The following is a 114,562-nucleotide window of genomic DNA, read 5'->3' as shown; positions in this document are numbered from 1 at the left end:
AATTCCCTGCAAGCCATATCCCTTGGGGTAAACAAAACAAATGATGGTTTTGACCATCTTGTTCTTTTAAACATGAAAATAGGATCTAGAAGTTCCAACCTCTCAACCATAAAATACGATTTTGCTTTTCACTTTCACTAGATGTCATGTAACCAGAAGTGAAGACATTGAAGTAAAATAACACATTAAAAACTGGGGCTGTTAAGAATGAGACAAATAATTTTTCTAGCAACTTATGGAGGTCTGTTATAATTTGTCTCCAAATTGGCAGCCAGCAAAGCTCCTATTGAATGTAAGCCAGGCCTTTAAAGTTCTAATATTACAAGTGGAAATCACAAGAGGGTTTGATTTATTTAAAAACTGAGAAAGATCAGACAACAAGAGATGAAGAGCCATGTATGTTTTCAATCATTCCTTCTGTCTAAAAATTAAATGTATTATTTCCAATTAATAGCAAGTTGGCTTTTTGTTCTTGTCATGTTTTGATAGTATCCAAAAATAACAGTAAGTTGTGCCATCACATACTTTTTAGCAAACAAAGCAAACAACCAAAATAGTGTGGGTTTTCTAAAGAAGGTTTTAGAAACTTCTGTTATATATGATCTATATTTAAAAGTACTCGAGCAATTAGTTTGCTATGCGTTTGTCTTAAATGCCTTAGTCAAGTTTTGTAGCTGTGATAAGAAAAACAACACTGGTACTTTTGATGGCACAGTAGTTTTATTAATTCCTAGAATAATTTAAAGACCTGTAACTTTCTTAGTGTAAAAATGGACCTTTTCATGTAGAGGACTATGTTACTGCATTCCTGTAAGAAGCAAGACAAAGTGGCAGAAAGGTCTGTTCTGAAGTTTTCTGTCCTTAACATAAAGCATTATAAATGGGAGTGTTTTTGTCTGGGTTCTGGAATGTCACCTAAGGTCACTACTTTCTATCCCTCTCATCACTAACATATGAGTAATGCCTACTCAGGACAGTTCCAGCTCTGTATTTCAGTCATGCAACACAGCTGAGTTTTAAACAACATCGCTTGTAGCCTCCAGTGAGCCCACGGGCAAACCTTGCTCCTCTCCTGTGCTCACAGACACCCGATCCCACGGCTGCCAATATTTCATGGGCAAATGCTCCGGGACTGCATCCTGTGAGCTCCTTGGCACTGCACAGATCCCTTGGCTCTGCATTGAAATCCTGCCCAGTGCACTCAGACCTTCCTGCTTTTGTATTTCTGGGACGAGGAAGGAGGGCAACTGAGGCAGGTGGGGTTTGTAGTGGCTTCTGACAGCAGGATCACGGATGGGCATTGTAAGTGTGAACAGAAAAACTGCCCAGTGCAGTCAGCAGCGTGTGTGGCTGAGCACTGCTCAAAGGGGCTGGCAGGTTGTCCATGAAAAATGCAAGTGAACAGAAGGACTGGGGATAGCTAAGGAATGGTTTAGGGTGGCTGTGACTGCTACAGGTGCTTAAGACTTGAAATCAGTTCTGTGGAATGAGAAACACTGAAGCATAAGCTGCTTCCCTTGCACATTGCCATGTCTGCTGTTCCCCCCAGGTTGGTGCCTGGGCGCTCAGAGAGGGAGCAAGTACCTGAGCTGGCCCAAGAACGGATGCCTTGGGCTTTGGGGGACAGGCTGGTGCTTTTCCTTGGCAGAAGCAATGACTGAGCAGTTCAGCAGCGAGAGAGCCTGAGAAAATGTGCAGTGATGAGCAATGCCTCGAGTGTTGGCAGAGTTTAAGGGTGTCCTTGCAGGTGGAGGGGGGAAATCCCTACGAGGAAACTAAATACAAGTGCCTAGGAACTAAAACCATGTCAAAGGGAAAATCAAGCAGAGTAAATGTGAAATAGGCTCTGACATTTGTTGCACTTACCTGTTGCACAAACAGATGCTTTTCTTTAAGCTTTAACTTGACATGAAAATATCATGTTAAGGGAAGCAATCTTCATTATTCTATATTTTGGTCTCCAAGTGCTCAACTTTGCAAAATAACTGTTTTGTCAGCAGGGTATTCATTTTCATTTATTTTAATGAGATAAAAGCCACAAGCTTTATGCTCCCCAGAAGCTCAGCTGTCTCATGGATGGACGATCACCTCAATCCAGAAGAGGAGACTGGTCGCTTCAGTGACCATCCCAAGTGTTAGCAGGGAACAATTCTGTGCTTTGTGTGCCCTCTGCAGAGGACTAGAAATGCTTCACAAGGTGCTGGCCATACAGCTACTGCAACAGTGTAGTAAAATCAAAACAGGTGTAGCAGACCACACTTAAAAGGAATATGAATCTATCACTTACCTGCTTTTCTTAAGAGGCCCAAAATTCAACTTTGATAGCAAAGCAAGTTGCCTTGGTAAACAAAGATGATTTTGTCACAGAATAATTGCTTTGTTTTTCTTTCTGTGAGTTACATTTTTTTGAAAGACAGAAGGTACAAAATACAGAAAAAGGGTAACAGTAATGAATTTAGTTGTGTATTAAGATGTAGGTTAAAAATGCAAATTCTGTCCTAAGATAAACCTGCACTGATTTTTGTACTGATCTCAACTTCACCAAAATGTGAATTTGCCAATAGAGCTCCTGAGCTTGTCTGAGGGATGAGAACAGATTTTTTTTCCCTCATTTTGTATCCTGAAGATGAGAACTTCCTCAGTAAGAGAATGATTCTAATTATTCTTAAATTATAGTGAAGTTTGGAATCCTGAAGTCTCTCTGTTGGAATGGGATCAGTATCACAGAATTTGAAGAGCAGGATGCTGTGAAGACGGTGCTACTGAAATCGTATCTTACCCTGAGTGCAATAAACCACCTCTGGTTTGGACTAAATCATTAGCCATGGAGAGCTGCAGAGAGCAACCACGCAGGTCAAAACCTGTAACAATAATGAGATGATCTAATCTGTGGAGAAAGCCCAGGTCAGGAATTCCTCAGTTGCCAACTTGACCTGTTTTGCCAAAATACGTATTTTTAAATTGTTATATTTAAACCTTCACCATACTTTGTGGGCATGAAGAAAAATGTTCTCTGATTCTGGAAACCAATTCTCTGCAAGTCTTGGCTTCCTAATTTCCTGTAGCTGTCATTAGGAGATGACTGTCCTACCTACTGCAGCGGCCATTATGTACCCAGTACGCACTTAACTCACTTTTCAAGGAATAAAGACGAAAACCTTGCAGGGATTTACTGCTTGTGGTTATTTTGGCAACAAGCGGTGAAGGCATTTTTGAAGCTGCATTTCTCAAAAGTGCTGTGTCTTGTGATTTGGCCCCCCTGAAAAGCTGGCTGGCAGCTCGCAGTCACACCGAGTTGGAGCTTGCTGAGCTGCAGTGGAATGAGCGCTGGAAATGATCGCGTGTGGGTGTTGAGCAGTGTGTGGAATGCTAAAGAGACAGGTCCAGGATGCTAGAGTATTTTCCTCATCTGAAGTAGCTCATTATCTGGAAAAAGCATTATTCTACTGGCTGGGAGTCAAGGAAGGGGCCTCTTCACATGGAGAGGAAGCAACAAGCATGCCTGGAGAAGATTGCAGGCTTTTCTATGCTACCTGCAAGGATCAGCCAGGCTTTCAGGGGGATTGATGAGGTGGTGTTTGAGGGGAATTGATTCCAGCCTTCAGTTTCTGTTCTCCTCTTGCATGCCATCATCCAGACAGCAGTTCCTGTTTGTATTTACCCATGCATTCAACTTCTTTTTCTGTTGACTGTACAAGTGAGTTGCAAAGCTCCTAACTGAAGCTGGAATGGTTCATATAGGGCTCTATTTCTATGTACTTGCCTTTTTGGTTTTTTTTTCTCTTTTCCTTGATGCAACTTTCCAGACAAATCCTTCATTAAAGCATTAAAGTTGTCTTTAATGATTGCTTTAGGGTGTCCTCTCACCTGGGTTAAAAGAGATAAAAAAAGGGATGTGAGACTTCTCTTCTACTGTCCTTTCTCAGCATCTTTGTCCTTAACAGGCGTCTGAAAGCACTGAAACCTCCCAAACCAAAGGTCCAGGTATTTCTTGCCTGGAACACCTTTTGTGAAACCTCACTGAAGTCTAAGAACTTCAATAGCCACTTTTACCCAGAATAAATTAAAGGAGCAGGTAAGCTCTTGATCATATTAGGAAGTAAAACCAGTAGAGTGTGCTTCAAAGACAAAGTGCAAGAAGAAATCTAAAATAATCAAGAAGAAACAGAAAAAAAAAAACCGAAACAAACCCACAGGCTTTAAAAGACAGCTGGAATCTTTGTAAAAGGATTAAAGAAAATCTTTCACTTCAAACCTGGATGCTGAGGAAAAATTTAGAGAATGAGATGACCTTTCTGTTGGAGTAGCAACACAAATCTACAGAAGGGTGAGGACCAGAAAATAGGAAAAAACTCCAAGAAATATTTGTCCAGTTTGAAAACTGTCACCAGCAGCAGAAGACAAGTTAAGTAAAGGCATCAAAAAACAAGTGAAAACAGATGCTTAGATTTGAAATCCAGTTCTGGAAAATAGTATAGGAGCAAACCTTGACAAGGCTTTAGCTTCCCCCTAAAGAATGAAGGGCTCTGTGGTATTGTCCATCAGTGTGGCAGCCCTACCTTCATAATTTGAACTTCAAGGAGGTTTGACAGCTGGCTCAAGTCACAGTATATGTAGCTGAGAGTCAGATATCTGTGCTGCCTCTTAGCCACAGATGTGACAGCTGCACACAGACAGGGAAAACGGGAGGCAGAGCGTGCACAGGACCTTACACAGGACAGAGACATGTCAAATCAAAGTTGTCTCGGTGGTGGCCAACACTGCGCACCAAAGAAGGGCTGCAGCCAGAAGGAGAATGTGTTAAACACTTCCAAAACATCCTCCTTTCCCTCAAATCAGCCTGGCCCATCTCAAATGTACCTATTGCCATCCGAGAAGCAAAAAAAATACTTTGAGGAATCTCCTTGCTTCACTTCAGCACTGTCAAGAACGACAAGGGCTTTAAATAAAACCAAAAAAATATGGCAACAAAGCAACTCGCAACTGGGATTCGGAGCTCAGGTTAAAATCTGTGAACGGTGGCCAAAGATTCCCTGAGGGTTTGTGGATTGCATGCTATTTTGTTGTAGTTTTGTCCAACAGAATAGGAAGCACCTGGTAATGTGGAAGACAAAAGCTGCTCTCCAAAAGCCACATAGTTTTGTGTGCCAAAAACTTGTGTTGGAAAAGATTTGCATTTGTTCCTGACATATTTTGCGTTGTTAAAAAAAATGTAAGGCTGGTCTTTGAAAAAAGAAGTCAATAATACAAAAGTGGAAGCACATTTTTATTGGGAAAAAAAAGCCATAATAAAGGGTTTCTGTGAGTGTTAGGCAGGCCAGGAAGGAGCATTCTGAATTCCTGGGGGAGACCCTATGTAGGACGATTAGGATGTGGTGGAGATGGAATAAAATCTGGGGGTGAAAAAGTTACTTTCCAGATGTCCCTGTGCACAGCGGGGGGGTGAACGAGATGCTCTTTAAAGGCTCCATCCAACCCAAACCATTCTATGGTTCTACAATTCCTTGTTTGGTTCTTGCCAGTTCAGTGCAAGTTCCTGCTAATTAATACACAGCATAACCTGTGTTCACCACAAACATCAAAGCAAATGGTGCTTCTCTTGATGACAGCAAGTGTAAGCAGTCTGTGACTAGTTATTGTTTGCTACAGAATGTATTTTGGCTAGGGAATGAAATTGGTGACTATTTGGCAGTCCTATAGTAAGCGTGAAAAATAAAGTTTAATTTCTAGAATTTTTAGAAAGTCTTTCTAGAACTTTTAGAAAAGTTTAGTAAGGGATAAAGGGACGATATCCAGCGCTGGGGTGTTTTTTGCAATTGGCCAAAGAACACACCCTTAACTTAAAATAATGTTCTCTATATACTGTTACATTACTGGGGGTACCTAAATATGTATAAGTTAATAATTACTCAAACCTTTCTGTGAGGTTTTAATGTTTTAGGGACTTTTTTGTTTGGTTTTAACCTTTGACTTGCCTGCATAACATCTTGTAAATTAGGTCAATACATTTTATTTCTTCTTGTGGTTCTATCTTGTTGTTTCACACTCCTTGATAAGACAGATTAATAAATTCTTCTCGTGATCTGGTTTTTGTCACTGTTATCACTTGGAGAGGCCAGTTGGCAGATGTGAGAAACAACATAACTGTTTTACACTATTTTCTGAAAAAAAAAGCATTTTAACATTGTATAGTCTCAAGTTTTATATTTGCTAAGGCTTGTGGTATCTATTTACTACGCTATCTTTATATAAGTTATATGGTGCATACATAAACTGATTATATTACACTAACGAGTAGCTAAAAGGAATTATAAATTGCACTATATCAAAACGCTTGTGATCAACAGCAGCTCGCAAAAGCAGATATATGAATGCGAAAGCCAATATTAGTAATTTGTACCAGTAAGCGCTGCAGAAACGTAGTTCGTCAAAATTCCCTTTAAAACGTGAAGTCTGGCGCGCGCGCTCCTGAGGGCCGTGAGGGCAGCGCCGCGAGGCGGGCGCGCGCAGCCCCGCGCGGTGACGTCACGGGCCGCTCCGGGTGACGTCACGGGCCGGGCGGCGGGAGGAGGCGGCTGCGGCCCGGGGCTCCTCGGTCCGCCCGGGTCGGGGCTCGCCGTGAGAGCTGAGCCCGCCGGGGAACGAGCTCCGCCGCGCCGTGCTGCTGACACACGGACACGGCAGCGCCGGGCCCTGCCCGCCCCTGCGCTCCGCGGCCGCTCCCCGCCGCGCTTCGGGCCCTGCGGGGTTTCCCGGGCGGGCTGCCCGCGGCTGAGGGGCTCCTGCCTGCCCTCGGCGTGACCCTGGCGTGTGTTTGTCTCTCTCCCGGCACCTGCTCAGGATGCAAAGTTACTTTTGCAGCGCTCTCAGGGCTTTGGGCACCTTGCAGGAGACCAGGTTGCTCAGAGCTCCATCCAACCTGGCCTTGAACGCTTCCAGGGATGGGGCATCCACAGTTTCTCTGGTCAACCTGTGCCAGGGCCTCAGCACCCTCACAGCTCAGAACTTCCTCCCAATATCTAATCTGAACCTTCTCTCCGTCGTTTGAAGCCATTCCCTCTTCTCCTGTCACTACATGCTCTAGTGAACAGTCCTACATCTTGTAGGCTCTCTTCAGATACTGAAAGGTCACAGTTAGGTCACCCCTGAGCCTTCTCCAGGCTGAACAACCCCAAATCTCTCAGTTTCTCCTCATGGAAAGCTGCTCCATCCCTCTGCTCATCTCGGAGGCCTCCTCTGGCCTCACTCGTATTCTGCATATCCATATATGTGTATATTGTATTACACAGTGCATACTGTGTTTCATATATTTATACTGATATGATGCATATGTATATTGCATATTACTATATGTATATTGCATATTACTATATGTATATTGCATATTACTATATGTATATTGCATATTGCATGATTTATATTGATTATATATGTCTACATTGTATGTTGACATACAGACCTATTGCACATTAGATGACATATATGTATATTGATAGACTATCTGCATATTGGTAGAAAAATATGTATTGAAACAATATATAGGTATGTAGGATATTTACATATTTGTACATTGCATACTGTATGATATATATGTATATTGCATAGATATAAAGGTACATTACATATTCTAGGATATGTATAAAGATACGATAAATAGGTATATTGATATGAGATATAAGTATATTGCCCCGGGGCGTACGGTAGCTACACCGGAAGTAGCTGTCCACGCCCTTGAGGCACAGATGGCACCTGTGGGGTTGTGCTGCTCTGCCAGGACGCCGTGCCCAGCGCTCGGCGCCGGTGGTGCGGCACTGCCGGGCCCGGCCGGACCGGGGGGCGCTGGCCCGGCCCCGCCCCGCGCGCCATTGGCCCTGCGGAACGCCAATCAACAGCGCCGCCACTTCCGGCCGCGAGGCGCGGCCCGGCCAATGGGCGCGGGGCGGGGGCGGGACGCCTCATGCTCACCGAGGCAACGGGCGGGCGGGCGGTCCCGGATGGCGGCGGTGCAGGGTGAGTGCGGTGCCGTCGCGGGGCTGCCCTGAGCCGCCGCTCCCGCCTCCTCCGGCACGGCCTCTCCCGCGCGTCCTGCCCGCGGGGCTGCGCGGGCCGGGGACGGGCCGGGGACGGGCCGCGGACGGGCCGCGGACGGGCCGCGCCGTGAGGCGGCCGCGCGCGGGCTCGGGCTGTGCGGGCGTGACGTCACCGGTGGCGTTCTGGGCGTGACGTCACGGTCCGGGCGGCGGGAGCAGCGCGGGGCCGCGCTCGGGATGGAGGCGGCGGAGCCCGGCCCGGCCCGCCCTGCGGGGCTCGGGGCTCTGCGGCGGCCTCACCCTGGCGTGTGTTGGTGTTTGTGTTTGTTTGTGTTTGTGTTTCTCCCGGCGCCCGTTCGGCAGTCGAAGTTCCTTGTGCAGCGCAGTCAGGGCAGTGGCTGTGTCGGCACGCTGTTCGTGTGTTCTTGCGGCGTTTCTGCCGCCGTACAGGTGGAGAGCGGGGAGTGTGTGGCAAGGAGGAATGGAGTCAGGAGCGGTGGAACTATGACAGCCAGGAGGGAGAGCTGATAAATCCTAGAAGAGGCTTGAAAGGGACAAGTTGGGTCCAGAGGGAGCTTAGCAAGTGGAAGCAGCAGGTTTGTGAATGAAATGTGGAAGGACTTGAACAGTTTGAGATGGGAGGGGTTTGAGAAAATTGGGTTGGTGTGGAGGAAGTGTTAGGAACGGAAGCAAACGAGACATAGGTTGCCTGTATGTTCTTTGTAGAATAAACACATCCTTAGAGCCAGCTGCAAAGGCCTAATTGGGATTTTTAGCCTGCAGTTACACTGTTAGTAAGTCTTTAAGTGACATCTCCATCTGAATTTTTAAAAGCCGTTATGTCATCATTATTGCTTTCCCCAACACCGCACTGTTTCTTCCATTCCTAGGAGAGTTTAAATTCCTTACTTGCTCCTCTGTCTGTTTACCCAGGTCTGTGCTGTGCCCTTGTTGCAGGAGTGACTTTCTGTAGGGTGTTACAAGATGCAGCAAAGAGGAGCAATGGTCGCTGGAGCTTTCTTTACTATTATTATTAAAAAGGAAGTAAACGCAGTGATGAATACTTTAATTTCAGCACTGAAGCTTTTTCAAGTGACCATTACAATTGGGTATAATCCATAAACACTCTTTTTCTCTGTAGAGCCTATGTATTTTAGTGGCCTTTCATTTTGTATCAGGACAAATATACTTACAACAATAAGTTCATATTTAATTTTGATAAGTAAATTATAAATGTGTGAAGATTACTAGGTATGTTTGCATTTAAGAGGAATGGATGGTAAATAAATAACTTCCTCCAGAGCTATGCTGATTCTTCTTATGAAAAGAATAGTTATGGTTTGTTCTGTGGCAGTGCTGAATCTTGCTAAACATCATTTGCATGGTTTGGGCCATTTAAATGGAGTGGTATTTAATTGCTGGAGTAAGCCATGGAGCATTTGCAAAGCCAGTGGTTTAAGTCTTATGCATTAAACATCTCCTTTTTCCACTTCTGTTCACCTTCCAGTGTTCTTGGGTTACAAAGTCCTTTTGGAGATGGTAGGAGTGATAGACATACTGGAATATAGAGATGTAGAGTCTGAGCATGGTTTGGATTGGAAGGGAGCTTAAAATTTACCTGGTTCTTAATATATAAACTCTCCTAATGTATTACAGAGGGTTTTCTCCATTTCTGCATTAACACTGTGTGCTTTTCACTTTTTTAAGTAATTCAGTGTCTTTGGACAGGGGAGTGTCTCTGTTTCTATTTTACCTGCTGAACTAGGCAAATGATTTTGTGTCAGGATGAGTATGCAATAAGCTGTGGATAAGAGCAGCAGTAAATACAGAGCTCCCAATAAATACATCATTTTTACTTTTTTGTTTCATGTAGCAGACAATTCTGACAGTATATCCATTAACTTTCTATAAACATTATTTTCCTGAACATCTTAAGAGTGACCATCAAAACCGGTGTAGTTACTAAATTATTTGAGCTTGACTTAAGCAAGTTGTGGTTCACTAGTAATCATGGTAGCTCTACTTACCCAGACAAACATTATTTGACTGTTTTAGGCTTACTTGGTTTTGCTTTAGAAATACTTTGTCATTAAAAAAAAGTAAATTTGTTTTTTTCTTTTCCTGCTACAAATTACTGGGGAATTATTATGAGATGAAATGAAACAATATATAAGAATGGGAGTTTATTATAAGATTTTAAACAGGTGTTCCCTGCAAAAGAGAGGAAAGGGTGTGGTGTTTTAAAGGGTTACTGGTGTGCTAGTTAGGTGTGATGGGTGGAGAAATTAGTTGTATTGTTGGAGAACAGCACACCGTGGAAAGCAAAACTGAAATTAGCAGTTCCTTCCAGTGTCTGGCAAGATCATTAGGTTCAAATCGTGTTGTAGTGAAAAGGCTCCTTTCAGCCTGCAACATGAACTTTTATTATCTTAGGTCTCATTAATGCTTGTGTCTCATTAGTGGTGGCTAGGGAAGAGGCAGAAGTTGGAAGCCCTGCTTTGGATAGGTGTGTTCCCCTTGGTTCAAACCTCTCTCCCAGAAGTTCTTTCTGAAAATAAGTTCCTTCTTATCTGTGTGAAATTCATCTCTTGAAATCCGGGTCTAACACGTGCGTCTGATCTGGTTTTAGGATGATTTCTCTCCAGAGTTTATTTTTGCACGGAAGTGTGCTCCTTCCCAGTAGAAGATGGTGATCCTAAAGTGTGATCATGGAGAAGGGGCTGAGTTCGGTAGAAGTGTTACCTTCCGAATCATCTCAGGTCACAGCTGTGAAAGTGCTGGTCAAAGAGCCCGAAGCAAAGCAAACCCAAAGAGGGAAACGAGTGGGATTTGTGCTTGTCCATGCAGGTAAGATGTGGAAGCAGAACAGCTGCAATGGAAATAATGCATGTTTTGATACCAAACTAGATACCAACAAAAATTTTATAGTGCCTCTGGACTACAAGTGTGTTAATAAAGTGACATGAGCTCTGTGTGCAAGTCTCGGAATGAGGAGTTCGATTGGAAGTTGCACTGGAAACTCTTAATCAAAATGTAGCTTTTGGGGTGTTCTGGATGGTATTTTTGTTCTTGATGAAGAAACCCCCTAAACTTTAATGGCTATAAAATGTAATTTTCTGCAGTTGTCTGCTAAGCTTGGCAAACCTAAAAAATGAGGGAGATATTTCATCTGCTTCTTTATCTATGGAAGGATCAAATACAGTCATTTCATTACTGATGGTTTCTTGTCTAGCTGGTCCATGAGGACAGCCCAGCTAAGACCTTCTGAAATCTCCTTGGGCTGTTTGTTGCAGAACTCTTGTTACCCTTCTGACATTTTTCTTCCTAGTCTATCTTCTTGATCTTCTTCATGTTTAACTGAGTTACTGTTTATTCTTTCCACATGTAATGAAGAGCTCCTCTACTCAGATCTGATCCAAAAATTATGTGTTATGTGTGTCTTGCTCATAAATTCTTCTCTCATAGGTTCTTTATTAAATACTATGAATCATGAAGTTAACAATGCTTATATCTGGGTGTATATTTGTTTTGAGCATCTCTGTGAGTACACGAGGTGAAATAGAGGAAAGTGGCCTGGTCATGCCTAAAATATTTGAAAAGCCAGCATGCTACTTGCTTTATAAAATCATTAAGGCAAAAAAAAAACCAACCCCAAACCTCAAATAATTTATTCTGAGTTGATGCTTGATGACCCTGGTATTCTATTTTAAGGACTAATGAAATTGCTCAATATTGTGTCCTTTGCTGGGTCACTTGAAGCTTATTTTATTAGAGTTTCTCAAAACTAATATTTCTAAAGGTGAGCAAAGGGAAGTTGAGGTAAATACAAGTACGTCTTAGGTGCAAAACCTGGTAAAACAGAAGTAGATTTTAAATATAAATGTGCAGCTCTTGTTTTTTTTTTTTGATGCTGCATTTAATTGAATGATGGCTAATTTTTTCAGGTATGGAAGTAGGGACAGTGACTTCAAAATAGGGCAGAATGGTTCAATACAGTGGGGTAGATATAAAGACTGAAAATAAGAAAACGGTGAAAAATCTGTATTGTCTTCATTTCAAGGAGCTCCTTGTTCTAAGTCAGGAGTAACAAGCTCTGAAACTGTAGCTTAAACATGAGAAAATGAACAGAATGGTAAGTGTGGTAAAGAGAAAATTAGAGTTTGATGTAAAACTGAGGAGTTTGCCAAATAATGGACAGTGAAGACTCAGGCTATGCTGGAAATCCTCCAAGAATGAGTGAAACTGGAATCTCTTGGAACACTTTAATAGGAAGAGATTGATGCTGATATTTATACCTGCATGCTTCTGGATATATGAGCTGTATCCTGTATTTTACTGAGTGTGTTTGATTCTGTGTTGGAATGCATGAAGCTGTCAATCATTAGAAAAAGGAAATGCCAGAATAAGGAACACTGTATCTGCCTGTGTCTTAAATCTCTGTGTGAACTAGAGGCTGTAGGTTGCCAGGTACTGTCATATATTCTCCTTTTGCTTCAATTGCAGGTGCAGGTTATCATTCTGAATCCAAAGCTAAAGAGTACAAGCATGTGTGCAAGAGAGCCTGCCAGAAGGTACGTGTGTCACCAGCTCCACAGGCCTGCATGGAGGCACAAGAAGTGTCAGGGCTGTGTGTGTTTGTGGAGGGAAATGAGGGAAAACAGGGCAGAAACAGCCAACATGAGGCAGGACAGTGCGTGGCTGTGAAATGCAGCAGCATTCCCATCAGTGCTGGACACCAAATAACAGTGAGAGAGCAGGAGAAAATCACAGTGGTACCTACAAGGAGTATTCCTACAGCTTCCTGCACTTCTCTGGGGTTTCTGGAGCTAAATGTGGTGTCTATATTTTGATTTCTTCCAGTCTTTGGAGTTTATTTAAACTCTCGCAATCCAAGTTGCTCTGTGAACACAGGAGTTTCTAGAATTATTTTCTTCTTGATCTCTCTTACCCTCTTAATAGGAAGGGAGGTAGAAACAGGAAAAACAAAACCAAAAATATCAAAGTTGGAAAGGGAGAAATGGCAAGATGTTCATTTTCATTGAAATTAATATGTTTTCATCTCTTCCAAGAACTTTGCTTTGGAACTGGCAAGTCCTGTCTTTTAAATGTTGAATGAGTAGTTGGAAGAGCTCTCTGTAAAATTTTTAATGGCTTTTGCTTTCTCCAGGGAGAAGGAACTTGGGAGCTTGGCAGGATTTTTAGAAGAGTCTCAGAGTTGGTCTCTGATAATTATCACTCTGTGTTACAGTTTGTTGCTCAATCCTAATACCAATCTAATTTTGTAATGAGAAGCCTCACAAATCATCCAAACTTAACAGTGGCTTTATTAGCCTTGGTGAAAGTAATTTTCCAGCTTGTTATGTGAGATCTGCTGTTGAATTCAGGTCCAATTTGAGATTTTGTGTAGCTACTCTTGAGCTGAGTAGCCAACATCAATAAGTTCTGTAAAGAGCAAACGATTTCAGGCAAAAATTGCAGCCAGAGTTGTTTTCTGGGCTTCCCTGAGGAAGTTTGACTGTAAGGTCTTGTTCAGTATGGATCTAATGAATGCCATTAGGCTCTACAAGTTCATTGTTGTGTGTGTATATAATTTGAAGGTAACATTGTCTTACTTGATTTGTGTTTGCTTTTAGATGAGGTTGTGAAATTCTCTTCAATTTTATGGTAATCGCTATGAGCGGTTCTAGAAATTTTTGTTGAATCTTGGAAGGAAAGGTTGAAACTTATTGACTGAAACATTTGGTGTTTGTGGACATCAAGTATAAGAAGTTATCTTAATATAAATTTGACTAGGCAGAAATCTGCTGCTCTGTGTGGTGTCACAATGTCATAGCAGTAAAATCATACCTTCAGATCTGTCCTCACATGGTTCATACTGACTTTTTCCAGTGCCTCTTGTTCTTACACCCTCTTACATTTTAAACTAATTTGGTGAAGATTTTATTTGATACAGGACTAGGAAAATGTAGGGCTCAGTCACAGAATAATAGAATTTCCTTTTCATCACCTAAAACTTCTGTTTTACAGGCAATTGAAAAGCTACAGGCTGGTGCTCTTGCAACAGATGCAGTGACTGCAGCACTTATAGAATTAGAGGTATGAATTTCTGATTAGTGGTAAATATGTCTCTTGGGTAAATCTTGCCAGACCTTTCTGTAGGGGGTATTAAATGGGCAATCTCAATGGATTTTTGGTTTTGTGCTATGCTAATTTTATCTTTTGGTTTTCCACTATATTTTGGTATAAATGTGTTTAAGTACTTTATAAAAATGCTAATTGAATAGAAGTTTTCTAGTTGGTGCAGCTTGGTTGTCATTGTGCCTTATCAGAGAGTCTTTACCCGCTAAGAATAAATGCAGTGATTAAAGACTTATTGAACACTTTGTAAGGAACTTTATTTCTGACTTGCTGAGCTACAGACAGAATGTTCTGGCTGTGCTTCTTAGAGAGGGGAAAAATATCCTATTGGTTCTGATTATTATGACAAAATATGTGCAGAGGAATAGGGCAAGTAATACTTGTATTTCAAAACAGTACTTGTTAATTAAGATAGAACATCTTGATGAGCAGCTGCTGGTGAGGTTTTTGGAAAAGTGTCTTTTTGGAGTGATGAGTTTTTTATAGCATCTGCTTTCAGTGAAGGTCCCCATGAAATAATGTTGAAGTGAGTAAAGCTAAGCATTTGTGGGAAGTAAATGAGGAAGTTTGGTGCTTGTCCCAGATCCACTAATCCCTCCAGACAGTAATGATGGAAACAGGTATTCTTCTTCTGCTGTAAGCAGTAATTGCAACTTTATTAGTAGAAAAAAGGAAGGCAAGGTAAGTGTTGCGCTGTAAAAATAATTTCCTGCACTAGGAATGTATGGTAGCATTCCAAGAGGATTAGCAGTGGCTTTGCTTCCCCAGCTGTTGGGAAGTGTTCATTAATGTGCCTGTGGGGTTAGCGTAAGGCAGGCAGTAAGTGCAGCCCTCGGTACGTGTCAGACATGCTGGCTGGGAGCCAGGCTTCGGTCCCCCTGTGAGCTTGGCAAGAGCCCTGGCTCCTGGCGCTGCAGCGGCTCTGTGAGCTGTTCTAACGTGCTTGCCTGGGCTGTCTCACACCTCAGAGTGCAGCTCGCAGAAAGCAGCAGGCATCTCTCTAATGCAGTTAGTTACAGTGCACTTCCCCGAGCTCACCGAGGCCGCTCTCGCTCCACGAGAGCGCTCTCTGGGTCAGCTCCCTCCTCCGTGGAAAACAAAAATAAAAATCTACCTGGGGTTGTGATTTTTATCGTGTTCCTGAGCTACAGAGGAAAACATACTTTGAGAGGCTTAACCGAACAGTTAGAGATCTCTTTGCTGTGTCTGGGGTAAATATTTTATGTTTTTGTTATCCCCAAGAGACTTTGCTTTTACTCTAGTAGATTTGAATACTCTGAAGTACCTTCTGTAGAACAAGTTGTGGCTTTAAGATGAAATGAAAAAGTTTTTTCCAATTACTCCAATCAGAAACCTTTTTCTCCTTATCTGTCTTGCTAGTACTGTGCTGATGCCTGCCATATTTCCACTTTCTGGTTCTGCAGTTATCTTAGGTAGTGTTTTTATGTGTTCTATTGCACAAAACCTTTTTTTTCCTTTCCCCTGTTTTTAAGATAAGATGTTATTTTGTTCTGGTTGTACTGCAGTCATTAATGTAATTATTTGCTTTCATTTATTCATTAAGTGATTTATACAATCTCTTAGTTGAAGGTTCTGTTTGTTACTAGAATAGGGAGTACTGGGTTTGGGATTTGGGCTTTAAATTGAGATTTAAGTAGTTAACGCAATTGCATTGAGGAAAAGTCAGATTTGTACCTAAACCAGAAAATGGTGTGGTTTGCAGTGGAGCTTTTTGGATCTGGTATGAGAAACTCCCAAGTGTTAGACTGTCAGCTTCCAAAATATGGAAAATTTGTATCTACTCATACCTTGTTCTGAGCACCACCTCCAGACATCTCTGTCCTTTCTGGAGCTGCATCTTCTGGTTTAGTACTGGCACTTTTTCTGTTGCTCTGTGGGAAACAAACTGCGCATGGCAAGTCCACAAAGCAATCAGAATCGTTTTTCTCATTAATTGCAAGATTTTAGGAGTAAAAATACAGGATTGTGTTGACAGTTTCTCTAGTGAGCTGTCACTCCCTTTTGTTTATGCTTTAGCATAAACATAATCTGTTTTAACATTTGAAGTTGGCAAATACATAACAAAAATCTGTGTGAAACTGTTTGTTTTCTTGTCCCTGTAACACAAATGAAGATTTAGAACAACAAAAGATAGTATTAAATGATAACAGATTTCCTTGTGAAGTATACTGACTGTAACTTCTTGATATTTTGGTTTCTGTAGGACACATTGCTATAAGTTTATCTGAACTATTTAATCACTTTTACAGTTCTCTCAGACTTTTAATGCTGGATTCCAAACATTTGTAGTCTTTGCAAGGCACAAATACCTTTTTGTGGAAATCTCACAAAAGATGAATATTTTTCCTTAGTTCTGCTCCATTACAGAACTCCTGTTACACAGAATTACAGCTCATCCAAGAGGCATCACTTCAAAGACTCATTGAGGCACAAGAGTTGCCCTTGATCTTTCATGAGCAAGCTGACAGTTTGCTTGTGGCATGCTGTCTGTGTTTTATTTTTTCAGACTCTAAATGCAGAAGGAGCAGCCTTTCTTTGTTGGACTGTGCGACTCAAGTGAAATGTGAACACACTAATAGTTAACTAGAGGAAAAGGTGGATTTCTTTTGCAAAGGAACAAGACTGACACAGAATATTGTTAAAACAACTGTGCTGCTGTTCATAAGCATCAGCTATATTTGATAAGGTCATTAAGGCAGGTGTGTTTTCTGCTTTGAGGACTCTGATGTTGCAGAGAAACAAATGCACTTTTCCTCTGTCAGCCTTTGGTAATAAAATGGACAAGGTATTTCATGAGACCATGATTTACTCTGTTAACTTCTACAAAGACATTATTGCAGTACTGCTGATTTTTGCACTCTTGCTGTCAGCCATTACATGATGCCTGGATTTTTCTTGAAACACAATATAATTATTAAACAGGATTTTTTTTTTTTTGGTAGGGAGGAGACCCCATACAACCCACTTAAAACATGCTGTTTTCAGCAAAACCACATGTTGATTTGCATTTATGTCTGGCTGTGAGAAAATCAGCAATTTCCAAAGTTTTTCATTGACTATAAAGCACTTAGTGAAGTCTACTGATCAGGTACTAGAGACAGGAACATACAATGGTTGGAAAGAATGATGAATTTTTCAAATTGTTTCTAAGTTTAAGGTAATCCTTTATTAAAATGCACATAGATTACTTGTTTCTTTATCTGACTTTAGTAGAACATTGTTTATGAACATCATTTAAATTGGGAGTTGATATGATTGATGGAGAAGCAGCTGTCACATTTTGGGTTACAATCTCCTTGCTACTGAAATTGCTCAGTTTATTTGGCATGTTGTTATTGTGGATCAATGCAAAGAATGTTTTGAGCTTGTTGCTATACTCAAGCAGTGTGTTTCTATGCTTGTCAGGGAAATTTTGCAGCGAAGGAACACTTTTCTTGATGAGTTGTTTTTTTCTCTTTTGTTTTAAATTATTTTCCTAATAATTAAGACTTTTGAATGTACGTTCTTAGTCCCAAGGATTTGTCTTTCAAGCAGAAGCATCCTTGTTGTATTAAGGCAGTCACCATAGAAGAACTTCTAAGGGTAATAAACGGGAAGTTATTTGTTTTAGTTAAAAGCAGTACTGTGATGTTTTGCTGCAGAGTGACTGACAGCAATTTGTGATAATAGTGTTGTCTAAAAGCATTTTTGCTCGTGTAATTGAAAGGGATGTGACTCATCCTTGTAGACTATTGATTGTCATGAATTCCTCACAGAAAAATAACTTTTAAAATTACAACATGTGGAAAGAAGTGCCTGTAGACTTCGAATTTGTTTTAGAAATTACAAATAAGCCATGGCCAGAACTGTGTCAAAGATGGATGGAACGTTCTTTCATGTTCATTGAAAACCAAGCATTTTAACTATTTGCATAGGTGTGTCACAGAGCTGGGTAAGATCTTCAAGCATTCCAACTCTGACCACACCTAGAAATTTCAGGATGCCTATATTTGCTGCCAGAATATTTATAAATACATTTTGAAGTATAAACAATTCTAAATAGAAAAACTATACCCTCAAGAAGCTTGAGAATTTTTGCAAGATGGGTACAATCAATCAAACAAACAAAACTCTTATTTTAGGTCTTAAAGCTTTCCCACCTTCTTTACTACAGAACTACATGGTAAGTTAGAGATACTTAGTGGAATAATTGCCAGGAAATGTAGTATTTTTTACCTAATTGAAGAGATTAATTTTGTTAAAGTGCTTTGAATAACCATTTGTTTGTCTTTTCTCTCTTCTTACTTACTGTGCTATGGTAGCAAGGCTTGCTGTTAACATGCAAAGCTCTGGCTTGGTTTCCTTGCTTGTCTTTTTCATTTTCCTTAAAAACACAAAGGCTGATTGCTGCTTGTGGTTTGAAATAAAAGTATATTCCTGAAGATCCCTTTTTCTTTTTTCCTGTCCTCCCTTTTCCTGGACACATACTTTGGTTGGATTCTTCCCCACTTTATGGTAGTCAGGTCTTGCAGTGCTGCATTTTTCTGTCTGAGGGTATGAATCTTTCACTTAGGTCAGTTTGTTTTTCTCACTTTGAAGGTCTTCATGCTTCTGTTTAAATGTTTCTGAATTCCTTGAAAGTTTTGAATTTTCATTTCAAAATACACCTTAACGTTTATACATTATCTTCCTCCACTTGCATATCAGACTCTTAAAATCATTTGGTCAGACTTTGCAGAGATTCATGTTTTCAAAAAGAGATTGTATTTGTGTGGTGTATTTGAGTGTCTTTACCTATTCACAGAAGTAGGTGTGAATGTCTTGTTTATTAATAAAGGTTTTATTAATAAAGGTTTTCCCCTACCTTGTTTCAAAGGCTTTTATCTCATCTCAGAGACACTCAGGTAGGTATCAAAAATTCCATGGGTTCACACCCAGTTTCTCTAAAGGTGTTTTCAGATTGTCTTTCAGATGTGTGAAGTTCAACCATCTTCTTAGGAATTCTGAAACTATTTTCTTAATTAAATGCAATCTGACTTTAAAGATAAGAAATTCTGAACAGATGCTTGGATTTTGGTCTTTATTTCTTTTTACTGGAGAAGTAACTCATGTTGTTACTGGTAAGATTCCTTCTCGGTCCTAATATGAGTTACCCACCAAAGAGACATCTGCAATTTGGTGTGGAGTTCTTATTTATCAAAAATTCTGTAGCATTCTGATAAATATTCTGTAGGGAGAAATAGGTGATGTTCCCTTTGTCTTTAGATCCTCTGAGTGAATTATCTCTTGGTGCATCCTTGAGGTTGTGCCAGTGAAGGTGCTGTGCCAAAGCATGTAGCATATGTAGATCCTTAGAAATAAAGTGAACTCTGTAATCCTGTATTTTTCCCTGCCCTCTTTTGATTATTACCTTTACCAGATGGTAGAGATGTTTGTGCCTTGACTGCAGAGGGATTCTGGACAGTGTAAGCAGGACTTCTTTTCTGGTGGGTCCTGCTTACTCCCTTTATTTGGCCATGACATCTACTCTTAAGATAATAGCAGTCTCTGTTTTGTGGCAGCAACAAATCTGTGGAGCATAACATTGTTCCTCTTTGCTAATTCTTTTGAGTATAATGCACCAAGTGAATGTGTTTGGAACAGAACACAAGAGATTTGTCTCCAGACTCACAGGTCTTTGCACTCTGATTACCCAAGAGCAGAGGACTTGGACAGCACTAGGAACAAATGTTCATCCTAAGCATTCTTGGTTTTCAAGTACCTTCCACTTTTTGCTTTCAGTTCCTTCCACCACTTCTCTGCTCCCTTTTTTTCTAAACCTCACTTGACTTCAATTTCTTCGTATTTGTAGAGCCTGGGGAGTAATGAAGCCAGTTTAGCCAGCGGCTACTATTGAGTCTTCTGCCTTTTCAAGGCCATAATCTGTTTTTAAACATTTTTTTCCCCATGCATCCCCTTTCTACAGAAAATTATTTGTGCACTCGAAATTGTAAATGTTTAATTATCCTAAAATCTTTCCAAATTTACACATTTGTTGTGAGATATAGCTGTCAAAATGAGCAACAAAATGAATATACACAGTGAATTGGAAGAAGTGTTGTGTGGAATAGAATGGGATGGGATAGAATAGGATAAAATCTTGTGCTGCTTCAGAAGTCAAAAGCAGAAAATGAAGGCCAGTTTCATGATTCTGTATTAGTCAGGGATCTTGTATTCATGATTCTTCAGAAAGATAGTGTTTTGGTGACTCAAACACTGAGAACTCTTTCCATATCTCTGTAAATTTGAATCAGCATCTTGCAGAACAGATTTTGTATTTGCTTACCACTTGCTCATTTGAAAGTTAACAGCTAACTGATGTCAGATTTATTTTTCATTTCTCTGTGCTCACCTCTCTTTTATTTCTTTAAATTCATTGCAAATTACTATGTTCAAACCCCATCCAGTTTATTTTAAATGTAAGACAGAACTTGGAGCTGTTTCCAGTAATTTGTTTGCCGATTCAGCTTTTATTGCTCATCAGTGAAATGAGATGTCATACTCCTACAGTGCATGTTCACACCTCATCTAGACCAACATTGTTCTTTGTCACATCAGGTTGTTACACTGCTGTAGTTTAAACATAGGAAACTCTGAAAGCATGCAGCATCTCTCTGAAATTGGATTTAGCTATTAGTGATCTCCCCTTATCCTATATTCCTTGCATCTAGAAGAAGGGATTGTATTGAGCTGGAAGTGACACTGCTGAACTGTGCTACTTCGAAATTTTGTGGTTTTAAAGTCATGGGGATGCTCTGATGAAATGGAAGGATAAAAGTAGGATTTAGTTCTAGCATGCAGAACTTAGTCTTTGACAACCTTGGGTTTGTTAAAAGCCACAGAAGGTGTTAACAAAAAGGGGGTTAGGTTTATGATGTTCTTAAAATGTTGTTCTGTAGTTTCTATGAAATAAGGATTGGTTTTTAGTCAAGAAAATTCCAGTCCTTGTGCTAATGGTTGAATAGGACATTTACAAAGTGAATTGTTAGTGATGCCAGCTCTTCATTTCTGCGTGTGGAGCTGCAGTCATGGGCTTAGAATGTTCAGAAAAGGGACAGTTCTGTTCTGCTGTAGTGTCATACTTAGAGGTTTCAAAGGTAGACTGGTCTGTGCAATGATTGTAAGATGTTACTTAATGTTACTTGAAGGTTTAAGGACCAAGGGAAGTGTATACTCTGAGGGAGGGAGAGATTTTCACTGGTATTGCCAGGCTTTTGCTTGCATAGAAATAATAATTTTAAATTGTTGGGTGATTGATTTTTATATTAGTGCATTATCACATTTGAGATGTATCACAGCCTACAGATGGGAAAGCTGCCCATTGTAGTAATTTTAGATGCTCTGCTCAAATTGCCCTTGTTTTTGTTGTGGGAGATGAAACTACTAAAATAAGAAAATGCACTGCACCAAGATCAGTGTCATCAGATCAGTTCTACAGAGGTTTTGATCTAGTCTGTTATGGATGTGGCCTTATAGTGTTTCATTCTTATTTTTAGGATTCTCCTTTTACAAATGCAGGATTGGGATCTAACCTAAACCTTCTGGGTGAGATAGAATGTGATGCCAGTATAATGGATGGGAAGTCATTGAATTTTGGAGCAGTTGGAGCACTGAGTGGTATGTTAATTATCTATTACAAGGCTAACTACTGATTTAAGTGCAAAATCAATTTTGGGCTTTTTTGCTTCTGCTTTGAATGGGGGACACATTGTAAATTCTGCTGTGTTTAAGTAAATTCTGCTCCTTTAAAAAAGAGGGAGGCATTCCTGCTCCCTGAAATGCTGCTTTGTGTTAATTTCTTTGTGCAACATGTATTATTAGTTCACTGATAATCTTTTGGCATAGCACAATTGTGTGATACCACACAGTATTCACAGTGGGACTCAGTTTGCTCAGATGAATTTGAGGAACAGTAATTTCACAGTAAAATTTAGTTGTTAAAAAATATTACAAGTATTTAACCAGGCTTTTTATTTGTTTTTGTGCTCAGACATTTATTTGCATATGGGACATATTTAATATGAGAACTAACATGTTCCTCTCTTTTGTCTAGTTTTAGCTTTCAGTGTAAAACAAATATCAAGTCCCAAACAGGCATTGTTGAGGTTTCATTTTAGGTACATGAACAGCCTTAGCTGTTACTATTGAATAGCTTTTCTGACAAGATTTCAAGCTTTGTTCTTTATCCTAGAATAGTTTTAAACTGTGGTAATAGCTTCCTCATGTAGATATAAATCTAAAATAAATAGTAAAATAAATAGTAAAATTAAGTGTTTCAAGCTTTGTTTGTTATGAAATGTATCCTTCCAACCATAGAGAAGGAGGAAATTGAGGAGTGAGAGACAATTAAGCCTTGTATTTTCTTGTATTTTCACTTCTGGCCAGATAGATGCAGATGAAAATTCCACCTAGAAAAATTAATGCTTATAAACATCTTTGACCCTTAGATACAGTAGATTGTACATGAGCTTTCTCCTCCTATTTCAATATGGTTTGTTCTTTTAAAAAAAGTGGGGCAGGTGTTGACTAGGCAGATTTGTCACTGCTAACAGCACATGGAGGGAAAACTGAAGAAGTTGTTACTACATTGAAACATAAGGTGTCTCTTAATGACGTGACAAAACCTGGGAAATTAAAGGAAGCTGAGTTCCACTGCCAAAATGTAGTGCTACGGAGGAAAAATATTTTAATGTTTTGGTCCCATTTTCTGCTAATTTTTCTTTTTTAGGAATCAAGAATCCAGTTTCGGTTGCAAATAGATTGTTGTGTGAAGGGCAGAAGGGGAAACTCTCTGCTGGCAGAATTCCACCTTGGTAATTGCTTTGTTCTGCTTGACTTTTCTTCAGTCTTTCGTCTCTGCTGCGTGGATGCAATAATTGAAGGTTTTCTCTCACCCAGGAAGGCTGGTGCTGTTTTACATCCCAGTGATAATGTGCCTTTAAAAAGAAGATAAGCTTTGTTCTCTGATCTTGAAACTTCTTGTGCACTCAGTGAAAGGAAGTATTAGATATAGATGGCAACATCATTTAGTGATAGTTTCTGTCTGTCTAATTATTTCCAGTTGTCATGCTTCATTCTTATGTTTGATACTGTAGCCTTTTGAAAAATCCAAAAAAACATGAAGATTAAAGGGGAATTCTACTGACTTTGCCTCTGTCTACCTTTAACAAAAAGCAACTTAATAAGTATAGAAAAAAATCCTATTTTACTGCCTTTGTGGCTTTGTGGAAATGGGCAGTGTTTGGTAACTTCCTCTTATTTTAAAGATAAATTTAATAATAGTTACAACAAAAATGAAAACAAGCAGTCCCTCATGGAGATGGATATAAAACTTAGATGGAAGAGGTAAGTATTAAACACAGAATAACTTCAAAGATTATTGCTTCACTTTGGAAAGAATCCAAGAAATGTCAGAGTTGATTGCTCTTAAATCCATCTTATTTTCATTAGCACTTTAAATTGACAGGTAGATAACTTGAATAACTCTGTCATATTAATTGACTACTATCATCAGTTATCATACCTTTGGCAGAACTTGATGCCCTCTGCCAATTAGTGGTCAGTATTTGCAGAGGTATTATACCAGCATTTATGTAGTTTAAAATATTTAATTATTAGTTTCAAAAATTTTGCATTCCTTACTGTAGTATTCTGTAAAATTAGCCAAGTAGCCTGTAGCTGGATGGTGCAGTATTTCAGTTTAAACAGTGAGGATTTCAGTGTTCTGTCATGGGCAAAAAAAGTTCATAGATCAAAAAGAGCCACCCTGAAATCAAACCATCAATGGACAGATTTTACATTTTAAACACTTTCCTTTAGTGGATAAAGAACAGAGTAATTGTGGAGATGTTTACTAGAGAATAGGAACTTTATTTTCAATAGCTGTTAGCTGCTCATTTCTTTAGCTGTCAGAAGAAAATGAGGCTTTGCTGAGGTTCTTTAGAATGTGAAATGAGTGTGAAATGTGGTTTTTTGGTGTTCCAGAAGTAGTACTGAAGTCAGCTAGCGGAGCAAGCACCTGGGATTGTACACTTGTATCATCAGTGTTCTAGAATTATTGTAAGGAAGTGCACTTGGGTATTTTGCTGTGACTTTATGATGCTATTATTTTAAAAATACTGAATGGAAAAGGAACTGTATCCTCTTGTCCTCTAAGGGCAAGACTAAATCTTTTGAGGACTATGCAAGGCTAGCAGATGCTTTTAAAGACAGGGTAGCTCCAATCTTCAGGTGAGAGATGAGCTCTCTTTGGAACCAACACATGCAGCTTATTGTGCAAATGTTGTGCGCTTGGGTTACCTAATAAGTATTTTCATTTCCTCTGTTCCCTCTTCTGGATTTTGAATGCACATCTTATTAAGGCAATTTTTTACCCTGGAAACAGTCTGTACTAGTGGGATATGTTGGGTTATGCTTTGGGCTTGCTGTGGTGGATGCTTCTATACACACAGTGTCAGAATGAGAAAGATCAGCTGCATTAAAGGTGATGATATGGAGGATTTCATGCCTTGCCTTTCTGGCTGGGATTGGCATGACACATTGTTTTGGGACTGAAATACATTCCTGCCCAAGCTGGGAATACTTAGATTCAAATGACAAGAGATTAGCCATATTTTGGTATTCCTAGGAAGCGTCAGGATTCTAGTAAGTGATTTTTAGTTGTAAAGAGACGTGATTTTCACTTGCTTCTCGTTGGCACATAGTTTATTGGGGAATCTTCCAGATACTGCTTAGCTTAAGAACCTGCTTAAAGAAACCTATGGCAGAGACTGTAGCATGATCTAAGGTTCTTAGGATTCTAAGGATCTAGGTTCCTATAGCATGATCTAAGCTACCTTATTGTTTTCTGCCAAAAATGTTTGGCACATGACCAAATAGGAAAAATTCAGGAGTTGTGGGGTTAATAAAAGTAGCATTAGGGAGCTTTTTCACTATAAAAAAGCATGAGGAGACACTTTGCTTGGCCTTTTTACCCCTGTGCAGCACATACATTTTCACAGTGGCAGTTCAAAACCAATTCAAAGTGGTATATTTCTGATTTTCTGTAGAAGTTCCAGTGAGTGTGAATTAAGTTATTCAGAGGTGGTAAGCTTGTTGGGAAGGAGGGATCAAGTGTCTTGAACTGATGTATCTAATGTTCTGTAAATTGCTCTGTAAAGCGTGTCCTTTTGGATCAATCTCTTGTGTTATTTAAAACACAGAATTCCACTACCCAAATGGAATTTAAAAAGTTGAGAGAAACCCTGAATGCATGGTGCAGTTGTTGAATGAAACCTCTAAGGTCCTCACATCTTCCTGTCACACTTGATTCAGCTTGGTGTTGTCAGGATTTTCTCCAATGCAGGAACAGAAAATACTTGTAAATATTGCATAATCTCATGGAAGATATTCCTGTTCCCTGTATAACTTCTACAAAAGAAAGTTCTTTTGTAATTGCATGGTGGCTACAAACTGGATGAACCTTTGGAAGTGGATCCCAAAGTAATGGATTAGATGTTTTGTAGTAATAAGCTTGAGGATTTTCCTACTCTGGAACTTTCTAATTTAATTTCCTACTATGAAACCTTGACCTGAGGAAAAAGACTTCTTCACATCTGTCTGCTCTTAAATGTATGTTGACCAGCTTTGCAGGGCAGCACAAATGCACCTGAATGTCTCCTTTCTTAGGACTCCTTAGTAGTACTGACATCAAGTCCACGTCCACATCCCTTTCTCAAAAATAACTGTATGGAAAGAATTCCTTCCGAGGTTTTCTCCCCCTTTGGATATACAGGGATTTGCAGCTTTACAGTATTGTGTGCAGGATACCAACATTGTCTGACTGGTAGGGCAGTGAGCAGTCATCAAAGTTCCCAGAGGGAGTGAAGACTTGCACCACCTTTTATCTCTGCTCTGTGTTTCTTCAGAACAATTTCTTCTTTGCAACACTGATTTCAGAGTGGTTGCTTCATTTTATGATAAATGTTACAATGGGTATTTGTTACAATCAGGATAATCTTGACCATGAACCAAACCATTTCTGTTTAGCTTGGAGCAGCCTGTTTCCCTGCATTAAATGGCCCTGTTTGGAGTATTCAGCACCAGCATAATCATGTTCTTGGAGAAAATTGCTTTAAAAGACTATTTTAGAGGCAATACTTATATTTTCTATTAATATGGCCTAGTGTGCCTGGAACTGGAAAGGACATGTGAGCACCACCTCCTTGCTGGGAGAGTGTTTTCTTCTTGTGTCCCGAGCCTGTAAGAACTACAGACTACTCTGCCTGATATATTTGCAGAAAGGTCCTGTTTGTGCAGACCCAGCTTTCAGAGTAGCAGGGAATAAACTCCTTCATCCTTTGTTTATGTATTTGGTTTTCCCCTCCCTTTGGAATTTGGAAAATTATATTCTGAATTAGCCTGAAGGCCTTTGAAGCTTGAGGTGGGTTTGACTGCTTTCTATAGTGCACTGGCTTTATTCCCTCATCCTCTCCCCCAATAAATCAAGCTTGGTGCTAGTTTTGGTTTTGTGTGCAGACAACAAAGCACTGAGATCCTGCTGCTCTTTGTCTTGTAAACAGTTTATTTTAACTTTTCTGTGATTATGGTGTCCTTTAAAGATCCAAACTGGAGAGTTTAAAAAAGGTGGACGATTTCTGTGGTGATATGGAACCACAGTTAGTTTTCTGTTCTGACTAATTTAAGTCTTTGGGACTAAAACGGGGTGTGTTATAGGAGGGAAAGGAATCTAGGAATTAAGGCCAGGAATGTGAACAAAGTGAAAGTCACATCACATAAGTTAGGAGACACTCTTGGGTGCTTTTTTGCATTCTTCATAAATACTAGTGACGTTTTCTAAGTATTAACAAGGCAGTTGTGAAGCTGCTTGTAAAACAAGTTTCTGACTGACCATATCTCAAACTCCCAATGTTGAGTTTGATACTTTTCCCACTTGACCTTTCTCTCTGTGTAAATTATTTTATTGAAGAGGAAGTGCTTATTTACTTCCCAAAACTATATTGTTTGATGAAGACCAAACCTATCTTATTTAGACAATGAAGAATACTACCAAATTAGGTTTGGCTCCAGTTTGCATATCTTTTTTTATATTAATGTTGAAAGTTTTTATGTTGTGTGTCAGTGCCAGATTGTTTCTTGAGCACTAACTTACCTAACAGTAGATGCTTGACTTGTGCCAAAGTACCCAATAGTTTAACCTACAGTATCTTGCAACACGAAGAATTCTTACCTGGAGCTGCATTAACAATGGTAAGAAATACGCATTTAACAATTCAAATTCTCATTTAGATCAACCTCTTTTGAGACTTTTGTAAAGAAAGACTGGGCACACCTCTTGGATTGGTTAAATCCTGTAGAACACAGAAAATAGCACCCCAAAATTCTGTATAAGGAAAGCTGCAGGTGTTGGGTATAGCACTGTTAAGAAAACTTCCAGCAGCATTAATGCCAACAAATGTGCTATATCAATAGTGTTCTCAGAAACTGAGAGCTGTGTGGCTCCAGGGACTACTTTGTAGCTAGAATAACTTCTTTAAACTCATCTTCATAACTCTGGTATTTCTATAAAACTCTTTCCAATTTGCTGAAAATTCTTAGTCCTTGCTTCTTGTGTCCATTAGGCAGTTGTGTTATTCTTAGCTTCGTTGTCCATTTTTGAAATAAGATTGGGAGTAGTTGTCCTTTATTGTGTTGCACGACAGCCTTATGAAAGTGTCTCATTTCCAGCTACTACATACCCTTTTTTTTGGCAATAAGATCAATTTCTTTAGGGGGAAACAACATGAAATTTGCTTTTTCTTCTATCCCTTTAAGTTCCGTGTGTGTGTGTGTTTTTTCTCTTTGTTGTCACAGCAGTGTGTACTGTCTCACTATGGTAAAGTGTTCAGTACTGACTAGAAAACAGCTGCTCAGATGGCTGGAGTTTTTTTACAAGTATATTTAAAATTTAGTGGGCTAGTCTCATTTGCAAATACTTGATAAAATTCCATTAAATAGACCTTAATCCTTCTAAATAAGGTTAGTTTTTAGCTTACGTTGTACTTCTCAAAATATTTCTTGGTATTCCTTTGGCACTAGCTGGCTTGACTGGAAATACCTCACCATTCTCACCTTTCTCATCCCATACTTTTGGTCTTTGGGATCTTGTTAAGGAGAGCAAGACTCAAGACAGCTCTGTCCTGTTTTAGCTGCAGTTGAAAGCTGATGCTGTTTTGTAATGAATTTCAAATTTATTAGCACTTGGTTTTGTCCAGTAATAAATTGAATGTCAGAGCTGCATAATCTTTTAATGAAATGACATAAGATTGCCAAATGTAATTATAGCAGACAATCCTGTGAAATATAGACAGCTTATGATTTAAAAATGACCAAACCAAATGGAAAAAAATAATTGCAAGCAAAGGGGGATTTGTTCTATGGTTTTGTTTAAACTCCCTCTTCTGTGTCTCCTAGCTTTTTAGTTGGTGAAGGAGCTTACAGATGGGCAGTTGATCACGGGATACCAGCATGTCCTCCAGGTATCATGGCTACAAGTGAGTAAACTGGTGGTGTCAGTAGGAAGAACAGGGCAGAGTAACTTTAAATGGTGCCTCATCTTTTGAGGTGTACCTCTCTTCATTGTTCTTAACATTCAGCTAGCTTGTGGTGTTATGGTCTATAAGGGTTGTTTAAGTTTACTAATTTTCTAATAAGTAAATAGAAAAAAAAATGTAAGCTATTACTTTAGCTGCATTTTAGCAACATCTAATTTAAGTGCTTCTAGGACTAAATCCAGTGATGGATTCTTTTTAACCAAAATGTAGGCTCTTTAAAAGCTCAGTCTTACAAGTCTCCAAGTGATCCATCTTGGATCCTAACAGCACCAACTACCTGTGTATGAAAATTCAGCAGGTGCCAGTTTGTCTCTGAGATTATGTAGCTACACCCATCTCTGGGTCTTTGTCCACAACTGCTCTTGTCTAAACAGGCTGTCAGATTAATTTACCTTTTTTTTTCAACCTAAGGCTTCACTTTACCTAATCTGATAGAATAACCCAATCTGGAAAACAGACTTGCATTATACTATGTACTAACCCTATTTTTTTAGAAAAGCTTCATGTCTTAAAATAAAATAAATGATTATGTTATATTGATACGTCATCTCTGAACTAGGCTAAAAATGAGTTTTCTACCCATGGAAAGGGGGATGTGGTTCCCTTCCTTCTCCAGCCCACCTCCCTTTTGGAAAGTGTCATTACTACCAGTTTGCTGTAGATGAGAACATGCCCTGTGCTGCCTGGTGAGCTCATGCAGGAAAGAAATCACAAGTTATTACCCAGAGAAGGAGAACACAGATTAGGAATGTTTATTTTACAGTAAACAGTACTACTACTTCAAATATCTGACTCATCCCTAGATCAGAGGTTGAAACCCAGGGCTCCCGTTAAGCCTTTATTTGGTCTAATTTTAAATGTAGATAAATAACTACAAACTGCAGCTCAGAATTGTTGATCCTCAGTGCTGAAGTGTAACCCCTGAATCAGTGGCACTGTTTTATTTGACTGCTCCAATTTTCATACATATTCATGACATGTTTCATTTAGAACAGAAAGTTTTGGTCTCTAGCTCCACATGACTGAAACTTTTGCTCTGTATATCTACTGTCCAGCATTTGCAGAACTGTTGTGCTGAGTTGAGCAGAACACCTTGATTTCTGTGGCTCTAGAAAGAATAAAAACACTTAAAGCCTTGAAGGGTTTTTTTGGGGGGAAATGGGTTTGCTTTTTTTTTTCTTTTGTTTTTAGGAAAGTAGTTGCTACTTACATGCAGGAGGTGCTTCACCAAGAAGGTGCCTTGACTAATTGTGTTTGCATGCACAGATTTCAACTGTTTCTACTACCAGTGAGTTTCTGTTGTGACAGAGATGATTAGATTGTGACATTAATTGCCAGATGATACGTTTGCTAGCTACAATCTACCCAAGTCAGAGCAAATCTACACATTGCAGTTTAAGAATAGGGATGGCCACTGCTAGTTTGGTTTGCCTAATCCGTGCTATGAATTTACATTGGAGAAACATCAGAAGAATAATCCCAGCCAATGTATTTTCATAATCCTGCTCCAAAAGACCACTAATTGCATTTTGTCTCTGCAGTGCATTCAGCATACTTCTGTTTAGCAAAACGATTTGCATTAAAACAGTTGAAACAACTGGGACCGACAAGTATAGTTATTAATGGTAGTATATCTGAGTTTTTTCTTAAAGAAAAAGTCAAGAGTAAACAAAAACCTGAAAAATCAGTTCCAGGAAATGTTACACTGATTCTTGTCCCAGTCCTTAGCAAAGTAAATCTTGTACTTCATTGACCTCTGGTCGGTGGGATTGGAAAATGACCATTAACAACTTGGGATTGTTACAAGTGAAAAGGAATTGGAAACTCACAGGTAACACGTAAGAAGCCAAATTCAATTTATCTAATGTTGCCATGGAAAGGAAAGTTAGGTATGCTTAAGAAACAATCAAAGAGAATGTTGTTTCCAAGCAACCACAAGGCGATCTCATCTGAATTGAGCTGTTTTGTTAAATAATGTACCAATCTTCAAAAAAGGGAGACTTTTTTGATTGTGCTTTCTACCATTGCTGTGGTAAAGTTTGCATTGAGAACTGGAGAATTAACTAGAAGTCAGATATCTTCGAATAGCTCTGTAAAACAAAGAACTGAACTAATTGCCAAACATCAGGAAAATATGTTTAGTAATTATTTACAAACAACCAAACTGAAATCCCCCCAAAACCCTCTAATCCAAGTTGAGACGTGTACGTGCAGTAAGTATTGGCAGGGAGAACTCTGTGCATGCTTTGGCTTCTGTGTGCTGCACATGGAAAATCTATTCTTGGAGTTGTCTTATTCTGCCTCCCTTTCCTTGGACCTGAGATGAGCAGAGTAATGTTACAGCTGCTGTAAGTAAGGCTGGGGGATTGGGTGGCTGCTTTGCACAGATGCAGCTTCCCTGGCACCAGTATCAAAGAAAGGGTCACGATCAGCTTTGTGGTCACACCCCATCATTCTCTCAGAACTATCAAAGTAGCTGAGCACCAAACTGGGAGCATGATTTAACCCATGTTACCTGTTGAATCACATCAAGGTTTTGTCAAGGCTCACGTGCTTCGTCTTCTTCGGTTTGTCAAGTGTGTGAGGAAATGGGATTACTGCCATTTGTAGAAATATACCTGGTGACTTTCCAAGTGGGTGGTTTAAGAAAAACCCCAAACACCTGGAATGGGATCTGTCTGGATGGCCCACAGTCTGCAAGGAAGCTGAATTCATTAATCCCTGCCCAAACTAGAGCTGCCAGTATAGAGCCCATGTTGGCTTATCCCAGCACTTCGTTGCCCTGTGCTAGAGAGACTGCTTCGAAAGTGTAATCCAAGTATTAATATGTAATTACAAGTTAGAAGTGCTGAATTACTGTACAATGCATTCTCTTAAAAATATTAAAAGTATACTTTAAATACACAACTTAAATCTGAGGTACATCCTCAACTGCCAGTGTTGGTGCCTGCACTGGTAATAACCAAAACACTTCTATCTGCAAAAAAAAAAAAATCAGTTCAGCCTATAATAGATGCAGATTATCTTTGACAAAGATAACGTGGGGTAAGACAGCATCTTGCATTTGCTTCCAGTGTTAAGTCTTCAAAGGGAAAAAGAAGGAAGGCACCTACTGATGCAGCAAACTTGTAACACTAACAATGTGGAAGTGACTGGAAGCACCTCAGTGAATAATATAAGAATAATTATATAAGAATATAATTATATAAGAATATAATAATATAAGAACAAAGCTAGCAGCAGTGGATCCACATAATTTGTTAACTGCAATTCAAGAGTAGTCACAAATAAGATGGTTAAGGAAGGATGTAAGAATAGAGCAAGTATTTGCTTCCCTTTCCCTATCCTTTATATTATTCCAGATTCTAACTTCCTGACTTGTTAGTGACTCCTGCATACAGGGAAAGTAAACAGTGGCGTTTGGTGACATGAAATTTTTGGTTCCTTTTGAACCATATTAGTTTCTAGCACCTGCAAAAACCTTTACAACTATGAGTTACCTCATGGTCATTATTTTGAGACTAGCTGAATAAAAGCTGCTACTTCATTGTCAGAATTCTACTCAGAATCCTCCTTCAGCCAAATTCTCTAATTACCTTGAATAACTTAGTATCATCAGTAGAATGACATCTTGTTCAACAGACTGGGAGCTGCTATGGGTTAGTTTGAAATTCTCTTTGTAACAGACCATTTCTTTACTTGTACTCTGTTACTTTTTTTTTTAAACTGTGTGCATGCAAGGAAATTCCTGTTTATCTTGGGGCTGCTTGGTTTCTTTAATGAGGGAGGGTCTCATGAGTGTAGTGCTGTTTCTAGTGACACTGTGTGTCTCCCTGACCACCAGTATTGGCTGCCTCTCCTCCAAAAGCCCAAATCTCACTTCACTCCCAGATCTCTCATTACTTCATTACTACTTAGTATTAAGTATTTAATAGTATTAATGTTTTTCTTAGTATTAAGAAAAACATTTGCCATATTGCTGGAACTCTGCTATGAATTTCAGGCAGTGGCTCAGACCTTTTTTCTTTGTTTCTGAGGGGAGGATGAAGGATTTGGAGAGAAACTCAAGAGTTCTGGGGATTTGGTTAGGAAGCTTGGTTAATCTGAATACATGATGTAAATCCTCCCTGGATTTGGAGAGAGAATTGTAGGGTCACTTGCTGTTCTGAAAGTGGAACAGCTGAGTGCAGCCAATAGAACAGCTGTAAGTTACCCAGGAGAAAGGTTGGGCCAAAGTGCCCAGAAGATCCTTGGGATGAAAATCTTCCAGGCTCAGGAAGGGCTGCTTGATGAAAAACAAGATTTCTTGCAGGAAGTGGTAAGAAATGCTGGGTGCAGCAGCAGTTTTTCAAGTTTGTGTTATAAAGAACAGATCTGTCGAGTAGTGCTCTGAGAGACAGATTATTCTTTTAACATGCTTTTGCCAAGTGCCTTTTCCCCCCTATTCCTGTTGCTCTTTCTGTCAAAGTATGGCAACATGGAAGCTATCTCTAGGAGTCTTTTAGTCCCAACACAAGCCTAAATGGTGTTAATTTGTCATTTAAAATAGCTTTGTTAAAAAGAAATTTATTTTCATCTGTCTGTTTTCATTTGTGTCATTTAACAACTACTCAACAGAATTCTTCACAAGATCATTTGAATTCCTGTGGGTTAACTAATTTGTTAGTATATTCCTTTTTAATTCTCTTCTCCAATAGTTGCATTCTCTTTTAATATGGAATAGAAAGATAAAATGCAGAAAGCTTCTCCCAGCAGACTCTAAGCACTGTCTGCCAGGGGGTGCTATATGATTGGTCAAAGCTCTATCTCTACTTCAAAGATTTAAAAATATTCTTGGAATTTTCTTAATATTTGCAATTTATAGTTTCGTTTTAAACAAGGATTGCTGAACACTTACAGGTTGTGTAATGTTTAGTTGCATAATAATTTGTAATGTGTGTGATAGAAAGTTTGTGTTTGGTGTTTGTGTTCCCAGCTTGCTGTTCTACCACTTCAGGTTTGAACCTTGTCCTGAACTTGATTGGTCATTTAGTGGGGCTAAAAATTTGTACTTCCTCCCTCTATTTGAAAATAATGTTATTCACATAGCCATTTTCTAAATTTTCCACCTTGCTGAAAATAAATGAGGGAATAGATGTGGCTTATAAAAGCATGAGGATTTTAAGGAAACATGGACTTCATAGTAAAAATGTTTTGCATTAACTTTGGGCAAGAAATAAACAATGTGTTCCAATAAACAGCCTGTCATCTGCAGGCCTGTTTAAAATACACAGGGCTAGAATGAACAAGTAGATATGTATCAATTGTGCCAGTATTTAAAAATGAAAAGGTGTCTTAGTGTTTTATTTAGGTCTGTATGTACAAGTCAGTAATTTCAAGGACTCCATGTATAGGTCAAGTCTGCTTTTCATTTACCTGTGCTCTCTGAGTCATTTCTAATGGGCTATGAAAGGTGACTAAGAAAAACTTGTGAAGAGCTATGTAGAATGGGGAATACAGTTGTGTTTCATTTACTTAGTCACTGTCCCATTATCTAACAGAACTGTCAAGGTTTTTGATTAAATTTTTGCTTGTGCATAGTATAATGGTTAAAGGAGTTAAGGGAATGAGAAGAGTACAGGAGATGAGTAAATGACTTGGAAGTTTTGTGGCAAACAAGTGGCACAGATGAGTCTCTGAACTGACTCAGAGACCAGTGATCTCTTCCAGTGACCTCCTTGCTGAGAATTACTTTCTCATCTCTTTGTCAGGTGGTGATAATGATGAAAAAACCTTGTAAAAAAGGTCTATTTATTGTCTAGCAGTAATAGTTTAGGAGGTGAATCTTGTGCTCATTAATTATGTAGTGGAGGTCTTGTGGTCCTTTCTCATCACGGTACCCAGGAGCATGAGAACCTTCTGAACATCTACAGCAGTCTGAGCTTTGACCAAGATGACCTGTGAGACTTTTCTTCTGCATTTACAGATAAATATTATCAAGTGCATGTTCTGATACCGCATCCACTAATGCCAGCCTGTCCTGCAGGCAAGTGGTTTAGAGCAGGAGCAGCTTCACCTGCCCTGTGCTCAGCCACTGACCCTTCTCCCAGCAAACCCCTCTACTTGTCTCACCTCTGCCTTGAGTTTATTTTATTTAACCTCTGCCAAGTTTTTATTCCACCAGTGCCTCCCCTGGCTGGCACAGTTACACCCAGATTCCAGAGTACACGTGGGCCTGACCTCTTGGTACCTTGGCGGCTGAAGGGGAAATGTGGAGGATTAGGAAGGTGTTTCCAGGTCCTTGCAGATTATTTGTTCCAGAAGAGGCACCTGTGCTGCAAGGCAGGGGTGTGTGATAAATACTGTAAATGAGGTTGGATTTATTTGTAGTACTTTGGTCCTGATGTGCTACAGTTGTCACTCATTGGTGACGTTTAGTCTGGCTGAGGCCTGAGAATGGCATTTAAACAAGAACAGTCATTTTGTAAAGCTGTGAGGCTTTGTTCTTTTTTTCCTTCCTCTCCCAGCAGCTCTGAGGCAGTTTATTTATGCCAGTAGGTGCATAAATGAGGGAGCAGAGCAGATGGGCTGGTTGTACTCTGTGGCTCCCAAGAGTCAATTCTCAGTTCTTCTGAGCATGATATGCAGTGTACATGCTGTTACTGGGTAGGGAGCTAATTGCCAGGGGTTTTATCTGAAAGTACTTGTTTGAATTACATCTAAACTCTTAAATTCTTGAGCAAAATCAAAGGACATTTTCCTAAATACCTTTCCATAGATTTCAACAACAATACCACTGGGCTGTGATCCAAAACTTTTTCAAGCTGAAATTCCATCAGCTCCCTTACCTCTCTTCCTGGCTCCCCAGCTAGCTTCCCTAGCTCCCCCCAATAAGTCAACTCTGCTTCTCTTACATTCCCCCTTCTTCTTTGAGCCAGGCAACATCAGGCTGATGTAGCTATATTGCATTTGTTTTAGGAAAACATGCCTGTCTTCATCACTGTGTTGTGACCCTTTTTTTTTCTCAAGCTTGGCATACACTGTCGGGTTGGAGAAGGTGAGAGTGATTTTTATACTGTCATTAAGGACAAATGAAACCCTGTCGTGTCCTCGCACCACAAAGTTGAGGTTTTGTTTTAGATTTAACGTGACCTATGAACTCAAATTGTGCATGAGTGTTTTCTTTCTGTCTGTAGTGCTTATTTTCAAAATAAATTTTCTGTAGGTTCTTTTTCCATGTTGGGTGTGTGTTGTTAACCAAGTGCATTTGAATCCTGCATTGTGTTTTAGTTCATCAAATGTCTTAATTTAATGTTTTAATATGTTCTTTGTCAAGGACCAAACTTAGAGGATGTTTTCAGAAAACTCTTAATTTCATCTTTCATGTGTGTAGTTTGAAGCTCACTTGTGTTCCTCAGTTTCTTTTGTCTATAGTAGACCAGGATGAAGCAATGAGAGCACTGTTCATTTTAATGGCATTTATAGTGGTTTTGCATAGATAGAACTTCACAAAGGCAGGAATAAACCAAGAGCAGGCAGTCTGTCACTTGCTTTAGTCTTTATTCTCTTATTCTGGGGAGAAAAAACCCAAATTTAAGATTGAAGTAAGAGTCAAGGCATTTTTTTAAACTGAAGTTGGACATAAAACTATCAGAGGAAAAAGCTGCCAGGTTTTGGATTGTAACCTGGTTCTTTATTTCATGGTTATTTGGTCACTTTGGAGGTATCAACTGTCTTATCCTGCTAAGAGGAGTTGATAATTACTGCTAGTAATTATTTTCCTTAAATAATGAAAGGCTGTTATTCATCAGTCCTTGCTAAAACAAAATCTTCACCTTTTAGATGAAAGTTAACCCTAATAACTATTCTGAAGTTAAATGTAGCCTGAGCACAAGAATTTCCCTACTGGGGGATGTCTGACTAGCTGACGTTCCCTCACAGGTATGAAAGGTATGATGTTTCATGGTAAACTGAACAAAACTGAAGAGTATGAATTAATACCTTATATGTTGGAACCTGAGGTTGATCAAATATTGAAGCAGAGGCCCAGAGGAGTTTTGAAATCTCCATTGTTGAAAATACTCAGAATCTGACAAACCCTTTAAAATTGGATTTGGGGTTTTTTTTGGAGGTTGGACTACACAACCTCCTAATATCCCTTCTAACCTACATCATTAAATGTTCCTAAAGCTGTCTTCATTTGTCTGTCTGACATGGCCCAAGAGCTGTATACTGTTTACTAATAAAGACTTTTTTTCTGCCCTGTATTTTTCAACTTGCTGATACCACTTTGAATTAACAATGCAGATAAGAAGTTACTTTTACCAGATCATTCAGAGTAAGTCTTCAGGTTTTTTCTTGTTTTGAAAAGACAATTTTACAGCACAGGGTAACCTCTGAAAATTAATTGCATAGCTAGGGAGCGTGGTCTTAAGTGAATGAAACATCTCTCAAGCTTGGAGAATTTTGTGTGTTGTGGGAAAATGGCAGGATAAATATGCTGCCAGGGTATAGGTGGGGATGCTGAGAGGCCATCTAGCAGCACTCTGCAGCTGGCAGGGCAGCTTGGAGCTAGTCCAAGTGTTCTCTGTATTTACTGTGATCTTTGTTCATGTATTTGAACTGGTGGACGTGCAAATTGTGCAGGAGGTTTCAGGACACTGCTGACCTTCGACTCTGAAGTACAAGGAACCTGTTGAGGTTTGCATGTGTGGGCTCCTGCACCCTTTTGCCTCTCTAGATCCACTTTTTTCCAGCTTGTCAGAGGCAGTGGCAGCAGCAGGTGACAGGCTTAGGCAGATTTATTCCCATCTAGTGCCTGCTTTTGAGGAATACCAAGGCCACACACTGTTCTTACTCATCCTATATGGCTCTGCCCATAGGTCTTTGCTGTGCTTGGTGAACTTGGGGCAACTTACAAGTTCTCCTGTTTAAAAATTCTCTTAAAAACAATGTGCTAGCTTAGTTTATTTGGGGGCACTTCTGTTTACTAAGTCCTTGATCTGTGAGAGGTTTTTAGTTTGTTTCTCCCCACTGCCAATTAGTACTTGACTAAAATGATTCTTTGCCTGCTGCCCCTTATCAAGTATTCAGATTTTACCTCTTTGTCCTCATTTCAAACATAGAAATGTCTTGTCCTAAGTAGCTGCATTGATCAGCTCTATATAGTTAAATGCATTCCTTCCTTGGTGATGGCAGATTAATATGGGTTTACATTTGTAAAAAGCTGATACTCATTAGGTTTTTGGAGAGAAATGCCAGCTTTCTCACTACTTTTTGAGTTACATACTTGAATAACTAACTGTGTGTACATTAAGGTCCAGTTTTATATACTTAAAAACGTGATTAAAAGAGTTCACTAGGTGAATTTGACACCTGTGTGGAGAAGTTTCAAAGTAAAATGCTCACTGTCTGTGTTTTGTGAGAATTGTAAATGAAAGCTCTGGGTTCCATTGGCTCTGCAATATTGAGTTTATTACTAAATTTTAAGCAGCTGTTCCAGTCTTCTGAATAGCAGTGATGCAACTATATTCAGAATTTCATTTAAAATGGCATTTTTTTAAGTTTATAAAAAAGCCTGTGCTTTTTTGTTTGCATTGAATTTGTGACTTACTTGTGTAAGTAAAAGATTGAAATTGCACTGTTCTCCCAATAGCTTGATTTGGTGTGGTTAAACAAGTGACAAAAGACATTTTCTCCCCCACCTCTTTACATTTTACAGAGGATGTTAAAACAGCCTGGGGATGATATTGAGTCAAAACTAATTTAAACTAAATATGTCAATATCTGCAATTTGTTCATAAACTGAAGCTTCTAAAAAGGGAACATGTCATTTTGGTCTCTTAAGCATAACAATTTTATTTTTTAGTCTACTTCAGAGAGCACTTCCTTTCTGAATGTGGGGCTTAGATGTGGAAAGTAGATGTTTGTCTTCTTGAGACCTAGGTGGTCTTTAGACTGTGTTGGATTATGGAGCATAAACTACTGCTGGACTTGTGTGTGGCTTTAAATATATGGGTAAACACACAGATATGTGATTAAGGTAATAAAATAGTAGCCTAATTTTATGGCTATCAGAATGAGCTCACATGGTACCTATTTACTTGTCAGCAGTCAAAAACAATTTTAACACAAGCCACTTACTCTGTTCTCTTCCGTGCAATGCTGCTTCTTTGCCAGAGATATTTAGACCAGCTTCCATGTGTTCATGCTGTGTTTCTCCCAGATATTTTACTCATCACCGTTGCTGAACAATAGCAGAACTTCTTAACTTAGGAAAAGATGTGAACAGTTGTACTGAAACTTGAATATTTAGTTTTTGGCTTTTTTATTGATGCTTTTTGCATCAGTAAAGAAGTGAGGGATGTGTCCTTCAAAATGTCAACTTATCAATATTTGCTTAAAATAAGTAAATTTTACTTAGTTACGTGCTTTTGAACTATTTTTATAGGGTTTAGTTTAGCAGCTTTTAAGAGGAACAAGAGGAAGCTGGAGTTGGCCGAAAAGGTGGAAACAGATCTCATTCAACTAAAGAGAAGAAGACAATCAAATGAAAAGGTTAGCTCTTGTTTCAAATTCTTGTGTCATCCTAAGCTTACAGCTGATTGCTAATAAATTTCATGGCTTATGTGATAAGACTGATGTAGCCTGTTCTCCTTGTCCATCTTAATGTTTAGATGATACAATGAAAACTCAGTGCAGTTAAAACTTTCTCCGTTGCTATTTGAAAACCATACCATCACTTTCTATCTTGTTTGTGCTAAGAAAAATATTTTGTTCATTTTGAACTGGAAATATGACAAATGTAAACACAAATAGATAATTATTTACCAAAACATTTTCTTTAGCTTGGGATCTCTGTCACTGTTTCCCACTTTTTAATGTTTCCTGAGCACACTGCATTGTGGAACTGGAATTGGTGAAATTTGAAATATCAGGTAGGTAAACGTGTGCATCTGTGCATGCATCTGGCATTGACATGGCCCACATTACTTGTGCTGCAAAACTACCAGGATTCCATCTGTTCCTCTCCTTCCTAGTTTAAATGTAGAGCTTTGGTTACCTATGAGAGTGTCATTCACAGTATTCGTGTTTAATGTTGAATATCAAAGTATAGCTTATTAAATTAAATGCCTGTGCTTTATTTGGGGCCTCTGGGCTTCAAATTGGCCATTTCTCTTTGCTGAGCTTCTGACCACTGAGGAATTCCATATGTTGATATAAATAAAGTGTAAATCCCAGAGAATTGTTAGCAAAAGTGTATTCTCTGTAGTCTGCAAATGCAAACTGATAAATTAGGCATCTATGTCCTTTTTTCAAGGAGCTAAGACCTATGAAGAAATTAAGGATGGGGGAGCTGTGGAAGTTGTTCATTTTGGAGCTTTCCCTGTTCACAGGACTTGAGTTACCCCCTTGTGAAGCTGGGAGTGTGGAGATGCACCTGAGGGAGGAGGGGTCCCTGGGCAGGATTGCTGCTCATGTAATAAGGGACAAGTCAATGCTTGAAACATATGCCAATGCATGAGCTTACCAACCTGCAATTTGAAATTTCAAGGGCTCCAGAGTCCTGTGCAGCTCTTGTGGGAGGCAAAGGAGGTGCTCAGACAGAGCTCTTTTCCCTGCTGTGTAATCCTTGCTGGTTTTGTCAGCTCTGGGCACATCCTGTGCGTGGAGCAGGGGTGAAAACCAACCCATGCTCCCAACATGGGATTCTGGTGTCATCCACAGAGTGCAGGATAATTGCAGCCTTACAGGAAATAAGCTTCTCAAAGTAGTTTTTCAAAATGAAATAGAAATGAAAAATCAAATTCTAAAAGAAAAAAAATGTCAAATATATCTCCCCAAACTAGTAGAAAAGGGTCATTTTGCAAGGATGAGGTGTGTGATTTGTTGCCCTAAAACTCACAGTCTGTGAACTCACAGCTGTGCTCTGACGAAAGGTTTTAAAATAACTGGTTTAACACCATTTAAATACTTGAGTAATTAGAAGTGAATCTCCTTGTCAAAGTTACTTTAATTGATAAATACTCATGTAACTCTTTTATCAGCTGTGCTTCTCTGGAGCTGCAGACCATTCCTTTCAGCAGGACTTGAGAGCTGTTTTATTATCTGGTTTGACTCACCCTCTTCAGCTCTGTGCTGCAGCTGAGCTTGTGTGCCCCTGTTGTCAGTGCTGCAGGCTGTGGGGAGAGCAGGGTACAAAGGATGTTAGCAGAGGTGGAGTTGAATGGGATCAAAACTAACAGGCCAACGTGAAGAGACAGCATTGCAGACCAAAACAGACTGAAATTACTTGGAAGTTTGAGCTACTGATAAATGTCACCAGGTAAAAAGAAAAAGACAGTCTTAAAAATTAGTTTTCAGTAAAAATGTAATTATACCCACCTTAAAAAGAATGAGGCTGTTTAAATTTGTCAGTGTTTGTATGGAAAAATGTGACAGTGTAACTTACTGAAGGAGCTTTATTTCCTGTTAAATGGAGTTTTTGCTGTATTTTTCATTGTTCACCCAATATAGGATTTGGAGAGGGAAGATCCATTAATAACTTCACCAAATTCTGAAGGTGTAAAAACTCAGTCTTTTTAAAGTTGCAGAGTCTTACTGATTTATGTAGCTAAGAAATAATTCACACAGAAAAATTACCTAAATGTTCTCATGGGAGGTGACTGTGTTCATCCAGCCAGATGCCATTCTCAAATTCTCCCCTCAAGCACCAGTAAATATCAGAAGTAAATATTTATCTGCTTACTGTTAGTCTGTCTTTTACCAGAGGAAATTGTCATTGAAAATAGCTTAGCAGAGCTTGGCTAGAAGCCCTGATTTTAATTTGTCTTCTGCGATTACAAACTTGTACAAGTGATCTCAGCATATCTGTAAAAAGTTGTCCTTCTTGATTTGAGTAAGGGACACTAAGAACCCCCAGTACACATAAGGTTTTTTGAACAGATTAGTGTTTGTAAGTTAGTATTTTATAGTCTAGTTATTTAACTACATAAATAACATTATTTAGGTTGAATTGTATTAAAAGTGGGTTGGTTTTTATCTAGTTTAACATAGATACTCACATATATGCACACCAATTGGAATTATATGTGTGGAGTCAACAGTTCCATGTTCTTCAGTTACTGTATTAAGACTGAACATATTTAGAAAATATTTTTGTCTATGTGCAGGTAATGGTAAGTGTAGCACTCAACTATGGCAGTTCTAGTGTCTGTCTTTATTTAGTCTTGCAGTTTGGAAATTTCATTTAAAAAGAAATAAATGTTCCATCCCACATTTGTGTGCAAGTGGTCTTTGATAATAATACCTTACAGTTTTCAAAAGTATGCTTCAAAATCCATTTAATACAGGAAAAGAAACCTAAATAATTTTGACCCATTCCAGTTAAAGCCAAAACAAAACAAACCTTGTCTGTGGAAATAAAATATGGAATAATTTCCTCATCTTGCATATGAAGATCAAAAAAATGTTCTTTTTTACACACCAAACAAGTGTTAAACTGGGAAGGCTGGGATTGTTCATCAAGCTTTGTACAGTTTATAGTTGGGTACTAGCATATAAATGTTAATTGCTTCAATCTGATTAATTTTGTATTTTGTCAGTTATACTCAGAGATGAGATTTAGTGGTAATTGCTTTTCGTGGCATTTCAAAACTATCTCAAGTGGAGAGGGAAAAGGCCCTGTGTGTAGAATCCTTCAGTGAGCACTGGGTAGAGCTCTCCTCATCTGCTAATTGCTTCCTTAGGGGCTTGGAGGGATGAACAGTTAAATTTTTTTATGTGCAGGAGGGAAGGAGGGGTTTTTTAAAATGCTTGATAGAACTCTGCATTGTGTGAGTATTTGGACCATGGTTTAATAAATTAATTTCCTTTCCTGCTGCAAGGTGCAAATTAAGTAATGTGAGGTCTGATTTATGACATTGACTTTGTTGTTTCCATGCAAAATACTAACTACATAATAGATTATATTTAGGTTGCAATACTACATTGGTAAAACCCCCAAACTCCTTTTGCAGGGGACGAGTATCGTTTAATAGCTGAAGTCAGATACAGAATTTTAGATAACACCAAGTTTCCTTTGGAACGTGCAAAATTTTAAAATTTGATTAGCTAAATACATAAATCAATAGAAAGATAAGGACAAGCAAGGTGAATCTTGTTTAGTCCCTTTTTGGACCTGTGCAAAGTTTGGTCTTATTTTAGACTTTGTAAATTGTGGTGTTTGCCATAGTTGTTTTTACTGTCCTGACACCAGCTTGACAGGATCCTCTGCTTTTCAGCACTCATATGGTTTGAAGGGGTGAAATGTGTGACCCTCAGGAGGGGCAGTGTTGCAGTGACTCCTCAGGGACACGATGCTTTTCTGTAGGGAGATGTACAGGAAGTTTGTGTTAAATTGTGATGAGCTCTTTATTTATTGCTCTGGAAATCAAAGGGTTGCCAATACCATTCACATACAGTGAAGATACTGACAGTGTGTTTTTCCCATTGGATGTGGAAAAGAACAAGTCATCACTGGTTTTCAGTTTGCTGAATAAGGATAAATACAGCATCAGTATCAGTGAATTCTTTTTGATCACAAACCAGCCTCCTCAACACAATTAAGAAGAAAAATACAGAATTCCTTTGCTTCAGTGGTACAGATTTCCTTCTGAAGATTGTGTGGGCCAAGTCAACCTTCCCTTAGCAATGCTTCCTTTAGAAATGATTTCCAGCCTCAAAGCTGCCTCATTTAAACAACCTTTGACAGGCTTGATTTTTGTATGTGTAGTTGTCTATTAATCAAGTTTTTTGTTGTGGGTATAATTTCCTTTGATGAAAGGGGGCAGGGGGTAGACAGCAGCCCCTGTATCACAGTAGTTCTTTACTACATGGAAGTTATGTTGGGGAGAGGTTTGTCCAGCCTGGTCCTGGAAACCTCCAGGGCTGGGAATCTCCCGTGAGCAGCCTGCTCTGCTGCTTGGAGTGTTTTCAATGCTCTGAGTAGGGCTGTTTGAACTGGGTTAGCATCAGCTCAGGGTGTGTCTGCGAGTCCTGGAAGTTGGAAAATATATTTGCACATGAGATGTTAAAAAAGGGTTCCTCGGTTTTCTTTCATCTTTAGAACTTGGAAGGTTACATACCTTCCAAGAGGTGGCTTGAGAAAAGAGCTGGCTCTTTTCTTATCCCCTTTGCTTCCATCATCAAAACTCCTTTTGTTTCTACTTTTCCTACCTTCCCTGATCCCTAATCCCTCTTTCCTGTGTTTTTCAGCTTACTCTTCTTCCCAGTGCCAGGTGAAACCGTGGATCTCTAACTTTTCACTCCTCTCTGTCTTTAAGCAGTACTCTGCTTTATTGTTGGGACATCCATCCATTTATTTTAATATTCAGTATGGTCAGTGCCAGCATCTGAGTGCAGAACTTGCCAGGGGAGCTCCAGGTGTAGGTGCAGAGAAGAAAGTTGCTGTTTCTCTGGCTGAAAGCCAAGGATAAAACTCCTGCATAGGAGTTCCAGTTGCTTGAAAAGTACTGTGGGACATGGTGGTGCTGCACTGCCTATTTTTCATTTTGAGTCTGACACAGAATTAACCCAAATGTTTACTCTTAAATTAAGTGTGGCCAGTCCCATCAGCACTGTGGTACTGGAAATGGTGCTTGATGTGTGACATAATATGCCCAAGGAAATTTTAACTGATGGTGGGAACTTGATAATTTGAAGTTAAATAGTTAGGTGTTGGTTTGGGTTTTTTTTTTAATTCCTCCCTCTGAATTCTAGTCCTGCAAGTTCACGTTTATATGACAAAACTTAGTAACCTTTGGCATTATTTCACTGGGTAGGTCTATATAAGAGGCTTGTGGCTAGTGCAGCAGCAGTGTGCATCTCTGGAGTACGTGATGGATGATGGATCAGTTTTGTTTATTTGTTTTATTTCCTGTCCACTGCATGCTGTGTGTGTGGTGGAGCAGGAGGTCCGAGTGCCTTGCCCTGGGTTCTGCAGAGAGGGGAATCTAGGCCAAGCCTAGGCAGAGAGGGGACAACTGCTCCTTCTTTAAGAGGGGCTTGGTGTGGTGTATTAAGGAATGGGGGAAGGATATAAAGAAAAGCCCCTGCTCCTGTGGGGAGTAAATCTACCTCAGAGAACATGGAAGTAAAGACACTTTCCTAGTTACCCTCTACTTACAGGTAGCAAAGGGTAAAATTGAATCACTCACTAAGGATTTCTGAACTGACAACAAGTCTGGCAGAAAGAATCTGTCCTAGGGGAGATTTTTTTTTTCTTGAGGTTTTTATTTTCTATCTTGCTCAGAATATCACACTTTTCTTGCTCAGATTATCAGTGTTTTCCCTTTACATGGTAAACAGCTGCTTGGTTTTTTTGGTGGTACTTTGTTGGTTTTTATTTTGTTTTGTTTTAACTTCATTTTTTTTTAATCACACATCTTTGAAGATCAGAGCCTCTGAAAATGCTTTCTTGGGTCTTTTAGGAAAGGCTTTTTGATGTGGCATCAGTTGCTTAATCGTTTCTTAGTGGACAAGTGGCAACCACTAAGAAAAAATGACTTCTGGCACTTTTGTGAGTAAAAGCAGGTGATCCAAGCATTGCATGAGTTCTGAGATGTTTATTACCTTCTTACTTTCACCTGTTTATTACTGGAGAAGTTTTATTAAGGTCCTGTCTGAGGCAAAACAGCATTTTGGGAAGATTGATGGCAGTGGGTACCAAGTGCATGATAACAAATCCATTTTGTTACTAGACCTCCCACTTGCACACTCCTAAGCAGTATGATCTGGCTTTAATATACTGTTTTTGCTGTTTATTTTTTTGTTTGTGTGTCCTGCAGGAGAATGACTCAGGAACCTTGGATACAGTTGGTGCAGTTGTTGTTGACCAAGAAGGAAATGTCGCTGCTGCTGTCTCCAGTGGAGGTTTAGCACTGAAGCATCCTGGAAGAGTTGGTCAGGTGATCATTGTACATTGCTTTTTTTTTAGTTGGGAATGATTGTTCAGGGTCACAAGCAGGTGTCAAGCAAGAGCTGTGACAGCAAACTCCTGTTCTCCCTTCCTTCCTGTTAAAGCCTGAAGGCATTTTCACTGTGTTGATATGTGAGTGTTGTTTTTAGTGTCCTCCATCAGAGTTATAAAACAGGTTCTGTAGTCAGTTACCTTCTGACAGAGAGATCAGTAAGTAATTTCTTGGGCTTAAATACCTCCTTAACACCACAAATGGTCTCTTACATGCTTACAGTCTTAAAATAAGATTTCTCTCAATATTAAGGGAAGCTGTCCTAATCAATTTTTAAATGATTTTGTGAATTGGAGGAAGTGACAAAAGTAATACAAGAACACATTAGATATTTATGATGTGTTATATATAATTATGATTATAAATTATGTATAGTTCTATTTATTATTAATGATAATAATAATATATTTATGATGTGTCACCTTATTGTTGTTAGGGAATTTTGAGGTGCATCAAAAATTTTATACTCCACTGCTGTACAGCTGTATTTTTGGTTGACATTTTCCAGTTCTCTTTTGAAATGTTTTCAAGTTTGTTTGTTTGTTTTTTTGAATGGCACAGTGAAAGAGACTTTATATGAACAGGGTTATCTTTCCCTTCATTTTCTGTTAAGCTAGGTGAAAATACTGTATCTATGACTATCTCAAGAATAATAAAAGGATATAGGAAAACGCAGTGGAATTACAATATAGATACGTTATTCTTATTCATCTTTTGTATTAATACTTGGATCTTTCTTGGGTTTCTTTTTTTTGTTAGTGTTGTTGGTTTGAAGTTTTTTTTGTATTTTCTTTTTTTTTTTTTTTTAAGGAAAGGGAGTAAACCAAAAATCTCATACACTTAAAATTCATGATCAATGTGCTTCTTTCCTTAGGCAGCTCTTTATGGTTGTGGCTGCTGGGCTGAAAATACAGGAGCTCATAACCCTTATTCCACTGCTGTGAGTACTTCAGGTATTTACTACTTTTATAAATATTTAATGAAGTTGCTGTCCTTCTCTGTAATGAGTTTGCAAATTTAAAATGCCAACATCATTTCCAGACTATATTCTAAATTTGGATTATTTATTTGCATATATATATATGTCTCTGTGTGTCAGTATTGTCTTTAAATCCATGAATTGATCTCTTGTTGGCTGCTTATATTGCCCTTTTTACTTAATTAGCAACCATGGGAATTTTTACCCTGTTTTATGTTGCATTGAAAGGACATGCTGTATTTGTTAGGTATTAAGGAACCTGTCCTCCTGTGAAGAAGAGCTTATTATTAAATGCAGAATACCTTGTGTAAAGATAATCAGAGGGTCCTTTGGATACAAAAAGCCTACATGCAGTGTATTTTCCTCAAAAATATTTCATTACTATTTCATATGAGTATTTAAGTGAATTTTTTTCTTCATCTCTCTTCTCCTTCTGAAAGGAAAGGGAAGAGGCAAAACCAAAATACTGGGATTAGTGTATCAGAAAATATTCATTCAGCAATTGTGAAAGTGATGTAAGAATTTGTTAGGAGAGCTTCTGTTCTTTTTCTTGGCTCAGGCTCAGGGTTCTGGACACACAAAAGTTTTGTGTTCATTTGATGGCTTGCAGAACACAAAATTCTTAAGGTGAAGTTATGTAAGAGTTGCTTTTACTTTTTTTTTTCCTCCCCCTAGTTGTATGAACAGCCTCAATCGTAAAAACTACTTGTAGCACTTTTTCGTAAGTGTTTGTGTCAGGTTGCAAAATTTATGGTATTGCCCACTGCACAGTGGTCAGAGTTAGCAGCATTCAGTGCAGGGAGAGGTGAAAATCTGCAGAGTTCAGATTCAGGGCATTCGACTCTGTCCTGTAGGCAGTGCAGAGTTAGGGGCCTGCTGCAGAAATAGTTGAGGGAGCGAGGTGACAGGTTGCAGAGTCAGGATTTGATAGAGGGTGAAGATAATATTTAGAAATATTCTGGGTTGCTTTTATTTCCCCTGTATTCACATCTGTCTTGGTCTGTTGAAAATTTACATAGATAAATTTTCAGTTTCATGTCAGTAAAAGCAGATATCCTTTTTGGTACTTACTCAGGGCATGGCTCTACTGAAAAGAGGAATGCCAGAAGATGTTTTTACTCAAGGGACTTTGTATTGATTTTAGTTTAATAAATGCTTACCCATGTAACCAAATACCTTTAAATATTGGGACCACATTAATTAGTGAGCACAAGTCCAATATTAGAGATTGCTTGTGGAAAAGCTCAAGTGGACAACTTTATTAAGTTCTTTAAAGCTGTTCTTGGCAAAGTCAGCTGGATTTGGAGTCTGTGTGAGTACTGACAAGCATCCTGGTGCACTCACAGGAGATGACTAGATTTAACTATGGCCTGAAATAGAAACCTCCTCTCTTTTTGCTGGTACCACTTTTGTACTGTGCTAAATACTTCGATGTTATACTATTTATAATTGTCACAAGCACATAGAAGGGCATTTGTTTGGTTCAAATCTTCCAGCTCCCATGGCATGCCCCTGATGCCAGTCCCAGTTCACTGGAGTGGCCTGTGAAGCATGGCCATCTGCTCATTCATGGGTTTGAAATTCAGACTCATGGTGTTTAATTAAACTCTTGTTTCTGTTCATTCATGGATTTGAAATTCAGACTAGTGGTGTTTAATTAAACTCTTGTTTCTGTTCATTCATGGATTTGAAATTCAGACTCGTGGTGTTTAATTAAACTCTTGTTTCTGGATTTCCTTTCAAGTAAGGATGTGTATGTCTGTGAGAGAGAGGGAGATAGAAATGTTTACAGGAAGTGAGAACTCTTCTGTAATCAATACCATTCTTTTTTCCATTTCAGAAGCTCATAATGTTTTATTTTATAATGTACTTTATGTTTAGTGCAGTTCTAAAATGTATTGATGCCTGACTCTTGTTTAAAATATGAACATCCAACAATGTGAACCATGAATTTAATTAAGGAGTAAAGGGATGGAAAATTAAATTGTAGGAAAAGTTGGAAGAATGAAACTTACGGCTTGGCTGGATCACAACAGGAGATGAGAATGGGGCATAAACATCTGCAAATATTCAGGTGAAACTGCCATGGCCAAGGAAGAGAAGAATGAATTAAGACAGATCATTGTTAAATATTTAGAAAATAAATGTACTGTCTAAACTGTAGAAGATGGCTTGATTTAGAAAGCTCCAAGATGGACGGTGCTTCTTAATAAAATATCACCACTGTCCCTTAATGTAAGTAAACCCAGACTAGACTGTATTTCTAACAGTGTTTGTACCCCCCTCTAGTAGATTTCCAAACAGGTTTTGTGTGGACATTCATTTTCTAAAAATCAGCAACAAATGCAACTTGCATGTTATGTATAAATAAAAACTGTGTATCTGCACGTTTATTTTATGTTTCACTTTACATTCAGACATTCACACCTGTGTGTAAAAGTATTTAAAACATGTACTTAAAAGAAGTCTACAATCAGTTTAAATTTCTGTGGTTTCCACAACATAACATTTTATTGTTTTAATTTCACATGTCTATTTATTTTAATTTGTCTTTGAGTCATAAATTTGGCACAAATCTGATAGTTTCTACAGGGAATTTTTTTCCGTTTTGTGGGGAGAAGGAAAAAAAGAATAAAATTAGACTGTGGTTGCTGTGGGTATTGAGTAATGTTTAATGTTTATTGTTACATTACTTCAGAGAATAGCTGACTCATCAAATCACATTTGGAATTAAAAAGAAATCTTGAATAAAAAGTTCAACTCTAATTCCCAATAAGCTTTATCAGAAGTATCCTCTAAATTATTTGGTATCAATGTGTGTTAAACCAAATAATTTTAGCTGAATAATTCTTTGGGAAATAAAAGGTTTCTCTTTTGTTGGTTTATACTTTTAAACTTCTTTTTAGTGATTGCTGAGAATAGAAATTTGAGCCTTGAGAGTTTACTATATCAGGCTCTATATTCAATCATGAGAAAGGATGTTCTTTGCCATTAGTTTCATACAAACCATTTTGAAGGGTCAGGATTTGTAAACTCTTTTCACTCCATATGTAAGGAATTGTTCATGTCTTTGGGTCTTGGAAGTGATGATCAGCTGGAGATGGAACAGGCTGAGGAAAACCTGTGGTGTGGGAAAGGAGGGTTTGGTGTAGTAATTCAGAGTAGGCAGAGTACAGACTCTGCACATTGAAATCCACGGGGAATGGACACACTGGGCTGAACCACAGCTCCAGACAGTTTGGTGGCCTCTCTCACACAGAAGGTGTTTGCAGTTCTCCAAGGAAAAGTACAGGACTGGGAAAAGCACCTCCACTGCATTCTCCAGGCTTCTGGCAATTTGGGATATTGGGACTTTATAAAATGGAGATATATTTGTTTCAATAGGTCAGGGTGACTTCTCAAGGTTTCTCTTTTCTTTTTGCTTTTAGAAGACCAGATGTTTAAATGTTGCTGGGAATAGTTTTATTCTGTGGTTACCTTTGTAGAAACTTCTTTGGAAAAAGAAAAGTTTTAGTTTAAATGCCAGTTAATAACACAGTAGGCTTTATTCTTGAATTTTTATTAATTTTGTTCTAAAATCCTCCAGTTGAAACTTCAGTGTCTTTCAGTACCTGCCTCATTAGGGAAAAAAAAGCAGACTGGAGGAAGATGTCACCACACAAATACTTAAAAGTAATTCCAAGTTCCTGTAGCTTTCCTTCAATGGTTGTGTATTATTTGGGGACGACTTGGATCTTCTGTTGGCCCTGTGGCTGCTGGGAGACTTCCTGCTTTTGCCTGTTCAGGAAGGATTTGGTATTAGTTCTGATGCCTTTTAGCAAGTTGTTTCATAAATATTTTTGGCTATTTTTATCATGTTTTTATGTTGAGTGTGCCAAAGGTGGTGGTTCTGAACTTGTTTGGGCATGACTTCAACTTTTTGCACAGTAATTTCATACCTCTAACAGTCACTTGGCCTTGTTGTTTAACCACAATGTCTTTGGGTTTAATTTTTTTTTTTTTTTTTTGGCTTTTCAAAATTTACTTCAAGGTTTACAAAATACAGGGTATTATAAAACTCTCATTTTATGGTTATAGTTTAACAGGGCCTGGGACAACTGAAATCAAAAGATGGAGACTTTCTAAAAACACTGTGGGGGAGATGGTGAAACTTAGAGGGCCTTAAATCCAAGGTTTATTCTGTAAGTTTCAGTCTAAAATTCAGTTTGTCTGTAAATGAGTAAAGCCTTTCTGATTTTCTTCCCCCCCAATCAGTTTTTTGAGACATTTTGATGTATAAACTCTGAATTATATTAAAATTGATATTTTGGTCGGGAAAAAATGATTGTGAGACTTTATTGGCAGCTGAGGGATAAACATTACAGGAGTTTAAGTATCTCAAAACCAATGTTAAAATTCAAGAAATTCAGAGAATGTTGCAGTTGCAGGCCCAGCCAAGATACCTGGGCAACCTTGACTGTGACATCTCATAACTGAGCAAGGGCCATTCCGTGTAGGAATGATGGCAGAGACAGGGGGAAAGCTTGTTAAGTGAGATGAGTGTGACCAGTGGCCTTTATTTAGTGTAAATGTAATTAACAGCTCAACTGGGTTTTGGATCAACGTAGTAGAAACCAAATCTGTGGTGTTTAAAAGCTTCTCCACGCATGTGTGCACACAGACACAAACAGAACAGGCTCCCCTCTAAGCACCCCCAGCACCTCCCACAAAAAGAGGCCAGAACCACACTTGTAAGGCTGCTTGGAACTCTTTAGTGCGTGTTTTTTGTTGGTATCTGAATGTAAACACAGGAAGATGGGTGTTATTTGGAGGGAAAACATTTGTGAACAAAACCCAACCACAGGAGAAACAATAGTCCGGTTTTTGGCTGTGCTTTAAGAAAACATTTCCTATTTTTTCCTGAGCATAAGAAGAATCAAGACTCTGTGCATATTCTTCTCATTCAAAATAATATCAAGTGTGACACTGGATCTCCTACCCAGGTGGAATATCTGTGATGATTGTGAATATTCATTCACTAACTGTGCCAAAAGTAATACTGCTGGGAAAGGAGGCAGGCTGTATCTTTCCAAGGAGATAAATTGAAAAGTAGTAATTCTCTTTGGATATACAGAACCTTAACAATAAATATCAAGGTAAATACAAAATGACAGTAACAGCTAATGCAGGACACTTTGAAAATGCAACCCAAAGTGGCATCTTGGAGTAGAAGTGTAAAGACTGAAAACCATGTCTTGAATTTCTTTCATCTTTACAACAGCAGGAAATAAAAAGCATACAAGGGATGGATGTGTTTTGTGTCTAGGTATCAGCCATTGAAGCCAGCAAACCTTTAATACTGCATTTCTGAAGATAGGTCTTGCATTATTTAAAAAATGCAGAAATTCTGCAACACAAAGCTGCAAAATCTCCAGCTTTTACTAAAATGTATTTGAAGAGACTGTTTGGTGCAAGAAAGGCACATAGGTTATTCTAGGGAGATTTAAAATACGACATAATTCATGATCCCAAAGAAGAAGGAGTAGAAGCTTGAAAGACTTTGAGCTCGTTCAGAAAAATTAAAGGTGCTAACAAACATAATTTGGTTTTAGGGCTGAGCCAGAGTTGGGTTTTGTTGAGAAGGTAGTGGGGATATCAGATTTCTGGAAATACCAGATTTATTTATGAGGTGTAGTTGAGGATTCTGTCTGGGAAGGGTCTTTCAGTGATGTCTTGCTCTGCTCCCCTGTGCAGAATCTTTTCTTGAATGGAATGAAAATCAGATAGAGAAAATGCAGTGTTTTAGGAATACCTGTACAAACTGTATTTATTCTGTGTAAACATCCTTGAGAGTCTCTTGTGTTGGTGAATTCACCAAGATCCTAAAAAATTGTTAAGGTCTCGTGACAAAAGCAGTGGCTTCTGTTCTCATAAAGGCATTTTAGAGATTAGATCATAATGCTTTAAAAGCTGTGTTGGATATACATTTGTAAATATAATGCATCATTCCATGAAGGAAAAGTAGCACACTTTGTGTTGTGAAGAATCACAGAATTGTTTAGTTTGAAAGGAATATGAAAGTTCTAGTGGAGGTCTAGTCCAGCCCCCTGTTCAGGGAGATTTCTCTTGGTTTTTAAATTGACATCAATAAGGGAATTAATAGATTCACTGTTCCTTGCCCCACCTTTCCCTGCTCAAACTGTGTGTTCCCATCTGTCGTTCTTTCCTGTCCATTGTGTGTCTGGTGGGTGCTTTTGCAGGCAATATAGAGCAGGTAATGTGGAATAGGATGGAATAGGAATGACACCTGTGCAGAGGTGGGCTGTGGTTGTTAAATTGGTTGTTGAGCTATGCCCTCAGCCAGTACTTTGGTCTCCTTATGGAAGCCACTGATCTGTAGATTCCTACTGAAAACTCCTTTTGCAACCAAACCACAGTGATGTGCAAATCTACGGAGTAAATACTTTTCAGAGAAGCTTTAGTGCAAATAAGTTGACTTGTAATGCATAACTTTGGCTTTGTGATTGCTTTTTGTTGAGGGCAGTAGTGGCTGTGTTAGGATCCAGTGAGTGAATACCTGGCCAGTGCTGTTTTGTGGATTCATGGAATGGTTTGGGCTGGAAGGACCTGAGGGGATGAAACCCCTCTACCCTGGGCAGGGATACCTTCTCCTAGACCAGGCTGCTCAAAGCTCCAGCCAGCCTGGCCCCAGACAGTTCCAGGGATGGGGCATCCACAGTTTCCCTGAGCAACTTGTGCCAACTTGTGAATTACATTTGTAATGTGATTATAAATCTTGCTTCAAACTTGCATGTGTTATTAGCCCTTCTATAAAACACAAATGCAGCATTGTCTGTCTGGCCTATCCTTCTGAGTCCCAATGCCCAGAGGAATTTCACATGCAAATCTTGTATCCTGTACAGATTGTGAGATAGATATTCTGATACAATTAATCTCTTTCTGGACATATGTATTATCTCTCGAAATCAGTCTGGTCCTGTAAGATTTGGGGATTAAGAGGTGATTTAATGCATCACAGATGAAGCAGCTGCATATGGAGAAGAGTTATGTCATTGTTACCATGAACCAGAGGGTAGGGTGGAGGAAGAGGAGGGAAGAGGAGCTCTATCTCCAGACAGATCAGTATTTACTATGAAATGAATGTTTCTGTCAAGAGTTCATTCAGCCTTTGTGTACAGATGCAGTTGGGAGGCTTCAGTGCTGTAGTATGTGGTGTGTGAGCTAACTCAGCACCACCAGGAGTCTGGGAGCAGAGAGAGGAAGCCCCAGGCAGAGAAGGTTTGTGGGAATGGTGAATTAAACAGCACTGCAGTGTTCAGAGCTGAGGGGTTTGTCACCACAGTGATCAGAATGGTTGGTGGATTGCCTTTGGAAGGCTTGCTGGGAAGCACAACTGGGTGGATACAGTGATCAGAGTGCTTATAGCCCCTCGACATTTTAATTGGGCTTGATGTTGTGATATCTCTCAGGCTTGAAGGTGCAGGGGCTTGTGGAAGTTGCAGCCTCGTGCAGAAGGCTCAGGGCTCGCTGAGCAGGGCCAGCAGCTGGGCAGAACCAGCTCCTGCTCTGGACACTTGGTCCTGGCCCTGCTGCTGGCCTTGCCCAAGTGCCTTGAAATAAGTGCAGGGATAGAAAGTGAATTGGAGATGGTGGCAGACTGAACTCCTTTTCTGTGTCTTCACTACTTTTCTGGGATTAGGAGTAAGTTTTATATTAAGGTTTTATGCCTTTAGTCAGCAAACACATAAGCTACTGCCTTCCTTCCTTCCCTGTAAGCAACAAGTGATGTAGTTTGGAGAGTTGTAGTGTTTGTACAGACATCAGTAGCAGCAAAGCTTCTGAGGAGGGCCTAGGCAGAAGAGTTGGCTTCTCTCTTTACACCTGAACTGAAATTAATCTTTCAAAATCTATTAAATGCAATGAAAAATGTAAAAAGTACATCCACTTTAAGGGACCTATGTTTTTTCAACATTCTAACCTCTCCTGGAGGTACATCTGAAATTCTTTTTGTTCACAGTAACTCAAGAAACTTTTAAAATAAATTTTCTGCCATTTACCACTATTTAGAACTTAAAGATTCATTTATTTGGCATTGTATCTCGCTAACCCTTTTTTTTCTTATCTGTAAAATTGTAGAAAAGCTGAAAGAATTCTTCTTCAGAGTGATTTTAGTTTATTTTTCCCATATTAAAAAGGTAGAGACAGAAGTGTTTTCCTACCTTTCCTTAGAGAAGATACTTTAGACACAAGTTTGTCTGCATGTTGAATTTGTCTTTTGTTATCTTTGAAACCTACCCAAATTTACTAAAGTTTCAACCTTTTGGAAAATATCCATTGCATTTTCTTAGTAGATAAATCATCTAAGAGTATTCTGTCTGCAGCAGGAATGTGCTCCATTGAGCCCTCCAGGATCAGTGCTTCAGGAATTGGACAGGACTTTGTCTGCAGGTGTTTTTTCTGGCAGTAGGTCAGTAATTTAAAAATTTCCCCTCCTAGTATGAAGAGAAGATACAGCAGCTGATAAGAGTAAAAAAAAGCTAGAAGTTATGTAACTTTAATTTAACACTGTAGTGCATCCTGGTGGATTGCGGCGTTTTGTCTTTTGAGAATTATACATTAAAATTTTATTTCAGTATGTAACTACCTGCATCACTGTCTCCCCAACTAAATATTTTTATTGTACTGTATTTTGTTTTTTAAAATCACTGCCTTGAAAGTTTTTAGTCAGCTCTTTCTAGAGATGCAGGAAATGATGAGCAGAGCTTACTGAAATACAGGTTTCACTGTGTTTCCATTAGGCATAACTAGAAGTTATCCAGGAAATAAAGCAGAAATAGTAATTATTTAACATGTCAGCTGACACTTTAGAGACTACTATTGAACTGAAAACAACATCAAAGCTTAACAGGACAGAAACAGCAGGGCCAGGCTCAGACTGTGCTGTGTAGAATAGATGATAAACTACAGATAACCTGGAACTTCTGTCTTTAGCTTCTGAAAAGAGAAGAGTCATACTTTGGCAGTGGAGCAAACTAGATTCATTTTCCCATTCTTGGCTGTATGTGAGTACCACAAGTTTCCATTCTGTGCTCCTTTAAAACAAGCTGCAGCACTTTGTGTCGAGGTACGGCGTGTTTCCGAGCTCGACAGGCTCCTGCAGCCTGTCAGGGCTCCACCAGCGCTCTGCTCGTGCCTCGCAGAAAGCAAAGGAGATTTTCATTTCTCCCTCCATTCAACAGGAGCCTCTTTCATGTCGGAAAATTGAAAACGCGTGTTTTTCAGCGTGCTGCGGGGATGTGTGTGTGCCCTCTGGCACACCTGGTTCTCATTTCCTGACTTGAAAGCATCTCCCATCAAAAGAAGCAGAAAAACAATTCCTCTCTGACACGCTGCTCGGAGGCCCTCGCTCTGCACAGGGCCTTCCTTTGCTTTGCCATCTTGGGCCCATCGCAGCGACATTATGAGATGCAGAGCACACACTGAATGGGATGCTCAGCTTATATTGTGCTGGGTTCTTTCTCCTCTTGTTGTGGTTATTTCAAGCATTAGAAATCTTCTTGAGAAGTCACTACGCTGAGGAAAAACCCCAGTGATTCAATCCTTAGTTTTTTGCATGGAGCTCAAATGAAAGATCCAAGTCTGTAGCAAGTTAAGGTTAGCATAACCTGTGAATTGAAAATTAGTTACTGTTTGGTAACTTAATTATCAGAAAGATTAACATTTAAAAATTCTAGCTCAAATTTATTTTCAAAATAGTTTGCAATGTAAGATAGTATCTAATATAATAGCTAAAAATTGAAGATGTTAACAATCTTAAAAAATAAAAACAAAAACATCACAGAGCCCCCCCCTTAGTAACTTGGTTGTTATGGAAGTTGTGCATAGGCTAACTAGCAAATTACTACTCCTGAATTAGTAACTCAAGGAACTACTGATACATCCAGAACAGCTAAATTACAGTAAGGTAACAGAAGAAAAAGAGCCTATAAAAAAGAAAGGTTGTAGATTCCTGACTGTTCTTATACAAATCTTGTAGTAATGAATGAGAAGTATTTAAATAGGAGGTAAAACTGTATTATTCTCATAATTACTCATTTCAATACCCACAGAAAAGGGAAGTTCTGTTTCACCGTTGGTCTGCCTGGCACTTTGAAAGAAGCACTGCATCAAAAACTGTATTGTGGCATGATGCAAGATAGGTCTCTCTGAAAATCAGTGTTGGTGTTTCTGTATGATCTTCAAGTGATTTGGTATATGATCTTCAAGTAATTTTCAGGCAGGAATAGAAGCTTCGGGTTGAAGACAGGTTTTCTGGGATCTCTTAGAGTTTTGTTTGGGTTTGTAGTTTATTTACAAAATGAAGGTGTTGTGGCTATTAAGCCTCATTCTTCTTTCCTTCCCTTGTCATAGGAATCTGTTGCCATATATCCCTAGAGCCTTTAGGAATCTGTGTATTCTTTCCCCTTAATCTAGGAGGCTAGAAACTTGCATCAAAATATCCATCTGTATGTTTCTGTTTATTTTTCATAATGGATGGCACCACTTGCTCTTCCTCTACCCTTCAATGCTGTAACCTCATTATAGAAGGTCACCAAATTTGTCAGGCATGATTTATTGAAATAGTCTCTGGAAACTCTCTGTTTTCTGTAGAGGAATTTTTGCCTTTGCCAGTAGCAATCCTAGAGGAAGGCACTTCATTGTCCTTAGCCCTGCAAAGATGGACAGCAACAGTTCCAGCAACAGTATTTTTGTCAGCAGAGGAGTTACAAGTAGGCAACGTGGTGTTTGCAAAATATCACTGTGTTAGGAAAATAATTTGTTTACTATATCAAACAGTTATTTCAGTGTGAAGCACTAATTTAACTCAGTAAATTTTTCCAGCTAGTCATCTCATTCTTGAGTCACTCATGTGTGAAGTCTTGGGGAAGCATTTGTCTGTCATTGCAAAATACTCATCTTTGAAATATAATGAGCTTCAGGTTACTGAATCATCATAACTGGGAAAGGATAATAAAGTGATTTAAATTCTGTTTACAGGAAAGTTACTAAAATGAATGTATTTGAAAAGTGAATGTAGAATTGAAAGATTCTTTGTGGGAGTCCCTCTTGGGTTGGTTGTAGTACTATTCAGTGAAAGAAATGCCAAATGTATTAAAATTCACAGTTAAATGTAGTATAATGTGAGGTAGTTAAGCAGATGAACCAGATTTACATTTTCATCAACTTGTGTGCATGATTTGGAAATGTGTTTAAGTGGCTTTCACTGGAGCTGCTGTCGTGAGTCATGTTAATACAACTTTTTTGGAAGCTGGCTAAGGCTGGCGGTTACACTAAAGTGAGTGGAACTATAAATTTGAACCCACAACTTTATATTGTAAGTTATAAATCAGTTTTGATTGCTCTAGTAATGTATACATTAATTTTGTGCCTAGTTCTAGTATTATCTACAGTGTGTCCCCAGTTAGGGGCTATACAGACATATAGATCTGCTAAACCTGCAGGAGGTTTGGTTCTGACTTGAGATAATAGAAAGTGTAATGGCTTTTCTCTGCCTGTATCTGGTCAAAGTATGTGAAACACTGCTTAGTTGCTCTTTTTTTCTTCTTCAAAAATAGATGTTCCTACATCAAAAACTACAGTAACAAATTTTTCTTTTCCAAATGGGGGAATTGTTTTCCTTAGTTATCTGTCCCTGCAGACTGCCAGCAAGTGAAGTGTTGAAAGATTGTTACATACACTGCCAGCAGCAGTCTGTAAGTTTGCTGCCTTATAGGTTGACATAAATATGACAAAAAGAAATAACTTTGTCTGTGGGGATGTAGAGATATGTGATGTGTTAGTAGAATTGCAAAGCTGCTTTCCTTGTGGTTGATCCTGGATCACATCCGTGGGCTGCAGCTGTTCTTAACCCATATTAAGTTTTCTCTCTCTGAAATTTTTTTGGAGCAGACTTGATGTTATGGGAACTCTTCAATAAAGTCATTCTCTTTGTGGGGGGAAATAACATTATACGTCATGCTAAAAAATAGCCATTGTTTTTTTGATGCCAATTTAGGAAGACTGTGAAGTAGTAACATCTGGTTTTATTACTTGATGCAATGGAGATGCATAGACGCCCTCTGATTTTTGTGTCTCATTTGTTTCATTCCTATTCTAAGTCCTCTGTTTCTTATTCATATATATATTTAAACATATTACATATTATATTTTAAAGGTACTAACAGTTGTTTTTCAAGAAAAAGACAGCTTCCTCACTTTTTGCTGGAGCATATGCCTGTTTAGTTTTGTTCTTTACAGCAAAACTTCATAGTGATTAAAGTTTCTTAGTTCAAAAAAAGTAATGTCCATGTTGTGTTCTATGGGAAGAATGTATCTTGTGGGTTTTTTTCATGTTCTTCATCCATCACTTTGGAATAAGTAGTAGATATTTCACAGTTCTGTTGTGGGCAGGAGCTTCTGAGTGTGGGTGTGATGAGGGCAATGAATGCTTACAGACCCTCCTGTAAGCAGCTGCTGAGGTTGCTCTCTTGAAGATTATCTCCTAACCAGGACACTTCTCTCATTAACTAGAGAGCTTGACAGTCTCAAAGAAAACAACTTTCTCCTTTGTGCTCTCAAGAACGACTTCCCTTGGCTGGGTAATTGTTGTAGTATTTTGGCTCTTTGATTTTCCTCTAAAATTTGTAACTGGTTTCTACTCAGTCTGTTTGCTATACAAAGAATTTTTTTGTCTTTCTGTTGCGCCAATTGGATGTAGATTCAATGCCAAAGTGTCCCACTTCAAACAGCTCAGTTTAGCTGAATTGGATTAATCAGGAGACACTGCCCATTAGCAGGGACACATAACTGAAGACCAAGGTATTTTTTTTGATGATTGAACATAGCAGGATTTTGGGACACATGTGCACAATTTTTCAGCAATCTGGTCTCTGGGGTGATCCTCTGACATCTAATGCATCTGTAGTGCTCCAGAGGGGTTTCTTTGTTTGTTGGGGTTTTTTGAAATCTTGGAAATGAGTGGGGTAATTTTTTTTCCTTCTCTATTAGCAATCTTTGAAAAAACTCACTGTGCATTTAAAGAGAAGGGTATAATTGTGTGACAGGTAGCCAGAGAGGGAGATTCTTGGAGTAGGTTACCATGTTAATTAGGGTTTAAAATGGTGAGAAAAACTAGAAAACTAGAAAAACACAGTCTGTGAGTCTAGAAAACTAGAAAAACACAGTCTGTGAGTAGCTGCAGTACACAGTGCCAGACCTGCCAATGTGTTTGTGCCATGTTGTACCCAAACCAGTCAGCTCTAAACTCAGCATATGCACAGCAATGAGAGACTCAGCAGGCTGCACTGGAGCCACTTTGGGTTGGGTTTAATGATTAATTTTTTCTTTATGCCACATCTAGGCTGGCTTCAGCGAGTGTCTCTGTTCTGGGCTTGTTAGTGCTTCCATAAAGTGTGAGTTACCTGTGGAGACTGAGCTGCCTTTGTCTGCAGCCAGCCCTGATCTCTTACCAGCTCCAGTTCCCTGCCACTTGGAAGCAACTAGGTTGTTTCCAGCCATAAATTTGGGTCTGGAGGCTGTGTAGGTGTATTTATGTAGTTCTGTACCTAGTAAGTCCAAATGGATTATAGCAGATTTTTTTATGGTTCCAGTGCTTGCATCATCTTGTTGTATTTAATGAGAAATGTGCTAGAAATATTTAGATATAATTGGGAATGGACTGTATCTGACTTCTCTCTGTATATTCTGGTGTTTACTGGAGTTTTAGGCACTGATAAGTCACAAATCTTATCAAAATAAGTAACACTAATAAGACTAATAAGTAACAAATAAGTTACACTACCTGTAAGTAGTCACTTACAGGTAATTTGAGATCGTTGTTACTTTACAACTCTACATTAGTTATGATTTTTTCTTTCCTAACTGAATAACACAGTTCACCTGGCTCTTCATTAAACCTCTTCTGCCCTTGAGGAAAAACGTCAACAAGCAGGAGGCAGAAGTAGTGTAAAGACCTTGGTCTATGTGGAGAAGGTATCAGCAGTGAGTTTTCCCCTCCAACAAAGCTCAGTTGGTTCAGAACATGCACGGTGCCGTTTGGCTGCAGCTGGATGTCCCAAAGCACAGCACAGGAAGGGAAAAGGATGTAGGAGAAAAAATAGCAGGTGTGAGTGTTCCTACAGAACAAGAGTAGCAGTCATGACCTGCTTGTCTTCAGCAAAAACAGGTTTCAGGGGATAGGTACAGAAAGCACAGAGGCAATAAGTGATTGTTTGCAGAAGCTTTTTGATTTCTTGAGGACAAACCTTTAAAAATGACAGCAATTTATATTAGGAGTCCAATGAGCAGCCACTTTGGCAAAAATTCATGGCTGAATTCCTTTATTCCTGTGTTGTAAAAAGGCTGAATCAGATGGACTGAGTAGAAGATTCTGTCGTGCAAAAGGAGTTACTGTGCACTGAAGTTGTTCTGGGTTTGAAGAGTTGCACGCAAGAATCATTCCCAGGAGAGTGATTAGTAAGAGGATTCTGTCCGGATAGAGATGCCAAGTCAGAGACAGTGTTGCTGTTTCTTCTATCTGTACTTAACTTCTGTTTGGTTTATGATTTTGTGGAGTCAAAATTTCAGGAAAGTTGTGAGCAAACCACTGACTTAGTTGAATCTTTGAGTAACTCTGTGTCAACCTTTTTAAAAATAAAAACATGTGGCAGAAACTTGTCATCTGCATCAGTATGAAGAAACTCATTATTTTGCATCATCACAGCCAGATTAATGTGATGATGTAAATTAATGGTAGGATATCTGTATTTTGACTATTCCCAATTTTAATATTTCTTTAGGTTGTGGAGAGCACCTTGTCCGGACCATACTGGCCAGAGAATGTTCGTGTGCTTTGCAAACAGAGGATGCCCACCAAGCTCTCCTAGAGACTATGCAAAACAAGTTTATTGGTGAGTATTTGCCTAAATGTCACCCAAAATAGTTGAAAATGCAAGTAACTCTGTTAAATAAAGATACTTACTCTTGCATTTTCTGTTGAAGCCTTGTGTTGCAGTTGGCTTCAGATTTAGTGTTGTGTTACATCTGAAAAATGTTAAACTACAGAAGAATATATTAGGAAATTTAAAGGAAAACCCTTGGAAATACCTCAATTGTTATGTGAGTCATAGAATACCCGGAGAGGTTTGAAGAAAGAATTTCCTGTCTGAATCATGGGCTGTGGTGTACAATTGCATATTTTAGAATTGATGGGTTAGGAGCATTAGTAAAAATTATTCTTCATGTTAACCCTTTTAAAAATAGTAGACCTCAAAACCATTTCATGTTCTAATTAAATGCTTTGGACAGACAGATTCTAGTTTGCTATTTACATCCTAAAACTAATTTCTTGGAAAAGTGAAATAAACTTAGTTAAAAAACCACTTTTTTCTTTGGTTTAAGAGAATTGTGCAATATGTCTTCAATTTCTTGTAAATATAGATCTCATTTTCTTTCCTCAAGTCATAAGCAAAATATGAATGTGGATTTTTCAAGTAACCATAAAATCTTGCCCTTTTGAAAACTCCAGTGAAACTTGTGGCACATATGTTGACTTGCAGTGTTTTCATACCCCTGAAAATTTTTCAGGCTTTAGAATCCACGGACAATTTTCATCTTCAAAATTTCTTATGGACAACATAATACTTGTACACTGTGTTGCCAAAGCTCATTTTGTGATGCTTTAATTAGAATTGAAAGAGGGACATACACACACCTTTTGGGGTCTTGCCAAACAACTTCTTGATTTCTTTTTATAGTGTTGAATCCATGTTAGATTCTTCTTCTGACATTTGACTGTTTGAGGGGAAGTCACATTGGAAGACTACACTTGATAATCTGCTACTGTAGTAGTTTCTAGGTGTTTTGAGAGTTCAGAACATTGTGTGTTCCCCCAAAAAATTCCAACCCAAGCAGCAAAAATGTAGCTTTTTCTATTTAATCACTCATTCTGGTGCACAGTGGTACAAAATTAGGAATTTGTGTACCCAGAAGAAGCGTTTGGGAAGGATGCTTGTGGTAGCTTTGCTGATTTGTAGCCAGCTTTGCAGATGTTGTATGGAAGTGGCCTAACTTTGGGAAAGTCAGATCTTTAGTCCACACTCTCAAAATTTATTGTGCTGTTTGTGGTGAGAGTAAAAGCAAGCCCAAATTGTGTGTAGCCTTCTGCAGTTTCATATTAGTGCATGTACACACACCAGATGGAAAGCTACTGATCAAGCAATTCATAGAGACTGGCTGATAAAAGCCCAAAATTTAAATTTTTTTCGTTAAAGGTGCCTTCTTCAAGTTGCTTTGAGTTTTCTGGGTTTTCTTTGGTCTGTTTGGTAATGGTTAGCAAAAAACACAATTCTCGTTTTGCTGTTTAATGCAAACATATTTTGCCAGCATAACAGATGTTTTCATTTAAATGTTAACTGGCTCCTATGTGGTATATACATTGTGCTCTTTAGTGGACATGTGAAAATGTTTCTGTTGGAGATAAGAGCCTATTAAATGTTGCTGAAGTTTTTGTTACACCTGAACTATCAATTGCAGAGAAAGAGGAGCTGCTCTGACAGAAGTACCAGGATGAATTATTGCCTTGGGAAAACACTAAACCCAGCTAAACAGCAGAAAGTGAAAACAGTGAGAGACAGGATTAAATTAATGCTCTTCGTGAAAAGAAATTTGAAAAAAACGTTTATATAACATTTATATAAATGCTCTGTAATTCCTTCTTTAAAGTTTTAATTCAGGACAGGTCTGGCTTGTATTTTCAGAAACTTACCACTGCAAGCTTCTGCTGCCTGACAGCAGGAATGTGCAGTATCTGCTCTGTTACACTCTGGGCAGTGCTGATGTAGGGAAAAAAGACACAGCCACTTTTGGTTCTTGTGTAGGTAAAGAAAACATAAAATCATAGAAAACATAAAATCTAGTTTGTGCTCAGCTGTCCCGTGAATGAATTTTGATCAAGGAAAACACCAAAATCCAGGTATATCTTGCTGGTAACATGTGACATAGTATTGAGTTTGTAGCTGGTGGAGAAATTTTGGAGATCTTGGCAATCGTGCAGATGGAATGCCAAGTTGCATGCAGCAAATACAGTGCAACAGTTAAAAATGTGCATTACACTTAAAACAGTAGGTTTATATTAAATAGGCTAAATATTTGTACTAAATATACTAAATTTGCTGTGACTTTCCATAGGTGGTGTGCTAGTTGATGGCACAGGATATGTGGTATGTGCAGGATTTCTTACTGTGAAACAACAGGATAAAATGGGCTAATGCACTCCTTGCTGAGTGCATGGATGCTTCCCTTGCCTTCCTTAGAACCCTGCTTTGTGGTCTTGGCAAACTGTCACCAGAATTATAATGGAAAAAAAGGCATTGGAAAAAAATCCAGCCTTTACCAAGCTGAGCTCGAGTATTTTATCAGAAGTCAAAATGTGTGTTACTTGTATCAGCGGAATGAACAGCTGATTTTGGCAATTGCCATCAGATTGGTGCTTCCTGTTTACAGGACTCTGCGGGTCTCTGCAGAGCCTGGGAATCCTGCCAGCTAGGGAATGCCTGGCTCAGACACTGAGTGCTGTTTAAACAGCAGGTGATGAGCAAACTCATGTCAGATGTGCTGCTCTCATCCTTTCCCAGAGCCAGCTTACTGTGGAGAGTGCACAACTGATGGTTGAAGCAGAGGTGAGAGAAATTGAATTTAGACTTTTTTGTAAATGGAATGGGCTCCATATCTTTTAGTTAAAGAGCACAAAAGGCTTGGTTCCCAGTTAAAGAATGGTGTTCTGTAAACACAAATACCTTCCAAACAGAGGAACAGAGGATTTTGTTACTCATCATTCCTTTCAAATGCAGCCAAGTTTGTGGAATGTAGACTTAGAGTAAATATTTGTGTCATCTCATTGGCGGGAAATCTGGGCTTTTAACTGTGGCAGCATTACCAATGGTACTTTAAAACTTCCCTATGAAGTATTAGAAAATAATGAGCTGAAAGACATAGTTGGAATCTGATATTTGTTCTTTCCTTAGCAGAAATATGTTTCTCTATTCTTGTATTTTTAAACTGTGCTTCAGTTGAGTGAAGTCTGCAGAAAGGTAATAGCAGAAGGATAAGGCTGACACTTTCTCTTCTAGAAATTTAGTGTTAAAATCCTCTCTTCTGAGCAGGACTTTGGACAGCTAGGAATCATAGAATATTAATTTCCTGATTATTCGTTATGCTTGCTGGGGAGCAAAGAGCCTTGTACTTTAACAGTAACAAGACTGTGACTGGTATTGCACACTGTTATAGTTACTTTATATTGTATTATAGTTTCCTTTGGTGCTGCATCACTCTAAGCTGTGTAGTATCCCTTGTGGTTTTCTAGCAGAGGAAACAAACCATGGAAGCATTATTATGCTTCTCCATGACACAGAGGAAAAGATTTCAGAAGAGAATGACGTGATCCTGAATTTTCATAAACACAATGTGATGATGTTCCACAAGGATTTGTATAGGTCTTCCCTGTGCATCTCCATGTCAAAAGCATTAGGATTTTACTGATCTGTGGTATCCTCAGTTATTTAATTGCTTAAAGTCTTCCCTGTAAAGTTTTAAAGTGCAGGTGTTTTCCCTTGCAGCTGCTTTAAAAGTTCAATATAGATGTTGTAACTTTAACGTATCATGAAATATCAAGACCTCTGACTTGAGACAGCTTGTGCTTAAACATTAATTAAACAAATAGAGTTTCACTCACACAGTGCACAAGAAGGTTTAGAATTGTTTAGCTGTATCCCCTCTGTTAAAACTGGGGGATGCTGAGGCACTTCATTGGTTATACCACACCACAGTCAGTGTTTAGATCCAGGTTTCAAGCCTTTGAAAGCTGATGTAAACAATGAAGCTGGTAATGGTTTCTCTGCTCTGGAAGAGTATGAATGTAAAACATCTGATGAGTAGCTGGCTCATCCTTCAGCTGGGTAAGTGTAAATAAAACACTTCATTTGCAGCTTAGTGTTGAATCTGTGCTAGAATGGTTCTATGGGGAAGAAAGGGCCAGGATCAGAAGTGAACAACTCATATCAATCCCTTGGTCTGGAGGGAGCAATCCTCATCACGTGAGAGCTTTAATTCACAGGAGGTGCTGAAAAAGAAATGTTCTTCACTTGTAACTGTAGCTCCTCCAGAGCAAGGCTGAATGTTGAGGCCATTTTTTGCTTCAACACTTGTGAAATATTTCAGTTCTGTCCCTGATCAGTGAACCTGGGTCGTGGTGTTCAGCTCTTGCAGAACTTCATGGGAGCAATGAATGTGGAGCTGCTGTGAAGACCAGCTTGCTTGTTTCTGAGAGACCTTTGCTGCAGATTAATAACATACAAAACACACAAATAAACATGGGATAATGCTTTCTGTATGTCACACAGCAATAACAGACTAGTTGAGCTTTGAAGAAGAGAAATGTGCTTTGTAAAATGTAGTTTTGTGACTGAGGAAGGTGAGGATTTGACCAAAACTAATGAAATACTGGGTTTGTTTGATTTTGTCCTACCCTTCTCTCTGGTGTGGCCAGTCAGTGCTAACATTATGAGTTAATGCTGCAGTTGGAGTTTTACTTTGGATATTTCATGTCACATTCCTGGGAAAGGAGCACTGAGCTTCATGAGACTTAAAATTATATTTAAAGCCCCAGGTTTTTGTAATCTTGTCATTAGCAAGCTATTAGATCAAAGATTTATCCAGCACTTCTGTTTTATTGCAGCAGAAAACAATCTTTTTGGCTAGTAGGCATATTTTGGTTCTATTTTAACTAAATTTTGAATTTGTACAGGAAAATCTATCTTTCTGAAGAGTAGAGAGAGAGGAAAAATGGTGTAGGAGGTGGGAGCCAGATCACTTTTTCCTTCTAATGAGAAACCATTCTACCTTTAATATTTGTGGCAGTATTTTAGTTCCATTTTTTCTCCTCCTCTTGAAATACTAATTAAATATATATATAAAAAAGTCATTACCTATATCGTTACTTTTTACAAAAGTCTGCTGTGTTATTTCCTTTTCTCAATGGGTTGATTGTAACAAAATGAGTTTTAGAACTAAATTAATGAAAGATGTTCCTAACGTTTGAATTCACAGTGTTTTGAGAACACTCAGATTAATTCCTGTGTATGGTACATGGATTCTCTTTAGAAATAAAGTATAATACTGCATTTGTACCATTATTTTTACAGATTTAATGATGGATGCATAGCATTCGGCTGTCTGGAATTTTGCTTACCATAGTCCTACTCATTTGCACTGTCTGGTTTGTTAAAATACACTCTTTAGCATAATTGTAATCATCATCAGTAGGTCTGCAAATCTAGAAAGGTCCTTGTTTAAAAAAGGTATTATATTGAATCCCTGTATTAACATTTTTGAAAAATTGCTTTAAGTGGAAAATAAGTAACTTTTAAACAATATGCTGTTCAGCATGTACTTAATTTGGCTTAGGATCTGATTTTTAAGAGCAGAGAAACAGCCTGAATTTACTGTGACATAGAATGCTGTAATGTTATTACTGTATGCAGCTGGTTTTTACTGACTTTTTTAGAGGTGGATTCCCCATAACTTAGGCAGTGAATTGGAGACATCCACTGTATTGTTGCTGATTTCACACTAGAGAAGATTTAGCTGAACTTGCTGCTGAAGGCATTTGGGCTGGGTGAGGGTGTAGTCCCAGAATTTGCTTCTGATGTCTCTGGGAATGGCAGCCTTCAGCAGAAACGGGGAGCAGGGTGGCCCTTGGGAGTGGCGTGGGTGGGAAGATCCCGAGTCTTTGTGGGGGAGTGCAAGTGGTGTGTCTTCTCCATTTTCTTGTGTTTGGAGATGAAAACAAGGGGGATGTGCTTTTCTCAGACTTCTCCCACCGTTCCAGAATAATGCTCATTCTGCAGGTGATGATGAAATGGTGCAGAAGATCAAAAGGGCAACAAGGCTATGTTTGTGTGTGTAGGAGAGATCGTGTCTCCCATCATCCTTGCTTTGTTTGCATAACACAACCTTTTAAGACATTTGGTTCAATACTCCATTCAAATTATCTGCTACAAGTCACTTTAAGTTCTTTTATTCATCTCTGTCTCACACCAGTAGCACTGTTACAAAGTTAGTGCAGTGTGACCTGGTTTCATGTGGCGTAACCAACATTTCTTCCTAGTCCAAGGGCCCAACCTGTGTCACTCTTAAAGAAGTCAGTGTCTTGCCCATCAATATGGATATTGAAGTTAAGACTTTTATCACACTTTTATCAGGTGCAATGCTGTTACATGAATCCTTTCCTGGGATTTTCCAGCTGCAGTAGGGTGGCAGTGTACTTCAGCAAAGGCTGAATTAATACAGTCAGTTTTCCAACTTTTGGGTGGCCTCCAAAGCCTTCGAGTTTTGTGGATTGGTAATAAAGCTTCCATGGTTCATAATCTTTGAAGGAAGCAATTTGTTCATAAAACAATTGTGTGCATACTTAGGGCAGCATAATGGACACCATGTTTAATGTCAATAAATAAATGCTATTTATGCTGACAGAACTGGGGCTCGCAGTTGTTCATGTAGAGGTTGAGCATCTTTTTGGATGAAGTTGTAAGCTGAAGACTTTGTCTTATGTGCTTGGAGCTCAAGTTTTAAATTACTTATTTAAACCTTCTTTCAAAGTAAGTTCCAAAAAACACTTGCTTTAAGTGATTTTCTTTTTATTCTGTGTTTCACTGAAGATGAACATTTAGTTCTTGCAAAGAAATCCCTGTAAAAATGGAAGAATTTTGATGAAAATGCAGTGTTATATGTTCTTCTGCAGTCTCTACATGGAAAGAAGCCTTGTAAGGTTTCAAAAGACGACATACAAGTTACTCAGATTACTGAAAATTTGATCAGATAGTTGACAATAATACTGGGAAAATGAAGAAATATGTAATTAGCTTATTTGCAGACTTCCCTTTCATCTATTTTTTTCAGAGTGTGGGAGAAACAAAATCTCTTAAAAAGTGATTAAACTAATGGAAGCATTTCTAGAACAAGACTTCAGTGGCACCAACTCAATAAACTATAATCAGTAGTTACTGTCTACTATTATGTGTATTCATACAGTCCCAGTGTTTTACTGTGGCCTTGACTAGCCAGTCTGCTGTGAGTACTGATTGCTGGCTGTGTTCTGATGAAATAAAACATTTTTAACCATTCTAATTAAAGATATAATTCATGTTTTTCACTAGAACCTTGGAAGAATCTTCCACAGCCCTTGAAAGGGAAGGAGAAACTGCTTATTAAAAACAAATCAGAACTTTTTTTGTCTCTTTGCAATGACTTTTTGCCACAGCCTGGCTTAGAGCCTAAGTCATTTGTGCAGTTTAGTGTGAGATTGGGTCTGCAGGCCAAGTTCAGGTAGAGGCATTGTCTTTGAAGAGCCTGATTTTGACTTGGGTGGTAAAACTCTTCACAACTTTCCAAGCCTTGTGTTTCTATTTTAGCCACACAAATTTTCCTGTTCTGTTGTCTATTACCTTATCATGGGCTGGATTCTTGTTTTGCAGGGATTTGGTCGCAGTCAGTGAGCAATACAGGAGGTGTAACTGTAACAAGTAATAGTTCTTTTACAAATGTTTTTTTTTACTTTAAAGATAATATCTGTTTGTATTAGATCAAATAAGATATTCCTGCTTATTAAGCATACTGCATTTATTATTTTCCTGCAACGTGGGCTTCTGTTGCAGTGACCACCGTGTATGACTTTTGAAGGTGGCTGCTCTAATGTTTAAGGAAAACACAATAAAGCTTTCGGGTTTCTTTATGGTAAAGCTCAAAGTTGGATTTTATTGGGCTGTTTTGTTGTTGTTATTTGCATTAAAGGAGTAATTTTAATCATACAAATAGCTGTGGGCAAATTAAAGGAGTCTGAGGAATAGATGTGCTCTAAAGTTCTTGTGGCTGGCAAATTACAGTGTCTGTACACTAATTTATTTAAAAGAAGGAATTGAAAAGCATTACATTAAATGGCTGTTGCAATTGTATGTTCAATTTTAAATGACAGTATAATGCAGATGTTTAACTAGGATGTCTATGGGCCTAAGTGCAAGAACTTGACTAATTTTGTGGCTCAGGACATTTAAAATTATATGTAAGTTATACCATTGTTTCCACATTTATAGCTATAGGAATCTTATTTCAAATTGCAAACCAGAGAAAGAATACTTAGGCTTGGTTCAGCTACCTTTAAAGCTTCTCCAGCTTCTAATAGAAGATTTTTTATCCTATGTCTTAAATTAACAACAGAGGAGCCACTGTAAAAAGGATATGCTAAGGCTGTTCTGTGAGTATTCATCAAACAGCAAGGCAGACACTATAGCAGTTTGATGATGTCTCTGTACAAAGAGCTCTAAATTGGCCAAAATGAATAAACTGTGAAAATGACTTAAATTTGCTTGATTTTTTTAGCTATGTCTTCATATTAATTATAGAACAGAAAGAACCAAATACTGAGTCATATTTTTTTTCAACTTGACACTCCCTTTTTCTTTATAATATTTTCCTTGATCCATGAACAAATAGGTTTGCACTCACAAAAGTAATTTTTATTGTTTTTGTTTTATTCCATCTAGCTCTTCATTTTTTTGATTACTGATGAATTAGTAGATTAACATTCTAGAAAATTATTCTTTTGAAACACCAGGAAAAAAGAGAACCGATGCTTTTTGTAAAAGCACTGTTTGATCTGTCACTCTTTTCAACCCTTAGTGACAAGATTAAAGGGGAAAGGCAGAAAGTCAAATTAAAAAAGAAAAAGCCCAAAAGACTCTTGCTGTTGCAAGTAATTCTCCCCAATGATTTTGCCCAGGTTCACCTTTCCTGGCCAATGAAGATGGTGTGCTCGGAGGGGTGATAGTTCTCCGCTCCTGCAGGTGTTCAGCAGAGCCCGAGTCCTCACAGGAAAAGCCAACTTTACTAGGTAAGAAATGCTTACTCATTTTTAATTCAGCTGGGTGCTAGCTCAAAGTGAAGGGTGAAATAAGATCTCCCTGCAAAAAGGAGTTGACATTGAAATAATAAAAATCTGGAAAGCGAAATAGGGAACAATTAAGGCTAATATTAATGAAACTCCAGAAAAGAGCATTCTTTCTGACTCATTATTTCTAAGCAGAATTGTCATTCACAGAGTTGTGTGGGATCCTTCTAAATCTATGGCATACATACAATATTTGCTTGTGGCAAGGCAGGATGTGTTCCTCATAGGAAAAATTGCATTTCTATCTGGGGGTAACGCATGTAGCTGCTCACTGCTTCTCAGTAGCTAATTTGTGAATAACACTTTCTAAAAAGTTCTTTATTCCTCCTTTTTGCAGAAGAAAATGTGTGAGTTTGCAGGATACACTTAAAATTTGTAAGGAAAGCTGTTCATGGTTGTTTATTCTTGGTAATGGCCAGGAAAATTGGTTTAGATAATTTGCAGTCACTATTTGCATTTGCACCAAATGGGGGTTTCTGCTTCTCATACTGAAATCACCTGGACTTGGCCTCCACTGGTAGCTGGCTGGTTCCCAAAAGGTTTTACATCCCCTCATCCCTGTTTCTGTCCTGGAAACACAATCCCTGTCTTGCTGCTTTAGGGCAGAAAAGTCTAATTTGGAAAACTGTCACATGGTTCGTGTGGGAGAAACAGATGGGAACTGAGGGCTCTAGACCATGAGCAGAATAGGGTGGAAATACAACCCTGAGACAGCAAAGCCTCTTCAAGGGAAGGAATTTGGGATTGGGGGCATATGAATTACTTCAGGATGACTCTTGTGCCATCTCCTTTCCTGTGGTGCTCCTCAGAATGTGGGGCTATGTGCTTATTTATTGGGTCACATTGACCTGTCTAATAGAGATTGGGGTTATGTTACCAGAATTAAAGTGTTTTTCCTTTGTGTAATACTCTGCTTTATTATTATTTACCCAATTGTGACATTATCTAGTGCAACAGCATCCTGCAGCATAAATTCTATCCTTAAAAAAAGAGTTAAGAAAATGAAAATACAAGTCTGATTAAGTAAGAGCAAATAAGATCAACTTAACCCTCAATTCCTGAGATTTGAAGGCGAGAGAATTTTTTTCTATTCCTTTAATGCTTGTCATTCATGTAAGAGAACATATTCTGTTAGTGAAGATGTGGCATTTTTTCCTCAAAAATTAATTTATAAAATCCCCATATAACATACATCATAAGTAAAGACTATTTGTCCATTGGTTTTTGGTTTTCTTTCCACTGAAATAACACTGAGATTAACTGCAACCCAGTGCTTTTTCTGTTCCTTTGAAAGTTCCTGCCTTATAATGAATGCAGAGATAACACATAATTCAACATATGTAGTATTTCTGTTGTTTGGACTGAAAATAAGTGTGTTAATACTGAAAAACTTCATGTATAGAATAAGGAACACTCATGTCTTTGTTGCAGGGATCATCTTTATTTCTTTTTAATATTGAAACAAATGGCAAGGAAGTGACTTATTCAATGGTTGAAAATATACTTATCTGAAGATGTTTCACATGTAATTTAGAATTTTCATTATAGTTAACTACTTGTAATGGCTAAAAATAAGCAAGTTTGTGCTAGTACAGGCTACTTTTGGTAATTATCAAAGGCAAAGATACAGTATTTGGGGAGTATTTGGCCTGAACTGTTTCCCAACTTCTCAAAACTGAAAGATGGGATTAAATTTGTCATTAAAAAAAATGCTTTCACTGACAGTGGAGCCTTTGGGGTGCCACAGAGAGGTTGGCCCCATCAAACACACATTGATTGTGCTGGATATATTTCACTCTCTGCAAGCTTTTGATTCACCTTTGGTGGTATCAGTCCCGAGTCTGTTACAGGGGAGCGGAGCACACACCTCGGTGAAGTTCATTTTTCTTTTATGATGCTATCTGCATATCTGTCAGAATCTTCGAGTCTTGCTGGGATCATCCAACCTTTGATCTCCTGCTCTGCTTTCATTGCTATGCAAGGAGAAGTGGTTCAAAGGATGAGTGTGCTCAGCAGGCTGTGACCTTCGCCAGCCACGTTAAAGGAACGTGAGGAATAGGAATGAGTAAAAGTTTTAAACCCATCTAGTGAGGCTTTTTTTGTAGTGTGTGAAAGTCACTCTCAAAAGAAATATCTGGAAATGTCTCATGGCGTCTTGTGTAATGCATGTAAAACACCTCTCATAATCCAGAGGAAGAATTTGTGCTTCAGTGCATTTTTAAACCTTCTACAGAATCCTGTGAAATGCCTTGAATTTTGATCAGATATTTTTTTTTCTTTCCCCTCTTCCAAATTATGAACTTTATGAACACAAAGAAAAATGACCATGACAGAGAGCAGGAAGAAAACTGTGGCTATTTATAAAGCTCTACTGACAGAGAGCTGAACATATAAATAATGTGCTCTTTGTCTGAGTGTTGTGTTGCAGCTGAGTAGGAGTGTGTTTGTGTACATAAAGATACCTGCATATCTGTCAGGGAATTAAGGATAAGTGGAGCAGGCTGTTAAACAAATAATAAATCAGGACACTTTCAGACTTCAGGACAGCACCTGACTGGATTAACAGGCATTACCAATACATGTGAGCAGTGATTGGTTTTCTTAATCATTATCACTGCAAGCATTACAGGTGGTCTTTAACACTGATAATATCCTAAATCAGCTGTGGGTGCAGTACCAGGGAGCTGGTGTTGTTTACCTGGTGCTGGAAGTGCAGGTAATCAGAGAGTGCTTTGGTAGAGGTGTCTTCTTCATCTTTCTTTCCTCTCTTACCTTTGGTGCTCCTCTTACACTCTGCACAGGGAAAGGGGATGTTTTCCTCTGCTGCTGTAATTCAGCATCCTTCTGAATGCAGGACTTGCTCTGATTTTGCCAGAAATCTTCTGTTTTTATTGTTCACGTTACCCTGATTCCATCAGACACCTCTCCTCCTTTTTCTGCAGGATAATTTTGCTTTTACCAGATGTCTTTCCTGCCTGCTCTATATCTTTAATTCCCATTTGCAGACCTGACTGTTTGTGTTGCAGGGTTGACTGTATACTGTTGCAGGGTGCTTTTGTCTGGGTTCAAGGCAGGCAAAAGCTCTGTCAGCTTTTACTGATGGGTGGAACACACCACTGCTTTAGAAGTTGGTCCAGTTTTTAAGTGCAGTTGGAGCTGATGTATTTCTCATCTTGGAGGCTCCATTTCAAAGTAACATTCTCGTTCTGGGTGATAGTTCTGCAGTGTGTGACTGTGAGTACTCAGGAGAACCTTGTTTGTTTGATAGCTGTTTGTTTTGAGATCTAATTGCTCTGGTTCTTTGGTTTTTATCCTTGCTATATTTGTTCCTGAAGACACCAGTCTTGTTAAATTACATTTTGTATATTAAACCAAGGCCTTTTTGTAACTTCTTGCATTTTCCTTTGCAGTGGAATTTCTGTGGAGCCATACAACAGAGAGCATGTGTGTTGGGTACATGTCTGCACAGGATGGCAAAGCTAAGGTAAGCCATGAGGAATGGGCTGTAATAGAGTAGAAAGAGTGCAGAAGCTAAGGAGAATTTGAATTGATGATAATGAAATATATAAGAAATTTCTTTCTTCAAGAGAACAGAAGAAGTAATGGTTGCATAAGCAGTTAAATGTGTCCATTGATTATATATTTCTAATTTATTTTTTTAATTGCAGCAGTTAACAACTCTATACTAACATATACTCCATGTGAGGATAAGGTGCCACAAACACATGTCCATTCCCTCTGCTGACAGTAATTGTATTTGAATAACTTGATTCATCTTGATCCAGTTATGCTGGTACCATATTTTTCTGTAGCCATGTCTTCCTCCAGATAAAGCAATTGCACCATCAAGGAAGATATAAAACAAACTTCAAACAATTTCCTAAAATAGCCTGTGTGATAAATAATTCCAATATTACCATCCATATTTTCCGTTTCTTGGGGCCTTATGATGGATTTTTAATGAGAGAAATATTACGTTAAAATCGAATTTAACAATGAAAACCGGAAAATTCTGTCACATCATGATCAAGGAGTAGGGATTAACCACGTGGATGAGCCATCCACTCTTAGGAAAAGAGCATGGGAGGGAGAAAAAGAGGGTACTGTAGTGTAGCAGCTGGAGCATTTAGGAGAGATGTTTGGAGAAGGGGGATGAACACAGGAGAAGCTGCAAGCAGAGACAGTCATGGTTTCTGTAGGCAGTAATGCAAAGGAGGATGTGACCAAGGTAGTACAAGAATATGCAAAAGAAAATGAATATCAGATATTTTACATAGCAAAACTGGTGTAACACTTTGTTTCAAGCATTGGAATGGATGAGTTCATCTTCAAGGCATAAAATGTGCAGGGAAACAAAGACAAGAATGCCCCAGAAAGACAAGAAAGATAACAAGCAGCTGATGAAGGATGTGCTAGTAGAGGTGTAAGTATTTGCTTCGCTCTTGAATAACTTAGGTACAATTCTTTCCAGATAGCTATACATGAATAGAGTGTGGTTTTACTTCTCTTCTTAATATTTATTTCAGTTTTAGTTGAAAAAGAGTCCAAACTGAAGTTAAAAGCTTGGATTGAACTGAGTGAAACTAAAGCAAGTTCAGCCACAGATGTTCCAGTATTTGCTAGTTAGCTTTAAAATTGTTTTCTTGTGTTTGCAGTGAAGGAATAACTGAGAATAAAGGATGTTAAACATTTCCAGTGTGCACACCTGCCTCTGACTTACACTGTGAAACTCAAAATCTTATTGTTTCTTCCTGGAAGTGTCTAATTAATAAATAAATACTAAATATGAAATCTATCTGCTAATGAGTATTAACATGACAGTGCCATGCCCAGAGTTGCTTTCCTGCTCACAGTTGCAACATTTGACATCTGGTGTGCATTGTTTTCATAGTGCTGGTAAATTCTCCAGCTGGTAATCCTGATTGTGCTGACAGACACAGCTGCTCTTCTTGGTTCACTTTTAAATTATGTTTTTGACCTTCACTGAAGAGTTAATCCCCCTCCCTTTCTTCCTTCTTTGAGTCTGTGGCCACAAATGCTTTCCAGAGAAAAACCACAAATGCTTTTGCTGCTGACTTCTATTGATCAAAAAAGTCTTCTGTCATAAAAGCTGGAATTTTATTCTGCTACAACTAGGACTAAGTTGTAGATGGAAAACTGGGCTTGAAATAGAACACAATGTATTGCAAGGGAAAAAAATCTCTGTTCTTTAATAGAGTGACTGTTTTGCTACAGTTAATTTTGACTGCTTGCCATGAAAGAATAATGGGATAAGAGTTCATAAAAGTATAAAATATCACTTGTTTATGAGGACCATAGCAAAATGATTAGGCAGCAGCTTGTAAGGAAACATTTCCTTTCCTGTTTTTCTAGGGTGGTAAAGACCTTCAGGTTTTATTTCTTTCATCATTCTAGGACTTGAGTTTTGTTCTTAAACAGAGGGATTGTCACAGTGGCTGATTTTGAACTGGTTCAAATTAGTCAACAATTTAATGAATATGAAACCAAGGAAGACTTAAAAAGTGAGGAGGTTTTAAAGTATCTGCTGTTATGAACTAGACTAATACTAGAATCATATAAGGGGGTACATACCAAGGAGGAAAGGAGCCTGTTTTACCATCTTGGTGTGATTCTTTGGGCATGGGAGGTTAATGCAATTCATCACAGGACCTAGCAAATGGTGGTTCTGAACCCCAGATGGAAACTGTGGAGGTTCTTTCTTACAAGGCAAACACAAAGTTTTCGATGCAGCTCACCTGCAGACACCGGTGTGCTCGAGACATGGAGACAACCAGTTATCTATCAGCAGCTCCTTGAAAGAGGACTGGGACAGGGAAGTGGAATTGGGGATTTGAAGTGGTTTGTACACCCTGACCTGCTGATGCTTCCAGCTTCTAGCAGCCTGAGCTCTCCAGGCACTGATCTGGAAGTGTCTTTGCACCAGGGCTTTGTTTGCTCCCAGTTTAGGCAAGACTGGGTTCTGCAGCTGGCCACTCAGCTGCAGATCAGACTTATTGCTGACACAGTCACCTCTGGTTGTGTGTCCTGTCAGCTCTTTCTTGATGCTGGAACTGTTTCAGCTCCTCCACCACTCATAGCTCTGGAAATGTCATCTGCATCACCGTCACAGTGGTTGTCCCAGGGGCTTCCCTCAGATTCTTCTGCCACAAACAGCTAATCAAGGCATATCTTAGCTGTTCAACTGTGCTTTTCTTTTTTTCTTGTCATCCTTCTCAACACAAGCAGCTTCGTAATCACTTGGTGCCACCATTTGTCATAAATTGGATGTGGAGGGACACCAGCTTTTCATCTGAACATTTTGGCTCTCTGCTGTACTTCTTGAACTACTAACTTGGGAGCCTCAGTTATCATGAGCTTAAGGGGCTTCCTGCAGCAATGCTGTGGCAGATTTTTTCAAAGTCAGCCCTGTTCTTTGGAAGATGAATGGGCTGCCCAAGATCTCTTGAAGCAAGGTCTTGTATTGCCACCTCTGTGATGGCAGAATTGTCACAGTAGCCGATGCTCAGCGCTCTCTGTCTGTTAGTGAGGCTGTTGGAATGTTCTGGGCTGCAGTGAAGTTTTTGGCTGCAGCTGAGAGAATACATGGAAGCAGATAGAAAATGTTAGTTTGTAGATTCCCTCAGTACTCACACAGCTCCTTCTGGAACAGTAACTGCTGCATCCACAGAGGTTATGACTTCTAGATTGAAGGGCTGGGGGATTAAGTGACTGCATGAACTGAGATTTTTTTGTTGTTGTGTATCGGGGTATCTCCCGATAACTCCGAGGGTCCAGCCAGCGGAGAAATGGCTTAATAAAATAGCGAGACGGCTTCCCAGGATATGCTTTGTAAAATAAAGTTTTAATAACAGGAAAAATAATAAACGTTACAAAATGAAAAGAGATAAGCCGAGCACAGTGTACCAAGCACAGCTACACAGGCTAAGGCACTCCCAAAAAGCCTCGTGTACCCTTATGCAGGCCCTTTAGTACTCGATGGTCTAGGTGGGCTTTTTTGGCTCTTGGCCCAATGAGATGGACACTAGGCTTTGAGGTGCACTTCTACAGTCCTATCACTGTGTCTGTGTTGGGACTGAGCCAATTACAGCGAGCAGGCTATAGAAAATTCTAGCTTCACTTCCTTATATGGAAACACCTGCTCGGGTACAGAAATGCACGACTACATCTCACCCTGTAAAATCATATTAAAAAAAGAAAAAAAAAGAGAAATAGTTACTTTGAAAAAATTCTCACTTTTGTTCATAATTGTGATTGTGTCAATAACTTATTGTTATTTAACAATTTGGTTTATAGTTAAGCTGTAGTTTTATGGATTACAAAATTTTAAATTTGGTACTTTCTTTTTATTAGCCAATCTTTTAAAATTAATTTTTAGTCTCAAATTACATATGAATTTTATTTTACTTTTTGTTTTGGGGAGATTTTTTCAAGTGAACTATATTTTCTTTTTCTTTTGCATAAAGATTTGACAATAACTTTTAACATACAACAACGAACAATTTTGACATGACAATAATAACTTCAGAAATTTTAACAGTGCAACTTTTATAAAACTTAAGTCTCTGCTTCAAACGTATTTCAGTGTCTATAGTGCTGGGCTGTGTCAAAATGCAGAAGTCCTCTTGAAGCTACCATCCGGGGTCATCTAGTGTCTTTGGTGTGTTCTTCTCTCCTTTCTTCTTTTGTAGTTGTGACTCAACTTCTTTTGCAGGAACTTTCTTAGAGTCTGTACCTGTGGAGACAAACAAAACCTCTCTCCCTGCCATAAAGGACAGGCTCTAAAATTTGTCTTGTTTTCAGAATTTTTATGAATATGAGAGATTAAAAAACATATATATAACTTTGTTCAACCTTTCTATAATAGAAAGCACTACGCCCTTTCCCATTTTTATCTTTTAAAGAGCATTTTTAGCTGTTTGTGTGTTTTTTAACAATAGATTGGCTTTTGAATGAATTAGTTATAATATGTGGTAGATTTGATATGTTGAAAAACTTCTGTAATTTTAAGAACTGTACATTTAGGAATGAGAAATGTTTACAAGAGATGTTTTAATTGTCTTTTTTGGTCTTTTTCTCCTTTATGTGTTGAGGTAGAACATACTTTAAAAAGTGTGTGGTTAGACAAGTGAATTTGTTTGAATTGTTTAAATGGTTGATATTGCATGATACTTGTTTTTAATTTTGAGGGTTAATTTTTGCTGCTATTGATGGCGTAGTTAGTGTTTGGTAGTTTGGGCATGGTTGGACAATTGTCTTAATTTGATTTTGAGATATATGCGACACTTTTTACAAGAGCTGATGTATTTTGATGTATGGTTAAAAGTTTGCTGTTACCTTGCTATTTGGTATAAAACTTAGGAGTTTAGTGTTTGCTTTAACATGTGACACAATACAGTTGCTGTTGAGAAAAAAGGAAAAAGATTAGTATTTTAATGTGAATTTTACAATTGATTAGAACTTTTTCTTGAGAGGTCTCTGTTCTCTCTACCAAACTTGCAACATAAAAATTTGTAAACATAAAATATGAACTTTGAAAAACATGTAGACAGTTGTTCTTTTTTGGTTTTGAGATATAGTTTTTAGACTTTCTTAAAATCTTATTTTTATTTTTTGGTGTTAGGATTTCACTACAGGGTTATGAGATTTTAGATTTTCTTGACTTATTTATAAAACGAATTGTTTTTAGAGGAGTATGAATTTTGAAAGGTTTTCAATTTAATTATAGAGATGAATTTAATAATTTTTTTTGTAATATTTATACGGGCTATTTTTAAAAACTTTTGAATTTTGAATTAACTATTTCAATTAAAGATATGAGCAAGCAAAATATTTTTGCAGAATCTTTTCCTGTAAAGGAAAAATTATTTAGGAATTCGCTTTTATAATTAGTTTGGAATATAAATTTTTGGGTAAGTTATTACAATCTTCTTGCTTAATTGACAAAACAGAAAAGAAAAACCTTTTTTTTTGGAATTACTTGGTAGTCTTTTTCAGATCTTAATGAAAAAATTAACTTACAAAGTTCTGGGTTTCTTGTTAAAACTGCAAAATAAAAGAATAGGTCAGGGTTTTAAGGTATTTTGAGCCTGCTGCTTTGATGGATTCTTGTGGTGGTTTTCATGACAGTCTTCTTTTGGACGAAGTCTACTTTGTATCTTGGCTGCTGGAATTGAACTGTTAGCTGTCTCTGTTCTGTTTTCTTGGAGGGTTTTAGACGATGATAAACTTTCACTGCTTCAGTCTTGCTCTGTCCTTGTTTTTGTTTTGTTTTGGTCTCCTGTCGCCAGAGCCGGGCTGGCTCTGGGGTGCTGGTTTCTTTCCTTATGTTGTGCCAGGGGTCTATGCTGGCTGATGAATCCTCTGAATCATCAGAGAAACTGCAGGACGTGTGGGAAACCTTCTGATTTTTCATCGGAGTTTGTTTACATTTCTCCGGCATGGGCGCCGCCATCTTGGGGAGGGCAAGTTCCGGGATGTCACATCCGGTTCCCACGCTCGTCACAGCCAGGGCGTGTCTGTCCAGGCTGTGGGTGCCAACCCGGGGCGGTGCCCGAGGCTTGGGACCGCCCATGGAGGGGGAGCCTCCCGTGCTGGAGTGGGAGGAGCTGAGTGACACATTGGATGGGGCGTGCCGCAGCGTCGGGCTGTACTGAGCCCGCCCACGTGGAGCTAAAGTTTCTGCCTCAGAGATGGGGAGAATTCCACGTTTTTCTTTGTTCTGTGAGCCCGCGCTTTCAGGGCTTTGTTCAAAACTCGCGCGCTCAAAATTAACGGACCGGGATCGCCCGTATCTCGTACTGGGTGACTGAGGGGGTGGGGAGGGCGGTTGGAATGGAAGCTTAGCCTGCTTGGCCACGGCTGGCACAGGTCCCACTCCGGGGGTCTGAGGACGGCTCGGGGGAGGGCTTTGAGCCCTTCCCTGCCTGCTTCTCGGGAGTAAATCAAACCGTTTTTTTCTGGGACTTGGGGCATCAGAACTTGGATTTTTATCTTCATGTCTAAGGTGAGCAGGAGCCTTTTTGCATTTTACTTTCTGGGCTCCTTTTTTATGGTTGCTTTTAGAGGCTTTTCCCAAGGTTTCTCTTTCTGCAGTTTCAAGTGTTTTTTCACTGCTGAGCCTTTCGCCTTCTTCTGTTACAAAGTCTAACACAGTTTTAAAGATGGGTCTTAATTTTAACACAGATTTTTTCGTTGAATTATACAACTTCAATCCTATTTTGTCCCAAAATTCCACTGTTACTGTTTCAGCTGTATTAGTGTCCGGATACTTCTTATAGACCCATTTCACAAGTTTTTAAAGTTCTTTCCTCTCAAACTTATAGTCTTGAATAGTCAGTTTATAATTAAAATAACAAAAGGTGTCTCGCTGTTCTACGGATTGCCGGGTCCCCATTGTCACTCACCAGAATGGCTCTTGTGATCTCCCGGCAGCTCTTGGTTGTCTCCGACTCTCTCAGGTCACTCGGTGATTAGCTGTTCTCCAGCTCTGCTAGACTGCAGCTTCTCTCTTCTAAAGAGTAATCCACCTTGTACCAGAATCGGTGTCCGGCAAAGACCCCCTCTCACCGGTATAGGGGTTCAGTCAAAAGGCTCCCTCTCAGCCTTTTTGACCTAAAAATGTGGTTTTATTTTCACGACCAAAAAAACCACCACGAGCTCGCTTTTAAAAAAACGAAACCAAGAGCAAAATGGCTTAGCTGAACGTGAGGGCTTGTCAGCAAACTTCGATTCAGTTACTCTAATGTAGAGTCCCTGTTCGAAGGTGCCATTTATCGGGGTATCTCCCGATAACTCCGAGGGTCCAGCCAGCGGAGAAATGGCTTAATAAAATAGCGAGACGGCTTCCCAGGATATGCTTTGTAAAATAAAGTTTTAATAACAGGAAAAATAATAAACGTTACAAAATGAAAAGAGATAAGCCGAGCACAGTGTACCAAGCACAGCTACACAGGCTAAGGCACTCCCAAAAAGCCTCGTGTACCCTTATGCAGGCCCTTTAGTACTCGATGGTCTAGGTGGGCTTTTTTGGCTCTTGGCCCAATGAGATGGACACTAGGCTTTGAGGTGCACTTCTACAGTCCTATCACTGTGTCTGTGTTGGGACTGAGCCAATTACAGCGAGCAGGCTATAGAAAATTCTAGCTTCACTTCCTTATATGGAAACACCTGCTCGGGTACAGAAATGCATGACTACAGTTGTGTTGTTGACTAATTAATTATTTGATATGAATTTAAGATCTTTGATAAGCAATTTTTTTCTTTTTCCAGTCCAAATTTTCTTCTCTTTCTGAGGTACTAGTTGGTCTTCAGAACAACCCTCCAGATGCTTGGGGTTTTTTATGGATCTGTAATAAATCTAACTCATCATGGCATCAGCTAAGAAGGTCACCTTGCTATGGGGCTCTGACTTCTTTAATGTTACTCTGGCAGGGTTCAGTTATCTTTTCCTGTTTTCCTGAACTGAGATGTTCTGAGAACTTGAGAATTTTTGTTGTCACCACTGGAGAAGTTGCTCTACTCCAAGGTGTTGCTTCTTGCAGCTCTGTCCATACAGTCATGGATGATGTGCAATACTTTAGGTCTTAGCAGGTAATGTAGCATTTGGTAGAGCAATTTCAGTGTCAGTTTGCACAAAGAGCTTGCAGACCTTTTGCCATGTAATTTAGGATGGGAAGAAATAATTCCTTCAATTCACCCATAATGTGATTTTAGATTAAAAAGAGGAATGGGAAGGAAAGGCGTTAATGATTAGGTTGCACAAGTTAATTGGCTCTTCTTAGGTACAAAGATTTCATATCTTCTTGTTCCATGTCTGCTTGCTCAATGGAGGGTGCTTCAAAGGAAAATAAATTCTTCAATCTCAAATGAGAGTGCAGCATATGCCTGCAGTGTGAGTTCACATACCAATGGCATCTCTTGAAGGTTCTGGCTATGGGTAGGCAGCCTTTCTTTGATTTAATATTTAATATTGTGTATCTGTGCATAATCAGACAGGAGCCCTTTTATCTCAGGCAGGGTATGCAGAGTATTTGTTTATTCAAGTCCTGCAGTATTCTGTATGCAGAAAGTGTAAGTGGCTGGGGTAGTTACTTATTCCTGGATCTGACAAATGTCTTGTCATGGTGATTGAGACTAGTTGGTGGTGGCTGAGGATTCTGCTTGAAGATAGGTAATCCCTCACTTTGTTTTCAATAATATTTGAAGTCAGAGTGGTTTTTTTCCAGTGCAAGATCCAGTCTCAATACCAGCAAAATGCAGTTTTGGTAATTTATTTTGTGTAAGTATTTGAAATAATTTATCAACTTGTTGTATTTCTTAGGATTTATAAATCTGTTATGTGATCTTTATAAATGTTGCAAACTTTGGCAATTATTGTAAATGTTGCAATATTTTTGAGTAGTAGTTCAGACTCAGAGGTTTTAGTTTTTCTAAGAGCTGGATGACTTAGACAGCAAATTTTCAAAGCCCAGTTGCAATATTGAATATAATCCAATTCAGTTGCCAGTTTAAATCTCCTTTTGGCAGCTATTCAGCTCTTATGACATGAACTGCTAAGCTTTATGTTATGGCAGGTTTTAATAATGCAAAGCTCCATAAGCCATTCTTTCCGTTCTCAAATGAACCAAACTCACATTGCTCTGCAAGACGTGGTGCAGCAGCACTGGAGAGTGTTGCATATTGCTGACTTTGAAAACATCCATCAGCAGCAACTGCTGTCCACACCAAATGTTGTGGTTGCAATGTGCAAACAGAAACTTTTATCTTTGACAGTTAATTCCATTTGCCAGTGTGAGCAAACACGGTGGACAGGGAGGCCATCTCCAGTTCACTTTTCCTGTAGAGATGTAAGCTGTCATCATCAGATTTATTTGCCTTTACTGACGCTGTAAAATGTAGCAAAAGTCCTTCCCTCTGTGTTTGAAGTGATACATGTGACAAACACTGATTGTAGTGGTTGTTGTTGGTTTTCTGAGGATGAGCTTCTGTATTTGACTTAGTGAGTGGAAGGTCTGTGAAAGCCCTTTGTCAGGAAAAGGGCAGTTTTCCTGTGCTCACTGGGTGAAGAAACACATCTTGGAAGAGTCCTAATTCTAATTTCAAAATGAGTGGAAAAATTTACCGAGCCTGTTTAGTGAGCAGAAATATGAAGTCAAATAATTCAGTCATTCATTTCAGACTACAGAGACAGTCTTTTAACTTCATGAGACAGGAAAAGTATATGTCACTGTTCTACTTATTTTCTTTAATCTTCACTCTTGTGTGGAGACTGGGGAATCAGTCAGAAATTTTCATTTGAAAACTACACTGTGCATACAGTGGACCGTCCAGTTCTCTCATAAAAATAGTTTTTCTATTTGTTGGAAATAACTTTCAGTACTAAGGTACTGTTTAAAATGTTTAGCTCGTAGACCTTCATGAAAATCAACTGGCTCTGAGATGAGAAGTTCCCTTTTTGGGTTAGATTCTTGCATAAAGCCAGTAGTTCTGGAGCTCTCCCTGGATTTGGCTGATGGAGTGGAGTAGGGAAGGTGGGACTGTGTGTGCAGGTATGCAAATATAAATGCAGTAACCTGACCTAGTGCCTGCAATTCACAATAATACAAATCTCATTTGAAGATGAATGACAGGGTTTTAAAATGCCTCTACAAAACCCTGGGATGCTGAGCTGATTGGATGATTGGTTGGTGTGTGTCTTTAGGCTGTCTTGGTGCAGCTATGAGTGATTTAGTTAGATACAGAAATAGTTTATAGTAATATACTTAACCCACAGAATGAATCTGAGCTTGGAAAACTGTTAACTCCCCAAGCAACCTGTATGTAAAATCATTATTTTCAGGGCAGTGAGACCAGAAGTGCCCCATCACCGTGTCTTGCTGTTGTTTCCCAACCAGGACAGTATTCTGGAGCCTCTCTTTCTATTTTTTCCCCATTTTTTTTTCTTTATCAAGGTTCCATCAAACAAGATGCACCTGGCATTTTCCACTAGTAGCAGCTGCCAGTATTTAATGGGGCACCTTCTCCTGCCATACCACAGGTGTACATACAAACCAGGAGGAGAATTTACCAGGAAACAGAGCAACAGAGCTGCTGCCAAAATGGGCTCTTACTGCTTAGAAAATAAATTCAGAATGTGTGGTCAGATGGTTCTGATGAGGGAAGTGTGTACCCAGCTAGAAGTGTCCAAATTTTAAAGAATATGTGGGTTTGGTGATAACTCTTTTTTTTCAGGGAGCAAAGTTGTAGAAAGCAATTTCCTTAAGGATATGGTGCTTGGTCTTTCATTATATTTCATCTCTATAGTGTAATGAATGGAAAAAGTTTGTTTTATAAATTATTCTGTCTAAAGCACATCCTGAGTGTGTAATAAGAGTGCTAAACACATGAAGTACTCCCTAGATTTGCTTAAGAACTGAATGTGCTGCCATCTGGTACTTGTACTCTGTCCTCTTGGCAGCATTTGATTGATTTCAGTTTTCTCATGCAGCACGGTCTGTCTCTTGGCTTAAATTTTATATGTTCATTTGACATTGTATTTATGCTCTTAATGAAAGAAAAATCCTCCAAGTTGTTGTGACAAACTAATACTTTTATGTGAATACAAGGAGGAGACTAGCTCTTTAAAAGAAAACAGTTTTGTGTTCCTTGGTCTCAAAGCTGCTTTAGAATCCTTGTCTATGAGACATGAAATAATGTAAGTCGAAAAAGATTAAACCATATATTGTTCCTGTATTAGTTTTATTCCATGTATTCCAGAGCAGAAAGACCTATTAGTTTTGTAAGTAGTGGGGAGCTTTGCAGTGTGCATCAAAAAGCACTGGGAGAGAGCACTGAGTTGGGGGGGATCAGTAATTCCATGATGTTGGTTTGGTTAGGAGGGAGAGAGGGAAACACAGTGTGTTGGGGTGGCAAGAACACGGAGCAAGAATCAGCATCTGGAGGTTGGTTAGCTCCTGTGGGCTTTATGGAGGGGTAGGAAGCAGAAGATCAAATGTTTCTTTCAGCATTTACCTTTTTGCCTGTGGAACTGTGGGCAATAGGTTCCTCCTTTGAGCAGCAGCAACGATTTGATTGTCCCAGGGGTTGGTAGCTCACCTCCTGCTGGACCCTCACCCTGCTTTTCTCTGGAAAGCAAAGCAAACCAGAATATTCTTGGGACTGTAAAATGCCTGGATATGAAGCTGAAATATGGATAAAAACATCATTCTTAATCTACCATTCTTTGACAAACGCTTTCCTCAAAGAGAGGCTTCTGTGGATTTGAGTGGAGGATTAATTCAGGAAAATTATTTATTTTCCTTTTTTTTTTGTAGTCCCAGGCACAATTTCTTCCAGGTGTGGGTTCATTCAACTTGTAAAGCTGACAGACTAATTGAGTTCAATTAAAACCTTTCCTGTCATTCTTTTTTGTTTGCTTTTTTATTTTTAAGTTTCTAGAATCTAAACCTAATTGACTACACAATCTGGACTTAATGAAATATATGATGTTGGGATATAAAAATGTAACTAACTTTACAAATAAGTTCTGTGGTTCATTTAAAAATATTCAATGTTCTTTGATGTTTCTTTTTATTTACTGGAGTTTGTTCTTATGGTTAAGAACAAGGGAGATATAATTGTAAGAATCCACTTGGGAGTTTTCTGAAGTTGTCTTGACATGGCAATGTTATCCTTTCAAATTAGTTATTAAGTAACATCTGAAACATTATCATCTTAGATTTGTCTCATTTTTGTTCTACATAAGGCAGCCATTGGTGAAAGTAATAAAAAGTAGTCAGTGTAAACCAGGTCTGTATTTACTCTATCATAGAAAGTATGGAAATAAACAGGATGCAAGTAAAAGCTTTAAGAAATGCTTTGTTATATGTGGTTTTGGTGTTTCTGTAAGTGGAAATCTTCAGATGCTGGTGTGTAGTGGTTTGGGGTCTTGTGTATGGGAAATGTGTTCCTCTTGACATAGGAAATGAGGTTTTCTATAGGGAATGTGCTTTGGGCAGCTATTTAAGCACAGCTGTTTATTAATGTATTAATAGATAGTGACTGCCTGCTTATCCCCTCTTGTACATTTTCCTTCCCTTGCTCAAAAACATATATTAGGATTCTTCCTCTGAGGAAACAAATTTGCTTCCATGCTCATCAAACAGTGCTTCTTTTATACCGTCGTCCTTTTCATTTAGAAATTGTCACAGACCTGGAAAAATATCTTGGATCTGTCAGTCATAGAATAAAAAATACCTTTCTTCCACTTGATTTTCTTCCTTTTAATTTGTTTTTTAAATTTATGAAATGACATCTACAGAAAAATTGTGAGTTACATTTTGGGGGAAACTAGCAGATTTGAAGAGAGTATTTTCTTCTAGGAGTGGTAAACTGTAATTCTAACTGAAATTGTTCTGAAAGTAGGAACATGTTCATATATCAAGCAGGAAAGCCAGAGATCAAAGTTTTAGCCATAAAATTAAAACATTGAAATGTTTTTAATTAAATCTTATTCTGTGATTTAACTGAAAACAAGACCACCTAAGTGCAGGCACTAGCATACCCTTATCAAGAAAGGAATTAAAAGAAGCTGCCCGAGACACAAAGTGTTTCTTCAGTGTAATGAACTGAGATTAGCGTCTCACTTTCTGCTCAATTGATACAGATTTTTCTTCCTGAACTTTTATATCGGTACTTTTTGTGACCCCCCTGTTGCCTTATTACAAGTTTCACATTTTGCAACAACTAAATGTTTTAAATGGGGTAATGTATGTACAAACAAATAAGTGATGGGCTGCCCTTACAGGAAGCTGTGGTTTCTAAATGCCAGTAATGTTATTTTGTGAGCTTTATACCATAGTAGGAATCATTTCTAGTTCCTAATTTAATACAACATGAGCAGTTTTCACAGTGTAAAAACGTGTGCAAAGAGGGATAAGAAGTCATTACTCTTAACAGTAAGTCAGAGTATCTTTCCATAAGCAGATGCTTTTGCCCATCAGTAATAAAACATACCCCAGTACATAAAGGATCATTAACAGATTTTTAGGGCCACTGAGTTACAATCCAGTTATAAATTGGAGTTTTGTGTACACAGACAAACATGCCCACTTCCTTGCTAAAATATTCCAGTGCCTTCTCAAAGGCTTTTAAAACTTTCTGTGGAGAAGATGCCTATTGGCAGAAACACAATTGTTCTTTGGGTTGATTTATTTGGTAGTTGGCAACAGGAAGTCTTTGGAGTTTCTTAGGTGAATAAGTTGGTATTTTATGGGGAGAAATTTCTTCCTTGCATCCTGATCATTGCAGTTGCCTTATGCTCTGAAGTGTTAGTTTGTCAAATATTTAATTCTGCCTGGTTTCTCAAAGATGTATTTCTGTATGCAGTAGTAAAGACTTCTGAATCTTCCTATAAATAGACCTATAAACCATGAAATGCCAGAATTATTTTCTTTTGTCTTCACTCTGGATATTTCTTTGTACTTTCAGTGCATTAATTCATCCAGTTTACCTTTTCTATGCATGTGTCATGGTCTTTCTCTTCATGTGTTAAACATGAATGCAAACAAAATAGAAAAAAAGAATCTCAGTTGCTTTTCAAGTTGCTTTGTGGTTTGTCCTCAGATTTCAGTGAGGGAACAGCTTAATTACTCAGTGCTTACAAGCTTACTTTGTCCTGCATCATTTTGCCTTTTCTCAGTCCATAACATTCTTTTGACTTTTCCACAGACTCACATTTCAAGACTTCCTCCTGGAGCTGTGGCAGGACAGTCCGTGGCAATTGAAGGAGGAGTTTGCAGACTGGAGAGTCCAGAAAGCAGCTGATTCTTCACTTCATTGCAAAGAATGTGAATGACTTTTTGTACAATAAGGGGTTTTTTTTTTTGTGTTTTAACAGATGTTGGAAATTCTGCTTTTGTTTTATACTCCGTATTGCAACCATGTGCACCATAACTTGAGACAAGTGCTGCTGTAGTTTAAGTTCTCACTCTGTGAATGAGGGTTGTGTGCATGTTCATTTTGTCCCACGAATAAAATAGGAACTCCCCCCAGTTGTGCAAAGATCATGTATGATTAATGATTGAATTTTCTTTTTTTTGTGTTGAAAAATAACCAAAAGTTGAGAAAAAATAATTTAAAGATACGGTCACAATTGTCATTCATATTCTAAATTTAAAAGTAACAGCCCTTTGAAGTGGCATTATAATTATGCAAAAAATGATTATGGTTTCTAAGTTTCTCAGTGGTTTAAGGAAATCCAGAGGTGATTTAAACATGAGTTGTTTTTTTCCTCTCCAATAAGGAGGATTTTTTTTTGTTCAAAGAGTGGTTTCAGTGAAACAAACTAGAGCAAAATTAAGGCTCAAATTGTTTTTAAATAGTGTTATAGGTCATATCTGTGTTCCCAAACCAAGATGTTAATAGCTCCAAGCTGTATGTATTGCAAAAAGCTATATGAAGAGAACGTATCGTTACGCAGTCTTTATGTATAATGGAATATTACAGTGTAAATAAGAAAACAAAGTTTATGGAAAGATTCAATATTATTCTTCACTTCTGCTTTAAATCTATTTTTAAGAGAGGTACAGAAATGAACATATTACTGGATGCAAAGTGCAATGTGTATTAAGTGGCTGGTGGGAGGTGTGATATGGAGCTTTCATGTTGGTAAAGCTCGAACTTCCTCGAGGCCAGCCACAGCATGGGTATTTATATAACTGTGTGTAATATGTATGTACTGTGCATAAATTTACTGTAACTCTTTTGATACCTTCAGCAAACCTGCAGTGTAAAACAATGTCATCCTTGTCTGCCTGGTGAAGAAGCACGGGCAGCTGAACTGTCGTTTGTCACCAGTTTGGATATGTGAACCAGGCTGCCCACGTCCTAAAAGTGCAACCTTCCACTCAGTCCTTTTTCCTTCACAGCACTGGCAGCAATAGAAGACTTTTGTAATTGATTCATTGTCCTGATAAGTATGCCAAAGAGAAACTAAAATAGTTCATCTTTTTCCCTGGTGGATATTTGATAATACTGTTTTCAGAAATAGTGGATCAATAGATATTCAGACTGTATTCGCTTAATCAGGCATTGTACTTGCCTGTTTTGTAATGTTGTGCCTGCCTATAACAGACATACTTGACTGATGAAATTGTTATATTGATTGTAGTACCAATCTTTCATGGAAAAAATAAATTTTTTTTAATAGCCTGAGTTCATTTTCACTATTATACTACAGCACACATTGAGGTATTGTGATCTGTGTGTGATTTTTTAGATTGTGGCTTCAATGTAGCCCTATAATTGAAGATATTTCAATACAGTTCTGTAAATAATATAAACCAGCAGCTCTCCAGATTGCACAACAAGGTGGAATGTACCTGCCTTGAAATAGTTTGTGCTCAAATCCAATGCTTGAGGTTGGATTCTCGGTGGTACACCCGTGGTCTGAGGAAATGAAGGACTGTCCTGCAGCACTCCAGCAATGATGCAGCAGCAGCTGTGCTGTCACAGCCCTTAGAACTGCTCTGACATGGTTGATGAGTAAATGATTGTGTGGACCCTTCACTGTGTAGTGAGTGAAGAATTGAACATCATGTATATGGCTTTGTACATACCAAATTTGAAAATAGCCTTCTTATTAGAAAAGCTAAAGGAACAGTGTTAGCCTGCTGTTATTCTAAAAGTGCTTTTCTGTACTGGCATCATAGAAATTTTGGCGTAAATTCACTCTTGTGCCATAAGCATAAAAGCTTACAAGCAGAACGCCTTGTAAAATGTAAATTGATAAATTGTCTCTTCCCCTTACTTGCTTAATCCCTCTCCTTGGAGGTTTATTCCAGCACAGGATTTTTGTGGTTTGTTTTTACTTTACTTTTGTGTCTACACAATACCCCAATCAATTTTTTTTCTTCTTTTTGGTGAGAGTTTTCTACCTAAGGTACTTGTGAGAAGAAAACTGCCTTAGCAAGTGTGAATTGTGGCATCAGTAATTGTGAAGACTGACAGGAGCAGAATTTCCTATCAGACTCCCACTTAAACCAGTGAAATATCTTACACTACTTTAATGATGGGTCTAATTGTGCTACTAGTTCTATTTTGAGGTTAAAAGAGGCTTCTTATGAAATACAGATGGTGAGGTGGAACTCTGCAGTGACATGGTCTGCAAGCCCTGTGTGTGATGAGTAACCATTGCCACTGTCAGAAGCAGATACAGCCCAAGAGGAAATGACACAGTTGACAGCAATAGCTGCAGAAATTATAAAGGAAGGGTGAGTGAGTGAAATACATAGAAATAAAATCCGAGTACTGTTAATTTTCTGCTCCAACACACAATTACGTGTGCTAGAGGATTTTGTAGCAGACAAGTTGGTGCCACAGTTATCCTGTTCAGTCTTCAGCCATAATAAATTTTCTAGCTTAAAGTTTCTAATAGGCTAAACCAAACCTGACACAGAACCCATTTTTTCTCTTTCTTTGCTCCTTTGCCTTTGCATCATGAACCTACAACGAGTGATTTCAAAGGGCTCCAACTGAGCAAGTTATGGAAGACAGGCTTGTTACACTAAAAAATCTGAAGAGGTGATTTGAATTCCAGCTGTGGGGGATGTTAGTTGGTTGGTTTGGGTTTTTTTAATAAAAACTCTTCCCAGTTTTTATATTCAGTACATATGAAGACTATGCTTTTCTGCTTGTAGATTAACCTCTGAGAGGCAAAGTGAGAGATTCAACTCAGGAGGAGGAGGAGAGGACCTGATTTAGGGGAACTGCAGCCATTCACCTGTAAAGGAAAATACAGAAGGTGCTGTGAAAAGGAAGCCTAAAAGAAAACAAAGCTGGTAGTAAATCTAGGGTTAGTAGCAAGGTTGGGGTAACTGCTATTGTTACTTAAAATGTGAATTAAAAGCAGAATATAGAAAAAGTAGCCAAATGAATTGGTGGTTATGGCATTGCAGTTACAATATTTCACAGTGGCACATGGTAATTGTGCAACTGGACAGTCTTTGTAACCCAGTTTTGAGCAGAATGATGCAGAATTAGATGAGAAGCTCTCAAGTGTGTATTCACATGGTTGTTAAAACGAAGGCTTGCAATTTAATGATTTCTTTTTCTTCCAGTTGTTAGGTGAGTTGTCCGAGTCAGATATATCAAGAGTTCTGTCAGTCAGTGGCAGCAGGATTTATCTGTTAAAAGACCCTGAATTGCAAGGTCAGTTTTTATAGTGTTGTGAGTGCAAATAACTGAACACCACGTCCTCATTCTCAGGTTTGCCACTCTAACAGAATTGGGATCAGTGTAATTCTGGGTGGCTGACATCCCATTCTCTTAGTAGAGAGTCACATTTTCATATTAAAATATGACTTAGGCAAAGAACCTCTTTTCAGGTCAGCTTGGTTGATAGGAGAAGATTTAGGAGAGAGTTGAAGGGAAAGTTTATACTGTAGCTGGGTAGGGAAATAAAGGCTTTTGACAGGGGTGAGAAGAAATCAATAGAAAGTGGTAGAGGGAAAATGAAATTGTTTTGAAGGAAAAATAAGAGACAATAACCAAGACACCTGGGTTTTCACAGAATTGATAAATCCCTGACATGTTGTTAGGGCTCATCTTCCAAGGGATATTTGAAGAGACAAAGTATGAACTACCCCATTACACTTGGCTTTCATGTGAAGGACTTGCTTTGGTTTACAGCAAAGTGAAGATAAACACAGAATTTCTGTGGCTTTTAGCCTCTGTGGATGCCAGTGGAGGTTTTGTAGATTCCTTGCAGGAGGATTGGGAAAGGGCCACTGCCTCATACCAGAGGCCAGATCTGCCAAGAAGTGCTGAGAACCCGTAACTCACAGGAAATTGTGTTGGGATTTTATATGGAAGCTTGTGGCAAAGGACTCCTGTGCTGGGTCTAAAGACAGCATTTCTGATTAATAAAACTTAAGCCTTTTCTTTTTGCTCATTTTTTACAGGAAGGTTTGTGGGAGGTTTGGCTGCTGTAAGAGCCCTGTGCTTGATTATTCACTGCACTGGGAGATAACACAGAGATAAGGAGGACTTGTACACTGAGTTTTATTTTAGATTCTACAGAGACACAGATTGTACACATCCCACATAACCTGGCCCTTACATCCCTTCAGAGACCATTAGCATCACTTGAGGGTGATTTAAACACAGCAAATGTGTCTTGTTACCCCCTCCTGTCTGCCTGATGAAGAAAATAAAGTGTGTTAGCATGAGCAGCAGGTGAGACCTGCTTTCCCTTGGCCTTGTACCCTCCCTTACCTCCCAGGTCTCAGTGATAATGTTGTACTGCTGCAAATATCCTTTGAGGCACAGAGACAGAGACCAGCTAAGCTCCTCTGTCTGAAACAAAAAGCCTTTCAAAGTGAAATGCCATTTTCAGAAAGCATCACACAAAGGCAAGTGTCTGAGGTGGGATCCTGTCCCCAGTGAGGTCACTTGGAGCTCAGCCAGCAGCTTCAGTGGAGCCAGGGTGTCATCCTTGGAGGTGTTCATCTTAGAGGACTCAAACTTTATGAGTCCCTTAATGCCAGTACTGGAGGCTTCGGAAATGAGGTGGTGTGAGATGTTTTGATGACTCACTTATTTCTTGGATTATCTGGGAATATCTGTTGGGTGTGTAGGGCTCCAGCAAGCCAAGTGGAAGAACCAACCACAGACTCCTCTGGGCAAATTATCTGCTGTAGCCAAGCAATGACTGTGCTAAAAGGAGCTAAAGAGCTCTCAGCACTGTTTTATAATTCACAAGCTTTCCTAAAGATGATAAATTCTGCAGCCCTGGCTTCACTTCAGGTACATGTGTGTGAATGGTATCAACAACAAACCAGCAGAGCACAACCTTAGGCAAGGATTCCCAGGGTACAACTCACCTGTGGCAAACCACTGTGCCCCAGGTCAGTGCCAAAAAGCCACAACAGCAGCCTGGGTTGTAACATCTGCTGTATGTGCTGTACCTGTGACAGAAATCCTTTTGAACAGAGTTAGTAGAATTTCTTCCTTAAAATGTGAGTTGTGACTGATAACAGCCACACGATGCAATTCTGTGCTGGAGATCTCCCAGTCCTGCTCCCTGTCAGCCTGAGATTTGGTTTAGAGTTGGGATCAGATTGTCCATGCTTGAAAATACTGCTGTTTTTTGCAGCTAAGAGTAAACTCTTTTGTCTCTGGTGTACTGTGGACAGGTGTCAAGGCCCTGTCAAGGAGTGAGGGAAAAAAAAGTGAGAAAAGACTCCACAAGCCCTTCATGCAGGAGAGGGTGCAGGATTTATGGATGAGGGAGTCACATTGAGCCTGGGAAGGAGGATATGGGGAAGGTGGTGTTCTAATTTGCCTTTGTCTATCACTATCCAAATCTATTTTAATTAGCCATGTGTTAAATTAATTTTCCCCCAGTTCAGTTTGTTTTACCCTTGAAGGGCCCAGTATCAATTACCTCTGCAGCCATGGTTCTCTTCAGGACTATATCCAAAGAGTAAAATTTTGCAGGAGATATTCTTCTGGTGGGTTAATTTTCTCTTGGGCCAGGGGGCTGATGTTTTTGGGCCCTGAAGCTCCATGAGTATGTAAAGGAAACGGGGAAATGCATGGCTGGAAGAGGGATGGGGAAGACAGAAAAACTTGCTTTTAGCTGGTGTTAAATTGGGTATTAAATGAACCTGCCCCCATCATCCTACTCACTGAGATTGTTGGATGTTGCTCTTACAGCTTCCAGCCCATCCCTGGAAGTATCTGCTACAATGCACCATGGATCTTGTTGGGAAGACATCGCCGTGTTTATAAAATTGAATTTGTGGCTGATTTTGTGGGAATCAATCCTAGTGAAGCACAGTTCTTGATCCAATGAAGAAACAGTTCCTAAAGTTTGGAGGCAGTGAACTCCTCTGGGGAGATAAGAACAGGCTGAGGCTTGAGGTAATTAATGGTCAGTGTTGTGCCATGATGGCCTTTAAAACTAATTGTGTGTCTGTGGAGGGGAGGGATATTGTTTCAAACCCCATTTTATTCTATCAATGTGTCACCTAGTGTCCATGAAAGAAAATTTATGCAACCAAAAGACAATGCTATGGCACAGCAGACAATGCTGTGTGATAGATGATTTGCACACTGTTGCAATTAGATGACTGCAATTCCATTACTTCCTTAGGGAAAATGATTAATGGATAGAAAAAACAATTATTTTGAGTATCTTCTTTGCACATCAAAAGAATGGTTATTCCCAGCGAAGTTTCAAGAAACTTGACCAGCATTAGAGAGGTACCGGAATTAGGAAAGAGCTCAAAAATAACGAAAACACCCAACTAAAAGTGATGAACAGAAACCCAGCAAAAAGTTCACAGTTCATACACAAGGGGCAGAAGGCAACTGAATTATCCTGTTCTCCAAAGTGTGACTTGGACAGAGTTTTAAGCTCAGGTATGAGCTAGCGCTGTTTTCTTCTTTTGGTACTTTTCTATTTTACATGTTTTCAGTTTTGAAGCTAAGATGCCTTTGCTTTTGCCTTGCTAAACCATTTCCACTTCAGGTATCTCTAAAGTCATGCAAATTAATTTAAAACAAAGATGCTTTTACTTCTTTGGGGATGCCAAGCCCAGGTCAGGTAGTCAATAGGAACTAACCCTGCATAGAATGGAATCCAAATGCATCCAGGTGTCTGAAGAAATGGGTAGGCTTTTGCCACTCCCCTGTGCTCTGTCCTCAAACTAGTTCAAATTCCAATGCTCCACCCATTTCACTGCAGTAGAATGAGCCCGTGTTAGGTGGTCTCACAAATGGCACACACAAAGTGGTAAAAGCCTTCCTTTTACCCTTCCTGGAGAGGCAATGAAGAAAACAAGACCTGTTGATCTTGCTTTCCTCCCAGACTGAGTTGTACCACTCAGCCTGCCCAAACCCTGCCCCGAGGCCATGTCCCAATGCCTTCAAGCTGTTTCCTGAGTGCCAGAGTTTGGTGGTTTGCTCTCAGGGTACTGGGGGCACTAAACCCTGTATCCATCACTCTGATGCTGCTGTCCCTTCTGCATCACTGCCAAGGATCAGCAGAATCATTTGCCTGGGAAAAAACTGGAGGTCTCCACCTTAAAAAAGTCAGAGACTCCAAAAACTACATTTTAACTGGTTTTCTTAGCAATAATGGTGGCCAGGCTGGCTAGTCAGTGTGATTAACTAACTATTCATTTGGAAGTCCTAGGTGCAGGTTCTCTCAGGCCAGTGTGCTGCTGGATTGTATGTGCATATGTTGTTTTTATTCATGTTCACTTCATGTTCTGTTCTCTCCACTCTTCTCTTTTTATCTTTATTTTCTCTTTCTCCAGCACCATCACTTGTTTCACTTCAGTACTAATAACAGAGGGTCAATAATTAAATTTCCCCTGTGAAATGATGTGTGTGGCTAGAAAGAACAAGGAAATACACCAAGTTCCTGAACTGAAAGAAGACTGATGAGTCCCTCGAGGATCCATGCCTAAAAAAAGCCTTTGTACAGGATTTTTTTCCCACTTAGGGCTGAAATGTAGGTGGCTGTGAGCTCTGTTGGCACAAATGTGGAAGAAACCAGGCATTGCTTGATCCACTGATTATAGAACAGCTTCATTCACAAGTGAGAACCTTTTAAGCTGATGCAAAAGTTTTGAATTTTTATTTCTGTAAATTTCACCAGGTTTTTTGCCTATTTAATTTCTCATGTTTTTCACTTCTCAGGTTTTTCACAACTGGTAAAAATCCCCTGCACAGTAATGTAGTGCCAGTCTTACACTGACTATCACCTGAAGAAGGCACTGCACTCCTGCTGATGAGGGGGGCAAAGGAGCCATCCCTGCCTTCTGTACTTTCTGGTGAGTTCATTTTTTCTGCCCCAAAAATTCTCCATCAAAGATGTTGCTTCATAGAGTCCTTTTGCAAAGACCAATATGATGTTCATGTAATTTTGGCATGAAAAAAATCCTCTATTCATAACATAAAAATAGATACAGTGACTTTTTTGAACAGGGCTTGTCAGAGAAAGACCACATCAGCTTTTGCCTCTTCTTTGCTGAAACATTTCATGTGGCTGGAAAGAATATATAAGGCCTTTTCCCTTCCTAGTAACTAATTCTCCTTACCTGAAAATACCTAAAAGGAAAAATTCTTTCAAATGAGAGCTGACACCTCCTCCTTATCTTAAATATTCTAATTATTTCTATCTCCTATGCAGATAGGCTGCAAGACCTTGTTCTTGTCATGTACCATGAGGTTACCAGGTACATCTTGTTTCTGTCTGTCTTGTCAGGAAAAAAAAAATGCACTAACTCGACAGTGGACTTTAAAATGTGTAAGTTTAGCTGAACAAGAAGAGTTTATTTCTTGGTGAAACAGTGCAGCTCTCAAATTTACTGTCTGTGCATACAAATCCAAAAAGGGTCACCTGCTGTTGATTCCTTTTCTGTCCTCCTGTCCTGCTGCTCCTGCATCCCTGCTTCCCTGCTTGCTGGTGAGTGTGGAGCCTTCCTAGTGTGCTCGTGGCCTTGGCTCAGGGAAGGGGCCTGAGCTGAGAACTTTGATCCAGCTCCAAGGAGATGATGGGTGGAAGCTCTGGGCCGTGCCCTCGCATCCAGGCTTTGAAGTCTGGGATTAGGCTGGGGGAAGGAAGAAGTCCTGCACGATATATCCTTTTGATGTGAAGCTCTGCTGAGTGATGATGTGAGTTCAGCTCAGGACTTTGAGGCTCCAGCCTGTGCTGAAGGGCTCTGATGAGCCCTTCCTCCCTCCTGGGACAGAACATCCTCACATGAAGGGATGGAGAAATCCTAGGATTCCCCCATTCTGGCCTATAGCTTTGTTGACAGACTTATTTTTTCACTCGAACGTAGTAAATAAAAGTTGGTCTCCTCTTGGAGATGATTCATCTGTCGTTGTGATTAATAACTCGCATTCCACGCTGGGCTGCTGCTTCCCCCGCGCTGGGCCGGGGAGAGCGCTCTGTGCTCTGCACAGCTCCATCTGTTGGCATCGCTTCGCCATGGCGGGAAAAGGCTGAAAACACCACAGTCCCTTCTCCTCCCTGCTTCAGCACGAACAGCGTTTTCTCTTGGGATGCGAAGGAGATGATAGGCAGGGGGCGTGGGGAACCTTTTGCTGGGGTCCCAGTGTGGGTGAACCCAAGGGATGGCGATCCCTCGGGGTGAGGCACTGCAGGGCAGTACGGATGAAGGTTTGTTGGGTTCCTCATCCCTGAAACATTCGCGGTGAGGCTGGATGGGGCTCTGAGCAGCCTGGTCTGGCTGGAGATGGCCCTGCTCATGGCAGGGGGGTTGGACCTGGAAATGTCCCACCAGCCCAAGGCGTTCCGGGTTCTGCAGCCCGGGGAAAAGGCGGAGCGCAGGTGTGGGGCTGCTGCCATGTCAGAGCCGGCCACAGGAGGGTACCACAGACAGGGACACGCTGGGAATGACACACGAACCGGGACACACCGCACCCCGCTGCTGCTCCCTTCCCTCTCCTGCCCGCCGCCACTGTGGGAGCCGAGCGAGCGGGGCTGGTGTCCGAGCGCAGCCCGATGTGTCCGCACGGGAATTCATCCCTCCAGGGAATGCATCCCTCCAGGGAATGCATCCCTCCAGGGAATCCATCCCTCCAGGGAATGCATCCCTCCAGGGAATGCATCCCTCCAGGGAATGCATCCCTCCAGGGAATGCATCCCTCCTGGGGATCCCTCCAGGGAATCCATCCCTCCAGGGAATCCATCCTTCCAGGGGATCCCTCCCTCCAGGGGATCCCTCCAGGGGATCCCTCCAGGGGATGCCTCCAGGGAATCCATCCCTCCAGGGGATCCATCCCTCCAGGGAATCCATCCCTCCAGGGGATCCATCCCTCCAGGGGATCCCTCCAGGGAATCCATCCCTCCAGGGGATCCATCCCTCCAGAGAATCCATCCCTCCAGGGAATCCCTCCAGGGAATCCATCCCTCCAGGGGATCCATCCCTCCAGGGAATCCCTCCAGGGAATCCCTCCAGGGGATCCCTCCAGGGCACAGCCCGCACCCCGCCCTGGGGAAAGGCTGAGAGTGAAGCGGGCTGCAGAGCAGGAATGAGGCTGGCATCAACCAGGGCGGCTTCTGTTGCTTGGCATTGTCCAAAAGCTGGAGCATTTCAAAAAACGAACATTACAAACATGCTCAGGAGAGAACAGTTTTCCCTTGTCTGTTTTATATGAGTCTCTGCTTAAAAAAAAATAGAAATTATCTGCCTTCCTGGTGGTGTTGTCTTCTTCCAGCCACTTGTGGTGTAGGTATGAACTTGCTTGACATCAAAGACTGAATGTTTTCAATATTGATACCTCCTATGTAGCTGGTCCTAAAGCAAAAGGGCTTTATTAATGTTATTCTTTATATTATATGTATAAAATATATGTGTTTTATCTATATATTCTCTCTATATTTTATCTAAATATTCATTTATCCTTTGATCATGCTTATTATTTGATAAGGATCATCTTTAAGACACATCCGATGTTCAGAATATCAGAAATCAGTATTCTTTCTGATGAAAGGATATATTCAGATTTTTTGATAAAGGCTTTTTCCACCTCCATAAAAGGAGAAAGCAATCTGCCAGCTAAATAAATGCAAACATTTTGTTTCTCATGCTATCAAAAGCAGCATGCAATATGATCCAGCCTCATTTGTGAAGGAACAGATGAAAAATTATACTTAAAAGGCAAAATCAAACAGAACTCTGTAACTTGTTTGTTTATCTTCAGCTGTGATTGTCCTTCAGAGACTGAAGCCTGGCCTGAAGCTGACACAACACAAGATAGATTGCTTCCATGGACTTCAGTGGGAGTTTGGATTGGATGATGTGAGGTTGCAAAACTAAAAATGCCTTTTGGAAGGACGTGAATACAACTTAATTCATGATGGAAAAAGTGGGATATGGACACTGTGGCAACTGCTTCAGTTTCCCGGATTTCTCTGCCTTGAGAAGGTGTTCTGCAGATTCCTGTTGAAGGTGGCCACTCCCAGAGGGTTTGGGGGAGCAGGGTGTGGGGTTTCCCCGCCGAGGAGAACAGCTCTGGGGGCTCCATTATCACAGAATCATGGAGTAGTTTGGGTTGGAAGAGACCTTTAAAGCTAGTCCAACCCCTCTGCAGTGAGCAGGGACACCTTCCACTATATCAGGTTGCTCAAAACCCCATCCCACCTGACTTTAAATGTTTACAGGGATGGAGCATCCACATCTTCTCTGGGCACCTTATCCCTGTGTTTTACCATCCTCATTGTAAAAAATTTCTTCCTAATACCTACTCTAAGTCAACCCTCCTTCAGTTTAAAATATACTTCATCGTGTCATAACAGGATCTGCTATAAAGTTTATCCCCATCTTTTTTAGAAGCCCCCTTTAGGTACTGGCAGGGGCCTGAAGGCTTCCCTGGAGCCTTCTCCTCTCCAGGCTGAACAAGCCCACCTCTCCCAGCTCGTTTTCACAGCACAGGTGCCCAGCCCTCTGGTCATCCTCATCTGATCCTGCTCCAACAAGTCCGTGTCCTTCCTGTGCTGAGCGTCCCAGACTTGGATGCAGCACCCGGGTGGGCTCTCACCAGAGCAGAAGGGCAGAACCACCTCCCCTTGGCTTCCTTCCATCCACTGAGATCCAGTAATGCTGGACAGAGAAAGTCAACCTGCCCCAAAAAAACCTCCTGGATTTCTCATAGGCCTTATCACAGAACCCACAGAAAGCCACAAACAGCCCCAGATTCTGCTTCTTTGCTGAGCTGTCCCAACCAATTTGCAGCAGCCTTCAGATGTCTTCACAGTTTGAAGCAAAGCTGTTACCAGGGCTTGGGAAATGTGAGTGAGCCTGACTTCAGTTATGGAAATCCTACAAGGCTAAAGTATGAGAAGCTTGCTGGTAAATCATTTACACGAAAATATCTTGCTCAGCATGGGGTTTGCAGTGAGGGGGTCATATTTAATGACCTACTTCAAATGTTAATATAAATCATTACTTCCTCACCAGCTAAATCACGGCTGCCTCATGCTCTATGTGTTCTGCCCTAGAAATGTCACTGACTCGTGAACATGCTGGGGTTTGGGGCCACGTGGCACCCAGGGATGGAGAGAAGGACAGGAAACATGAGGGGCTGTGGGGCACTCCGGGGGAGATGCCCATCCCTGGCTCAGCTGTGCAGCTCCAGGGTTTCCACACTAAATGCAGGAACTTCGGGAACTTTCTGACAGCCTCCTAAACTCCACTAACCTCAATGAACCCTGGAGCAGGGACAGTGTTCAGGAGGATACAGAAGGCAAGTGTTCGGCTTTTGTTGAATGATGCCTGTGAGTTTTGCAGGGAAACTTCTTTCAAACTGCATAATAGAGCTCAGGCTCCCCTGGGTCAGCCAGCAGAGCTCTCCAGTGGAGCCACCTCAGGCAGAATCTCCTCAGGTCGGGCACAGCCTGCATCAGTCAGAGGTGCAGGGGGCCAGCCTGTGAGTGCACGGCCAGAGGAATGTGTGTGCATGGGAAAGGGGGGGAAATTCCCTGAACTGCCTCCCCTTGGAAAACAAACATTCCGCCTCTGCAAGGCAACAGGCACTGCAAACACGAGGGAACGGGAGTCCCACATCTATTTCTGGGCAGTGGACACCCTTGGTGCTGGAAGGGGGCTGTGGGCTGCTTTCACCTGTTTATTTTACACAGAGCAGTGTGGGAGAGAAACCTCAGAACGTCAACAGGCAATTGGGAGCTCATTGCTTTTTTTTCTACCTTTAGATTATAACTTAAAGAAACAAAAATGCATACATGGCATACTCTTTGTCCTTGTTGCCTGTGTGAGAGTCAGTTCTGTAGGCCATTCAGAGAGATTTTATGGTGACAGTATGCAAGTGAAAGCAGTTATTGCTTTTGAAGGATGTGTTTGGCACAATGATACTTTTACATTTTAAAAAATGAGAAGGAAACTTTAATCTCTTCAGTCCAGAGTAAGTACAAAAAGCCAAGTCAAAGCATGTTTAAGGTGTTACCTTTTCTTAACAGAACTATCTTAGCCAAGGAGAGGATGTAGGAGTTGAGTGACTAAGGCTTGAAAGTAAATGGACAAATTTGGATTCACGGTGAAGATGGAGTAAGAAGATGTGGAATATCGTGTGAATGGGAAAACAAATCTATAACAGAACCACAACCAGCATAAATATAGCTGTAAGATAGCCCAGAGAGGCTATAGGCTGGGCTGTCCTAATCCCCCCCCTCAGAAACCAAGGCTGGTATTTGCCAAGTCTGTGTACATCGTGTTTTCCTCAGTCTCCCTTCTTTTCCTCCTCTATGCATGAGTAAGATTTTAATTTTAGCAGAAATTCTGCTAGGCTTTTGTGGGCAGGTTGGGAAAAGAACTGAATGATGATACTTTTATTTCTTCATACAAATGCAGGGAAGTTTGTCTGGGCTCAGCTGGCAAGGCCACCATCAGAGAGGTGCCACAAGCCTGGTTTACATTTGATTTCCCAGGGAAGTTATTGAGAAGAGAATATGGGAGAATGTTTGGAGTCACCATGCATGGGCAGACACAGAGCTCAAACCATTCATGGAGTGGTCTGCATGCCGATTTTACACTGGTGCCATTCACCAGGTTTGTCTGACCATGCACAGGAGGTTGCACAGGAGGGTTCCCAGGCCCAGCTCCTGCTGTGGTGTGGCTCCATGCAAGCACCACGGTTAGGAAGTATAAAACTCTGCTCATACATTCTGCAACTCTGAAGGGCTGTCTTCTGCCTGGTTTGTAAAGGAATCTTAATCAGATTAATCTATCTAGAGGCTGAATTTCCTCCAAGTTGTGCTTCTTCAACAGTACTGCAAGGGACTCCTGTGTGAGTGGAATGATGTTTGGATGGATTTAACCACAGGGAAACAGGAGACTGAGCTGATCTCTCCACTCCAGACAGGGACCCCAGGCACCCCTAGCAGTGTCTGGTGTGAAAGCAGAGAGAAAATAGCTCAGGTTTTCTCTTCACTCCCACATCACTGACCTCTGCTGGAGTCCAGCAAGCCACCCCTGCGTGCTCTGTTTATTTGTTTGTTCAGCCCTCTGTTTACTCACCAGCACAAGGGACACTGGCTCGTTTGGCAGCCTCTAATGACAGCTTAAGGCTCACCACCCTGCACTAATTCTGTGTTGTTAAAAATACACTTTTTTCCAAATGAGAAATGGCAGCAAACAAACACAGGGAATGGCTCTTCCCTAGTTCACAGTGTGTTTGCTTTGTCCCACACCTTTGTTTTGGGAGATGCTGTTTTTGTAGAAAATGAGTCTAGAGCTGCGTAAGTCTCACTCAGCTCTTTCTAAGTATGTTTTCTGGGATTATCATACTGGCTGAAAAACAAGCTGCTTTTCACAGCCAAAAATATGAACTGAAAATGAGCTCAAGAGCCATTGATTGCAAGATAAGCAGAAGCCTTTCAACTGAGATTGGCCACTGTAATGTAGGGTGGCTATTACTGCTTGGACACTTCCTGAAATGCAGTGGTGTCAGGAGCTAGAATTGCCAACATTTCTGTGGAGTTCTGAAAGTAATTGTTATTCTGTTCCATCAGCCACTGTAAGAGTGGCGACCATTATTTTTCCCTACACTGGTACAAGGGGAAATAACCAGAAGAATAGTCAACGAGCTATTTATAAAGATATAATGCAATGCACACTCATCTGCTTCTGATGAGTGGGTCTGGCCATCAGCAAAACCATGGGGGATTAGAGGAGAAAATGGTTTTGTGTTTCTTGCTGTACTTTTTAATGTTAATCTACAGCATTTGATCTGATGCTTCTCCAACATCTGAGCCCCAGAGCATCTGTGAGGTGAGACTCTCCTTGGTTGCTCCCACCTGACTGCTGAGGTGGAATGAATGGATGGAAAGGTTCTGCATGACACATTGAATAACCACATTCCCCATGTCCACTCAAAAGTGACATATCTTTTATTTAAGGAAGGATTTTGTGAGCCATTCCCTTTAACATCCCTGCAACTGAACAGTATGCATAATTTGTTCTCTGTGGGCTGCAGTTGTGATCAATAATCACTAATCTCACATTTTCAGTCGATGTCTGCTCTATTGGTCTGGTGTTCTTCATACACTTTGAAAAAACTTGGGAATATTTAGTAAGGGTTTTTTTGGGTTTTTTTTTAATGGAAATGAGTATTGACTTCAGTGGGAATAGACAGCCTGAAGTTGATAACCCTTTTCTATGCCAAACTAACTCACGAGCCTGTACTACTCTCTCTGGTTTATCTAAGACAGCCTTTTCATGTTGCATCCATGTTGGACAGTTCAATCTGCATCCATCTTTAAAAGTACCTCTTCTATCCATTCAGGTAGGAATTGGTTAAGCCAGGTAGGCGTTGCCATTGCAGTGATAAAGAAGTGGAGATTTACCTAGTGAGGGCCCTGCTGTGCTCTTGTGTTTATGCACACTCAAATTTATCAAAGAATAGTTTCTGTGTGAGCAGGAACTGCTGTTCTGTGAGGCCACAGAGCTTGTATCCACTCATGTCAGTTCTGTGGTGATCCAGATGCCCTCCTCCAGACAGCTTTCTGAAAAAAAAATGACTTCATATAGGAAAGATGTGTTTTTCACGTCTGGCTCTTGAACATTGTTTTTCGGTTACACGGTATTTTCTGTAATTAGCAACAAAAATTCAGGCACAGGAATATAGTGTGTGTTTGTTCCATGAAGACCTGGGACCATTTTGATATTTTGCAAAAAAAAAAAAAAGAAAAGAAAGAAAAGCTCATTTAATACCAGCCCAGCTATTTATACCTCTTGCACAAACTTAAACATAACAAAAAGTGCAACATAACTCATGAAGCAAAGGAGTGTCTCTGCCAAGTGCAATATTTGTATTTGGAAACATGGTCTATATTGCATGAAGCAGTAGCCTTCTCACTGCCTCCAAGGTTTCTTTTGGCTGACGTTTATCCAAACATCAGTCTTGCTCTTCATTCATTTCAGTGGCTGAAAGGGAGCTGAGTGTTTTTGCTCGGTGGGGCTGGCGGGGCTCAGCCTCTGTTCCTTCAGCTGGCGCCGGTGCCCGCTCCGAGCCCGCTGGTGGAGCAGCCCCTGTGCTGCCACCAATCCTTCACACACCCCAAAGGCTCTTCTCCTGCCCTGGGTTTCCTGCAGAGCTGTCACCGTGGGGATGAGCCACTGCACCCCTCTTTGAAGGGGACACTGCCCTTTGCTGCCGTGGCTGCGGGGGACTTGGGCAAACCCCACTGCGGGTGGGACAAGCACTTGCACCAGTGCCATCAGGGAGTCTGGAACTGGGAAAAGCCACGGCCTCCTGCTTTGAGGATGGCAGGGCTCAGGTAGAAAATAGGAATTGTGTTCTCCTTGTGTTTTAAAGAACCAGTTTTGTAAAATGTGGGTGCTGCCTTATCTCATATGTGAGGTCGATGTCCCTGTCACTCTTTCCCGTTCAGAAGAGGTTCACAGATTCCAAAATAATCTGAGGTGGAAGGGACCCACAAAGATCATGGCATCCAATACTTAAATGGGATTGAACTCCCAACCCTCATGTTACCTGCATCCAACCAACCAACTGAGCTGATCTCAGGTTAGGAAATATTTCCTAGCTCTTTATTCCCCATTTTGAGTTCTCTTTTAAAAATAATAATAACAATTAAAACAAATACAAAAGTAACAGCCACAACAATAGTAGTAACACTGGCAACAACAACAACAATAATTCTTCATCATCACCATCATCACCATCATCATCACAACATAGTTGTCTGGACTACCAGGCTGCACTTAAGCCATACCCCTTGCATAAGCTGAATTAATTTAGGGACATAGAGATTCAGTTGGGTTTATACCTAAATGACTGAAGCACAAGCTTTCTAAATCCATGCCCTGAAGAGGCCAAGATGTTGTCAGGATTTATTTCAAGAAGATTCTTAAACACGAAGTAATAAAACTTCTGAGAATGGTCAAGTTAGGAATAAGGTACAGTTGCTACACAAAGCAGGAGGAGCAGGGAGTGGAGGAGATGCAAGTCATTAACATGTGAGTCAAAGGGGCACATTAATAATGGAATATTAGGAATAAACAAAGACCAAGCCTTGTTTTTCCCTCTTTTTTTCCCATCTGTCAGTTATGTAGCACATTCATTGCCTCACTGCTCAGGACACTATCACAGCAGCCATTTTTTCTTGTGGATGAGTTGTTCCCGAAAAATGCAGCTGTCACAGACCACTCTTATTTTTCACACAAGGAATGTAGGTCTTCCTGTTCCACATATTTTTCTTCAATGAGCGTAGTTATTGTTGTCACTGGGAGGAAAATCCTCTGTCTGTCTGCTAAAATACTTGAGAGGGGGAGATAAAGCACGAAATCTTTTTGTTGTGGCTGAGGATTTCCTCTGCAAGGCTCCACTTCAGTGATTCACGGCTCTTCTCCAAAAGAAATGCAAAGCTAGGATGGGTATTAATTATGATTTGCAGTCTGGGGCTACATCCATGGCCAGTGTAACTCAAATATCCACCAGAACCTGTGGAGGAGGTTTAGGCTGGGTTGGTGATCCGAGCTGGAGTAAATCCACCTCCTCCTTCTGCTCTGGGCTCAGGGATGTGCCCCCATGCTGCCTTGGGAGCGCTGCTGGATGCCATTGGTGCCCAGGGACAGTGCCAGCTATGGGGCATGATTTGGGCCTTCCCTTTCTGCGTTTCCAGGGCAAAGCTTGAGCCATTACCTGCAAAACTCTCTTCAAAAATCACCTCCCAATCCATATCACAGCATGCACAGTGTTTTAGTGCATGAATAGATGCGCTTTTTCCACTGATGGAATAATAATAATAATAAATTTTGGCAGTTTTGAAACAAAAAAATAAGAGCAAGTGTTCTGATTTTTCTCCAAAGTTAAAGCCATTGTTCATCTGGGCAACTTTTGTGAACGAAATGGAGGCAGAGATCTGTGTTTTGGGGGAGAGCCACACTGTGGATAAGTGCAGAGGAATTCTGCCACAGCTTTGCCATGAATTATATGTTGTCTGAGGGATTTAACAATATCACAAAGTCCATCGAGAACAGGAACATTCATTTTCCTATCTTTTCCTGCCAGCAAAACGAACAAGCAGTCAAGCTTCCTTAAAGAAATTCCAGCCAGTAGCATTGCCAGCTCTGCCTTCCTCATGTTCGTGTGCCTTTGCTTTGTTCTTGAGTCCCAGATGGATTTCTGAAAATGGCACGGGGTTGCCAAAACGCATCTGAAGACACATATCATCAGTATGCACAAATTGTAAGGAATGCAGCCCCTGGAGCGACGGGTGATTTCATCAAAAGTGACTTTCCAGCTACGCTGAAACCTTTCATGTCTCTTGTGCAATCTGCACTGCTAAAGCAAACAATTCCAGTGCCAGATTGTCATAAGGATATGAATGCTTCAGCTTATTAAAGGGCCACAATCTTATCAAATCAGAGAAGAAACGAAATCTCAAAGAAGGTGAAGCTGCTATAAATACGACCAGGTAGATGTAATTGATTTCTCTCCCTGCAAATAAATTCCCCAAACACTTTTAAACCTCTCAAGGATTTCTAGTCAAAGGGCCAAGATCTACTCTCCAAACCTTTGGTTTTCTGGAGCCCTTGAGCCACATTTTTGGTGCAGTGCTGTGCTTCTGGTGGTGTCAGGGGAGTTTCTCAGTGTCTCACCTGGGAAAGAGTGGGGAGATTTGGGACTTTTGAGAGAGCTGTATGGTGTTGATTATTTTTTATTGCTTTTTGGATATGACAGTCTGTATAGTCTTAGGGTATGACAATAACAACAGAGGCAAATGGATTTTGAATGAGTTGTGGGTACTTTTCCAAAGGGTGGGTTGACAGCATGAGGGAGTGCACTGAACCTGAAACAAGTGCAGGAGTGTGTTGGAGCTGTGGTGCATTGGGACAAAGACACGCCCACAAAAGTGTGCCCTGGCAGAGAAAGCCCCATGGGTTTGGGCTCCACATTCTGTGGAAAGTGAGTAAAAATGGGGAAGTGAGAAGACAGCAAGGGAGAAAGTGCAAGGAGCTGCAAGATGAAGGGCTTGCAATAGTGACAGCCTCCAGCTCCACCAGTGCATGGACAGAGGGAGGGTGTTACCATGTCTGTCACCTGTGGAAAAGGATGCCTTGGAAGCAGAAAGAGAGGAGGCTTCTGCAAAAACTTAGTGATGAGGAAGACGGCTTGCTCAGCTGTGGAGTAAAACCTCCAGCAGTGGAAACTTCTCAAGATATATGAAACAAGTGTCTGCTAGAAAGAGTTTGTGATCTGCTTTAAGGCAGGGCGATGGCTGGACCTCCTTGTGAGGGCCACTGGAGCCCAGTTTCCCTCTCACAAGCAGCACTGCTGCAGCCAGCGACTTCTGTAGTGTCTGAAAGAAAGCAACATCTCAACCCAGGGCCTTGGATATGGTGCCTGCATTTTCCCCCGTTCTTTCATTTTCCAGGCTTTGGGAACAAATCTTAAATGCTCATCAAGTTTCAAGACAACAAATTAAGTAGGTCACAACTTTGCCAGCTGATTTATTTTAAAAGAGCAAAGCAGTGATGAATTCCATACAGCCTCTTTTGGTAAAGGCACCATCTCCTCTACAACTCAATTTACGGTGTTAGAAGGTTGGTATTTTTATGGCATTTCTCTTCAACTTAAAAGGAAATTTTTATGAAGACAGTTCAATCACTTTCTTTCTTCTATTTTTTTTTTTAAACAAATTAGGAAGGGTTATTTTGTGTGAGTGTGTTCAAAGACAGTGCTTATATTCTGGTTGGAAACTTCTTTTTTTCCCCTTGCTGAGAATTTCAGCTGGATCAGCTTCCTGAATTGAATTGCTGAATGAACACCAGGGTGAACGCAAAGGCTGGCAGGGGAGAGGCAGTGAGCACATCTGGCTGGAGGCAGGGGGTGAGGAAAAGAGACAGTCTGAGTGAGGAGAACAAAGGGGACCCGACCCCTGGTTGCTTTTCTGAGGGTCTACCTACACCACCAAAGGCGGTCAGAGCCGTGGGATGGAAACTTGTGAGCGACGGCGATGTAAAGGAGCAGCTGGCCCTAGGGCTGATTTTAACTTGTAGCTTTTGTTTTCCTTCCAGACCCCGTGGGGATACAGCAGGTTCCTCTCTGAGGTCAAGGCATCTGCCACAGCAGCAGCAGCAGCACCCGCAGGTGTTTGCTCCCCCTTTCCTCTCCCCTGGTGCTGCTCCGTGGGCATCCTTGTTTTTCCCGAGTCCCTCAGCCCAGCGCAGGAGCGAGGCAGGAACCTGTTCTGGCCAGCAGCCCCTGCCCCGCTGTGGCTCCCGTGGCTGGGCAGGTGTTTAATCCCGGGGAGGGCTTTGCAGCCTGCTGGGCAGAGGGGTCAGGAGAGCACTGCCCAGCTGGAGCCAGGACGCGCTGCAGCCCTGCTTCCGTGGGCTCCGCATCCCGCTGGCAGTGCTCTTTGCAGGCTGCAAAGGTGTCCTGTGCCGGCAGCTCCCCTTGGGGGAGCTTTAGAAGCTCTCATCCCCCTTCCCCTCCCTTTCCCATTCCCTAATTTATCTTTTAGCAGGGGCTGGAGGACAGACTGTCTGCCTGAGCGCTGGCACCGGGTGGGAGGTGATGGCCGGGGCTGTGTCCCAGCCAAGGGCTGTGCTGGACCCAGCAATCCTCTGTGATGGAATACCTGTCCTCTGGGCTTCCTTCGAATGTGTGCTCACACAACCGGCTTTGTGACTCACCCCTCCGGCTTCTGCCATCGCAGTTAATAAACTGAAGGCTGAGGTTTCACCCCAGAGGAACAAAGCCCTCCTGGATGCAGGACCGTGTGTCATCTGTGAGTGGCACACTGCAGAGAGGCACTGAGACCAAATCCTGCAGTGTGCACTGAATGCTTCCGTCCATTACCGGTTCTTTGAAGGATTTGTCTGTGTGCTGCTTTGAGGTGTGGACAGTGTTTAACGTGGGCACAAACTCGTTCTTGCCTGGCACAGCCTGGTGGCTGCTCAGTTTCTGTCTGAGCCACTGGTGGGTGTGAGACAGAGTTACTGGAATCTTCAGAAATATCAGCATTAATAGCACTTGTGTTTCAGTGATCTTTCATAAAGGTGCTCATGCTTTTAGAAGTAAGATGGAGCTTCCCTAGGGGAAAAGGGATTTACAGTCAGGTCCCAGTTTTGCCACAGCCTTCCTCTCTGACTTTAGCCAGCTTAATTCTCTTGACACCAAGAATTTTCCTAATATTACTATCATGCTTTAAAAGCTATGGGGAAATTGGGTAATGGATGTTTGTTGAGCTGAGATCCCCAAGAGGGACTTAGAGATGTTTTGTAATGTAGCATAGAAACGTTCTGAGTATGGAGAACCACACCAAGGTGTGGTTGTGATCCTGCTGCTTAAGCCTGTCCTGTCCCACTGTGTAGGGGCTGACTATGGCTCACAAGAAGCCTCTGATTTTGGTTTTAACATAATGATAATGTCTGTGTTAGGAGAAAGGCCTCAGCTCCTTCCCCATTTTGACTGGAAATCCTCTCCATGGTAGAGGATATCTTTTAGTGGGCATGGAGGTATTTAGTTGAAGATTGGGCTTGATGATCTTGGAGGTCTTTCCCAACCTTCATGATTCCAGAATGCTCTCAGGAAGGGCTCTGCTCTAGAAGTGTAGTTAAGCTTAACCCTGGAACCATTTGGTTACATGCCAATAACCTAAGGAATTTCAGTTACCATGGCCTATGGTAACTTGCCTTACAGGCAAGTTCCTTCCTTCCTCTGGAAGTCCTAAAAACCTCTCCCATATGTGGGATCCCCCCAAAAACCAGCCAGCCTCCTGTCCACATGGGCTTGGAGCCCTTTGTCTGCAGTGCTGGTTACATCTGGCTCCACGGGAGCTGAGCTGGGACCCTCAAATGGTCCCAGTTAGCTATGGTCTGCTCAGCAGTGCTGCCAGGACAGCTGAGGCTGTTTTCCTCCCAGGAAGAATCTGGAACACTGCAGAATGTGCCATCTTTCACTCCCTACATTTCCCTCCCTCGGTGAACCCATCTCATCTTTCTTTCTGCGTGTCTCTCATTGCCAGGGCGTGCAGGTGAGGAGCTCCAGCTCCAGGTGAGGACGTCTGTCAGCAGACATCTGCCCAAGGAGGGCACGGGGTCAGGGAGCCCAGATACCTGTGAAACTGTGCTTTGGTTTTGTTACAGGCTCCTCTGTGACCACCAACAGCTCTGGAAACTGCCCTCTCCTTCCAGTTCATTGCTTCCTAAACCATTGGCTTTGCAAAACCATCGCAGAGCTTGATTCACAAAAGTGCTCTGAGGCCTTGGGTGTGAAATATTGTGACAAAAGAAGGCATTCCAGCTCTTTATTGCATCACACATTTTAAATCATGGAAAATTGGACTAAAATACAGTAAATTTAGCATAAAAGAGGACTGCTTTCCAATTGCCTGTCAGGACCCCTTCAGCCTCATAACTGCTTTCGTGTGAAGCAATGAGTGTAATGCCTGTTGATAGTTGTTTGTTCCCTTGTTGTCTCGAAGTTGCTGGAAGCAATTTACAAGTTACTCTTGCTTAACGTCTAGGAAGAGAAAAGGATGGAAAATTTTTACTTGTTTCCTCTTGGTAAAGAGTCGATTCCCGAAACACCAGATTGGGCTACAGATGATTTGAGCCTTGCTGTTGAAGGCTCTGGCCTTTTGTATCCCCACTGCTTGCCATGAGCAGAAATGTGGGTGTCAGGCTCAAGGTGCCTTTGCTGTGCCTGTGTGTTTCACTGCCCTTTGTGCCACCCCCATTACAGAAAAGGTTATTGTTGGAAGAAACATCACCTTCAGGACAGGATCATTCACTCTTTGATACCACATGTTGGTACAGAGTGTTTTCCCTCCAGTGTTTGGTGCAGCCCCACTCACTGGATCTGCTCTCCTGCTGGCTGTGCCACTGTCCCTTTACTGCCCTTTACTGTTTTGCTCTCCTCATGCAAATTTGAAGGTAATGTTCAAATGCTTTTTGCTCACTCAGGGTTTGCTTTCACACCTTGTCTTCCTGCATGCATGTCCCTTCATTGGCCAGGGTGGAGGGGGCCTGAGCACCTGTTCTGAGGGTGGCATCCCTGCCCACGGCAGGGGGAGTGGAACTGGATCATCCATGAAGTCCCCTCCTATCCAAACCCCTCTGTGAGTCTGTGACTGAGGAATGGCATTTGGAACTGCAGTGCAATGGAAGAGTTTCTGAGGGTTTTCTAAACCACAGTCTGCCTTCAGAACCTGCTCAGGGATGACAGCTAATGCTGTGGGGAGGATGTGATCATCTCCTGGGGACTGCACAGCTCCCACAGCACTGAAAGCATCACAATTTGTTCTGTTTGACTTCCGGCAGACAGTCTAATTATATAAAAGAGCATTGCTCTCCATTTGGTCAGAAGATGTATTCTGAGCTAAGTTTACCTCATGTTTTCCTGATTTGTGTGGTTTTTGCTCTTTTTTCTCCCTTCCTTGAGCTGGACAACAATGTGGTCTTAGTCCAGCAATCAAACATGAAAGAGAGCCCATATGTATACCCTCCTCATGCTGGAACTTATCCAGAAGAGACAAATTGTCTTCATACAGGAGGTCTGGATTTGTGTCTCTTCCCATTAAAAAAAGAAAAATCTGGCATGAGAAATGTCTTGGGATAGGGGCAACGCCGTGGCCATTGCAGGGGTGCTGGGCTATGTTGCCAGACCCGAGTGCTCAGGGATGCAGTGAGGCCTTTGCAAAACCAACACAGGGTAAGCTCGTGGTAGGAGAGGGGCTGTCACTTGTCCCCTGTGCCCCAGGGCTAGCAGCAAACATATTGGATTAGTGCCACCTAGAGAAGGCTTTTAAGCCTTTTCGTTGAAGTCCACACCTGGCTTGACCTGAAAAACTCAGCAGGAAAGCTGGGAGTGCTGGTTCAAAAGGGGCCCGGCAGCTCTTGGCATTTTGGGGGTGCAATGAGCTATGAGGGGGTCACATTGCTGCTGTCTCCCTTCGAGCTTTTGCTGCCAATGAACCTTTCAAGGCTAGGTGAGATGGAGCTCTGAGCAACCTGGGGCAGTGGAAGTTGTCCCTGCCCATGGCAAGGTGGGCAGAACTAGATGAGCTTTGAGCTCCTTTCCAACCCAAACCATGATTCTCTCTAGAGGGCTCCGGACTTCAAAATGTTGGAGAGCAGGTCTACATCTGCTGAAAGCATTGGGAGGTTTTGCAGAAGGCAATGTTTGGGAGAAATAGGTGAATATTCTTGGGAAGAAAAAAACTCTGTTTCTATTAAATTTGCTCTACCCTGTTCAAGCTCTGTTCAAAAAGACTTCTGCACATCATGGTAGCATTGCCAGCCTGGAGGTGTCTGATAAAGCAGATAGTCCTGTGGGATTCCCTGGCCTTGCAGATCTCTTCCTAAAGCTGGAATTGTCTGGCCTCACCTCCTTTCAAATGTAGACCAAACACACCCTGACGGTGACTTAGACATCAAACCTGGGCTTTCCTTCCATGTGTTCCTTTGGCCCCAGCTGTCTGTATGGCTGCCTGGGTGCTGCTTCCCTCCCCTGAGGTTCAGACTGGCAGTGCTGGCTCCTGGACACAGCTGGATCCAAAAGCACAGGGCTCTTGGGGATTGCCACCTTCCTCCTCCCCAGCAGTGCTGAACAGCCAGACAGGGAGCACGCCCCTGCCTTCCCTCTGCCTCACAGGCTGAACCCATGGGACAACCCTGCCGGCTGCAGAAACAGCCCAGCCTTTCCAACCACCCAGCCTAGCAAGGATGGATGCGGTTGTGTTTGAGGTTGAGTCAGCTTCCTCCCCCACCTCCAGCCTGTGCTGCTCCCGTGGCTTGGTGCCTCCTGTCTGTGCTGGGAAGACAAGGCCAGGTCCCCCTTTTCTTGTGGGAAGAGAAGCAGCTTTCCAGTGCTGCTGGGAGGGGGGCAAACCCGCCGGCCCGGGTGGCTGATAAAGGCTGAGAGGAAGGGGGGCTGACATTTTTGGGCAAAAGCCGCTCTAAATTACAGGAGCTCTGCGGGCTGTGCCACTATGGGCACGGGCAAAGCACAGTTGTTTGTCAGGGTTAACCACTGCCACGGAGCTGCTGCCGGGCCACGGCCTCCATGGGCGCTGCTCCTCGGGAAAACAGCCCAGGAATGCCTCCTCCCCTCACACCTACCAGCTGCGCCTTCTAATTTGGCTTCTCTGAGATTGTGTACCTAGTGGTGATTTCACACGTGAGGAAATATTTGGGGAATGGCTCTGTCAGTGGACAGCAGGCGAGGGAAGCCCTTAGCCTGCTTTGGACATAGGCACTGTGTTTTCTTTGTCTGGATCCTTTTCAGGATTCACTTTGTTCCTTCTGACTTGCCCCTGCCTGAGACCACCCTCCTTCAGGATAGCATTATCCACGCGCTGATTTAAATTGGGATGACCCTTAATGAGGCCACACTGTAATTCAATGCATTGTTCTTCCCTCTCCACACTGGGCAGAGGTTCTTTCCATTCCTGTTACTGCATCCTCTCAACCCAAAGAGACAACTGCTGTTTCCACACTCTTTCTTGGTGTTTCCCAGAAACAGGCAGGCTGTGAGATGAGGGATGTGTAGGAGAATGATGCACTGAATTCAGGGTGTTCAGATGTGGTTACTGCTGGAGGCAGTAGTGCCAGACCTTGCTGTTTCTCCAGGTTGTCACTTGCTGGTTGTACTGGAAGAGCTGGGACATTTGCACGTGAGATGGAGCTGTGCTTCTGCCTCCTGTTGGGAGCTGGCTCCTGGATGGAGATGTC

General features: G+C 40.3%; 1 protein-coding gene across 3 annotated transcripts; it reads left to right on the top strand.

Moving 5' to 3' along the window:
- Positions 1 to 7,944: 7,944 nt before the first annotated feature.
- Positions 7,945 to 90,014, top strand: TASP1 (taspase 1). Of its 3 annotated transcripts, none has more exons than XM_063391541.1 (14): positions 7,945 to 8,010; positions 10,660 to 10,877; positions 12,534 to 12,601; positions 14,058 to 14,126; positions 21,704 to 21,824; positions 22,936 to 23,020; positions 28,659 to 28,723; positions 39,228 to 39,334; positions 45,604 to 45,723; positions 46,661 to 46,739; positions 61,603 to 61,713; positions 70,635 to 70,745; positions 74,213 to 74,286; positions 88,530 to 90,014. In XM_063391541.1, exons 2-14 carry the CDS (start codon positions 10,739 to 10,741, stop codon positions 88,623 to 88,625), a joined length of 1,245 nt encoding a protein of 414 aa, XP_063247611.1. In that variant the 5' UTR covers positions 7,945 to 8,010; positions 10,660 to 10,738; the 3' UTR covers positions 88,626 to 90,014. The 3 variants fall into 3 exon arrangements, with proteins under 3 accessions (XP_063247611.1, XP_063247609.1, XP_063247612.1); XM_063391539.1 differs by having other exon boundaries at positions 28,659 to 28,738; XM_063391542.1 differs by lacking the exons at positions 21,704 to 21,824; positions 22,936 to 23,020; positions 28,659 to 28,723; positions 39,228 to 39,334.
- The last annotated feature ends 24,548 nt before the right edge of the window (positions 90,015 to 114,562 follow it).

This window comes from Prinia subflava, chromosome 2 (assembly GCF_021018805.1).
Source record: "Prinia subflava isolate CZ2003 ecotype Zambia chromosome 2, Cam_Psub_1.2, whole genome shotgun sequence".
In the NCBI taxonomy this organism is placed as follows: domain Eukaryota; kingdom Metazoa; phylum Chordata; class Aves; order Passeriformes; family Cisticolidae; genus Prinia; species Prinia subflava.
This window is presented reverse-complemented; position numbering and strand designations above follow the sequence as displayed.

Excerpts from the sequence above, each read along its gene's own strand:
- TASP1 (XM_063391539.1), top strand. The coding sequence starts at position 10,739 with ATGGAGAAGGGGCTGAGTTCGGTAGAAGTGTTACCTTCCGAATCATCT. Across the intron at positions 39,335-45,603 it reads GAAGACAATCAAATGAAAAG|GAGAATGACTCAGGAACCTT; the intron begins GTTAGCTCTTGT and ends TGTGTCCTGCAG. Across the intron at positions 70,746-74,212 it reads GGAAAAGCCAACTTTACTAG|TGGAATTTCTGTGGAGCCAT; the intron begins GTAAGAAATGCT and ends TTTCCTTTGCAG.